The 144,179-nt window shown below is 39.9% G+C and overlaps 5 protein-coding genes, 2 long non-coding RNA genes and 2 other non-coding genes across 13 annotated transcripts in view; 3 read left to right on the top strand and 6 right to left on the bottom strand.

The window, feature by feature from the left end:
- itga4 (integrin alpha 4) overlaps positions 1-22,351 on the top strand; it is a 25,244-nt gene extending 2,893 nt beyond the window's left edge. For both annotated transcript variants that reach the window (XM_085435620.1, XM_085435621.1), the window contains 25 exons: positions 1,201-1,333; positions 2,669-2,736; positions 3,035-3,170; positions 8,316-8,401; positions 8,541-8,603; positions 8,681-8,821; positions 9,098-9,203; positions 11,344-11,438; positions 12,306-12,396; positions 12,480-12,525; positions 12,788-12,942; positions 14,021-14,175; positions 14,299-14,451; positions 15,138-15,214; positions 15,557-15,698; positions 16,516-16,617; positions 16,922-16,998; positions 17,242-17,331; positions 17,512-17,599; positions 19,192-19,299; positions 19,462-19,587; positions 19,682-19,807; positions 19,890-19,988; positions 20,099-20,218; positions 20,417-22,351. In XM_085435620.1, coding sequence (XP_085291746.1) covers positions 1,201-1,333; positions 2,669-2,736; positions 3,035-3,170; positions 8,316-8,401; positions 8,541-8,603; positions 8,681-8,821; positions 9,098-9,203; positions 11,344-11,438; positions 12,306-12,396; positions 12,480-12,525; positions 12,788-12,942; positions 14,021-14,175; positions 14,299-14,451; positions 15,138-15,214; positions 15,557-15,698; positions 16,516-16,617; positions 16,922-16,998; positions 17,242-17,331; positions 17,512-17,599; positions 19,192-19,299; positions 19,462-19,587; positions 19,682-19,807; positions 19,890-19,988; positions 20,099-20,218; positions 20,417-20,518 — 2,685 coding nt within the window. In that variant the 3' untranslated portion in view covers positions 20,519-22,351. The remainder of the gene's footprint in view (positions 1-1,200; positions 1,334-2,668; positions 2,737-3,034; positions 3,171-8,315; positions 8,402-8,540; positions 8,604-8,680; positions 8,822-9,097; positions 9,204-11,343; positions 11,439-12,305; positions 12,397-12,479; positions 12,526-12,787; positions 12,943-14,020; positions 14,176-14,298; positions 14,452-15,137; positions 15,215-15,556; positions 15,699-16,515; positions 16,618-16,921; positions 16,999-17,241; positions 17,332-17,511; positions 17,600-19,191; positions 19,300-19,461; positions 19,588-19,681; positions 19,808-19,889; positions 19,989-20,098; positions 20,219-20,416) is intronic.
- A 419-nt stretch (positions 22,352-22,770) lies between these two features.
- Positions 22,771-56,412, bottom strand: cerkl (CERK like autophagy regulator). The gene is made up of 14 exons (XM_085435622.1): positions 56,089-56,412; positions 52,275-52,390; positions 42,842-43,072; positions 35,558-35,689; positions 34,733-34,796; positions 32,101-32,231; positions 31,905-31,979; positions 27,908-28,085; positions 27,250-27,315; positions 26,773-26,810; positions 26,565-26,673; positions 26,342-26,438; positions 24,344-24,540; positions 22,771-23,014 (listed from the first exon to the last, which is right to left on the bottom strand). The coding sequence occupies exons 1-14, from the start codon at positions 56,226-56,228 to the stop codon at positions 22,936-22,938; spliced, it is 1,653 nt and encodes a 550-aa protein (XP_085291748.1). The 5' UTR covers positions 56,229-56,412; the 3' UTR covers positions 22,771-22,935.
- LOC146690511 (uncharacterized) lies at positions 38,434-40,311 on the bottom strand. The gene is made up of 3 exons (XR_014915816.1): positions 40,226-40,311; positions 40,072-40,138; positions 38,434-39,964 (listed from the first exon to the last, which is right to left on the bottom strand). It is a non-coding gene; the product is annotated as an uncharacterized LOC146690511 (long non-coding RNA).
- On the bottom strand, positions 45,678-46,383 carry LOC146690510 (uncharacterized). The gene is made up of 3 exons (XR_014915817.1): positions 46,206-46,383; positions 46,092-46,122; positions 45,678-45,996 (listed from the first exon to the last, which is right to left on the bottom strand). It is a non-coding gene; the product is annotated as an uncharacterized LOC146690510 (long non-coding RNA).
- Positions 56,413-59,574: 3,162 nt separating the features above from the next.
- neurod1 (neuronal differentiation 1) lies at positions 59,575-64,931 on the bottom strand. The gene is made up of 4 exons (XM_085435619.1): positions 64,842-64,931; positions 63,327-63,600; positions 61,788-62,017; positions 59,575-60,706 (listed from the first exon to the last, which is right to left on the bottom strand). Exons 2-4 carry the CDS (start codon positions 63,587-63,589, stop codon positions 60,144-60,146), a joined length of 1,056 nt encoding a protein of 351 aa, XP_085291745.1. The 5' UTR covers positions 63,590-63,600; positions 64,842-64,931; the 3' UTR covers positions 59,575-60,143.
- Positions 64,932-70,785: 5,854 nt separating this feature from the next.
- Positions 70,786-122,578, top strand: itprid2 (ITPR interacting domain containing 2). 4 transcript variants are annotated; one of them, XM_085435617.1, is made up of 22 exons: positions 70,786-70,891; positions 80,261-80,380; positions 80,888-81,025; positions 81,951-81,996; positions 85,178-85,227; positions 85,441-85,494; positions 92,241-92,265; positions 92,754-92,849; positions 95,150-95,297; positions 97,243-97,303; positions 105,978-106,085; positions 107,646-108,012; positions 109,409-109,592; positions 111,629-111,674; positions 112,902-112,984; positions 113,614-115,401; positions 115,526-115,585; positions 115,935-116,059; positions 116,153-116,264; positions 116,770-116,835; positions 116,987-117,331; positions 118,979-122,578. In XM_085435617.1, the coding sequence occupies exons 2-22, from the start codon at positions 80,281-80,283 to the stop codon at positions 119,084-119,086; spliced, it is 4,110 nt and encodes a 1,369-aa protein (XP_085291743.1). In that variant the 5' UTR covers positions 70,786-70,891; positions 80,261-80,280; the 3' UTR covers positions 119,087-122,578. The 4 variants fall into 4 exon arrangements, with proteins under 4 accessions (XP_085291743.1, XP_085291741.1, XP_085291744.1 ...); XM_085435615.1 differs by having other exon boundaries at positions 112,899-112,984; XM_085435616.1 differs by lacking the exon at positions 70,786-70,891 and adding an exon at positions 70,918-71,092 and having other exon boundaries at positions 112,899-112,984.
- Positions 122,579-123,516: 938 nt separating this feature from the next.
- Positions 123,517-123,588, bottom strand: trnag-ucc (transfer RNA glycine (anticodon UCC)). Its single transcript has one exon. It is a non-coding gene; the product is annotated as a tRNA-Gly (tRNA).
- Positions 123,589-125,261: 1,673 nt separating this feature from the next.
- On the bottom strand, positions 125,262-125,333 carry trnag-ucc (transfer RNA glycine (anticodon UCC)). The gene has a single exon. It is a non-coding gene; the product is annotated as a tRNA-Gly (tRNA).
- A 1,896-nt stretch (positions 125,334-127,229) lies between these two features.
- cwc22 (CWC22 spliceosome associated protein) lies at positions 127,230-142,341 on the top strand. The gene is made up of 20 exons (XM_085435614.1): positions 127,230-127,323; positions 128,062-128,118; positions 129,111-129,334; positions 130,430-130,725; positions 131,719-131,973; positions 132,313-132,441; positions 132,768-132,936; positions 134,022-134,075; positions 134,191-134,326; positions 134,674-134,880; positions 134,969-135,031; positions 135,117-135,215; positions 136,600-136,681; positions 137,173-137,233; positions 139,488-139,565; positions 140,016-140,168; positions 140,265-140,392; positions 140,665-140,766; positions 141,064-141,239; positions 141,566-142,341. The coding sequence occupies exons 2-20, from the start codon at positions 128,064-128,066 to the stop codon at positions 142,132-142,134; spliced, it is 3,036 nt and encodes a 1,011-aa protein (XP_085291740.1). The 5' UTR covers positions 127,230-127,323; positions 128,062-128,063; the 3' UTR covers positions 142,135-142,341.
- The last annotated feature ends 1,838 nt before the right edge of the window (positions 142,342-144,179 follow it).

Here is a 144,179-nt window from a genome sequence, read left to right as displayed (position 1 = left end):
TCTTAGTTTTATCATCTTCGTTGGTTCAGCAGTTTCCTCAACATGATCGTTGTTGTGACTTTGGTGTTCTTGGTGGACTTTCTGAAACACCATTTGGACATAAAACACGTGGCCTGTGGCAGTTCTGTCAGACAAACCTCGAGTTTTAACAAAATGCTGTTCACCATTCTGGGTGAAGAGTGGTTTTTACAGTGTGGCTGTTCAGAAAGGCTGTAAACTTTTGGTATTTCCAGTGAGGTAGGGCAGCATGCCATAAAACAGACACCATCTAAAAGACTGCAAATGCCAGCAGATAAGAGTTCGCAGTGCTTAACATTTCAGGGCTAGCGATGGTTGGTGGTGTGCTTTGAAGGCATGGTGCACATCATATAATTATATAAAAAAGGTATTTTTTAACAATTTTTATGGAAATCCCTTTTAGTGCTGGTTATGTAAAATAACTTCGCTGTATCATTCAGCATTTCAGAGGAGCCATTGTGCTGTTAGGTTTGTTTGATGCTGGGAAAGTGGTAGGTAGTCAGACTAGATTAGTAACATTACCAATGATGTCCACAATTCAGCGCTCACTGAGCTATTAGCAGATCCTGCACACTTAGGGATGTGTCTCTTTTTTATTATAGTGACAAATGAATATCCTTTGCACTCCCTGTTTTACTCTATTATGATTCACAACATGAAGCAAAAAGAGGGAGTTAGAGAACTCAGAGAAACTAATCCAAGGTGCAGGGTCACTGTAGAGAAACCGTCAACGCACGTTAGAACAGTATCATAAACAAACTCAGAGGTTATGGACTCTTATTTTTTTAAACAAAAATCCATTTTACATCCAGCTTTATGACAAAGAGTCAGCAGTCATTAAACAGCAGGTCAGTCACTTAGAAAGCCTGAAACATTTGCACAACAGACAGCAACATTTGAAAAGCCTGAAGGCATTTCTGTTACACACAATGGAGGCAGTGATGTGATTGAGAAAGTATTTACAGCACCAAATGTCTCCTCACCGTGATCGTCTGTGTAGCACAGGGGGGGAAAGAAGCAAAGAAACATACAGGAAAATGATAATGTTCAACACACACACACACACAGTTTTTGTTACAGTGACTTAGGTCATGGGAACAACAACACTTTGCTGCCAACGTGTGACTTAGTAATGAGTGCATGTCACATGTTGTTTGTGTGTGTGTGTTTGTGTGTTTTCAGGCCTGTGGTCACCGCTGGAAGAACGTCTTCTACTCAAAGAAAGATGGTCAGAACAACAAGCTTCCGAATGGGGTGTGTTATCGTTTTGGCAGCGACATGAAAACTTACAAGGCTATGACCCCCTGTTACAGAGGTACACACACACGCACACATGCTGCTCTAATGGTTACACTTATTCCTCTCTTCCTACTAGAGAGAACAACTTTTTGACCTAGCAACCTTTTGTAGAACAGGGTAAAGAACTACAAATTACATGATGTCAATAAAGGTCACAAACATACAGTTGTCATAGTAAAACGAAACTCACCTGCTGACATTTCTGTGGTTTTACATATCAGGACATAATACAAATAAAGTGGCACGTCTTAAAATTACACAGTGATATTAATTATTTAACAGCTATTAAGTCAAAACAGACACAGTCCTGATTTTATAGGAATTCAGAAGGTAATTAAGAGCCAGATGCATCAGACGTCGGCAGTTTGCTGGTCTGGAGCTTTGAGGTGTGTGTTAACACAATGCTCAGGAGAAAAGACATCACAATGATTTTAGAGAAGCTGCCCATCAGTCAGGGAAGGGTTCATTTATTATTACACTGAGAGAGTTTATTCACAAGTGGAAAACATTCATGACAGCTGTCAGACTTCCCAGGAGTGGACGTTCCAGCAAATGCACTCCAAGGTCAGACTGTGCAATGCTCAAAGAAATTACAAAAAACACTAAGAGCTACATGTCAGACTATGCAGGCCTCAGTTAGTATGTTAAAAGTTCATAACAGTGCAATTAAAAAAAGACTGAACAAGGATGACTTATTTGGAGGGAGAGAAAATGAGACAGTGCTGAGTTTGGCAAAAACAAACAGCATTTCAGCCCAAACACGTCGTAAGAGTATTCTAGAGTCAAACGTGTGGACCTCTGTCCTATATTTAAAGCCTGTACCAAACTGGATCATGTAGTGTCCCAAACGCAACAGAAATCTGCAGCTTCATGGCTGACAGAGGAGAAGAATCATAGTGTTACAATATCCAAATGTTCAAACCTCAAGCCGCCTGAAACGCTGTAGCAGGACTTTAAGAGAGCTGTGCATGAACAGCCGCCCCAAACCTCAATGAAGGGAAACATCTTATAAAGCAGAGTGAGACAAAAAGACTCATGAAGTCTTTTTTACTTAGTTTTTCACACACTGCTTCTGCATTTTGTCTTCATTTTTTGTTAAATAAGTAATGTGACAGTCCAGTATGTTGTGTTATTGTACATCTCAGGTTATACGTACCCAATTTTAACATCTGGTAAGGACTATTTTTTATTTTGCTTGTTATTTTTAAATAATGTCCTGATATGTAAAACCATGACCGTGACTGTAGCGATATGAATGTGTGTGCATGTGAAACCAGCAGCTGTTCAGCTGCAGAGGGATTTATTCGTTTGTTCACCTTCACCTTTTGACATGCCTGTGTGTCTCCTACAGACCACCAAAGGAAGTTTGGGGAGGATTATGGATCATGTCAGGCGGGTATTTCCAACTTCCTGACAGAGGTTAGTAACATAAGCAACACGCTTTGTTAAAATCGTGTCATCCCCGTTTCCTCTTGCAGACTGAATGTGGTCCATCCATGTTTTAAAAAGCCATCTGCTCTCCTCTTGCTGCTCCTCAGGCTATGAAAATGTATAAATTCAAGTTTTTTTTTAAAAAAAAGAGCAAAACTGTGACATGATCAAATCAGAAGTACAATTTTAAAGCAACATAAGAGTCAATCTAAGATATTCAGCTATACATATAATGCAGCTTAAATAAAGTCATCACATTATAATATAGAGGCTCTCTCTTTCTCAGGATCTGGTCATCATGGGGGCACCAGGGACATCTTACTGGACTGGTTCAGTTCTGGTCTATAACAGCACCAGCGGGAAGATTTCAGCCTACCTCGATAATGACAACACTGAAGCCGTCAAATTTGGAAGCTACCTGGGTACGTAGTCCACGCGGCCCTCCACCAGCACTGCTGATGTTAGCCCGCTTCCAGAATACAGCTGTTACCTACCGGTGTTGTGCTTTCACCACAAGCCTCATCAGAGAGAGTCGGTCTGTGCTTCTGTCCCTTCCTTTAAACACAATTCTCCTTCTGCGGCTTGGATTGACAAAATGTGAAGGTGAAGCTCTTTGATTGCTGTTCACTCACATGCTGTAGCCACCATGTGGGGGTAAAAAGTCTCACGCCCAAAAGGAGATTCACTGACAGGTGTTCACATAAAGCTGATGTTGGTCAGAAGACTACCTTAGTTCCTGTTCATGCAAACATTTCCTGCCACTTCACACCAACGCCGCTGAACACCGGGATTCATTCCTTGCTGTGAGACTCAAACAAAGGAAATGTTCTGTGCTTTGTTAAATATAGTCTGATCTGGTCTATAAGAGACAAACCTATACAGATTTAAGGATAAGTTTTAAATAAAAAAAAGCAAGAAGAAGCAGCTTCCAGGATATGCTATCACTAGTACAGCTGCTCATGGCTATGCTGTGTGCTGTGGAGACATCATAACAGGTCACACAGAGGTAGCACTTTTTCTGTCTGTGAATATGATACTCACCTTAGTTTCACTTCAGTGTCCAACTTAATTTTAGTTACAGCTACTGTCATAGATTTCCTTCCATCATTTATGGAGCTTTCACAGAGACGTGAATAATAGAAACAAAAACATTGAGAAGACTCTATCTGGTCATTATTTTACTGTACCTGTTAAAATGATTCCTCCTTACTACCAATAAGAAAACACCATTAAATTAAACTAACAATTAAAGCATTTTTGGCTTTAAGAGAGAGGAACACTGGCTTTTTCTCTTTCTCTTGTGAGATCTGAAGTTGGTGTAAACAGCTTTAGCAAAGGAAGTGGCCAAACAGCAAAAGCTGATTAAAACACAAACCGTAGTTTAGTGTGAGTTCACTTAACCTGCACATTCATTAAAATGTCGAACTAGCTTTGCTAAAGTCAATAAAAGTATTCCAGGTGGAAGTTAAATTTGGAAATGTAAGTAAGTTGATATAAACAGACTTTATGCGTTCAGTATTTTGCTTCCCGGGAGAACCAAGTTTAAGCTTTGTTAAGTATTTGGGGACAAACACGTAGCTTTGGTTTCAACGTCATCTGGTTATATGTGTTTTGGGCCCTATATATATATATATATATATATATATATATATATATATATATTAGGGGTGCAACGATACACAAAATTCACGGTTCGGTTCGGTTCGATACTTTGGTGTCACGGTTCGATAATTTTTCGATACAAAAAAATGTTCATGCCTTTTTAATTTGTCATTTATTAAAATTATAAATATATATTTTAACTCAAAAGTACAGTTTTTAAATTTAACCCTAACCCTTGTGTGTGTTTTTTATTTTGACAGCGAATGCGCACCTGCGGACCACTTATGTGCAGCCCTGGTTATTTAGCTCGTCATTGCAGCCACAGAAATTCTTTTGTCCATGAAACCATAAAGCTGCACTTTCTTTTTGCCTTATAGTCTGATTTGTCATAACTTCTCCGTTTTGTGGTAAGCTTTTCTTTGGCTGTCACTTCTTCACCCTGACCTGTCTTATTTGGCTCAGAAGAAATGAAATATATATCCTCCTGCTTTTACACACGCACTCACATAAGCTCAGCGATTCTCTGCGCGATCAACCTCTCACATGTTTAAGCTGCGGGAGATTTCACTTGTCATGTTTGCATAGTAAGCTAACGATTAATAAGACGATGTCAGAGGAATTGGTGCACAAATTATCATCACTCACAGATCAGTGCTGTCGCTCTCTATACACAGTTCGCGCGATTGCAAAGTGAAAGCAAAAAAACAAGCGCAAATTCAAACGCGATTGCAATATGTCACATATTGACAGTGGCTCACCGATGCCAATGACATAATTACCCAGCTACATTTCTGAAAGAATGCAAAAGCATTGACATATATTTTTCCTTCCTACAATAGCCCGACGGGCAGGGCAGAGATAGATTTTGGTAGCCCGACTGAAAAAATTGCTAGCCCCAGGACGTCGGGCTAGCGATATTGCAAGCCCTGTATCTGATTGAGGAATCACTCATCTTTGGAAAAGAGAGTTTATTACAGAGAAATGTCTCTTTCCAAAATAAAAGCTATACTATCCGCTTCTTCCGGGCTATATTCTCAGCAGCATAAGGAGAATCATGTGCTAACAGCTGTCTAAATGACTCGGCTAAAGTTAGTAGCATGCTTGTTGTTTTTGTCTTTGCACTAGGATGATGTCGGCGTAAATGTGCAGTCATATTCGTTGTGTTCCCACTAGTGCTTTCAGGTTAATCTCGTTGAAATGACCTTAACGCCACAACACAGCAAATCTCCGTTAACGAGCTACCCCTGATAGCCCCGTGCATGGGGCACGTTAACGAGTTAACTGCGCTAACACACTAGTTCCCACCCATGTAATTGAGCATTGAATGAGGGTGGGGGAGGTCCATGTTGCAAGAAGAGCTTAACTTCTGTCTCGCTAGCTTGCCCTGCGCTCTTCCTTCTGACGATGCTGTCTGTGTTGAGCGCTCAGTGAATCTGCGTTTGACTACTCCGCCTAGGCTGCACTGTCGACCCTAGGCGGAGTAGTCGAACGCAGATTCACTGAGCGCTCAACACAGACAGCATCGTCAGAAGGAAAGTTGATAAAATAAATTACAAATTTTGTATTGTTCGATACATATGCGTACCGAACCGAAAGCACTGTATCGAACGGTTCAATATCGATACGAATATCGTTGCACCCCTAATATATATGTATATATATATATATATATATATATATATATATATATATATATATATATACAGTGTGCTCTCATCCTCATAATCATAAACGACAGAGATAACCACGCTGTCGCCACCCATTGGTTTGCAGAGTCTCGTTTTAAAGTCTTGATTTTGCATTTTGGCGCTAAATTATCGGCACGCCACGTTATCTGACTTAAAGCAAACATTGTCACTGCTGATAGCTGCAGGAACTAAAAAAAGCTCACGGCTTCACAGTGAACATGTTTTTGGAGAAACTGAGAACTTGCCCTGTGGAGTTTTCTTGTATAAAAAAAGTGTGCATAGCCCAAACGTTATTTTATTTATTGATTGTTCTTTATTGTAAAATATTTGCAAAGCAAATTTAAAGTCTAATTATTACATTGATGTTGGCTTAATAACTTGAGTGCCTTTGCTGGTAGACTCCTCCTTTTGTTTGTGCCTCTTAGATCAGCAGACTTATCCAAAAACATTGGCAGGAATACGTGTCATGACACCTGCATGTACACATTTACATCCCGTGTTGATGCATTGTTTTGCACTTTGTAGCATCATTCCTGTATGGCACAGACATGTATGGTTAGTTTATCTTGTTATTCTGAATATGTGCCTTATACCGCCGAATCACTATACTTTATTAATCCTTGAGCAATTTAGGTGTGTATATAGTCTGATGACGAAAACTTAAACACACACACACTCGCACACAAGATTATATACAAATATACAATATAAGTTACGCATGTTGAAACTGACAGGTGAAACAACTGAAAACGGAGATCATAACATCGCATTTGCATTTGCAGGGGGTGATTAGATGAACATAGTAAATACAAAAATCAAAGGAACTGAGATCTATATATTTTTCTAATAACATATAGATCTTAATCTGTAAGGATGTTGGTGCAGATTGGCCCATGTGTTAAGGAGGATAAAGGGTACATATAGACATGGCATAAGTCATATTTATTCGTGTTTTCATTTAAGAAACCAAGAGAAAAAACTTCGAAAAAACTATACGAACGCATTTTAGCATATGCATCACCTCTCAGCGTTCATGAGAAACAGGAAGCCAAGCAGAGAGGTGCTATGTTCTGAAAACTGTAGGTGAAAGCATCTTCAAGGTTCTCACGGGACGTAAAAACCACAATTACCAGTGGTGAGGAGCTGCTGAAATGACAATTATACAAGCTCAGACTGCAAAATGGTTTCTTCTCACTTATGATGGGGGTAGAAACTTTACTGAGTTTTGTCTTTAGGCCACTGGTGTATGTGGCTATGTGTGTGTGTGTGTGTACACAGGAAACAGTTTCAGGAACTTTTTTTTTTTTAAGCCTGTGGTTGTTTTTGACTTTTTCGTGTCTGTGCATTGCCACACACAAATGGTTTACCTCAGTATAGATCGACCACATGCCAAACCTGATCTGAAACCTTAACCAATAAATCAAATTTTCACCACTGCTGGTAAAATTGTGTCAACCAACAGACTAGTTTCTACCTTATTTTGCTGTTTCAGGTTGATGTACACTTTGTAAACAGTTTTTATACAGTGTTAATAATATGAATGACATAAGGATTTATTTATTTACACTGAGAAGCAGAAGATTAGCTTAGCATTTAAGTCTATAAATGGGGTAGGAGCTAGCTGAGGTCTATTCACAAGTAAAAGAAATATCCAGTTTTCTCTAAAGATCCATACTGAAAACATTTTAGTCAGGAAGCACAGTATCTGGTAAAAGTTTTCAACTGGGAAGTCCAGCAGCCACCTGTGCGGTGGAAATACGTAACAACATAGGTTAGCTGTGAACACAGGCTTGTGCCAAATGAATGAGCAGAGCTCTAATGGTTCCTTCCCTGCTTCACAAGACATTTCCTGAATCGGTTGCTCTAGAATCACTTACCAAGTGAATGTGTACTTGTACAAGTGTACTTGTGAATTATGTGACATGCCTGCATACTCGTGTGGATCCTTGTGCCCACAGCTACACCTCAGTCATGTGAAAAAGCGCCACACTGTGCAAATAGCAGTTTAAGTAAAAGGACAGAATTGTTATTATCAGGCAGAGTATGACAAACATAAGAATATCAACATTTTTTAAACTTAGTGGAGTATTAATATTAAAGTAAACTTCACCCAGGCACTCTCTCTCTGTGTTAGCCCTGTGTCAGACTGGTGACCTGTAGCTGGGATAGGCTCTAGCCCCACCGCGACTCTGATAAGGATAAGCAGATGAGAATGAATGGAAACTTTACCCAAATTAAAGTTTACCTAAATTAATCATGTGCCATGCTGTTGTTCAGGCTATTCTGTTGGAGCTGGTCACTTCCTGAGTCCTGCAAGTGTGGAGGTGGTGGGTGGAGCTCCACAATACAATCAGAAGGGAAAGGTAAGACCTACCTGACTTGCAAGGGCTGCACCGCCAGCCTTCGGCGCATCTTTGGTGCAGTGATGTAAAGATTTCTTAATTGTGTTATGTACAGCAGATGTGATGTTAAATTCAGTGACTGTGTGTATACACTGTGCAGGTCTTCATCTTTACAGTAGACAACAGTGTGCTACAGATTGTCGCCCAAGTCTCTGGAAAAGAGGTATGAAGCTCCTTAGCATTAATGCTCCCCATTCAAAGCAACCGCCTGCTTAGCACTTAGCTCATGTCTTTGTGTAGCTGGGATCCTACTTCGGCTCCAGTGTTTGTGCGGTGGACCTAAATGCCGATGGATTGTCAGACCTGTTGGTCGGTGCTCCGATGGCAACGGGCAACGTGAGAGAAGAAGGGAGAGTCCATGTGTACATCAACCAGGGGCAGGTAGGCAGGAACACTGAGCATGGTATTATTTTACTGTGATGCTCTGATGTGTTGATTGTTTCTGCTGTCGATCCTAATTTCACAGTTCCATACATCCATGTATAACGAGTAAAACTTTCCCTGAAGAGATGAAAACATCTGATTTATGTGATGCTATGAGGACGGGTCTTTGTGAATTAAAAATAAAAGAACCTGATCGTGAACACAGACTTTATTTTCTTTCTTTCTTTACACTTTCTGAGATGACCTGTTAACGTGTCCTGTGTCCTTTCTCAGGCAAAGCTAGAGGAGCAGTTTCAGTTGACTGGCAGCAACGCCTACGCCGCCCGATTTGGAGAGAGCATCGCAGACCTGGGAGACCTGGATGACGATGGTTACCCTGGTAGGGATCACACGCCGACTGATCTAGAAGTTGTTGTTTTTTTTTTTATTGGAGCAAGCTTTGGTATACACAACACTGCTGATACTACTACAACCAGAAGTTCTGAATATGTGACAGTTAATGCTAGAAGTTTATAAAATCTTCCTTCTTATGCTTCTGAAGACTACTTCTCCTATAAATACTTTTAGTATTAAAAATACATTAAAGGAAATATATATACCAGTAAAAATAAAGATAAATCCTGATGGCTGTACTATTGCAAAATGTAAATATCCCCTTAACTGTCTTAGTGCAAAAAACGTGAAGTCTAAGTAACTGTTGCTTCAGATACTACTAGTCCCACTGCTAATATTACTGCTGGTGAACCTGCCTGCAAGTACTATAACTATTCCTAGTACTACAAATAACAGAAGATTTTGTACTGCAAATAAGTACTATACTTAAACGACTCCTGCTTTTACTGTTTCTGCTCTAGCTACTGCTAACAGCACATGCTCTGCCGTTGCTTCAGTAGCTGTCACAGTAGCACAAAAACCCACAGTGAGCAGCTGTGGGTTCACTTGTGTGCTCCAGGGCACCTTGAGAGTGGTAATTAGAGAGCTGCTCTCTTTACTTTCTGCACAGATCTACTGCATTAGAACAAACATTAGAAATGCTACTACATTACTTAACTGGCTGTTGAGCTACATAACAGAAAAACATGCATGTAGTGATGATGTATTTTAGGTGCCTTACAAGCCAACCAACTACTTGAGACTTCCTGATAAGTAACACAACGCCCTAACACATACATCAAGACCCCTACCTTCTGTGTGTTTGTGTGTGTCTGTGTGTGTGTTTGTACGTGTGTGTGTTTGTGAGAGGGGTGGAGGGTGTTATTATGTTCATTAAACGTTAATGACATACTGTTGTTGCTCTGTAACTGAACATGCCCTCTAATCTGCCACAGCTAGATAAAAGGGTGTGTGTGTACCCATGGTCTGGGGACACACTGTATCTGTTCACTAACACACACACACACACTCACACGGTGGACCCACCTAACTTTTGGAGAAAAAAGGAAAAGTTATAGTCATGAAATTTTACTATGAAGACTGATTTCAAGTTTAGCGTTACAGTAAACTTGGAAATATTGTAAGGCAAGAAATAAATGTAAATCAGTGTGCTGATGGCTGAAACAATGGAAGTATCTCTGACTGCATTAGTGTGTCCATGACCTCAATATTTTAAGGATACTTTAGTTAAATATTAAAAGACCATACTAGTGTTTACTCATGTTTATATACTCTTGCATACTTTTATCCATCTGAAAAAACAAGAAAGGACAAAAATTACCCTGTGAATTTAAAAATTAGTTTGTTAAAACGTGTGAAAATTTTATGTAAAAAGTCACAAGAACCAACGACTACTTTGAAGAAAAGAAATCAAAGATGAGGTTAGGCTGAAACAGTGCTGTGAAAAACAATTTGTCCCATCCTAAAGATAACCAGAGTAAATACAAATGCAGATTTTAAAATATGGTTCATTTCACAGCCTGACAACGATCGGTTACATGCAGGAAGTCCAGCTCTGGTTAAACCAAACCCAAAAAGTACAAAACGAGGCTTTTTGGAGTGGCCAAGCCAAAATCTGGACTCAAATCTGATTGAGATGCTTTGGCTGTTCGTGCTTCAAAACCCTGCAGTGTATTCTGAATAAATCTGACACTTTGAGGTTCTGCAAAGAAGAGTGGATCGAAATTCCACCACATTGATGTGAAAGACTCATTGCCAATTGCTTGACTGCAGTTCTTGCTGCCAAGGGTGGCACACCCAGTTATAAGGCTTAGGGAGCAATTACTTGTTCACATAAAGTAAGTTTGGATAAATTTTTTCCTTTATTAAATTAAATCCTAATTTATGTTAAAAACAAACTATATTTTAGGTTTATTCAGGTTTTCTCTGACTAATATTACAATCTCTTTGATGATCTGAAAAAGTTAAGTACAAAAGTGTAAAAATAAAAAAGACAGAAATCAGGAAGGGGATGAACACTTTTTCATGGCACTGTAGGTTGGTGACAAGTGAAAACAAGAATCCTTTCAAGTATATAAATACAAAATTGTGTGTGTGTGTGTGTGTGTGTGTGTGTGTGTGTATAGATGTGGTGATTGGTGCTCCACATGAAGACGACCTTAAAGGAGCTGTGTACATCTACAACGGCAGAAAAGAGGGCATCTCATCAACTCCATCCCAGGTACAAACTGAGCAAAAACCTCCAGGGCTGAAAAAGAGAAAAACTGCAGGTTCTCAAATGAAACAAGATATGAATGTCCCAATTTTACAACAGAAGTAAACATGTTTTCAGCTTGGTACAAAACAAGGTTTTGTTCTCTAAATGTAATTCCCCCAAGATGTATCTGGGCAAATTGTTATATAACTCCCCTGTTTAATTTAGAGAATAACGTGTATGTGGGGGACTTACCTGTCTTTAAGTGACAGGCAAGGGCTATAATGAGGATGACGTGCAGGTAAAAATGTCACTTACTTACTTTTTACTTACCAGTGCAATAACACGTCTAACAAAAATGCAAAATCTGACCTGATCCCCTTGCAGTCATAGCTCAAAGAGAGATTCATAAATAATTAAATACAATAGATAAAAAAATAGAAGAGAAAAGTAGCACAGATCCAAGAGTTAAAGCTATGAATTTGGACAAATCAAACCAAGACAAGTGATCTATTCTTTCTTTAAGACTGAGATCAGTAAAAAATCAGAAAAGATATTAACAGAATAATAACCAGTGTGGGAGTTATACTAATGATAAATTCCCCCCAAAGTATAAGAATATTACGAGACATTTTTTGGCCTTTTTAATAGCACAGAGGAGAATAGACGGGAAAACAGACACAGAAATGGATTAGGGGAAGAAATGCAGCAAAGAGCCACTGGCTGCTATATTTGGCCTTTTGGCATACTTGCCTGCACATGCTTACATTAGTACTTATATCCTCCTGTGCTTTTAAGTAATATCATTACACCAGCTTTCATGGTATATATGGTTCATATATAAATACAGGCCATTTACCATTTACCATGGTATACCTAACATTGTGCTTTCAGAGGATTACTGGATTCACCCTTGGCCATGACCTCAGGATGTTCGGGCAGTCGCTGAGCTCTGGCATTGACATTGACGATAACGGTTACAAGGGTAAACAATTCTGTGCCAAAACTTCTGCCATATTTGTTTCATTAGATCGTTTTAAGCAGGCTGAACCCGCTCTGTCTCTGCAGATGTGGCAGTTGGTGCGTTCCTTTCTGACTCAGCCGTGGTTCTCAGGTAAGTCGTCACTGAAGCTTCCTGTTGAAACTTTACCCAAAAAGACTCCATCTGTAGTTACCGTCTTCTCATAGTAGTGAACAGGAATGTTTTTTTAATGTATGTAGTGTGCAAGAGAACCAAAAGTGTCCCAACATCTGTGGAAAATAAGGTGAAAATAACAAAATCCTCCTGCTTTATTTGTTTTCAGTTGTTTTCAGTGATTCATAAACCCCAGTCTGCATGCTGTGATAATTTCTCTGACTGTGTGCTTGTGCTGCAGGACCCGTCCAGTGATTCAAGTGAACGCGTCTTTGATCCTGCCGGAGCAGATCGACGATCGGATGGCGCTGTGCCGAGAGCTCAAGCATCCAGCTCCCTGCTTTAACGTTACCATCTGCTTCAGTGTCCAGTCCAGACATTTCAGGGGGCACATAGGTACTGCCCTAATTGCACCTCTTTAGTGTATTATCTGTTAATTTATAAAATTTAAAAGCTACCTATGTTTAAAAGTAAACACCAATCAAGCACATCATTAGAGTCAGTGACAGCAGGTGGATGTTACTCACCGAAACACTCCACAGCAGCAACCGTCCCCAGTGGCACCCAAAGCCTAAGCAGAGAAATCCAAATGTCCCCTCTCCCCAGCCACCTCCCCCAGCTCATCCAGGGAAACGTCGAGGGTTTCCCAGCCCAGCTGAGAGATATAAACTGTACATTAATCTCTGGCTCTCTTCCGCAGCGTGTCTTTAGTCCCCACACCCCCAACTGGTCACAGCAAATGCTTGCCACACCCTGAGCCTGGTTCTACTGGAGGTTTCTTCCTGTTAAAAAGGATTTTTTCCTTCCCACTGTCGCCAAGTGCATCTGATAGCTGGGGTTTTCTCTTTATTATTGTAGAGTCTTTACCTTACAGTTTTTAAATTAATAATTGTGCAGCATGCCCTAGGGCTACCCCTGGGCCTCCTCCTGGAAGAACATGCCTGCAACACCTCTCCCGGGAGGCGCTGAGGAGGCCTCTTAGTCAAATGTCCAATCCACCTCAACTGCCTCCTTTCAGTGTGGAGGAGAAGCAGCTCTACTCTGAGCCACTGTCGAGTGCCTGAATTCCTGACCTTATCTTTAAGGGAGAGGCCAGTCTCATTTTCGTCACGTCTCCTTCACTGTGCAGCCCTTGTGACCATTGGTGAGGGTGGGGACATAGATTAACTGGTAAATTGACAGCTTTGCTTTTCCACTCATCTGAACATCTCATAAAAGAATGTAGTGGTCAGCTTTATGTAATCGGTCAGCCAAAGCTGCAGAGTCACACTCCTACTGTCCTTATCGTAAAATACATAAATGCAACCTTCCAGCCGTTTTCTCTTTCTCCCTCTATCCTCTTCTACAACAGCAATGTGTCTAATTGCAGTTTCAGTGCTGGGATTGGATGATAGCTTCTCCAAATGGCAACATTTGTTTTGCATAAAGTGTACAGCCTGATTTTTGAAGGTTGTTTCTCTCTTCTCTTTTTCAGATCTTCAATATAATCTGACCTCTGACCTCCTCCATAAACCGTCCTTCCCACCTCGGTTCTATTTCCACGGTAACGGATCGTCCAATATCACAAATGAGCGTGTACGAGCACGACAGGGGCATCTCACTTGTGTGGCCCATGTGGCTTACCAAAGGGTAATATACTCACCCACTGTCTATTTTGGTCATATTAACATATGATGCACTGATTGGATTAACAGCAGTGATGCTAAAATGTTCATCTTTCCTCCTCTGAACCCTTTTTCTTTCCTCCAACAGAAAGATGTGAGGGACATTTTTACTCCGGTTCAGTTTGTGGTTTCTTACAGTCTCAGGGAGACAAACAGCCGCAGAGCCTCTTCCACATCCTTCCCTCCGTTAAAACCCATTCTGCAGCGGAGCGCAGGACACCGCAACACCATCACCAGCCAGGTATCAAGCTAACGTACAAAGACCCAGCAAATAACAGCTAGAACAGCCCATCATGCACACAGTAATCAATATCTATATTTATAAATCTGCTCTAAATAAAAATGAAAAATTTCTACTTGCAGTTACAACACAATGAATTAGCTTAATCAGCTATAAAAGCATAGACGCATAGGTTTAGCATACTGCTAAACTAACACATTAAGCCATCTGCAAATTATTATTTTTTATCTTTGTTCGACCTTTGTGTATCAACAAACTTTGTGTATCGCCTATCCAGATGTGCTTTCAGCTGCATCTCAGCACATTAACACCCTCCTGCTGTGTGCGTCCCCCACATGTTGCTCACACTCATAAAGCAGTGCAGGAACAGTTTACAAGTAGGAATTCACAGGTGGAGTTAGTCATCAGAGGGTTTTTATTGAACCTCTCAAGTTGTTTGATGTTATTTGTCAGTGCGCCCCAGGGCAGCTGTGGCTACAATGTAGCTTGCCGTCACCAGTGTGTGAATGTGTGTGTGAATGGGTGAATGACTGAATGTAGTGTAAAGCGCTTTGGGGTCCTTAAGGACTGAGTAAAGCGCTATACAAATGCAGGCCATTTACCATTTATCACTGAAGTAACACGATCGAAATGTTTATTTATTCTCACGGCTGCCGCTAACCCGCTGCTTCTTTTCTTTCTCTCAGACTCGTTTTGCTCGTTCCTGCTCCCTGGTGAACTGTTCGACAAACATGCAGCTGTCAGCTCATCTAGTGCTCCCACAGTAAGATCTCTCACACACACACACTGCAGGGAGCTGTGTGTGAATGACAAAAAAAAACAACAACAGGGAAACAACCGGAATATACGTGGAAAAAAAAGGAAGAAAAAAGGATATCAAGCTGTTGTGTTTGCATATTTTTGTGTAGAGAATGAATGTGTGCTGTATGCTGTTGTAATTAGTAAGTGCCAGAGTTGCTGGTTATATTCAGCTTCACACTTTGGGCTCCTGAGATCAAACTGTAAAAATCTGCAAGTTAAAACCAAAAAAGAAATCAAAAGTATTTCAACAGTAGAGAAAGTTTGATTCTGAGCGATGCTTGTTGTTTGTCGTGTTTGTCTTCAGTCAGCAGGAGTACTTTGCGCTGGGATCCGGGCAGACTATCATGTTGAAAGCCTCACTGCTGAACTCTGGAGATGACGCCTTCCTGCCACGACTGACGCTACGGTTGCCCAGCAACATCCACTACATTAAAGTACTGCAAAATGTGAGTCAGACTTTCAGATACCCTCTCTACTTTTAAGATTTGGCTTAAATGTTTCCTTTTTAACAAAGCTTATAGTAAGGGCTGGATCAGGTGACCCTGAATACTCCCTTAGTTAAATTCCAATAGGTTTAGGGAGGGGTTCCCATAATGCACCAAGTGTTTTTCTTTACACACCTCACCTCTCTCACTCTTTATGTGTTTATACACAATTTTGCATCGGTTACTAATTTTAATCTCTTATGCCTGGTTTCTTCCTGTTAAAGGGGAGTTTTTCCTTCCCACTGTCGCCAAGTCTGATTTCTTGTTCTGATTGTTCGGTTTTCTCTCTATTACTGTAGGGTCTTTACCTCACAAAGAGCCTTGAGGCAACCATTGTTGTGATTTGAAGCTATATAAATAAAACTAAACTGAATCAATAGATAAAATGGTGTGTAGCTTGTGTGTTTCAGGGTCATTTTCAGGGCTGTTTTTAGGGCAGAAAAACATACCTACCGTCATGTATGTACTCCTAAATGGTCCTGGCTGAGTGAGCTGCCAGAGGTGGATGCTGATTGGGTAAAATGAGAAAAAAGTGCCATCATTCTTAGAAAAACAGAACTCTATTTGAGAACCTACATGAAGATGAACAGCAGACTGCTGCTCTCTTAGATAGTGTCATCAGCAACCATAGGCAGATACAATGGACAGCAGTATGTTTCATGGCTGGTCTTACAGTTAAAACTGCTGTGTAAACAGGTAGTCACACAACTGTTAAATGATCATTGTCAAAATTATAATACATAACAAAACCAAAACAAGTCTGCTTCTCTTCAACCAGGAGGACAATGTGGTCAGATGTGATGTCACACAGGAAGTCAACGCTACAACAGTGGGTGTTGACTGCAGTGTGACCAGCTTCCTCCTTCCAGCGCACACCCAGGTAAGCCCGAGCTAATTGGAGGTAATCACACACTGATCACTTACTAAAATTATGAGGAACCTGAATGTCGTACTCCAGCCAGCTATTATGGGTCCTCAACTTCCTGTGGTCCACATATCAAAGGTCAAAGCGGGTTCTTGTGCTTTCAGTTCTCTATTTTTCCTCGACTTATCTGTTTAAAATATTGCAAAACGATCTGGTGAAACGGACCGCAGCTGAGTAGAGATTCCTGTATTGTGTAAAAAAGTTCTAGCAGCAAAAATCATAAAGAAGGAAGATGTTAAGTAATGTTTTTTTCTTGTAGCTGAATATCAGCTTTCTGTTGGATGTCAACCAGAACAGCACACCTGGACAAAACCTCATTCACGTCAACACCAGCAGGTAAATCTCCTCCGCTCACCTCATCATTTTTCTGAGGTGAGTGGGCACCTCACCTATGACAGTAAAGCAAACAAATGTATGAAGATAAAGTGTTATTGAAAAAGGAGTATGCAGAATGCAGGTTAATGTGAACATTTAAGAAGAAGAAGAAACAATAATGAATATGAAATAGCTTTATAGACTTTTAAACCTTGAATCAAACCATCAGGGAGTAAAAATATGTGAAATTTATTTTCTCTGCAGTGATAACTATGAGAGGAGGGAATATCTCCATGACAACTCCATCAGCCTCACCCTTCCTCTCAAATATGGAGTCAATGTGAACATCCACGGGTGAGCTCACCTTGTTGTGCATTACTATTATTTGCTTTGTCAAAGGCTTTTTTGGGGTGTTTTTTTTAACCATGTCAGTGAAATTCATGTGAACAACATTTTTTCCTCAGAGTGCAGAAATAAAGGATATCTTTAACTCCGGAGAACTAATCCCAATGCTTTCTGTCTGCCTGTTTACAGTTTTGTGACTCCCTCCTCTTTTGAAGTTAGAGATGAAGACTTGATTTCCACTAACTGCTATTCAGAAAGCTTCAATTACACATACAAGGTAGGTCAGCCTGATTCAGAGGGTTTTTTTTTTCATATCAGACAGGATGCAAACACACTTCTGGATGCTTTAAATACCAAACAAGCAAAACAGTAACAGATGGAGCTCATTGAGGTTAAATTTAACATTTGACTTTGGTAGACTTGTACACATTTGCAGACAGTTTGATTTATGTGTATGTCTGCCTGTATGTATGTTATAGTAATACTAAAAATATTGAGTGTGTTCTGTTAAAACATGTCACTGAGCTGAGGCAGTATAACATTATAATACGATATTTTCCAATTTTTTTCCATTTTATCCTGATTAAACAACAGAGAGCACATAAATGATACTGTTTATGTCAAAATTTGATTTTGTGACCAGGACAATAAAAAGCTACTTTCGGCTGCTCCCATATTCACAAGGGATCGTCACACAGTGCAGCTCTGTGTATTTTATTTAGGCAGATTTTTAATGCCGGATCTTCTCGTGAGAGCAAACAATGATCTTTTTTTAAGCAAATTTAAACCACTACACCATGACAAGCTTTATTGCTGATCACAAACGCAAAGTTTAAAGAGAACTAGAAAAATTTGCATTTCCTGCAAAAATGCTGTGTGGATGCTGTAACGCTGAAGCTGTCTGCTAAAAATAGCCGAAAAAGCTGAAAAGTAGCAAAACATTGTAATAACTTTGCAGAAGCATAAGAACTTAGCAAAAATGTAATTACTTAGCAGAACTGCAATAACGTAAAGAAAACATAATATTGGCAGAAATACAATAACATAGCAGAACTTAGCAGAAATATTGTAAATATTATATATATAAATATATTTAAAAAAACTATATAAATATGACATATTATATGTGTACTGGCAGCACGGTGGCATAATGGTTAGCACCGATGCCAAGAAGAAGAGCAAGAAGGTCCTGAGTTTGACTCCACCATCTCCACCCACACACACACACAACCCTGATAAGCGGAAAAGGATGGATGGACTTATGTACTGAGTTTATGAAGAGTTAGATGTGTCAAGGTGGGATGTTGTGACACACAGAAGTGTCACGACATTAGTTGCATGACCAAACTTATTTATTTAAGAATGTAGGTCAGCAAATGAGGAAACACAGAGATCACGGTGCGAGTTCTGTGTGTCACGGCACTTTCAACAGCATATAGTCAAAGAAAATGGAATAGAAGAATGACTAGTTTGGCCAAAATAAAAAATATATGCAGCTGTCCAAAAATACAATTTCATATGTGAAGCTAAAACTTCACAGCAAGTCCAATTTCATCAACACTGGTTGGAGAGTTTAGGAAAGTGGTCATCTGTAAGTTGGTCATTTCTGGTTTCAATTAGGAACCTTTGGTCTTAGTAGTAGTAGCACATCATAAAACTGGAGCCAATCAACAATTTTTTAGCAACTCTTTAAAGGGAAGTGTTCAGAACCAAACAGGAAGTTGTTGCTATGTTTGTGCTCATTTGGTTTACTTTCACTGGTGCGCACACATCAAAAGGTGAAAAAGCGCAAGGTAAATAAACAGGGCTCTTGATATGAACACGTCCTTGCCTTAGAGAGTCTCAGCATCTTGTTCCATCTCCTTGCAGGTGTTAAACTCCGGTCCCAGCAGGTCAGTCGACACTGTGGTTGAAATTGCGCTGCCGAAGATCCTCACACCTTACCGTCACAGGCTGTTGCAAGTGGTCGATTGGCAGGTACATCAACACAAACATCGGCAGTGGGTTTGACACTTAGGTTCTGTGTGATTTCTCATGTGTCATGGCTGGAATTGAGGTGAAACAAGCCAAGAGCGTGAGAAAAGTTATTCGTAAATGGTGACAGAACAGACCGTACTAACACATGAATTCTCTCTGCAGTCGTCTCAAGGCGTGTGTTACATCAGTGACACAACTGTTTCAGTCATCGACGACTGCAACGCCCCTCAAGCTTCCTTCATCAAACAACTCATCTTCTTCTTTTCGCCCACCTCCACCCGTAGAATGGTACTCAAACACAGACACACACACACATAAAATGTAGTCTCTCAGATATAGCTTATGCAAGGGTGCAAACTTTAATTTTGTTCTCTATGTTCAGTTTTGTGGCCGCACCGATAAGGCTTGTGAGTGGTTAGTGTGTCGCCTTGGTAATTTGGAGGCGGGGAGAGAGGTCACCATCCAACTGGAAGCCAACCTGAATCCTGCCGTACTACGGCAAGCTCCGGTAACACACTCGCACGCAGGCGACTGATTTCACTGCATTTTGCCAGAGTTTCTGGTCCCTGATGCCTTTCTCTGTGTCTCAGGGTCGCCATGGGATCATGATCCTGGAAAGCATGGCAGTGATGTCATCACCTAAACAAGATAATAACACCATCCTGATCCAGGATCATCCTGTAGCACAGGTAAAACTCCCCTGCAGCCAATCAGAACACACTGCTGTGTGATCCGAGAGTCTGGGCTTCACAGTTGCCGTGGTGCAGCAATGTTAAAGATGTATGTTGCACATTTCCAGGTATTGGTGGAAGCAGTTTTTACCCAGAAACCCTCAGCGATGGTGAAAATCTTCATTGTCGTTGTCAGTTTAGCCGTGGGGTTAACAATCCTGGCAGCTCTCATCTGGTGTCTGTGGAAGGTACTCAATTTTTGTCTTTCAACATAAACTCATTTTTGTGACAATTCTCCCAGCAATAACTGGTGTATTTTAACAATCTACCATCTTGTAAAATATCATGGCTCAGTTCTGCGGTACTGACCAACCACATTATGTTACAGTTTAATGTTTGCAGTTGATACACAGGCTTCACCTTTTCTTCTTCTCTTTGTCCGTCAGGCTGGATTCTTCAAGAGAGAATTACATCATAAGGAGGATGAGTTCAACAGAGACAGCTGGGACTTCGTTCCCAAGCACAGCAAAAGAGAAAGCACTACCTAACCCAGATTGTTCTCTCTGCCCGTGATCTGACCCCAAGGTGGAGTTCACATTGTACCTATGAAAGAGTGTTCATCATGCCTCGGTCTTACTGCAGCACTGTGAACGTCATCGGTCAGTGAAATCCGCCTATGCTCCGAGGGTTTGAGTCTAACACGTGACAGTGAACGCCTCCTGAATCTGACTGTGACCTTTTAAACTATTTTGCCGACATGCTTTCACAAAAAGGAACCAGAGAAATCCAAAGACCTGAAAGAAAAAAGACTGCAGCGTTCGATGGATAGAGGATTAATTAAAAGGAAAGTGAACCGGAAGTCATCAAATCTGAACCAATTGGAAAGCCTCGGAGCTTCCTGGGATTAATGACCTTCATTTTGACTCTTCTTTTTAGGAGAAAACAAAACAAAGAACATCACTTTCTATGATCTCAGGTGATTTAAACTTTGCCTCTGATTGGCTCGTAGCTCTGGGAAACCTTCCTTTTGTCTGTGTAACTTATTTTCTGAATTTTGTTCACCTGCTGACCAACACACACACACACACAAACACACAAAGAGCTAACTCACTGGCAGTGCTGCATCATTTGACGCCTGTGGCACACACTGGATGTCGTCCAGCTGGAGGAAGAAGGTGATGGCTGCTGGGATTTGCTGGTAACAGGGGTGATCACTCCGTTTTTTGGCTCCCACTATTTGTTTTGGGATGTGTCTCCTCTGCTTAAACCAGCAAATTTTTATGGCACAATCAGCTCATCTGATGCAAATCCACACATTTTTGTTTTGCACAAAGTTAGTTCACTGAGCCAGCAATGTTGACCACTGGCTGGATACTCCAACGTGGAGGACATGATCAGCTTATTAGCGCTATCTGTTTTTACCTACCCTTTTGCTTTTGCAAACTGCTTCACAATAGAGGAACCTGAGGGCAGTTTTGATGTAGGATTAATAGAAATTTCAGGGCAGAGGATTGAAAAATGAGCAGAATGCAGGATCTTTCTACAGTGAATCCTCCACTGTGCTGCCTCCTGGTGCTATGGTTCCTTAACCTTCCCGTGAGCCTGATTTCACACTTGTTTACAGTTTCTCTGACGCTTTGGAAGCCATTCAGGGAAGAAGAAAACAGGAAGCCATGCTGGTATGTGGAGGGAAAAACAATGAAAACAATGTACAGCCAGATCAGCACAAGTGCACCACGCAGGGCAGCTAGAAATGAGCATTTCTCCTCCACTCCTCCTCCTTTTGGGCCCAGGAGGGTCAAACACACAGAATCAAACATAATGAGGCATGAAGGCTCTTTTAATGTGGTAACAATCACAATGTGATGCCCATGAAAAAGTTTGTCCTGTGGGAGTTCTTTAAATTAAAATTAATACAAATAAAACAAGAGAGGAAAAAAACATAAACGTGATGCATTTTAAATAAAGCACATTTAAGGTTAACCACTCCTACCAGTGTGAGGTAGGTGGGAGGCCTAATGATCTTCTGAACAAACACATCACAAACACTAAGTAAACATGTTTGATGTGGTCAGTTTTCTCAGTCATACTTCCTAAAATTGACACCTGGGCTTTTTAAACTGATAACTTGTTGGATCAAGTAATACATTAAAAAAAAAAAAAAGCATTGTGTTAACGGTCTCCATTTAGACTGTTCACTTAGCTGCTGCCCTCCACTCCGGTGTGTGTTTAATACAAATGCACCTCACAGATTCACACAGAGTGTTTTAATATTTTAATAAGTGACTTTGATGTTCTTATGTGAAGTTGTTCTGCACTGGAGAGTCTCACTGCTTTTAGCAACACTTTTCTATTAAAATAAAGGATTTTCTATTTAAACATCTTGATTTTTATACTTTATTCCAGTCGCAGTATGATTTGAGTCAAAATGAGAATCTACATGCATACATCAGGTCTGTTTTTGCTTCATCATCGTCTGCACAGATAGAAAAGTCACCTATTAATACCTTTATTCAAACATGAACCCTTTGGGAAGTGAAATAAACTGGATTTTGAACACAAATTAAACAAGTTTGTTCTCTGCCACAGAAACAAAAACTGGATGTAAAAAAGCAACATATGAAATTAAAGTCGCATGATCTGAGAGAAATGGGTAATGAAACTGTGGTAAATTGTAAACATTAAACCATTTTTATGTGCATTGGTCAGTTCTGCAGCTGATACATGAATAAAAATTACAAAATATTCACATTATACTTTGATAAAAAGAATATAAAATTAATACGGCTTTAAAGTAAAGGAGCTTTTTTATTTTATTTATTTTTCCTCTATGAATATATCGTTAAAATCATGGGCTGATGACCAAAGTTTCAAATTGTGAGTTCAGAGTCTGTACAAAGAGCACTGTTGAGTCATTTTGGTTACCGTGGTGAGTGTCACACAGATCAGCGCCCCCTTGTTGTTCTCAGATGCAGCTGCAGGAGACAGATGACTCGGCCTCTTCCACCTCCTCGCCGTACAGAGTGATGAGTCTTGGGTGGACTCTGAATGCACCACAAAGACATACAGAAACACAGACACACAGTCAGGTGGATATTAAGGACCTCAGACATGTTGCTATGGTTGCAGGAGCATGGCCTGATTGGTATTGATGTAAATGTCACAGAATGTAAAAAAACAAACACAGTGTGAGCTCCAGGACAAGGAGACCAGTCAGTCGCTTGGTACTGTGAAAAATGAAACCAATTGCATCGTGGATCAAAATCTGCTGGTACTTTTCTTCATTATTTCATCAATTTTTGCACTACTGGATGAAAAGCAGCACCAAAACATGACAGAGCCTCCACCTGCTTTAGTGATGGCTGTTGACACTCACTGTTGTACCTCTCTCCTGACCTGCTCCACACACACACACAAAAAAAAATTTGATCCAAATATTCAAATATGAATTCATCCCCCTATAATATCTATTGTCACTGATTTTTAATCCAGTTCTTGTGTAATTTGGCACAACTCAGCCACGTTTCCATTCACGAAGAATGGCTTCTTAACAACCACACTTAAACTGAGACCATTTCAAATGAGGCTTCAGTGAGCAGCAGATGGATCGGATGCATTTTCAGGTCTTTGCTAAATTTTTCCATTTCTTTCGAAGAATTTCAACATGACTTTCAGATCATGTTATCCGTTTTTTAGGCCGGTCACTTCTTCTTTTGTCTTCCGTTTGTCCAGTTTCCTCAAATCTTTTAAGAACTCACTGAACATCATACTGAGATTACGGAAGAGGATTAGGACGACTGGAAAAAAAAAAAAGTAGGCTCGTCTTTTTTTCTTCTTTTTTTTTCAGAATTCTGACTTTAATTTCAGAATTCTGGGGAAAAAAAGTGCCTAATTTTTTCCAGTTTCCCTAATCCTCTTCCAATCATACCAAGTTTGTGGCTAATATGTCTTTGACAATCATCATGTTGGTGCAAAAATATTATTTCGTGCTAAGTTGTCTGTTATGTGTAGAAACAACATGGGTTCAGCCCTTGTGTTAGGTCCCTTTTTATGTTTGAAAGATTCATAAATCACTGTTAATGTTTTAATAAACAAAACAAGATACCTCTGAAAAGGATGAGGTACAAGGACTGGACTGAAAATAAATGAAAGAGCAGCCATTGTCCAAAATAATATTAATAATAATTATCATTATTATTATCCTCTATATTTACCTCTTCTTGCTGTATTTTATTGATCTGAACTAAAAGGAAAAATAGTGCCTTGATCATCAATAATCAGTGCTTGAATTAATCAATTCAGAGTAATTCCTCTGTCTGTAATGATTGTATTATCTGGATATATTTTTAATAACGAAGGCGTGAGCGTCCCACCTGATGAGCACTTCATTAGCAATTTCCACCAGCTCTCCGTCGATGTTCCAGGGGAAGGTTGTTCCTTCTGCGTGGATGAAGGGTGTGGTTTTCAAGTCACCCTCCTCTTCACTCTCATCCTCAGAACAGCCAATCAGTGAGCAGGGGCGGATCTTCACTGCTGACACAGCATGCGTCTCCACGAAGGAGAAGTTGAACTGCACACAGATAATCAGTCAGAGCTTTGTCTGTGTGTGTGTGTGTGTGTGTGTGTGTGTGTGTGTGTGTGTGTGTGTGTGTGTTAAAGCTGAGTTGATGAGGTCAGAAAGAGCCATTAAGATCTCCGTTAAGCAGCTTGTTAGAGAGCAGCAGGATCTGTCTGTGGTTCTTCCGGTCCACTGTCCTCTGCTGTGAGGCTCCAACAGGGGGCAGCAAAGACCAGCTGACTGTCCCACTGTCTGTCTGTCTGTCTGCTGTCCTCTCCTGCAGGTTTGCGCTTTCTTAAAGTAAAGCCGTTCTTATAGGACAGATTAACATCTATCTTAAAACAAGAGCCCAGAGGATTCCAGTACTGTCCTTAAATACACACTTGATTTAACTTCACGAGACTGTGAATTGTAGAGAGAAATATTTTACAACTCCACTACGCCTAATTGATGGCTTAAAAATTTCCTCTAGCAGTTTCTAATATTTTGTCTATTTGATCATATGAATTTGAATTTATTGCATCTCATTAAAGAGGGAGGCCTACATTTTCAGCTTTTTTTAATAGATCAAAGCAAACAAAGGATATGATTAATTGATCATGGAAATATCCAGCAGGTTAATGTATAATTGCAGCTCCACTTCAATTTAATGCTGCTTCAATACCAACACACAGGAGGATTTGCACCAAAAAGCACTGAAACTTTAAAATTATTTTGATAAAATCATCAGATTAATAAAGGTGTATTCAGTTTTTCACACACTCTACATCACACAAGTGACAGGAGAGGTTTAAAGTCCACAGTAGGACATAAACTGTAAGGGTCACATGTGGGCAGCTCCACTTGAGCATCCACTTTTGCTGTGCTTTCTGCTGAGATGTCAGGACGGACGCTAGCAGGATGTAGGCCAGTCAGTAAACAGCCTGTTTACTCCAAGTCTGAACACCACACTGCCCGTATATTTAGTAAGTGGGTTAGTGTGCAGTCTCTCTGCCCAGACCAGGTCATGCTGAACCAGGCTAATCTACTCACTAACTTCAAGGAAAACTGCGGTATTTTTAAAACTGGGACCTACTTTCCCATCTTCTAGAGTCTTTAGGTGTTGTGAACGTTGAGGGATTGTGGTATAATCAACAGCCATTAATCGACTGTAACACAATCACAAAATTGTCCCGAGTCAAAGTGCTTGTGTGACCCTGAAGTCAAGAGTGAGTTCCCACGACAATAAATTGCTCTCTTCGGTAGAAAACATCTGGGTGGAAACATATATAATAGCTGAGGCTGTCATCAGCATAATCTACACACTGCACCAGCTCTGTGCAATTAAACTAAGCCCATCATGATAACATCAACATGTCGTCTTTGCTTTTCTTGCACAGTAGAGTTTAACTGACGCACAATGTCCACTCAGAACAGTCTTGGAAGTGTTGATTTCTGCAGGTTTTTCTGTGTTTTTAGTTTATTTTCTTGTGTACAAAGATTTGCCCCATTTTTAAAAATTCTTTTAATAGTAATATGTACTGTAGATGATGAAATCCATAAATCATTTGCAATTTCACAATGAGAAATTGCAAACACTTGAACTTTAACTGCACCAGACAGAAAAAAATGGATATTTGTTTGAGTAAACTGGGAGTTTGTAAAGAAAAAAAGGTTGCTATCGTACTCCGACATTCCTTAGTTGTGAATATTTTAGATTTTAGATTGCAAATGTTCAGTTCCTGAGCCTTAAAAGATCTGCTAAAGGTTTTAGTGAGGATTTGAATGGAATAAATTGATTCATGTTATTTTCACCTCTGGCAGGTGTTCTCACCTGTCCAGTAGAGCTGCTGTATCTCTTTAGGTGTTTAATAAACTCGGACCTGGAGGTGTTTCCGACCGCAATCAGCGCTGCACTGCCATTTGCCAAACTGTCAAAATCAGGAAGTGGTGGAGACTGTTAGCATTATTAGAAACATCATCATGTATTAACGTGCACTGTGATGCATTCAAGGCCAAAGAGCAGAAGATCGAGCCAATCTTCGTACACTGTGTACCTGGTGTTTGGAGCTAGTCCTTGAGGTGCGTGTGGACTCAGGCAAGGGATAGACATGATGCTGATGCTCAGATACAGGCCCTGATTGGTCACCCAGGACTCCTCCCCCTCTGTACACACAAATCAAAGAAAGAAAAAGTAAGACAGAGAGTAGCTGGTAGCGATTAAAATCTGATTTGTCCATTTTAATAGAGAAGTAGTGGTTTTACCGGACTTTGGGTCCTGGTCTTGGTCCTGGTCCTTATCTCTGAGAAGCAAGAAATCAAGTTAATTTTTCAAATATGACAGAAGAGAAAATTTATATAACGGACCAATATCATCAAACACAGAGCCAGTTATTAAACTAATCATGGTAAAACAACAGCTTTGACTCAAACAGGCTCTCCTCCACACTGTTCTTAATAAATTTGCGTTGAGTTTGTTTCTGGTAGATTTGTGCTGCAAGTCTCTGTAGTAGACAAGCTGTTACGTGGTGTGTTTGCCTTTCTGGTTCAGCTGCTGAGTAAATGTAACAGCGCAGCAAACTAACAAACACTGTTGGTGTGGAACAATTACAGTCTCCTCTGAGTGCTTGTAACCTGTTTAAACAAATGCATATTGTTTTTTATGGTGGTCTGAAGACACTTTAGATGTACCATCCAACATCACAGAGCGTATGTGCGTGTTTGTGTGTGCGCGTTTCTCACCGCTGTACAAACAAATTGCTGTTTGACTTCCTTGCTGATAAAAAGGAGAGCTGACAGTCCTCCGGTCTGAGGGAGACAGAGAAAAAAAGAAATAAGAAACCAGCTAGTCCTAGACCTAGCTAGACCTCAGTCACACTTAGAGACCAGTTGGCAACCCGTTGGCAACCTCCGGTCACTAAGGAAAAATATGTATTTTATGAGTGATGAGTGGTTGCTGGAGGATGCTTGCTTTAAGCATGTGAAAATGGTGGCAAAGAAAGTGATGCACCAAAAATCACCTTGTGATTACTTGTGTTGCTATCAGATTGCCACATGGAAGACACAGACTCTAGCTTTAGCGAAATGATAAAAATGGGATGCTAATAGGAAACAGACAATTTTTTTGCAGACAAATCAGTGTCATCCATACATACTACGAGTGACCTCAGCAACCTTCCAGCAATCAAAAGCTTCACAAACACCGTGGAGCACTGTGACCAGTTTCACTCAGCAACAGCTAACAACCTCCAGCAACCAAACAGTCATGGAATACAGTTTTCCTTAGTGACTAGTGGTTGCTATGGGGTCACTGAGGTCAGTCAGTCATGTCTGTGTGACTGAGGCCTTAGGAACGCACATTTACATTTAAAAGTAAAAATTATATATGTGTGTGTGTCACCTCAGCCTAGCCAGCGTCTTAACCAGAGCATACTCTCGCCGCCGTGACGATGGCATCCATCTCTTCTTTTCTGCCCTCGCTAAACTCCGCCCGCCAAAGCCAAACATGGCAGAGAAACCGAAGCACACCAACTGGCCATGAGACGAGAAGCTGCACATGTCCACCTGCTGCAGGTGACCTGCAGGCAGAGAGACACCAGCACACTGAGAGAAGACCCTTTAAACGATTCATTAGAAACAGTTAGGATGCAGCACACACACAGCTGTGTTTCCATCACTTCAGAGGACATCACACAACTCTTGCTCCAAGCCTTCACACTGAAAATGAATAATTTTGTAACCTTACTATGCGTTTGTACATTTTGTGGTTTTTATCCATACAAAATGAGACATACAAATACACACAGTCTAAAATACGGCTAATTAACAGAATGTGTGAAGCCGATTAATAACTCAGAGGATTGAAATGAATCTGAGGAAACATTATCAACGTTTCCTCAGATTCTTTTTATGTATGTGGTAAAAAATGGCTTCCACGCTAAACACTGCTTACGGTTTTATTTTTCTACAGCCTTTGAACGCAGCACAAACCATAGAAATAACTAAAATAATTTTTAAAATAACCAGATTTTTCCATCAAGCTCCTTTACTGAGATGCTCCACCAGCTTTTAGATGGATACACACAAAGGCACACGCACTAAGCGGGCCATCTGGCCACATACCTGCTGTAACCTACTGAACTGAACTGCTGTCTCCGCACCTGTCTGTCTGACTGCCTGTCTGTCTCTCTGGACAGAATCTGATTTCCTCACCATATGGCGTGTTGTCAGTGTGTTTGTGTGTCAGTGTGTGTTGCGCAGGATTAAAGCTGAGACGGTCAGTGTGTCACCGAGATCAAACCTGCGGCGCTTCTTAAAAGGTCCAACCAATATTCATTTACATCACAAAGTCATTATCTTTCTGTTTGGCTCCTAATCCACCTTTAGGATTTATTTCCATACCATATTGGTAGCTCTTATTCAAAAATATAGTGGATGAAGTGGTTGAATGTAAAAAAAATATTTGTACCTAATATATCCTATATATATTAAGTACAAATATAATAATCAGTGAAAGTAAAAACACCAAAATGACTGAGTTAATTCAACAGTAAACCAACTGATTATTAGAAAGTTGTGTTAGCATCACATGAGCTGGATGACTGTTTCTGTTAGCAGTAAAATGCTCACACAAGTCATTTTTAAAAAATGCTGAAATAAATGCAAATCAACCAATAATTATCCCACACAAGGATTTAGGGAGGAGACAAAAGACATCCGTCAGAAGTCATATATCTAAAATGGCACCTGTAACAGACTGCTGCACAACTGCAACATGAATGAATTTTAATTTATTTAAAGGATAGCCCCTTGAGATGCAGTATCTCGTTTTTAAGGGCACCGCTAAAAATGGACACATGAAACCACCAGTAGGAGGATTTAGGGCTGCTGCTCAGCTCCAAGGCTGTAACTTTAAACTTTGTTTTTTATTGAATTAAACCATAATTTTCCCCCTCTTGAAACGAGCTTTTCTAAAACATACTTTGAAAATACCCCAACTCTCTGTGGAGATGTTGTTATGTCACTGTATGAGAAGGCTGCTAGGCTTTTTGGATTGATAGCATAGAAATCAAATTATTACTGTCATGTAATATGTCACAGTGAAATGACTCTAATTACTATTATCATCAGAATTTGAAACATTCATTCTATTAACATTTAAAAACTCTAGAAGAGTTGAATGATTTGTTTATTTTATTGAGTTCATGTGAGCAAACAGCGAGCAGGGAGTCGACTCAGTGTCTGAGGAGCTGGTTAGTGCATCTGCTTTGTGAGTTGAGTTTGTTGACGCTGTGAAACATCCTCATGGAGAAAGCTTGGAGACTTTTTCAGGACTTGTGGAAGTTCTTATAACTTCCAATGTTCAAGTTCTTGAGTAAATCATTAATGAAGGTAGATTTATAGTCATTCTGTGCCAAGGCAGAAATCACTGTAATGTGCCTGAAGTGAACAGAGTGTTCATAATGAAAAAACAAAACAAAAAACTTTCTACACTTTCTACAACATTTCTACACTGCCCAGTACTAATTAGTAGATGACCTGCACAAAAATTACTGGTTTGTGGATAAATGCAGGTAAAAATGCAGACTCACATTTTTGTAAAGCAGGGTTCACATGTACCAGTTTCATGCTTCATTTATGCACTTGTAAATGTGCCGTATTGCTTGTACTTCTGGCATCAAAATGTTAAAAATCGAATTATTCAGACTGTTGTATATGAGTTACATCAGGCCGTTGTTACTCCCAGACAGCTAGCTTGGCTAATCCTAATTGCTATTTGAACCTCGACCAGCTTGCCTTCTGGTTGTTCGTTACTGCTATGATGACGGTGCCAACAAAGATACCCCTCCAAACACCAGGAGGGCCAACCGTTGAGTATTAATCAATATCATATTGAATCTGTTTGTGAGTCTAGAGATACAGTATGCTGAAGTTTCAGTGTATAGGCTATTGCATTGCTTTGGTTTTTCCTATATCAGAAAAGAGAAATTCACATATTGCTAAAATTGTCTCTATTTTTGTCCCACTCATTGTTGCAGTGAAGGTTTCTAACAAGCCAGGCTAGAAAAGACTCAGCAGGTTTTGAACTTCTGGAAAAAAATTTAAACTCTGTGAGCAAGTAGTTTTTCGTACAACAATGAACGAGGCAAACTGCTTTAAACAGGTAAGGTGATCATTGATGAGATTATTGTAAAGTGGTCAAGGTGGTGACTTCCATGTCATGCTTTTATATATTTATGTTTAGAGATCAGGACAGAATTGGCCCCCTTATGAAGGATTTTCCAGCCTCTGTTAAACAGAGCAATGAATTTTAAAAACAGCTTTTCCAAACATTAGTTTAATTTTGGATGCTTATTTTGTTGGATAGCAGCCTGCAGCCATTTGTTGTAGTTTTCGCCTGTAGATCTCTACAGCTGAAATGCTTTTTTAGATACAAAAAAACAGCCAGAAATACAAAAGGTCTGACACACACCTATAAACAAGCTAAGGCCATTTCACATACAGAAAATTTTCAGTGTCAGCTGCAACTCCCAAACATAAGTTGATAAAAGGTCAACAGTTAAGCTGCTATTTTCAAGGGATGCTCAGGCTCGGGTAACCGTAGCAACAGCACTGATGCTTCCGCCCCTGTTAGTAGTTTAACGTCCAGCAAGGAGATCATGTGATTGTGAATGAGCACACCTCAGTGTTATGAAGACAGGAAAATTCACCTGCAGTCACCTGGTGTCCGTGGGAACAGCTTCCTACCTGGGAATTTTAACAGTTTTCTATTGTTCAGGAAGTAGTCTCATTAGGGCTATTGAATTTTCCCATCTGTCTCACACACATACAAACTCAGCTTGCAGTATTAATTAGTGACAATGAAACATCATCACACGATAAGCTGTCAATCAAACACAGCTGCCCGCCCTGCTGCTGGGTGATTGGTTACCGTGTTTACCTGACAGTGTGGTGGTCAGAGACAAAGGGGGCGGGGCTGCTGCGAGCAGTGTAAACCTGTGATTTAGTGATTTCAAGTGAAACAGACCCTGTTGTTAGACATCTGTCTGTTCACTCCCTCCAGAGTCCAGTCTCACCGTCTGTCTGCATGTTTGTTTGTTCTTAAACACTGTCCCTGCTGCCGGACTGACATTCAGCCAATCACACCAAAGCTTAGCAAAAGCTGAGCTTTGGTGTGATATGCTTTAAGGAAATTAGTCTGTTACACAAAGAACCTGGCTATGATTGCCACAGATTTAATATTAAAACAGAACAGATTTTTGTCCTTGAAAATGTAAAATCTTGGACTGATTTATAAAAAGGCATAGACGACATTAGGTGATCCAAATATAGATTTACTAAAGACAATTCCAACCAACCCCAATCTATGTAACAGATCTACAACATGTAAGCTTTACCCAAGACGATGTGGAGGGCTGCAGTGACTGGATCTCTGACTCCATGAACAGAACAGGAAACCACATCTGTGGAACCTGCAAACATGTGAAGACAGACCGTTAATAAAAGTACTTCATGTCGTGTTTTTGCATACCAGCATACCAAACCTTATGAGACCTTAAAGCAGTGGTTCTATATGAGAATGCCCTTGCTTACCAGCTGGGATGATTCCCAGTGGCAGTGTGGCTCTCACTGGTTTTTCTGGGGAATCTGCATCCAGCTGGGCTCTGAGGACCAGAGCATGACACAACTCTGCAACTGAACCATCTCCACCGACGCACACCACCCTGATGGACAGGTGGAAAAAAACTAGTGTGAGGACAGGTAGACATTTAGACAAGTCAGTCTCAATCATCCAAATCTAAATAAGGGTTTATTGTGAAGCTAAATGAGGTGGTTATACTAAGTCAAGGACACAGACTTCATTGACATTATAGTCCTCTATAGCGCTTTTGAGGTCTGCTTGAAGTGTTGATCCATTGTTGGCTCATTGAAATGTGAAGTCTCCATAAACGCATGGTCACAAAAAATTGTCACAGACTCAATCTTGGCACCTAATGACAACATTTACATTATTTGGACCCAAGCGGACTTAACAAACTCACAGCCACAAAAAGTATAATACACCTAGAAGACATTTCACAGATCTCAAACTCCTGATGATTTAAAGGAAAACCATCCAGCAGAGGATGTGGCTTTTCTAGTAAAATTGACAATTTGTTTTATAATACAACAGGGTAAGTAACCTCAATGTTTTTGGGCACTAACTAAAATGTTTGTGCGGGGTGGTCCTGAATGTGTGATGCTGAGTACTTATTTCTTTAACTATAGATGAATAGCGAAGGATGGTGAATGGATATTTATAAATACTCTAGGTTGTATTTTCACTGCAAAGGTTTGTATTTTAATTAAGCACAAATATTTCTCAACATTTCTTGTTCAGTAGAAAAACATCAGTACCAAAGTTTTGATACTAGAATTAGACTACAACTAAACTAGTAGACACACAGAAACTGGATTTCAGAATGACTGTGATGGGTTTTATTTTGAAAAGCTCCAGTGAATTGCTCTCCTACAGTCACCAAAGTTCATAAACTCTTTAATATTTATGATTGCTGGGGTTTTGTAAAGGTCTACACACTAACAGGCAGCAGTATAATCCATGTCTTGTTTTAGAATCTTAAGTTAAGTGTTAAAATCGTAAGTTTAGAATAAAGTTGACTATAAAACTAAAACAAATATATTATATTTAACTCATGGTGTGAAATGCTTTCGAGCAATATTTTAACCATAACAGATGGAGAGAAAAAAAAAAGAAAGAACTCACAATCACAGGGTGAGAAAAAGGATACACTCTGGACAGTCTATCATATGGTAAGCTCAAAGAGACAGAGAGGGAATCATTTACAGTCACATTTCTACTAATGACCCATACAGAGTCACACGAAAGATAAAACTCATATTTTGATCGCTTTTGAAAAAAAAAAGTTGTATTTTATTTTAGGGTAGGGTGGGAGGCAGTTATTGTTTGTTAGTATTAATGAAAAAAAGTAATAAAAAAAAGTGAGAAAGTGAGAAGGTTCATCTTCCGAGTCTTTATTTGCAGTAAATGGGAGGTGAACAGTCTCCGCCCCCTCCCCCTCTTCCTGAGTATGGGATTACCTGGAGCTGTAGTCGCCACGGTGACAGCCAACCTAATTGGCAAATGTAGGTTTCAACCAAATCACACACACACACACACACACACACACACACACACACACACACACACACACACACACACACACACACCCAACCACCTACCCACACTCAGCAGCTAGCTTAGCAACGCGGAGCTAATCTTCTCTAAGCACATTAAGCTTTATGAGGGCTGAGCACAAAAGCTGCTTACACACACACACACACACACACACACACACACACACACACACACACACACACACCATCAGAAAAAGACTGATGAGAATTTGATAGCTGTTTCTGTACTTGTAGCTGCTGTTCTATCATTGGAATGAAAAGTTATTTTAACTTTAACAACAAAGTGAACAGTTAATGTTTGGTATTTGATCATCTTACCTGTGTGTGTGTGTGTGTGTGTGTGTGTGTGTGTGTGTGTGTGTGTGTGTGTGTGTGCGCGTGAGGTGTGTGAGATCAGTCATAGTCAGTGTGTTTCAGTGTCCGCCTTTGACAGTAAACTGCTATTTGATTATCCAGTTCACCTCAGTTCAGCAGCAGGATGATGTCACAATTTAAACATGGTAACTTTCATGTCAACGCACTTACCATTAAACAGTCAACTATTTCCAACTGTAAGATTCCACTATCACCTGTCCTCTTGAGGAATAGGGACCAGCTGATCGTCAGCTGGCTTTCTTTTAACCTGGACCTGAGATCATTTATCTTGCCTTCAAGTGCATATTTTAGACTCATCCAGTTTAAAAGCTACAGACAGTTTCATCGATCTCACAGTGCTGACAGCGGATTGCTTTAAGCTTAACAAACAGAAACCTCTACACACGATACAGCAGATCATCTGATCATCTTCAAGTGCGTTGACTACTTTCAGCACAATTAAAGGTGGCTCCACCTGTCTGTAATCAGTCACACATTGGTTCAGAAAGCAACATATTATGATACTGAACATCTATGGATGAATAATAACAAAACTACATTTAAACTGTAAATTATTTTTACAATAATTTCTTACTCTGGATTTTTTAATGGAAAAATCCTGATGAATCCCAACCAAGCAATGATTTTGAAAGCAAAAAAGATATAGATGACTAACCCATCATATTCATCCAGTTTGCATTCCTTTATCACTGAGAGAGCATGACCCTTCCTCTCTGTTACTGGAGAGAGAAAGACAGGTAAAGACAGAGAGAAGGGGAAAAAATAAGTAAGCAGATGGAGAGACATTGAGATGGACAGAGATAAAGTGTTCGTGCATGTGTGGTCAGATGAAGTGTGTGTTTGATGACTGCCAAAAAAAAAAAGTGGGACAGCGGATATCACACCATCTGCTGAGAGGGGGAGAGTAGAAGCAAACAGGAGGAATCAAGAAAAAAGGAGGAGAAAAAGGAAACATGGGAAAAGTGATGAGACAAGAAGATAGGAAATGAGAAGGAAAGAGGACACAAGGATATGAGGCAGGAGAGGAAAACAGAAAGGTGAAAAGAGGACAGGTGGAAAGAAAACAAGAAAACAGCAGAGAGGAGAAGGACTGGAAATGAGACAAGAGCAAATGATTGGAAACAGGAGGAGACAGGAAAGGAGAGGAAAAAAGATGGAGAAGATGAGGGGAGGAGTGCAGAGGAGGCTGTCTCCCTCTGTCACAACAGATGGGCTAAGCTCCGCCCCCTATATCAGGTTACCTAGCGACCAGAAGCTGCCATTAACTCTGACCTTTGGACTCCCTCCACACACACGCGCGCACACAGATTTCAGTATCATGTCTGGTGTCAGTAAAGATCTAGTTGTTAAAACCCTGCCTCACATAGTTTTATATTTAAAAAATAAACACACAAAAATACGTACATTTATTTATATTTTTATAATTATAATTTTTCAGTGTTTCTACTGAGCAGAAAAATAAACACTTGGATGGACTAACCTGTGATGTCAGTTCGGATGTCAGCCATCTTGAATAGAGGAGCCACGTGGTCTCTGTAGATGTGAACGGCCTCCTTCTTGTGGCTGCTAGGGTTGATGAAGACCTTCAGATTTGTAGGACGGTTGCTGAACCCTGAAAACATGCACACATGCACACACACACATTTAGCAGGTGCATCATAGGTTGGATTTTGAAGGAAAATGAAACCCTGCAATGGTTGGTTAGCTACACTAGTGATGGGCTATGAGCCAGTTATTGTTCAACAGACTGAAAGATAGTTAGGTCCATACATCTTAGCACAGTAATACCACAACAGTGAATTTTAAACAAAACAATGTAGATGTGAAGTAGACACAGCTTTAATTCAAAAGCGCTCCATTAACACTTCAGTAATTACAGTGATTTTCATGCAGAGTCCCCCCATTTTCAGAGGATCAAAAACGACTCCATGCATTACTAAGAGATTTTGCCCAGATGTGCAAACCAGTTGGTGGCAAACTGGTTCACAGTCATGAGTTTTTGATCCTTTGAGTCTCCTTTATTGAGACTCAGTTGCACTTCATGTTTATTAGCATTTAACAAATATCTGAGTAGTGACACCTGCTTTTCAGGAGTGGCTGTGTGATAACGTTACCGGCAGCATGTGAAGCAACCATTGCAGTGGGATACACTGGCGGCTTTACACTGCTACTAGCATAGCTCCTTGGCTGTAGGTAATATTTCCAACTACACCACATGCCACTGTGTGTTTTGGTCCACAATATAGTGCCCTTAAAAGTCAAAAATGAAAGAAAAAAAATGTGTTCATGTGCCACTTTTAGTGAACAAAAAAGATAAAATAGAAAAATTACTGCTGCTGATTACATAAAGTTCTGGATTATAAAATGTCTATGAACTATCTTTCATCATAGCCAGCTGAGCGTTCCACTTCACGTTCCTCTGCAGCTGTGTTCTGATAGATGAAGCAGTTTTGTATGTTTATTTATGTGTACTCAAGAAGTTAAATAACTTTTCATTTTGGACAATAAGATTTGGAAGACTGCAAATATTTTTCTAAAAATACTAAAATTTTAATATGAGCTCTTAATGCGTTAATTAAAACAACAATCAACTTACCAAGTGATGACAAACAGCCCAACAGCTAACTGTCCTTACTTGAACGCTGATCACAACACACTTTGTTATCGTGGCTGACATTAAGTATCTGAACAAACTGAAGAACATCTTCACTTAAAATTCTGCATGGATCAGAAACTGACTTCCACATGCCCTAAATTTAAAGTATTAACCCAGAGATATATATATAAATAAACAGATAACACGTGTCTGTACACCTGCTTCAGTATATGTGGAGGTGGCCTGTTTGATACATCAGAATATTGTTTACATCTACAACACTGGTTGATGGGTGTGTGTGTGTTGTTTTATAATATCGACACACTACACACATACACAGACCCCCTGTATGACGCATCATTAGGCAGATTTAGAGACCGCATTATGAATCCCTCTGGACCATCTCAGATCAATACACACACACCAGCTCCATTATCCCTCTCATTACTATAATCTGCTCCCAAAAGGCCGTGACCTCGCCCTGTTAATGACCCCCACACACATATACACAATGTGCACCTCCTGCCATCACTCCACCCCACGGCTCTGACCAGGTTCTCCGGAGCTCCTGTGAGGAGCTACCCGACACCTCCACATCTCTCTAGTGGTCCCCCATCAAATACCAGAATCTCCACCCTGTCGTTGTCCCACAAATCTCAGGCCTATTTCCATTCTAAGCAACACATCTGTGCTGCAGCACTAAGCAAACAAGCCTGAATAAACCTACATTTCTTTTTGGTTTTATGTGGAAATTGCAATCAATTAAAAAAGGCCTCAAAAGACACCTTATCTCTTACTGATCTTATAATTATAAGAAAGGACCTTGTGATGATAACAGAGGGTCTCATTACTATCATCAGGAGCAAAGTTGTATTGCTTAGTTTTCAATATTTATTCATGTGTGCTGTAATTGATTCTCCTTCAGTTTAACGAGCATGGATTATTCTGCTCTTTAACTGCTAATAACAAGAGAAATGGAAACCAAACAAACCTTTATTTTGAAATCTGGAAGTATTCTTTGGTGGGATTGGCAGTACTTTTAAAGTGGCTTATGAAACTGCCGATCAGGTCAGTATTTAGTTCAGTAAGTTCAATACCAGGAAACCCTAAACTAGGATTGTTGCAGTATCCTCTGTCCCACACTTGTGAAATCTCTTTTGACCAGTGTTTCTTAAACTGAGCATTTAAAACACAGGAGCAGCTGTTTTGACCACGCAAAGGCGTGGTCAAAACAAGGATCTGTACATTTGAAAATGAGTGGGTTTTCCAGAGTGTTGAAAAAGAAAGACTTAACACTTAGACCAGTTACACTTCTTTTAGAGTACACTTCTTTTATAAGCAACTTGCTTATAAAAGCTAATAATGTGTTAAAAATGACAGAAATCACTCACACTGTTGATGCATGGTCAATGGTCAATGGTCAATGGTAACTTTATTGTCCCTGATGGGAAATTGATTCGCAGTATGTCAAAACAAAACAAACAACAAACATACAACCAACACATCACGTACACTCATTAAAAAAATTCTATAATATAATATAAGCCTGATAAAACACCTAGATTTTCCATCGAAAAAAGATGCATAAACAGATGCTTTCTGTCATAAAGGAGCCATCTTCACAACAAATGTAAGAAGACGACAGACTCACAGATATAAAGAGGTCAAGTATCCATCAGATCATCTCCGAGCCTTGACCAGTGACAGGTTGCTATGGCGCTGCTGAAATGTTACCATGGTAAACAATCCCCGTAGTGGAGTAGTTTACCATGGAGTAGTGTTGAGTTTCTGACTGAGCACTTAAGACTGGACTGCTGCATGTTGTTTACAAACAGACTCCATCTTATTATAGCTTTCAAACATCATTTTTCCTGTCTGTGTATGTTCTCAGTCATCCAGGTCATCGCAAACCCAAGGAAATCCAAATCTTTCGATCCTTAGATCATTTTTAATTAGTTCACAGCTTCATTACCTACACAAGTTTTCTGCGAAGCATTTAACATGCAGTCATTAGATCAGTCTCAGTCTGTATCAGTTTCTCTAGTGTGAAAATGTGCTACTTTACACTTTTTTTAAAAAATCACTGCAAGTTGAAACATTTTACAATTAAGGAGGTTTTAATTATAAATGATAGTCACAGTGGACAGTGCGGGCTGACAGAGGTTATAGGAAAAGGGAGGAAGGGTATCAATATCAAACTATTAGTGACATGGTGCTCAGAGCATTTGCACCCATGGAGTATGCAGCTCAAACGCTCACATATCTGGTTGTCCACCACGATGACATGCTTCACTAGTTCAAGATTTTGGATTTGAGGAGGAACAATCTAGAAAACACCTTTCTAAAAGAGTGTAAGGAAAGCCACCTCAGATGGTAACACTCATCCTCCTGGGAGTCCCTGGAGCTCTTATATATAAATAAAAGGCGATGGAAAATACAGTGCATGGGTAGCAGGTTCCTGAATTTAATAAAACACAACTATACTCCATTTCTAAAGGTAAAACCTTGCATTTTGATGTTGTCCTTTTGACCATATGACAACTTACAGTACCACTGGACTAACAACACCCATTTTACTCTGATACTGTGACCCCGAGGTTTCTGTAAGCAAGCAGCAACCGCAAGACAAAAGATCTGGGAGGGGTCGCTGTGGCACCTGGTGACCTATGAACGCTCACTTCAGTTGTCCTGCAATTTCCACCGACCTGTCAGTCTGTTGTGGTGTTAAACAACTGCAGTCAGTCGATCCTGCAGACTGACTGTGAGTATGGAATTGGAGTCTATACAGCAGCAGTTCTCGCCTTTTGTCACTGACTACCATTCACTTTCTGAACAGCATTCTGCAGCTGCTTCACACAGCAAACAACAAAAAATGAGGTTCCAGAAACAGGAAGTGTCTGCGCTGTGCTCACCATTGTGCAGATGACTGTTCAGACCCGAAGGTTAAGAAGTGGTGCCGGCGTCGGCTGCGGCGGGACTGCCCGCTCGGTGACGCCATGATTCGCACAACAATACGCTTTTCACACTGACCTCTGGCTGGAAAATAGGCTTAATGTCCGCACAGCGGCAGAGCTACTGACTGTGTTTACCTTTCACACACACACACACAGGCACACAGACTCCTCTGCTGCGGTGTGTAAAGTCACAAAAGCCGTCACAGCTTGATGTGCAGTGTGACCACTTGAGCTGACACACGACCTGCGGGCCATTCATGTCTGTGAGTGTGAGTGCGAGCTCATAAGACAAAGACTTGAAGAAGTTGTGACTTTGCTGCAGGGCCTCATGGGTAATCTGGTTTGATAGACAGACAGATGGACAGACAGACAGGTGACCAGCGATAACATGTCAGACTGATGCCATGGTGATAAAAGGACAGTAATGTGTGTGTGACCTCTGACCTCTTCATTTATGGATAGCTTGTAATGTCTCTGTTGCAGTTGGCGTGGTTGGACAAATAGAGAAGAACTGAAATGTAAAATGTGTCCATGTGAGTTAAATCCACACAACAAGCACTTCAACATTTCTATTGTGTGTTAACTGTCAGCCACGCACCGCCCACTACAGTGCACCTGGGAAATCAGCGTCTGGGAACGTCCGACTGCAGCAACATCCAGAGCTTTAGCAGCAGGTGGTTGGGCAATGAAGAGGTTATTCTTCTGAAAACTTTATGCTCTATAGAAAAAATATACTGATGTCTAAAGAAACTAAACAACTGTGACATCTTCTGCACTTTATTTGATACTTGAGACTGAGTCAGAGACATAAGATTGTTTTTTGGGGGGGGTTTCCTAGCATGGTGAAGAAGAACTGAACTCAAGGCTCGGACGTCAAACACATTGCACACCATTGGTTGAACTTGAACACCAACAACAGCCCAGCCCCTAAACAAGACCACGCTAAAGCTATTGCAGCTGCAGATTCAGAAATATTGCTGAAAATCTGAAACTAGAAAAAAGTCATGTCTCCATGCTTTCAGCCTTGCAGTGTGTGTTGTCTAAAGCTCCAAGCCTCAGAGATATTTCTTATGCACTAAATATGAAGTGGTTGTATACACACGTGTTCATGCAGACAGTAACTAATCTCTCCTGCAGACAACATGATTTAACTGCTGACAGCACTTTACTGAGTACTGCTAAATGTGTGTGTGTGTGTGTGTGTGTGTGTGTGTGTATGTAATCCTTTGTTCCTGTGGATTAGCAGATTAGTTCTCTGGTCTGATGTAACTGTGACTCACCTCATTAAACTGAGTGATGAACAGATAGAAAACAATGAAATTTTAATCTGAGCAGCTAGCACTGCATCATCATGCAAATCATCTGCAGACGTACAAAACACAAAGGTGTGCGTTTTAAATCCTGGTATATCTTGGGCAGCTGCAGTGCTGACTGACCACGTTGGCTTAGAAAAATATCAGCACAGATTTCAGCTCAGTTTTGTTCCAAATAACATAAGGTTTTGAAATGTTATACATTAAAGCCCCTGAACTATAATAATGGCAGGGTGTCAGCACATCTAAGCAGAACAACCAGTAAAATAAACTGCAACCTTTCCACAGACTGTAGAAAAAACTGCTTTATCAATCTAAACAGTTTATGGTCCAGACTAACTTGCAAGCCAAAGTTTTAATGCAATCACTTGCAGTAAACCACATGTTTAATTACTATGTTTAGTATTTTAGTTAAGTGTGTTAGCATGCTAACATTTGTTAATTAGCAAAACAGATTGTATATAAAAGCTTTTGTAGCTTTTGGACTTGACAATTGTAGGCAACACACAAGTGTTTTAACCCTGGATCCCCCCCAAGCAAGGGACAAATCCTGTGGTTGCAGAAACACTTTAAGTTATACAGAAGTTTCTGGGGGGGGAAAGCTCTGTTTCCATGATCTGAAACCTCTGTGAACACTGATGATTTTACGAGCTAGTTTCAAGTCTTATTCAATAAAACATTGATTTTGTAAATTATGATCCCCATTATTATCAGAAAGGAGCATGAAGCACGGTTATCTCACTTGGTAATGACTTGTGATTAACATGACAAGAATCCTCCACTGTTTGGTTTCAAAGTCAGACACCCAACAAAGGCTTTAAAAAGGCTAAGATCTTAGCTTGAAGCTAAGCTTGAAGTGTTACAATGGGACTTCACTGAATGAGCACTCAACACAAAGAACAGCTGAGGCTGATGGGGATGACCGTTTTTTAGATATTATAACAAATTAAAATTCTGGCCTAATGAAAAATGTATTATAATTCAATCTTCCAACAATGCAAACATTTCCAACACTTTACTACTTGATTTTTCTTTTTCAGCTTTTCCAAACAGAACATTCTTGTTAATGAAAGTGAACATCAAAAACAAGACTTTATGACTCCAAAATCAACTATTTGCTATGGTAGCATGTCATCAGCAAAAATACCAAATAATCAGAGCCCAGAATACAGTCCAGCATCAGAATTTTGTTATGCTACAAAAAGTGTTGCCTTTTATTTACAGTTGTGGGTGTGGCAATTTTTAGGATACCTTACTGACAACATTTGCACAAAAACATGTAGTAATACAGATGTTGTATGTCTAGTAAGAATCCATGTATTTATTCGTTCATTTAACAGTTGTATTAGCTATGACGTAAATAAAAATATGAGTTTAAATTTGTAATGTGTGAATTTAATGACAAACTCCATTTAAATAAGTCTCCATTCATCAAACCATCTAATGGACAGATGCTAAGCGTGCTACTTATAACAGTATTACTCAGCAGTGTGTGTGTACAGTTTAATCATCTTAGAGTATGACACTCACTGAAGCACTGACTCACGTTTCTCCTGTTTCAGCTCTTATGTAACACAAACTGCCAGTCACATTTTCAGTGAGTCCGTCACAGTTGGATGTTCAATGTGGGCCCAAGGAACCTCCACACTGGGTCTCATCCATTAGCTTGGTCAAATTTACATTCCACTGTTTTGTCCATAGCAATTTCACAGCATCTGGGTGTTACTTTCAACATTTTAACAGGATAACAACAGAAACCATGAACCCCAAATGGTTAATGGCTGACCAGCTCCACCATCTAAGACAAAGATGCTGAATACTGACAAAAATACTTTAAACTCCTGGTTTGCTTTTGTGTGCTTGCTGCTTGAACTGCATGACAGTCTGAATGTCTGTGTTACCTGTGAGCAGCTCCTTCAGGGTGTTGTACCAGGTGTGTGTGTGTTCTGAGGAGGCATTGTGGAGGTGCAGCGTGTCCTCCTCCAGCCTTCTCCCTTTCCTCCTACACCAGAAGAGAGCCACACCAAGCACGGGTCCCCCTGACTCCTGGCCCGCAGCTCGCCTCCGCTTCACCTTCACTGCAAATATGTCTTGCAGCAGCACCTCACCTGACTGTGGGACACCAGTCTCACCTGCAGAGAAAAAAGTAGTTAACAAACAGCACTTGAACACAGCACACTGTTTAATGAACAAGGTACATGATGGACATCTGAGAGGTTTGGGTACGTTTTGAAAGGGACCAGGCTGTATGTCTGTGAAGGTTCTCAGTCATCCAGGCTAACAGTTTCCCTCTGCTTCCAGTCTCTGTGCTAAGCTAAGCTAAAAACATCCTTGACCAGTGTGAACAGATGAAATGCTGAGATTTACCCAAAATGTCAAAATGCCATTTTTTCTTTTTATAAACATTAAGACTAAAGTCTTATTAAATAAAACATTCAAATCCACTGCGAAAAAGTAAGTGTATAAAAGGATACTACCATTAACAACAAACTCTGTGATTAGTTTGTCTGATTGATGTTTTACTGTATGTTTAAATTCTTTTGAATAGTCAATCAAATATGAACGCTGCACATTGCTGCTGTCAGCAGAATGTAAAGTACAGCATCAACAAGTACAATCGTGAAAGAATTCTGAAACCTGATTGGCCAGCATCATATTAATCTTCTAATCCTCCGAGGATAATATTAGCATAGCTCAGACAGTCCATTCAGAGTTACATCACATTTTACTCAGACACAAAGAAAATACTTTGTGTCTGAGTGAGCTTGTGCGTGGCTCATTTGCAGATGACAGTAGTGCAAGTACTTTGGAGTTTTTTTGTGCTTTTTTTGTTGTTGTTTTTTCACAAGGAGCTTTTGACTTAAATGTAAATACCTTTTACAGTATGTAAACTTCTAAACAAACTTATGGAAACTTTTGCTTTCACACCAAATTAAACTGGTTGGTTTCAGTTTAAAAAATGTGAGAATTTGCCAATTTCCCTGGATTCTGATTTATCAGATAAGAGATGAAGATATAAGGAACACCTTTTTCATGATCGATTCAGCCCTCCTTTTATACTTAGTGTTAAAAGAAGATGTGATCACCTTCATCCTATGATAAAATATTTCTATCCTGATGTAAGTGGTCACTTCCAGGACTACTAGCCTACGTCTATGCATACTCAAACAACAAACATGGAAACTGTGACACATTGTGTGTTCTAGTACCTCTCTATCAGAAAAGTCTGTTGGATCAGACAACACGAGCCAGCATTCGCTCCTTACATGCATCAGTGAGCCTTGGCCGGCAATGACCCTGTCGCTGTTTCACCACTGTTCCTTCCTTTTGTGTGAACAAAATCCTCACTTGCTACCCAATATATTCCATCCACAATGAAGAGATATTCAGTGTCATTCACTTCACCTGTCAGTGATCATAATATTAGGACTGATCATGTATACACCTGCGTTAAACACCACCACCATCATCAAAACAGCAAATGGGGAATTATCTTTTAAAGGATTGTGTTCCCTCACTTCAGCAGACGTCCAGAGATGAGATACAGTGTCACAGTGCAGTAAAGCTGCTCTGGCAACACCTCACTAAAACATCTTTCTTCTTCCACAAAAGTAGAACTCAAGCACATCCAGAAGGTTTTTTTTGGAACTTATAGCAGGAATTTTAATAACTTCTCAACAACTGCACACTTGTTGATGAGAATTTATTGTCTATACTGATATTTAATTCAAAATAACAAACTTTTTAAATGAAATAAGAACAATCGACATGTCCAAAACAAAATCCAATATTTACAGTACCAATTTTGTCAGTTACTAAGGCTAGTTTTCTTAAAATTAAGCATCATTTAAATTTTCAAAAGTCGTCACATCAGAGAAAATTTATAGACATTTTATCAGCCTGAATTATAAAAGTTTACTTGAAGACCTTTGTAATAATTCACAGAGAGAGTCTGTGCTTACAAACAGACAGACAAACACAACCAATTACATACTCCCTCCCTTTGGGGGGAGAATAATGAAAATGGCCATATTAGATGTGTAGCTTTAGAGACAAACGCATGGCACAGCTGGTAGATGTACATAAACAAAAACAAACTCCACTTTAATCACCAGAAACATTCAGATCTACAGAGATATTTTCAAAAAAAGAATATTTTAATCCTCCCAGATTTAAAACCTATAATGGTGCACTTAAACAGTATTCATTTAATACTGTTATAATCTAACAATCGCAAAACAGGGGCCTCTTGGCATCTCATTTAATTTGAACTCAAACAGGTTAAGGAACATGAAGGAAAATGTGCAGCCCCATAACAAACCCAGAGTAGGAAAATCAATTCTGTGCTCAAAGAGACAAAAAGAGATATTAACTTGATGCAAAGCACCTGTACAGTACAGTGTAAACAGCTCATAAAGCTTATAAATGATAGCTGATTAACCCCCTTCTCTATGAAATACCTCCTGCTGTTATCAAACACCAAATATGCCCACGCCACCCTCCCCTGTTCCCCAGAGAGACCAGCATCCATATGTCAGGGTCATTGTGTGTAACAACAGTCTATCTGGTTGTTGTTGCTCAGTCTTCATTCATTGTGTCCAATTAATATTATTTGCGTTTAAAGTATTTGTCTTCTGAGTCAAACGAGAGGTTAAAGGTGAGGAATCAAAACCATTTTTATCATTTATGCATTTTAAATTTGAGAAAAAACACAAGTGGATTTTGAAAGCAGAAAAGTAAGTCAAGGCAAATTACTTTATTATCGTAAATTATTTCAAAGGGGCTTTAACATATTAGCAAGCACCCTCTATCCTCGGTTTCCTTCACATCTAAGAAAGACAGACATTTAATAAATTTAAAAAAAAATAGCAACATAACATATAACTTTAAAATACATACAGAAGTAACCACTCATTTCTTTAGATTTTACTTCCACAGAGTCAGTAATTTTTAAAGTGGTCTTGAGCAACAGGCTTTCTGAAGGTCTTTCAAAGTTTTTCTTTGGACATTGGCTGCTTTTTCACTCATTTTCAGTCGAGTTCTTGTCTACAACCATCTGTAAAACACAGTGGAGGCTCTGTCATGATTTGTGTCAGTCAATAGTGTTGGAGATTGTGTCTCAATTGATTAATTATCAACACAGAAAAGTACCATCAGATTTTGTTCCACCATGCAATATGACCTGGAAGGCATGTGATTGGAAACGGTTAAATTTTTCAGCATGACAATGATCCCAAACATACTGCCGACGCAGTAAAAGCATACCTGGATAGAAAAACATACAGCAGAACACTGTCAGGGGTAGGAAGATGATTTTCCATCTAACCCGATAAAGATGACTCTGATCTGAGCTGACAGGACCTACAGAGTCACTGTGAACACGCACGCACACGTTGGTTCATTCCCAGATGGAGATGAGATTCCCATCAGGTCCTCACATCCTGCTGTGCTAACACACACACACACACACGCACACACACACACACACACACACACACACACACACACACACACACACACACACGCACACACACACAGTCGCAGATATATTTATATAAAAATTATGTGCCATTAGTCATGTAATTATTCCTTTTACTTTTAATTTTAATAACCATTTATCCACTCACTTCCCAGAGGATTCTATCATTTGATTCTTAAAATAATTTTAAATGGGGAAAAATGAATTGTTAGCACCTGTGCGTGGCCCAAACACACACATACAAACACTCTCAGTGGCAGTTCAGTCTCATGGTGACCAGGCCATGTGGTAACTGTGGGGAGTTATGGATCGGAGTCATGCTTCCATCACTTCAGAGAACATTACACTGACTTACATTCATTTCCTGGAGTCCTACAATATACATTACTCCACCATCGAATTTGATAATCCTAAACAGCTACAATCTTCTTTCTTCTGGTCAACTGACATTTCAGTATCATGGGAAGAGTTAAAGTGTTTTTCCAGTCAAATTACAACAAATTTTAAACAAGTTTTCCACCAATTTTAAGAAGTGGAAATTAATGTGCATTTTTACCACTGTTTTTGCCACATTTTTACTACTGTTGGGTGTACTGGGATAAGCAGGGAGTTACTTTGATTGCTCAGTCAGGAGTAATTTGACCTTTGCAAAAAAAAAAGTGAGTAGAATGAGGCGACGTGTCATGGTCCTGGGCCATGTTGGCCCAGTGTTCTTAGTTTCCTTGTATGTTTGTATTTTATTCCATGCTTCCCCTGCCCTTTATGTCTAAGTTCTCCCCGTGCTCTCTCTTCCCCCTGTGTGCCCTCTATGTATTTATGAGCCCTCGTCCCCTTTCGTGTTTATTCCATGTCTCCCCTGCCTGTTACGTTGGTGTTCTACTCGTGCTCTCTCTCCTCCTGTACTTCCTGTTTCACCTCTCCCGTCAGTGTTCAGTTCACCCCGCCCTGTCTCGTTATGATTATCAGTGTCACCTGTGTTCCCCGTGTGTTCCCACTTCCCTCGTTAACCCTCTGTGTATTTCTGTCTGCGTCTCCCTCTGTTCAGTGTGACGTCGTCCCTCATGCCGTGTGTGGATCTCCCTGTGTCTCTCTGTGAGTTCTTAGTTTGTGGTTTCCCAGTTTAGTTTAGTTTGTATATTTGTTCTGCCAGCGAATAAAGCTGAGTTTTGAGTTCATTCCCTCGTGCCTGTGAGTCCTGCATTTTGGGTCCTACTCCTGCCTGCCGCACGGCGATTCATGACACGACGTGATTAAAAGATTGCATTTGTTTCTGGAAGTGTCTACAAAATCAGATTGCAATACTCTACACGTCTCGTGTTAACTTCTAACGTTTTTGTCTCCCTTTTGGTAAATTGTGCTTCATGATTTCAAAAAGTTTGTTTTCACTGTCACGTTTTGATTCAACTTTTCTAATTCTAACAACAGCTTATCAAGCTTAAACGTGCTGCTGTTGTTCAGCCGCTGGTTTCCTCTTTCTGGTGCAAAGTGGGCCAAAAACAAACAAGAGAGACGGGACTTGCGACAGAAAAGCCGATCAGCTGATCATTGATCAGTTTCATGATTGAAGTAGCAGCAGGAGAGGGAGGGGGAGAGAAGAGGCAGCCTCTCCATATATCGGTTGTTAAGCTTAACGCAGGAATGCTTTACAAACATTCAGAGATGAACTTACACGCTTGCTTTACTTCTCTCTGTGATAACTTTCTCTGAGATGAAATGCCGGGTTGGTAGCGAGGCTCCAAATGCTCAATCAGACCACCGACAGGTCTCGCACGCCACAGCCGCTCTATCACGTGATGCATACTGCTCTGACGTACTGAGGTTATGAGCTGAGTTACCCCATGTCGCAAGTTTTGTGAGGTGCTTTCGTGATACTTAATGGATCGGATTACATTTTTTATTTCTCTCCGATATCCGATCCAGTAATTTAGGTCAGTATCAGAGCGATACCGATACGTGATATCAGATCGGTCCATCCCTAATATTATCTGGATAATATTCAAATTAGTTTTTAGTTTTTCATTATTTTTGTTATTTGCTGGACAGACTCTAAATTCTACCAATACACAAATTACATCTGACATCAGGTCAAACACAGGTCATCCCATTATTGGGCCACATTCACAAACAGTGGGAACACATAAATCTGTGCTTAAACTGTGTGTATCATCATATCACTGTACAGATTTATTTAAAAACAGATACTGTTCTTTTCCTGCAAACAAATGGAGACCTAGATAATATAATAATTGGTAAAATTAATAATTATGATGTTATAAAAGGCTATTATTTACAGTTTTCCTATACAAAGACAGAAAAAGTTCAAAGAAGAGTTAAATCAACAATAATAAAGTATAAGTAATATTGACTGAACGTACTACGCTTATCACTGTAAAGACAAAACAAAACAATAGCGATCCTCCCTCTGTTTAAAATAAAAACCACATCCATCATTTGGACACTATTGTTTCAGTTTCTTCATGTGAATATTTTTTTGTTTTTCTTGCTTTAGAAGCACAGGATTGACTCCAGCGAATACTTCACTGCTTACGACATGAAACACAACTTGAGGTAAACATGTTTCTAATATTACAAAAAATGGGTGTTTGACAGTATAATGATTCCCAACAGTGCATTGATTTCTTGTGCGCTAACTGCATTTTGGGCTTTAAATTCTTCAGCACAGCTGCAAGTTCCTGCTTTGACACAACACAACTGTCTGATCGCTCAGATCTCACCTCCCTGACACACGGAGAGACAGACAGGATGGATTTATGTGTAGAAACAAACAATAACAGCTGATCCATTTATATAGAAATATCTAATCAACACACACACAGCATGCTGACAGGCTGACTGTGTGTGTGTGTGTGTGTGTGTGTGTGTGTGTGTGTGTGTGTGTGTGTGTGTGTGTGTGTGTGTGTGTGTGTTAATCTCCTCACACTGAGAGACTCTAATAACCCCCCACGGGCTGAACCAACTGCTCTCTACTACTGCCAACACACACACACACACACACACACACACAGTGCTGGCTTAATGACATTAGCTTGGATGAAATACAGCAAAACAGATTGGCTTCAACAACACACACACATTTAAATTACACCTTCATCCTGCTTCACTAACCAGTTCTGTTTGAACGGTTTTCAACCAGAAATCTCACAGCAAAATGATACCACCATATTACACAAGAATAAAGCAGAGTCGTTTAAGCTTTAAAGCCATCACAGGGCTGGCTTTTGGTTTTGCATACTGGAGATGTAGCTGAGATATGGAGCGCTGATGCCTGGATGTATAGATGGTAGATATGAGGACAGGTGAAGATGGGGGGGGGGAGGGTAAAGAGGCAAGAGATCTTCTACTAAGTCAAGTGTTGAGGTGCATTTAATTTATTTAGCTATGCAAGCTGAAGGTTAAAGACAGCATGATTACTAGAGTGGGTAGCGTGCATACCCCAGAGTCAAAAATGCCCTCAGTAAATGAGTCCTTCATTCGACTCTGAGCCTGTGAGCTTGCTGCATTTCATTCCACTGCTCCCTTTCCTAGATTTCCTCTTTTCTGCTACTGCTACTGTCTAGAAAAGGTAAAATTCACTCAAAACCTCAAGAATTTATGAACAAGAAGGACAACAAATCCAATCACTCTAGCCAGAGTCAAATGTGAATTAACAAGTGATGTGTAAAGCCCAGTGAAAGTCATTTGAAGACACAGAACTCCTAAAGACAAACTGCATTCACAATAAATAAATAAATAAAACCCCATTTCATCATTAAAGGTGAGATAAAGATGGTTAATCAGCTCTACAATTAAGCAAACAGGACGATGACGCTACCTCGTATAGGTGTGAATATCAATTCTTGCCCTATTAGTCTGATACACTTCATCTCATAATCAATCATAATCTTCTAATTATGGCTGTCAATTCCTAATAGCTAAAGTGCTATAGTTAATTTACTTAAATGTAAATAAATACAAGCTAAAAATGTCTCCTGTTACAGGGCATGATGTATAATTATGATCTTTTATCTTCATTATACCATATATTAGATAACGTCTCCAGTTTCTCATTGGGAAATGCAGTGTCCTTCCATTTATTGTTTTTTTTATTATTATCTCTTTTATTGGGACAGCTGTTGAACATAACACGTAATTTGCCTTTTTACATTTTCTTTGCTGTCACATTTTAACTTATAATAGAAAAATGAAGAAGACGGAAAAAGAAGAGAAAAGAAAAGAAGAAAAAAACAAAAACAAACAAAAACACCCCCCCCCCAAAAAAAAACAAAACAACAAAAAAAAAAACAAAAAAAACAAACAAACAAACAAACAAAAAAAAACTAGGGTTAGGAGGCAGCAGGGCAGGTAGGTTTACGTAGAACTCAGGGTTGTAACATCATACACAAAATCACACCTCATATGCTTAACATAGTCTGTCCATTTAGACCATATTCCGTAGAATGTATCCCTCTGAAGTTTAAGAGAAAATGACACTTTTTCCATCGTATAGATCTCTTGTACAGAATGTATCCAGTCTTCTATCGTTGGTGGTTCAGGCTTAAGCCATCTTCTCGTAAGAGGCTTTTTACTTGCGGCCAGAAGGATATACAGGAGTCTTCTGTCGTTGGAATTCAGTTTATCCACTGGTGCATTGCACAAAAACATGGTCTCAAAAGTTGAAGGAAAAACAAATGAAAAAACATTTTGTAAATGATCATGGATTAGAGACCAATACTGGCGAATATCTTTACAGTCCCAAAAGATGTGGAAACGGTTGGCTCCATCTCCCCCACATCTCCAACATTTATCACCAATTCCTTGATATCTTTGTTGAGCAGGGGTAATGAAAAATCTCATAATGCTTTTCCAGCAAAATTCACGCCAAACATTAGACCCAGTGGTAGCCCACTGTATCTTGCATGCGTGAGCCCAACACTTCTCTGTAATTGTCAAATTACCCTCCTTTTCCCACTTCGCTTTAATATACAGAGTTCTGTCGTTTTTACACCACCGGATGCTGTTATATAATTTAGAAATAATTTTACTTTGCACTTCAGATTTGGTTAGTAATAAGAATGTTTCTACAAATTGTAATTCGTTTAGGTTCACTTTTAAGTTTTGATTAAAATAATTTCTGATCTGTAGATATGTAAAAAAATCATCAGATCCCAAGTCATGTTTACTCCTTAAAGATTCAAAGCTTTGAAATGCAGAATCAGAACAAAGAGCCTACTACAACTATTGGGCCGCAAAAAGATCACAGGAAACAGAATTAAACAGAATAAAATGTAAACATTTAAAAAAAAACTTTTTTGGTCTTTTTTTCATTTGTTTTCTCACCCACATGTAAGCTAAAACATAAACGGCTCAAACAGGGGTTAGATACACAAAAAACACATCTGATGATTTTACACAGGCTTGTCCAGACAGCAGATTTCAGTCTGGCAAACTGTATTGGATTTATCAGTGTCCTGATAAGATGTAGTCATACTCCACAGTCAACTACAAGAGCCAATTTCACACTGAAAAAAAAAACGAAATTCTGAAAAGATAAAGCTTTAGTCTGTTAGCATGACATGTTACTTTTTCCTCCAAATTAAAAAAAAAACGCACACTGCAGCATTAGGGAGCGTACCCGGGGTGGGGGTGTGGGGTTAATTGTGTCACAATGGAACTGTGTGTGCGTGTGTGTGCGTGTGTGTGATGTCAAGTTTTAGGTGGTCTCAACACAAGATAACTTCTCCATTACAACACCAGCTGCTTCTAGATACAGAAAGAAAAACACCCACAGTCTGTCTGTCTGACACCACCACCACGTCTACTCAACACCATGACAACCCATCACCATGGACACTGACCTGTGGGGTTCTCCGGGATGATAGGCGTCCAGGTCAGTTTGGTTCGGGTGAGCAGGACGTCGTGACTCTTCTTGCCCAGTTTGAAGATCCCGTGCAGCACAACGCACTCACTGACACTGACACACAATAAACACACACAGTTTACTTTGTCCAATAGGAAGTCATAGATATCAATCATGTCAATAAATATATATAACAAATGTTTATAATTGGCAAAGTGAAGAACAAGTTGATTCATCATTTTACGGCTTAGTCTGTTAGGCTTTAAAATGTCAGAAAATAAATGGAAATTAGTGAAAATGGTGAATACAAGAGTTTACGATAGCCCAGGTAAAGGTTTCTATGGCCAATAACTCAAAATGAGGTTGTCCAAAAAAAAAAAAAAAAAAAAAGTCGATTCCCAGACTATAATTGATACCAAAAATTACTATTGGATTAGACACTTTTGCAACACTATTGATACAAACATTGTCATCTTTGGCTCCTCCAGCTGACACACAACTTCATCCAACTGTCCATCCATCCATCACACAGCCTGTCCCCTAGCTGAAGTTCACAACACTGAACAACACTTTGGGGACTTTAAAGGTCAGTAAGGCTCCCGTTTCAACAAAATTTAGGTACCGAACAGTTATCGTAAACGTTAACCTGGCACACACACACACATCACTGTTAGCTAGTTTCATCAGCAGTTACCTGATAGCCACAAACCCAACCTTAGGGGGTCTCAAGCAAGTGCACTCCAAACACGATGTCACGCCAAAAGATGATTACTAACGTCTGACAATTTGTATATGTTTTCTATGTCTAATAACCTTCTTTATATATCGGTAAATAGGTTGTGTAAACAGGATTTATGAAGAGGTTATATATAACACTATAGTGATTATTGCAGATGTATCTCTGTATGTCTGATTGTACGTTCCCTTTCTCCTCTTAGACAAGTAACAAAACTTGATGAAACTTTGCATACACATTGCCTCAGGCACCATGAGTGACAACATCTGTCTTGCGTTTACAAATGTTTTATATAAATCCCACAATTTTAGATATTTGTACATTTCACTGTTCAACTGAGCACTGAATGTAATGTCAGAGTAGAATGGTGTGTCACAATATAATATATCATACTATAATGATCGTGGCATATGTAAGTATGCTTGTATGCTTCCTGTCTCCTGCATGTAGCACGGGGGTTTACTAGTTAAATTTTTTTTTTAAATACCTGTTTTGCACTTTGCCAAAAAACTGGCTGCAGCTTTTGCTTGAAACAGAAATGTTCTTTCTGGACTCAAAATGATTTTATATCATTCAAGACAGAAATATTTGATAAATTATAACAAGTCTTCAACAAGTCTTTTACAGCAGTTACAGAAAATAATTTTTTGGCAAAAACTGGCAACTGCTTGCTAGCAGATGATCACTTTTTGGCATGACATTGGTCCCAAGCCTGAATAGTCGGGAGAGCTGTGTCAGGACCAAATCAAACATGCGGACCTATCTGCTGTGGCAACCTCTGTAAAATGAGAGAGCAGCCGAAGGTACTTTTATCCGATAGCCACATTATCCATTATTAGCTAGCTGCTACCACTATTATCATTAAGGTAGCAGCTAGCCGCTGTGGCTAATCGCAAAATGGTAACATTAATGTAGGAGCAGAAATGATCAGTCTTGACCATTTATAACTTTATAAAAGATGGTCTTATTCTAACAGGATAATATTTGTGTCTAAAAACTGTTATGTTAGTCATAAAGTTTGAAGCTGAGAAAAGTATACATTGAGTTAGAAACAGTGGCAACCTATCTTACTAACAATTTCTTCAACAACCAAAACATGGAGCCAAATCACTAAAAACCCACCTAAAAATATATATACATAACAGTACAGTGGTGTTTATATTTTTTTGCACTACAAGTACTGTTGTCACCGATATTATTGTTTGTATTTTTCTAACCTTTATTTTTAAAAATGCATCTAAATGTTTTGTCTTTTTGTCTTGAAATTCAAGTATTGGGACAACTTTAGTATGAACACAGAGATATTAAGTATATAGACACAGACCTAAAATTCTCATATTTGACACAGAAAAATGTTTTTTGGGGGGCGGGGTTCCAAAAAGAATTACTACTGCTACAGATCTCTGAGCATGTTTCTGCTCAGATGTCTTGCTGTCCTTACAGGAACTAAACATCTGCAATCCCAAATTCTGTTCATTTGAACTGCATGACAGCCAAGCAATCCTCCCTATGATACACCTTTTTCAATAATCTTGGATAGAGTTTACTTGTATGTATTACATTTGTCACGTAGAACCAGTCGCAAAGTATGAAGTATAAACCATACTTCATACTGGACTTTTACCTGACGACACAACTTCCAGGGAATAAACTGCACGATGTATGAACAGAGTGTGAAGAGCTACTAGTGTCACTGCACTTTCTTTTTTTTTTTTTAGATGTGTCACCTCTAATATAAAACATGTTTATGTTTAGTAAACATAACAGCACACTTCATATCATTTTACTCTATAAGTGTTTGTCACATATCTGTATTTTTATTGTTTATAATAAAGTTTTATGTGATCTGCCCCAGGAATACAGATGTGAATTAGCAGTTTTACTATAATCTGGCATGTTTAGATTTTTGTCCCTGTTAAATAAAAGAAAGAAAGACAGAAAAAAGTCTATTTCAATGCAATATTAATTCTGTAACTTTATTGTTAATGCGTTCTAGATCCTTCCCCGGGAAATTGTGAATTGTACATCATTTTTGTAAATTCTGATGAATGCTCATCAACCTTTTCATCAACCTTATTTGTACCTTTTCATCATTATTTATTCTTTATTTCTACAAATGACAACACAAACATCAGGCAAGGTTCAGAATATAATGGAAGATAATGCAGTGTGACTCTCAGGCATTCTGCTCTGCTTTAAAATAGCTTTTCTAATTTAATAACCCGCTGAGTGTATATACAGACAGGAGCTACTCTTTAGTCTTTCTTTGTGTTTGCTAATTCTATGTTATCTGTTTGAGGAAGTAACCTGATTAAATATGCAAACAAGGGGACTGATTATCAGACTTTCTCTGAAAAGTGCTCTAATATCAAACTTCCTCTCTAGCTCCTCTTTGAATCCTTAAGCTAAATTGATTCAATAATGAATAAAAACTAAGAAAAAACAAGTCTGTGGTGAAAACCAAAGATATGCACCAAGTACCAAGACGTTTTGAAAACAAGAATTAGTTTGGTATGAAGTTGTGAGCCAAACAATTATTATTTATGTCGACATACTTCATCTCCCTTTATGAAACATAGTGGGAGTGTACCAATTGCTGTCCATCAATCATAGCTTGCTAGCAGGATTAAAATGTGTCACTTGCATGCAATTTCGCTTTTCTTCATAGAAATTTATTTTCATTTATTTTATTGAGCATAAACAGTTTAGAGTCTGTTCATAACCACAGTGCACAGCCATGTGCTTTGCAAGGTCAATTAGTCCATTTTAAATTGTTTTTTATGTTTAATATGTATCATTTGGGTTGCGGGAAATAGTACCTCAATAACATGTCTAAACCGGAAGAGTAACAGTTGCACGTTGGCACAATCGTTTATTTATTTATTGACTTTGTAAGGATTTAACTGCTGTGCTTTTACTTTGAAAAGCTTCCTGAAGAGACGGGTTTTGACTACGAGTAGTCGGTTCTTTCTCTCCTCTGCTATGTCACTTTATTGTATGAACCGAGACACGTGTGGGTCCAAAACGGGTTCTGTGTATAACGCGACCCTGGAGGAAACCCACAAGAACCACTCACCTCTGCACCTCCTGCTCAAACTCCACCTGCTCCTCTCCTTCCCGCTGCTCCTTCTTCTTTTTCCCACTCCGCTTCGTTTTCTTCTTCTTCTTCGTACTCTCTCGCTGTTCTCTCTGCGGCAGCTCCTCGGGCTCCGACATATCTACTGTTTATTTACGCACGAGCAAATAAACAAAAAACAAACAAACAATAACAACAAAAACTCTACCGTTATGAGTTTGATACCCTCTGATAAACACGCAGTAAGCTGATGACGGTGTATTTCCGGGTCTTGTCGCTATGGCAACAGGCAGCGGCTTTAGTTTAGCGGACTGGCACAGTTCGAGCACGCGGCAGATTCACTGGTGTGTAATCAACAAGCGCGCGCGCGCACCTGTGTGAGCTTCAAAACTCAGGTTTGTTTATTGCTGCATTTTAGTGTGAATGTGATTGGCAGTCCAAATTTTTTAATTATATTTATAGGAGTCACTGGAGACCAAAATATAATTAACATTGCAGGCTAAACAGCAGAACAATTATTTAAAAAAGGTAGACCTTACCTTTGACACCTTAAATAGCGTTAAGATATTTCAAGAGTTTGGTATTTTATGTTTCCATGTTGTTTTATTTTTCGATTTTTATTTTTCACTGTTTTTAAAACTGGGAATCAGTAAGCTAGCACTGTCGCAGGCTAGCTAGACTGATTGCAATTGTAATGTACTACATGACAGTTAAGGAGGATTTAAACTTTTATTTTATGTAAAGTTAGCATTTTAATCTATTGTGTTTTCACATCTATAGGTGTTTAATCTGTTCCAAAACAGGTGATACATCTGGCCAATAAGCCAACTAAACATTCTCATGTGTTTGTAGTTACAGACTTGGAGTTCACTTGGAGAAAACACAGACATTCTAGCACCTCTAAAACTCACTAATTAATATGTATATTAGCATATCTTGCTAATTTAATCTATACACAAACATAGATTTGCAGCTAATTTCTGACCACAATATGGTATGATAATATAACTTTCATATATAATGGAACCAGTGGAAGTGATTCGTCTCTTAATAGATGCTTTCACTCTGTCATCTTCTCCAGTAACTAAAGACACAAATAAAAGCTGCGTTTAGATCCTCCCTCATACTAAGAGACAAATAGTATATTTAGCAAAAGCCAGTTAACAGCAAACAGAACACAAAGCATCAATACTTTTGAAATGACTGGCTGCATTTTGATCCATCCATCCATCCAATTAATTATAGTCAAGGCATGAGTCCCCCTATATGCTATAATAGACGGCCAATCAAAGAGGAAAGTGACTCTGGTATAAACACCATATTATGAGCCACAACACAAACGTGTGTGTGTGTTGCTGACAGATGGCTGAGTTAAAGCTGCATTAATCAGTGTTATGATCAGCCAACAGACTGAAACTCAAAACCACTATCACAAAGACTTGTGCTAATACTGTTAATTAATAATACTGATAATACAGCTGCTGCTGCTGCTAAAGCGAAAGCTACCTTCTGAGTGTAATAACGCATTTGTAGTTTCACTGTGAGCAACTTACACAAGCAGCCGTCATTGAGGTTTTTTCCAGAGCTCCACATTTGCCTTCACAATGTCCCTTTACTGGAAGCATGATTATTTTGAAGTGAGGTTTTCAGAGCTTCCAGATATTTAGGATCCGTACCAATAATTACAGCTTCCACTGTTTGACTGTTGAAAAGAGCCTTTGCCACATGTTTTTACCCTTTCTCTGATTTTCTACCTGCTTTTACATCGTCCTGTCTAATGAAAGTAAAACAAACAAACAAACATATTTTTTACTTATATAATCTTTTCTTTGTGGTTTAAATTCTGTAGTTCTGACCAGGATTTATTCATGCTTTAGTTGAAGTTTCTCTCATTATTATTCCATTTATTCCACCAACAGGAAGGCTAAATGGTGGGATATGGCCACCATATTGTCCCTGTTGACTTACACACACACACACACACCAATACTCAGCAGGACAGCAGTGTGTGGAGGGGGGCTCTCATGCATAAACAAGATCATTTTCATAAATTAAAATCTTGCTTGCAGAACGAACATCTGTGCCCTTCACACACACACATGCACACACACACACACACACACAAACACAGAGAGAGAGAGAGAGACTGTAATCTGAGTTTTGTCCTTTATTTGGCATGATAATGTCATTAGCATGATTTCCTCTTGAAGGAGATATGAATTTCTCCCTTGTGTGTTTAGTGTTGTGCAAGGAGCCTAAACACAGCGGTCAATGCAAAATTTGTGACGTTATTATGACATCAGATCTTGTGGGAATTTTTCAAGAATACTCGCATAGCTGCGAGCAGCCAATTTCTTCCTCTTCAGGCTAAGCACTCATTACATTGCATTGAAAAAACACCTAACCTCAGTTTAAACCCCTTAAACAGCAACCTTATAAGAACTCAGATTTCGGGATGTTGATTTGGTTTCCAAAATTTAACCTTCAGTGTTTTTGTCTAGACCAAGGATGTCAAACTCTTTAAAAATGTGGGCCACTTCACATCAAAGTTGGTTAAACCAGTGAAACTACAGTAAACGTATAACCTTACAGAGAAGGTTCTGGTTAGTCATTGCTCAGACAGTCCTGTAATTCCAAATTTTTAAATATAAAGTTTTCAGTAATTTACAGAAGCCTTGTACTTTGATGTAGTATAGATACAATGGGGGATGGAAGTATTTGTCAATAGGAAAATGTGTATAACTTGTGAAAATACTGTTAAAAGTCCCAAATCTATGCACTTCTACACATTTTATAAACCTGTCCAGTGGCCTGGGTTGTAGTCTTTTGCCTGATCTTATGTTTGGCACCCCTGGTCTAGACTTTCTGAAACTGAAGGGTGTTTCCAACAGAAAAGACTAAGAAAACAAAAGATTATTCACATTAATTAGGCTGAATAAATTCTTAAAAATACATCAATATATATATAATGATGTATTTCATTTGAGGTATCTACCCACTAGCCACTTTTATTAGGTATGTATTGCTAGTACTGTGTTGGACCCCCCTTTTATCTTCAGGACTGGCACAAATATGTAAAAACTCCTCAGAGATATTAGCCCATGTTGGCAGGACAGCATCATACATTTGCAGCAGATTTGTCAGATCCATCTTTATGACATTAATCTCCCGATCCAGCACATCCTAAAGGTGCTCTGTTAGATTGAGATCTGGTGACTGTGGTGGCCATGCTGATGCTTGGTTTGAACTTTAGCAGGTCATCTTGAAAATGTCTAAATTGCTAGATGCATGGAGTTGCTGCTAATATGGCTGATATTTCCATTAACGAGCAGTTTAACAGTATATACCTTATAAAGTAACCACTAAGTATTATATACTGCTCTAAAACAACAGCAGGACCAAAACTGGCATGTTATTTGTATCTAATGACATTGTGTTTATTTGTTTTGTTGTCTTTCTGCACATAATGAGAGTCTCTGAGACGGATCACATTGAATCCCTTTTAATAAAAGGTATTTATAAACATCTATCTTATAAAATATGAACAAGAGTCACATGAAATGTTAACAGAACACTACAGGAATGTTATAAAAAGCAAAAAGTAAAAATCACATAAACACTTCAGCTCATCACCGGCCCATCACCGGCCCAACACTGCCTCACACACTGACCCAAAAATAGAGAAATCTTTATTCTTTCAACATTTGGAATTATTATACTGAGGGTCACTCAGATTTTTAACTAAATTGCATAGTTTACTCCAGATTATTGCTCATTGATTATTGATTATTTTTAAGTGATAATATGGATAATAACGAGACATTCAGAGAGCGTCTCCCGCAGGATGAAGTGCTACAAAGAAGGTTACATCAAGGTGACATCTTTGCGACATCGCCGTTGTCAGGATGAGTCGCAGAGCCTGACGCAGACAGAAAGAAAAAAAGCAAGGACAGACAGAAAGACAGCTTTAAAACGATAGAAGTACACAAGACTGTCTTTCCATACAAAGGTCTCTCTGTCTTCATCAGTCTCTCAGTCCTTCGTCCTCTTCTTCCTCAGGAGTCATGGAAGATGGCGTTCAGCTGGGCGTTCATCAGCCGCTCGTGGTGTGAGTGTCCGTCAAAGCCCATCAGCCCGTCCACTTGTAGGTCACCACAGCGTGGGTTGGAACCCCCGCTGCCATAGATGGCAGGGTGTCCTCCAGCTCCCCCGCCTCCATAGTGCACACTGAAGGAGAAGCTCTTGTCGTAATCGGTGGCTGCGACGGCCTCGTGCTTGAAGGACGAAGAGAAGTTCCCGTTGATGCTGAGCGGTGGGCTGAGCGGCGGGTCAAACGCCGGGCCGTCCGACACGAGGACGCCATCAAAGAAGGGCTCCAGTGGGCCGTAGGGTTGACCTTTGACCTGGTGGAAGATGTGAGAGGGGTCCATGGTGCCGTAGGGAGGGCTGGGCAGGCCGGCCGTAAGCCCGGGGCTCTGGTAGGGAAAATGTCCGGGGTAGGAACTGGCACCGACAGGGGGAAGGTGAGCCGGTAGGTCTGGAGTCTGCTCTGGCAGGAACGTCCGAGGGTTAAGCTGCAGGCAGCCCGCCACCAGATTAGTGGTCGGCTGAGACAGACCTGACAATAGAAGGACAATGATTAGTTAATACTGATCAATACATGCTGGTCATTGTTTCTTTATAGCATTAAATAGTTAATAATTAGTGCTTGTCAATACTTGTTAATGACTATAAACACAGTTTATTGGTATCAGTCTATTGTCACGAGGTTCATTTATACATGTTAATAAATAAAACCTGCTATTAACCTGCTATTAAATGTAATAGAAGCACTAGTTAACTAATCATCCATGTACTGTAATATTGTTTTTTATTAAGTTGTTTTTAAATATTATAACTGTATGCTGTAATAGCTGTTAATAAATGCCAGTACATAATAATTAATGCTATTTTTTGAGAATCTTAAAATTGTGACTAATTAACTAATTTTATTATTTTATGTAAAAAAAAAAAAACACAAGCAAACAAAACGCAGAGATGTTATGCCAAAATTTAGTTCCATAATGACACCTACAAGGTTATTTAAAAAAAATCTAATTAGTACTGCTGTTTGCAGTCAAGTAATTTCTCTTTTTTTAAACACATACAGGGCTAGTTTAATAGACATAATCTTATACATGAAATCAGATGACCTCATCCCAGAAAAATCTGCATGCATCCACCAGTAAACTATGAATAAGTAGATGAACCAATGAGCTAAATGTGGCTTGTAAAAAAACCTCAAACCTCACGAAACACATTCACCCGAGACATTATACATTTATCGAACTAATTTCTTTATGAAAACTTTTCAGGAATTTTGTTATTTTGCATTACACGTATTGACGACTTCACCTCGTTGAACCACACTCATTCATTAGAAAAACTACCTACTCATGAGACATCATTAATTTTACCTGTGCTGCTCCTACTGTGACGCTTATAAATATCTGTTGTAAAAAAGCTGTATTACAGTCTCAACCATCAGCTAAACTGTCACACTAAAGAGTGTAAGGAGTACACATGCTCATTGTGCCCAATGGGAAAACGCTTCCTGGGTAAAAATCCTTGTTGTCCCTTTATGTTTCATAATCAGAGACCAGACTGGGTCAGCCTTCGGTCCAGTCCATTGTAGTCTGTTAATGTTAGGTGGGATTTACCTTTGCAGAGTGCCTGGACGAAGCTCATGAGGTCAGGTGCCTTTCCAGAGCGCAGTATCTCGCTCAGGGCCCAGATGTAGTTCTTGGCGAGGCGCAGTGTCTCAATTTTTGATAGTTTCTGCGTTTTGGAGTAACAGGGGACGACTTTTCGCAGACTCTCCAGGGCATCGTTCAGGCCGTGCATGCGGTTTCTTTCCCGGGCGTTAGCCTTCATCCGACGGACCTTAAACCTCCAAAATACATGAAGCAGATTCATTGTTAGCTGGGTTATCTCTCATTTCCTCTGAAACATCTTAGTAGTGTTCGTTTTTATTCAGTAACCTTTTGCATAAGTTTGCAAACAATTGTATGTAGATGTAAAACGTTGCATGTTGTCTCACATTGATTTTACTCTGTGTTCTGGTATTTTGCAAGCACTTACTGATCAAATGTACGTAACAATTTTCTGCTAATCAAAATCTGAACAAAAACATGTTTCCAGAGAAAATTGTGGCAGATGGCTTGATTCAATATAAGCTCCAACACAGAGCCGCCTGTAGTGACAGGTTCAGTGAGGGACTTCATTAAACTGTGGGAGGAACCTGTGAAAATGACCCCCAGCACATTTCTTTGTTCCCCCTATTTATGTATCCAGTTATGTTTCTATTTAATTTGTAAGCTATAAGTTGCTATTTCTTCAATGATTCAGCACACACACACAGAGCCTTTTGACATCAGCTGTGTGTGTGCTGAGGATGAGACTAAGTACATGCTAAAGCAATTATTGTGCATACAGAATGAATGTTGATGATTGACAGGCCCTGTAAGTTTTAACAAATGCCCACATCTATCTTACTCCTAAACAGCACTGCACAAAATGACAGAAACGTCTCTTGACTGAAAACGCAGAATCGGCATTCGTTTGGAAAGTTGCCTTACAAAGGACATTTTAAATGAGCACAGTTTAGTCACTAAATTTGTGAGTCTTATTTCATTTTCTTTCCTTATAGTTTGAAAAATTTGAAGTATTTTCTATTAGATGTCACTGTACACAGACACACTTTTAGGACGCCAATGTTCTTAGTTTCCCGGTGCCGTGTTTGTGTCTGCAAAGTAAATGTTAATACTATGTGATAAAAAAAAAAATTCTTTGGTTAAAGATGAATCCTGTTCATGTCTATAATTTCCTGCATTTAGAGCTAAGACTAAGTTAGAGCTTTAAAAGAAAATTACATGTATGTGAGCCAAAACACTGACCTTCATTATAAAGCATAAATCTATCTATCGATCTCTACAAGTGTGATCATAAAAAAATGCAGAAAACTACAAAATTAAAACTAGAATTTCAACCATCCTTTGAATATTTTTATTCCTGTTAAGCGGTTTTGTGTCTTTTTAATAGTTTAATCCAATGCAAGTGATTTCTACTGAATGGGTCCTGCTTTACAGAGGTTGAACCTTGTGAGACTTCCGCTAGTGCAACTTTGGATTTTTAATGTTTAACTTGAAAGTGTTGCTTTCACATCACACTGAGAGCAAGCAGAGGAAAAGAGAATCTACCTCTGCAGACGAGCCTTTGTCATCTTCTTCTTCTTGGGCCCTCGCCTTTTGGGTTTGCTCTCCCCGTCTTCTTCTTCTTCCTCCTCTTCCTCCTCTTCATCATCCTCCTCATCCTCCTCTAGATGATGGAGGCGGTCCTCCTCCTCCTCCCCTCCTCCACCTGTAACTCCTTCTGCACTCCTCTCTCTTTCTGCAGGGCTGCAGAGCTCCTGCTGCTCATCCGACTCCACTGACATCTGCTCCTCCAGCACAGACCTCGTCATAATGCTGATTTCTGATGGAAAACAATTTTAGCTGATATTAAAGAATAATAAAACACTCCTGCAAGTTTGCTGTCACACTTAAGCTTAACAGAACAGAGAACAATTAACAGTTTGGGATTTTAAGATTTAGTCCCTGACTTTAGAACATTTGGGTAGAATTTTATTTAGACGGTCTTTATTTAAATAAAACAGAACAAAGACGATGAAATTAAAGGAGCAATTGGACATTTTAATTTACCCGCTGAAAGACACAAAGAAAGATCCTCTATTGAACCGAATCCAATATTAAATATAAATGCCAAATATAAACATAAAATGTGCAGACAAAGGTACCATCTCTACAGAAGAAAAAAGAATGTAATAAAAGAAAACTGCGGTGTTAAGAATGGCTGCACAATTAGCTACAAGGCGTGTTTTCATATGTAGATATTAGAATGTGTCGGTAACACCCGCGCAAAGGATCGCAAACTGCCTCCAGAGAGACGCAATCACGTCTCTGTTCAGAATTTTTTTTAATGATTTAACAGAAAGCGTTTAAAATATATCGAAACTCTAAATAAATATATATATTAAAAAAACATTTAAAGTATTTAACAAAGTGTGCGAAATGCGAAAGGCATTGTGTTACAGCTTATTGATAAAAAGTGTAGTTTTTTATAAGGCGAAGTTACAATAATAATAGTGATAAAATAATAATAATACTAAGACTTTCTTTCTGCTGACTGGTTCCGTTAATCAGAATCAGAATACTTTATTGATCCCTGGGGGAAATTATTTAGTTTAACAGACCGACAGACGGCTGCAGGTGAGCAGACATTCGGTACTAACACGAATATAAAATACAATCGAAACTCAAAGGATTAATAATTAAATTACGTTTTTTATTTTAGGAAAAAGTGTGTAACAGATTGGTCAACAAACAGGATAAAAACTCAAATATATAATATATAAACCAAAAAAAAAGAAAAAAGGAAACTGTTTTTAATTATTACAAAACAAAAATTACAGGCTTTTGCTTTTGTTTTTTTAAACTGTCCTTTCTAATTGTCTATACATTAGATGAGAGGAAATAGGCTATTTTATTCATTGGTAAGTGAAGTGATCATTAACGTTCTAATAATTAATTTAAAAATAATTTAAAAAAATTAATCACAAATAAGAAACCATATTCATCATTCCCAAGGTCAGACAACGCCGAGACCCAGCAACCAGAGGAATTCGCATATTGATTATTATTCAGTTATGAACCTACCTGCTGTAATGAGCCGCTGTATGTCAGATCGCACACATCCCGCGCGCTCTGTCTGCGTGTCCGTGCGTGATTGTGCGTGATCTGCTATGAGGTTTCTGAGGTGTGTGTGGGATGCTGCTGGTTTTATACTCAGTACACACACGCAGCGGGGTTTGGTGGGGGTAATTAGCATATTGAGGCCCCGCCCTCCTGGCACGCGCCATATGGTGCTTGCGTCATTAAAACGGCCTCGGGGATCACGTGACAAATCTTCCATTTGTGCCATCCAGTCTCTCTCTTTCTCCCTCTCTCTGTCTTTTGTGAGGTGAGTTGACCATCTGTCGCCACAACATCTACGCATGCGTAGATTTAAACTTACTGCTGGAAGGCAAGTGTTGCATGTGATGATTGAGGTCACTATAGGCCTCAAAGACTTATCATTGCTGTCTGTTTTTAAACGTAAATGATTTGTAAATGATTAGGCGACAGCTTCTCACCTGTGGCTCTGAATCACAGCTTACTTGTCTGACAGGTAACAACATCTTGAGCTGTTGAAATGTGACTGACCCCATCTCTTTCTCATGAATAATTAACAAAAATACTTCCAATCTCCTGCTGAGGAGATACTCATAGATGGGTCCTAGTGCTGTTTGATTCTTTATGTATATAATAAACATGTAGAGGAAAGACTCAATAGCTGTAAGAACGAACAAAACTTGTGTGCCTGTAAATATTTTGTCTGTACCTGGATTACTTGTATTCAGATTAAGATAAGATAAGATAAGATAACCTTTATTAGTCCCACACGTGGGAAATTTGTTTTGTCACAGCAGGAAGTGGACAGTGCAAAAGTTATGACGCAAAAATTAGAATACAATAAGAATAAATACAGTACACAGCTGTACAGAATAGAATAAAATAATATACTATATACAGTAGAATAAAATAGAATAAAAATATACAATAAGATAAAAATAGAATACGAATGCTATATACAACTGAGTAAAAATACAGCGATGCCAGAAAGGATTATTGCACTTAGTGTTATTGCACATGTGTGGATGTGTGTGTTTGTTCAGTTAAAGTCTTTGTTGTGGAGTCTGACAGCAGTGGGGAGGAAAGACCTGCGAAATCTCTCCGTCCCACACCGTGGGTGCCGCAGTCTCCCACTGAAGGAGCTGCTCAGTGCTGTCACAGTCTGCTGCATGGGGTGGGAGACGTTGTCCAACAGGGATGACAGCTTAGCCGCCATTCTCCTGTCACTCACCACCTCCACTGGGTCCAGAGGGCATCCTAGAACAGAGCTGGCCCTTCGGATTACCCTGTTCAGTCTCTTCCTGTCCCCAGCAGAGATGCTGCCGCCCCAGCAGACCACACCATAAAAGATTACTGTTGAGTTTAAATTTTCTGTCCTTTTCCATCCATTCATCCATTTTGTGCCACTTATCCAGATCTGGGATTTCCTCCCCCCAGTTATCTCCTTCAGCTCTTTGCACTGAGGGGCATCGCGGCACTTCCAGGCCAGCTCAGACCTTCCCTACAGCATGCCTTGGATTTGCCCCTGGGTCTCCACGCAGCCGGAGATCCCTGAAACACCTGGGAAGCATCCAGGAAGCATCCTGGTAAGATGCTCAGTGTGGAAAAGTAGCAGCTCTCCTCTAAACCCCTCTGAAGTAACAAAGGGCCTCTTTGCCACTTGTATCTGTAAACTCATTCCTTTGGTCACACAACGAGTCATTCAACAAGTTCACTTTACATTCTTTCTTCTCCACAACAGACCCACATTACTGTTCAGTAACATAGTCAACGTCTTACTCTATAAAGCCAGTTAGTTTGTAGAGCTAAGTGAACGCGATACAACTCAGTATAAATGGAAATCTTTTAAAATTGTTTTTTAAAAGGCGTGTGTACAGACCTGCAACTGTGGCACATGAACTTGATCCAATCAGTTCAATCAGGACAACATGTTATACTAGTTCTTCAGGGCCTTAATGATGAGGCTTGATCAGACGTACATGACCGTGACTCTCTACAGAAATATAATATAACATAATAATATTGCCATGTTCATCTACGATGTCAGAGGTTTATTATGACTCATGGCTAGTGATAGTGCTTTCGAATGCAACAGTCTTAATGAGAGCTTAGAAGGACATGAGGAGGCTGAGATGGTAAATGGCCTGTATTTGTATAGCACCTTACTAGTCCCTAAGGACCCCAAGGCGCTTTACACATCCAGTCATCCACCCATTCACACACACTGGTGATGGCAAGCTACATTGCAGCCACAGCCACCCTGGGGCGCACTGACAGAGGCAAGGCTGTCGGACACTGGCGCCACCGGGCCCCCTGGCCACCACCAGTAGACAACGGCCCAAGGACACAACGACCGAGACTGTCCAAGCCGGGGCTCGAACCGGCAACCTTCCGATTACATGGTGAACTCCCAACTCTTGAGGGACAATCGCCCCCCAAGATGTCGGGTATTGAGGTTGGAGGAATTGTCTTGTCACTTGAACAATCTGGAGCAACATTAGAAATGTCTTTAAAAATTTCTGCCTTTATCCCTGTTTTAAACAGTTACTGCGTCTCCCCTCTTTGTCTTAAGAACAATGTTCTTAAGACCAACTTTTATGGGCCACCTTTTTCTTCAAAGGTGGCCCATAAAAGTATCTTCTAGCATTAGGTCAGTCTTGGTCAAACATAATCATAGGGAATGTTTCCACTACATGCTTGACAAAGTCAATAGAGAACAGAAGAAGAGCTGGAGGAAACCAGTAGGCCAATAAGAAAAAAGCAGAGGACTTTGGACCAGGCAGCTGTGCGGTAAAGACGCTGCTATGGTGATGATAGAATGGTTGCTAGGTGGTTACCCAGTAACTGTGGAGGACCTGTGTCTGTCCACCGGTTTGAACCATCTGACAGGTAATGGTTAACACACAATCAATGCTTCAGTCTGTCTGCTGCTTAGTTCAGCTTTAAATAAATATGAAACTTTATCCGATCAGATTTATAGCAGTGATAATAATGAAAAAAAGAATCAAAGTTTTCTCTTTTTCTGCTTGATGGATTTTTATTGCTTTAAATGTATTTTAGTGAGGTCCGCGCTTAGAGTTTTATTGCATTTTAAATGCAGAAGGTGTACTATGTTTACCTGACATGTTCACAGGACGCAGAAGCGACCGAAATGAATGAATTTTCTCTTTGGAGCAAAGCTCACAAACAGCACAGAAACTCACTGTTGAATAATCATCAATATTCCATACTGCCAGGTGTGTGTGGGCGTCTGTGCGTGTATGTAGAAGGTCAGATTGCCTTATTCATGCAAAAAACGCACACAATAGTATCTAGTATCCAGGCCACACTTGAATTAATAAACAGAGAAGTAAACAGACAACAAAGATTCATTAGAACACATAACAACAAAGAAGAAGTTCACCCCTTAAAAAAAAGAAATGAAGAAATTATAGAGAATAAAATTATCGCACAACTCTAGAAACAAGACAAACAGCTCTGCAAGAGCAGAACTGCATTCAGCTTTAATGTAGTTAAAATGCATTTGAAAATAATATGATGGTCATAAATAAGCAAACTGAAGGCCGTTCCATATTTACACGTGACACCAAGAGGAAGAAGACTGGTTTTTAGAAACATGTTGCGACATAAAGCAGAAGCACCACAGGAAGTAGCTGCAGAACAAACATCCAATCACAGTCAGTCCCCTACACTATTTTTTTAAAAAGTTTTTTTCTTTCTCATTCTTTTGGCAGGTGTGACTCAAACTGTCATAACTCAACGTGTTCCCACATGACGTTCAAAGTAACAGCAGATTCCTGCTGGAGGCGTAGCTGAAAAATTCTTGACTTTTTTAAAAACTTTAAATAGGGAAACTTTACTTCTGATGCATCTCAATACACAAAAAGTAACAGTATGAATACAGCAATGCAAAAATGCAATCACAAGCGATCACTGCACAAACGGGCAATGTTTACAGTGTTTCCAGGGGCAGGAGGAATATCTTGTGCCAGGCCGTGTTTTTAGAATCACTTCGACATGTATGTTTATACAAACAATAACTCAGCATGGCATTACAGTTGGGAACAGTATAGTTATAAATACTCAGACTCCATTTATTCATCTTTGAAGCTTGAGCAAGATCCTCAAAGTGTCATCACATGCCACCTGAAGCATTTGCTTTTAACACAAATACAGCAAGCTCTAAAAACAGGTGTTTTAAAGTGCTCGTGCATTGCACATCATCATCATCATTATTACAAAGCTCATTCCTGATTATGTGACCCAAATATCTGACTTTAGTCTCCATGAGAGAAAAAAAAACATGCTCTAAGGATCATTAATAACCATCCATCCAGCATCATGCTTGTTTCATGTTTGTTAGAAAGGTCATCAATATACAAATTGATGAGAACAGGTGACAATGCCCCACCTGGTCGGACCCTAATGGTTACTAAAATGGGCGTAGGTGTGCTCCATCTGATCTGTATAGTTTAATGCAAATAATCTAGGATCCTTATCACGTGTGAGGGGACGTGTTAGAACTTGAAAACAGGCAGCAACAAAGCCTCTCAGTGCAGATCAGCTGCACTGCAATAGTGTTTGGTTTCCATCTGGTGCTCATATGTTGGTACTGCAGATTAAAAAGTTCAAATATTTCTTTGAATTCTTCAGAATATCTATGAATTATAAAAACAAGAAGTGAACATTTAGCCTCTACACTGACTTTTATACAAAAAAAAATCTAAACACTTGAGAAGTATCTGAATTGATTTCTCATCAATCTGATCTTGAGCCAAGTCTAATTATTGACAAATGCTTTCTGATTAAAGTGTACTTCTCATAGCTCTTTTTCACCACACTAAGTGATATAAGCAATATAAGCAAATGCTTATATTCAGGTCATGTCACAGAAATAGTTAAAGCAAAATTCTTCCAGTAAAGTCTGGAAAATCTGCTTTTTCTCCTTCTTTCAGTCATTCTGTTGCTGGTTGCGTACATGCTTTGGGTCCTTGTCTTGTTTCATGACCCAAATCTCGTGTCATAAAACTGCCACCTTGAAATTATCCTGATATTTTGCACGTTTACTCAGTGGATGCAAGGTGTTCATGCCAGAAGGAGCAGCCCAAAGTCACAGTTAGGAAAAGTTGTATTTTTCTTCTGGATACATAAACCAAAATCTTAGGAAGTTAGAAAGAATTATGCAGGTGTTTTTGCTATTAGCCTTTTAAAAAATTGAGATGAAGTGGTCAGCTGATTAATTAAAATAAAAGCACTTTGTTTTGATTTAAATGTTCACAGTTATTAAGCTAAAATAATACAAATTTTACTGGTATCACCAACGGGTTTTCTCTCTGTTGGAGTGTTTGTCAGTTGGCAACCCCGAAGGGTCACGACAGCAGGTAGCTCTCCATGTTTGATTTGGCAGGGTTATACACCAGGTGCACTTATTAATGCACCCTCAAAGGTGAGTGCTATCTTGAGATGGAATCGAACCAGCAACCTTTCAATTGCTGCTACACATCTACAGTGAACTAAAACTACATTTCAAACTAAACCTGGGGGGAAAAAATCAATAGCGATTAGACTGCATAACACTTTGGAGGGCAAAGCAAGAAATATGAGAAAGCAATGGGGATATTTTTAATTAAAAAATAATTTTATATATATATGTGTGTGTGTGTGTGTGTGTGTGTGTTTGTACTTCAAAAACAAGGCATTTGATTCTTGTAACCTCACTGGATTCTAGCTGATATTACATTATGTGTGCAGTCAGTAAATATTAAAGACAACAGTAGCCAGACGACAACAAGCTAGGATATGTGAAGAAAAAGGGGGTCCGGCAGGGGTCGCTGTTCCTCCGCCGTACCCTTCTGAGGACACACCTCCTTCCTCCTGCCCTCCCCGTCGCCGTCCTCCTCCTCCTCGCACGCTACTTGTCACTGCTTCAGCAGGTTTCAGGAAGCGGAAGCGGGAATGTTGGAGTGTTTATTAGAAAAGTTTGGTCAACTTTGACACTTTGGGATTTGAGGCGCAAACTGCGGAGGAACATGAAGGTGAGTGACCGGGGCGCTCACGGCGCCGCTGCCCACTGCTCTGCGGCTGTTTGAGAGTTTTGGTGAGGCTGCTGTCAGCCCCGTCCTTCGTGTCATAACAGAGCAGGAACGAGTGAACGGGATCAGAAAGGGGGCTTGATTTTACAGCAGGAGAAGAAAGTTTGCTGACGATTTAGAAGAGAGGCTGCGCAGGCTTGAAAAGTGAGTTTAAAGTCGGTTGGATGGTGTTCAAACCGCACATATCTGAAGAAAAGTGACCCTTCAGTGGGTTACAGATAGGTCTTCATCTGTGCGTGCGTGTGTTGCAAACTGTGGCGTGTTAAAAAATGCTTATTGACTAACAAGCTGTCGGGCTGTGCAGTGAATTGCGGGCTCTGAAATGCTGCTGCTGCTGTTTGTGATCACTTAAAGGTGTACCTAATCCACATAGCTGAATGCAGGCTTACATTTCTGAAGGAAACTTTAGCATCAGATGATTTTATTAGTCAGCCTGCAGGGAGCTGATCAATAAGTTTTAGTTTCGGGTGTGTTTTTGAACCTTGGGAAATGCAATCAGTCTAAAATCAAAATAACAGAATTCACTATGACATGACACAGCAGAAAAGTTTACCAACTGATCATCAGCCTCCTTGTTGAAGTCTTATCTATGAAAAGTTCCTTTTTGTTTAGTTAAACCAAAATGATCTTTGGTTTACCTACTTACTTTTTTGCAATATATAAAAAAACCAAGCTTATCTTTTTCTACTAATAATCATTTTAATGTTAATAACTTCAGGGTTTGTTTGTAAAAATGTATCTTGTGTTTTTAAATGTCCACATTACTGTAAATGCTGTTGGTCAGGCTAATATAGTAACTTATTAACAAATAGTAGTAATAATGTTGAAAAGACCAAACCTCACCATCATGCTCTTCAGGTTGAAATATGTGATTTAGTTTAGAAAATGGAAATGCTTTCACAGTTATGTAAAAGTACCAAAGCTACAAGTGGTGGAAGCTTCCTGAGTAAAAGATTTTTAAGTGCCAAAACTAGAGATGTCTAAAGCAGGCAAAGTACCTGTGGCGGTATGACGTGCTATTATTAGCAGTGATGCATTCATGTTTAAACACATTATGCTCCAACTCAGGTGGTTAAGTTGGAGCTGGTTTCTGTTCTGGTTCTGCATTGTTGAATGTCAGGCTGCTGGTTAATATCCAAATGCATTCACCGATTGCTTGGTAACATGTAAGAAATGGCAGTTTCTCACCTGCACTGCATTAAACCTTGAAATTATTCAGTAAATCTATTTCAGGGCAAGCAGTAAATCCCCGATTTATAAAATGTTTGATATTTTTGCATGAAAATGACCACAGTCATCATTTTTTAAAAGTATATATTAAAACTATTGTGAAGTTTGTATTCAGTATTTGAATTTACATTAAAACTAGTGTTAAATATAGTGAAGTAATTACAGAATATGTCTATGAAATCCAAATGCTCAACTGTCCCTTGTACAGATATGTCAATTTGAACACACCGACTTTATTTGTCGCCTCACATGCTTCACGAGCGTTCCACAGAGTAATGCTTCTGTTATCATTGCGCCGTGTACGCTGACCACGCCGATCCTGGAAAAAGTTGAGGCTTGTGTTGCGTTTTGCAGTTCGACCTCTGAGTCTGGCTTCTGTCAGAGTCGACAGGTTAACTTAACACTGAGGCCCGATATTCCTGCAGTCAGTGGGTCATCCTCTTCTCTCAGAGATGACTAGTTTACTTTCAGATAAAACAGAAAAGCCAGAAAAAGTTGATATTTTAAACGGATTATTGGACAACCAAGATTTACCCTTGCTGAAATGTAATACAACTCAAAGAGGAGTCATTTCTTAAAGCTAAATGTGTCTTTTTTCCTTTCTCCAATAATAAATTTACGTATATTATTCAGTCGCCTGCATTGTTTTGATTTCCAGAACGTCCTTTTCCAGGGCCAGCTCAGATCTTGTAATACCCTAAAATAATATTAACTGAAATGACTTTTATTATAGAGATAATAAATCTACTTAATAACTTAATTATATTTTTAAAGTATTTTTAAGTGTGTTAAGTATTTCATTAGTTCCTCATTCACAGTTTTCCTGTGCTTGAGTCATTTTTTTAAAACATAAAATTCCTGTTCAAAACTAGATCTTGAAGACTAGATATTAATATCTGCATTGCAGTCACTTCTCAACAGTGAAGCAGATGCGAAAGAAGTGTCGTATTTAAACTCGACATAGAGCTGAAATAAAGCCATTTGAATGATTTCGTTATTAATTGATAATGCTGTTTTTTAAGCAGAATGACCAGATGATTCTCACTTATGGTCGTCCTCTGCTTTTCTTTGTTTTATGTGTTGACCAAAAAAATCTTTAGTTTGGACAAAGGGAGAAATGAAGTGTAAATGTTAATAAGTAGCAATAACGTCTCTTTGTACGGCACTTCTCGAAACCAGTGTTACAAAGGTCTTCACAGAAACACGGAATAAAAAAAAAAAAAACAAGGTGGGAGGAAATTATAAAAAGGATTTGCATCTAAATTCAGATGGGACAGTCAAGACATCAAAATGTAAATAAGATACAGTGTGATTCCAGTATAATGAATATCTTAAAGACAACAATAACAATCTGTAAGGTAAAAGAAAAGATGGAGTTAAGTCAAAGATGTTTATGTATAAAATCTATGCTAAAACGTACAAAAACGTTTCACAATCAGTCATCAGCAGCGATTTAAAAGAAGACCGTCAAAAGGCGGCAATCATGCAAACTCTCGATCGTCTTTTGTCTATAAGCGTGAGGTGTGCGCTGGTTGACCTCCTTTGCTTATGTGTGGCCTTTTTTTTTTCTGCTCCTGGATCTGTATGATGTCACAGAGAGCCGATATTTCAAATATGGTCATATGAGGAAAATGCTGTGACTCTTAGAGCTACAATGGCTTGTTTAAGACTGTGGACCAACTAAATAACCTCTCATATGAGGAAAAGTAAGCGTTTTGAAACATTTCAGTTTTTATTAATTAACCATGTCAGATATTGGAATCTTTAAAACGTTGGCATTTCTAGGTAGAAAATTGTGTTTAGTGATTAATATTCCAAATTGGATGCAGAGTCCTTTTCTCTGCATCTTAAGTGTCAACATGCGGTGTATGAAAATGTAGACTTCGCACTCCTGCATCAGCATTTACTAGTTTTTTTTTTGTCATGATCACTGCATTGTTGACTTGACGGAGCTTCATAAATGCTGCTGCAGGCTTAGGCCAACAGTAACTCCTGCTCTGCTGGTTCAGTCTGATGTATGACTTGCTTTAATGGAAGCTCTGTGACCACAGCATCAGCTTGTCTTGAGTTTTAAATGGAATTGTTTTATATTTGCAGAAAAATCTTAATTCAAAAGAGCCTGTCGCTGGAAGTGTTGCGAATGTCAAAGCTGAATTCTGTAATGACTGCTGTTATCTCCAAAGGGCAACGCTAAAATTTCTTCATGACCTTCTTTAAATTATGAGGAACTGAGGGCACTCTGAGTTAAAGATGACTTGGAGGATGGAGAGTGGTTGACCTGCTAGCCACTGCTCCTGTGTCACTCTTGCTGTGTCACTGATGTGTTTTAAAGCAGCTGATTCATTCTGTCTGTGCTGTCTGTGTGCTTGCAGCTGTTTTCAGATTGTCCACTTTGTTTTGCATTTACAAGAGCATTCTAAAAATAGTTGTCCCTTGCTCACCCCTCATCTTTCTTTCTCTCTCCGTCTGTCTCTCTCTCGGACAGGAAGTTGTTCTGTTCTTCATTCTAAACACTCGTTTCCTGTTTCACACGTTCTCTTTTAGATTTGGCTTCATGCTCCTCCAGGCTTCTGCCTCTTCCTCTCCATCACTCTCCTCCTCCCTTCCATAACTCCATGAGCACTATTTGACTTTTACCTCAGAGCTTTAGTTTTTAGTGGGTAACTTTTTACACAGTGGACTTTATCAGTAAAAGTGACTCAGCACAAGAACTGTTAGAAATTTAGTCCTAGGTGTTAAAATTGTGAATACTCGGCTCTTGTAAGTAAAGTCAGGTCAGTATTTGGAATAAAAAATGAATAGCTGCGCAGCAGGATACATATACCATGCAGTTACATTCTGAAGGTCAGTAAATTCCTTTTGAAGCTGTATTATTTACTGTGAAATGTAGAGGTAGCTGTTCATTAACTTGCCTATGTTGATGATTAGCCACATTGCTAGCAAACTGCACACCTGCCTGTTAGCATTCTGGGTGTTATAGCTGTTTTGCTAAGTAGGCTAGCTAACAAATAAAGCACTTAGTGAAGACCTTAAGATTTACAACACAACTAAATTGGCACCCAGAGTTTTAATGTGTTTAGTTCTTTATTGTCTGGAAGCTTTTAAAACAGCGTTTTAAGAAATGTAATATTCTGCTGTGCAAGTCACGTTTTTCACCCATTCCTTCATGTAGAAATGGCTAAAAGCTGAAATGTTATAGGGTCATTTTAATATTAATAGTTACATAGCTGCAAAAAGTGAAAACAAAGTGTCACACAGAAAAGTTAAATTTGCTTTGTTTTATTTTCATACTTGCTTTGGATTCTGCTCTAACGTGGAATGGAAAATGAAAGGCCCGGGTCCACCTATACACACATCCATATATTTTTAGTAGACAAAACATCAACTCCAGAGCGACTCCTGCATTCAGTCTACTTCTTAATCAAATTATTGTGTGACTTTTAAGTGGCACCATAGAGTACAGAAACAATCGGTGTGTGTTCATTTTGCTTGATAATGATCTAATCAACTAAAAGAGAATTTTACAACATCCGTTTTGACTCGCTGTTTGGGTTTGACTCCTATTTGTTTAAGAAGTGTTTGAGTGTGCGCAGTCACATGTACTTTTGGATTTGTAATTGTTTCTAAGGCTATTTCACCACATTGGCAAGTTGAATTTATTTAACTGAGCTTAAAAACTTTTATAGTCACCAGTCCGATCATCTTCATCAGTTCTTACTAACTGCTTACAGCTCTCTTCTCTTGGGATGTGTCTTGCCTCCCTCTTTTTAATGCTTTCCTGCAGGATAGTTGCCTGCTCGCTCATAATGTTGATGCTTTTGTCTTCCTTACATATTCTCTGGTGAATTTTGAATTCTGCAACTTTTCACAGAGTTAAAGTCATGTGACAGCTGGTGTGGCGGCAGGATTCCCGCAGCTGTCTTTATTGCAAACCTGAAATCTGTGTTACAGTTGACCTGTACGGTATGCACAAAACACAAAACATTATTTGCCATCAGATACCAATCTGCCGTGTATTGAGGTAGAACAGTAACTATGTCATGTGCACATTGTTGTTTTTTCTTTTTTTGTATGCCATGTAATGCTAGGTGTTTATCAAAGTCAGTATTATACATTAAGAAATTCATATATTAATCTAAGATGCTTTTGATTGTTGGGTCCCAGTAACTGCAGCATTTTAACAGATTTTATTTTTTAAATTGTTTTCTTCTCAGATCTACAAACTCAATGAAAATCATTTGTGTTGTTGCACAGCTGCATATCTTCACTTGTGCTCATTTCTGTAATTGGACTAAAACTCTTAAACTTGCAAATCCATTGACTCACTTTAAAAAGGTTTTGATTGTCTTTCAGGGTGTTTATGAGCTCTGAAAAGGAAAATCCTACAAATACACATGTAATGAGGTCAAATGCTTAAATAACAGGACAGATTTACTAATACTTAATAGGAAAACCCTCTTTTGGCTTTTTTTTTTTTTTTTTTTTTTTGGTGCAATGTCTGTTTTACTACTGAAAAGTAGTTGGTTGAGGGATTTGTGCCAGTTGAACTCTTCATTTATTTGCAACCGAGTGGGAAACTGTAACAGGTGGATGGCTCAAAGCTGTGATCTTTCGTCTTATATCTCTTCTAGGGTTGCCAACTCCCTGAAAAATAAATAAGGGACACATCGTGGCCAGGGCCGGGCAACCCAGTTGTCTTCACCCTTCCCAGTGTGGTAGCTCTTTTTTTTGTGTGTGAAATTATTTTTTAACCATTTGACTTGAATTTGATTTAAGCAGATGCATATTCTTTGTGATATGACCATATGGGAAACAAATGATCATTTAGCCATTTATTTTTAGCTCAAAATGACAACATTAACACAGTAAAACAGGTCTGTTTCTTAAACAGAAGCCTGTCATGCTTAACTTTTGAGAATATAAGTAAATCTTTCTTTAAAAGAACTCTGTCCTGCTTAACTTAAAATTATATAAATTAATAGAAAGCAATAGAACAAAAATATTCTTGTAACGGTGCACATACAGTGGGGCAAAAAAGTATTTAGTCAGCCACCGATTGTGCAAGTTCCCCCACTTAAAATGATGACAGAGGTCAGTAATTTGCACCAGAGGTACACTTCAACTGTGAGAGACAGCCTCAAACAGTCAGACTCCAAACTCCGCCATGGCCAAGACCAAAGAGCTTTCGAAGGACACCAGGAAAAGTATTGTAGACCTGCACCAGACTGGGAAGAGTGAATCTACAATAGGCAAGCAGCTTGGTGTGAAAAAATCAACTGTGGGAGCAATCATCAGAAAATGGAAGACATACAAGACCACTGATAATCTCCCTCGATCTGGGGCTCCACGCAAGATCTCATCCCGTGGGGTCAAAATGATCATGAGAACGGTGAGCAAAGATCCCAGAACCACACGGGGGGACCTGGTGAATGACCTGCAGAGAGCTGGGACCAAAGTAACAAAGGTCACCATCAGTAACACACTACAACGGCAGGGAATCAAATCCCGCAGTGCCAGACGTGTTCCGCTGCTGAAGCCAGTGCATGTCCAGGCCCGTCTGAAGTTTGCCAGAGAGCACATGGATGATACAGCAGAGGATTGGGAGAATGTCATGTGGTCAGATGAAACCAAAGTAGAACTTTTTTGTATAAACTCAACTCGTCGTGTTTGGAGGAAGAAGAATACTGAGTTGTATCCCAAGAACACCATACCTACTGTGAAGCATGGGGGTGGAAACATCATGCTATGGGGCTGTTTTTCTGCCAAGGGGACAGGACGACTGATCCGTGTTAAGGACAGAATGAATGGGGCCATGTATCGTGAGATTTTGAGCCAAAACCTCCTTCCATCAGTGAGAACTTTGAAGATGAAACGAGGCTGGGTCTTCCAACATGACAATGATCCAAAACACACCGCCCGGGCAACAAAGGAGTGGCTCCGTAAGAAGCATTTGAAAGTCCTGGAGTGGCCTAGCCAGTCTCCAGACCTCAACCCCATAGAAAATCTGTGGCGGGAGTTGAAAGTCCGTGTTGCTCGGCGACAGCCCCAAAACATCACTGCTCTCGAGAAGATCTGCATGGAGGAATGGGCCAAAATACCAGCTACTGTGTGTGCAAACCTGGTAAAGACCTATAGTAAACGTTTGACCTCTGTTATTGCCAACAAAGGTTATGTTACACAGTATTGAGTTGTATTTTTGTTATTGACCAAATACTTATTTTCCACCCTGATTTACGAATAAATTCTTTACAAATCCTACCATGTGAATTCATGGATTTTTTTTCACATTCTGTCTCTCACAGTTGAAGTGTACCTCTGGTGCAAATTACTGACCTCTGTCATCATTTTAGGTGGGGGAACTTGCACAATCGGTGGCTGACTAAATACTTTTTTGCCCCACTGTATACCATATTCAAATGTCTGTCAAAATGCAGCTGTTAATTTGATTGTGTTAGTGTGTCAGACTTTAATAAATACAAGCAGCCTCACACTGCTTGCAGGAAAAAACAGACGGATGCACCCATTTACACATCCTAGCGCAGTAACTTACCTTGATTAACAGACAAACGACTTGGGCTCCCATGGCAAATAACGTCTGGTGTTCTTCTACACTTTGTATGCGTTGGCTATTAAGTGCAGAGGAGCTGCTCTGGGTAAATTCTGTGCTCTGATGGAATCTCAGTCCTCACCATTTCCTGCAATCCCTGTCCCTGCAATTTCCCTTATAGAAAATCATATTGATTCTTTTTCAGTGTCCTCTCATTTCTCTTCATACTGTGTCATTTTTGTTAGGAAGTAACTCAATCCCTCAGTCCCTCATCATTTTTGAAAGAGAGTCAGTAGATCACCCAAAGAACTTTTTACACCTCTGGGTACATTTTTGCACATGAATCATCACATTAGTTTGCCCTGTGTCAGCAGAACTGACACTACACTTCTTTGGTGAACCCTGACAGTAGATTTTTGCATGGGCCCTAAATATCATGATAACAGCTTTAACTTCTCATTTTTTCTTTCTTAACCAAAGTTAATACCCTGAAAACTCAGTTTCAACCAATTAAGCTAACTGTGAATATTATATTTTCTCTCTTGGAATATTAAAAAAAAAGTGCACTATTGCACTGCGTCAGCACTGCATCTCTGCTGCTTAGGTGTGTGTGTGTGGGTGTGTGTCTCAGCTCAGCTGGTCTCAGTGTGGATAACTTGTTCATCAATAATAAAGGCCACTTCTCTTCTTCTCATCTAACTACAAAGCAACTTTCCTCCTCCAGAACTGGTCTTTACTGCACAAATAGTAATTATCAGGAAGCACATTAAAGTAAAGATGCAAAGTCACTTGTGTTTGCATAAGAGTTTTAACATTTCAGTCACAAAGACCAAATATAACCAGTAAAGGTAAGAATTGTTGTTAAACTACACCGTTGTTTGCTACGTGCTAGGAGTTTACAACAAATTTTGTGATGTAATGATGCCATTTAGTTTTATAGATGTAGATGTTTGCTGAGACTTGTCCCTTGTTTCCTATTGACACCAAATCAGGATTAGTATCTGTGTGTACACGTGCTTTATACTGTCCAAAAGTGATAGTTGTACTAGTGATTTAGATCCTTTTATCTACTAACATCATTCATCTTTTCTTTATATAGTTGCTTTGTTTTCAACGATTCGTATTCATGTTTTAACTCATTCACTGCCAGGGTTTTTGAGCATTTTTACTCATTTTTGAAGAGCCACAGAAAACTGTGTGTTATGATCACATAAACGCTGAACCTACCAAAATGAAGAACAGACTCTCTTCTTCCATCCAAAAAAAAAAGCTTGTTTCTACCATTTTCCGTTCTTTAGTAATCAGCTGTAGAAGAGGGGTGGGTTCCACCAAAAATGCCTGTTTTGACCAAAAAAAGGGAGAAAACGAGCTTTTTGTGAAAAATACATTTCAAGCAGTCTGATGTTCACTGACAAGCTGCCCGAGGTTGTATTCTAGCCCCTCCCATTGAAAACGTAATTGACATCTATAGACGTCAATGGCAGTGAACGAGTTAAGTGCATATTAAATATAAAAGTGTTCTTCTGTGTTTGCAGGTGTATGTTGTCTTTTGCTGATGTTGCTGAAAAGTCGTCAGTCTTCTTTGACTGACCGCATCAAACCAACCAGAGAAATGGAGAGTGGAGCTCTGGCAATGGAAGTCAGTGCTGGTCTAGGTGCGTCACCTTTCTTTAGATTCAGAATGAATATACTGTAATAATGGGGAAAGCAGCTGAAATACTGGACTATCAATTAAACGCTTGAAATAACAAGCAATAATAATAAATCATTTCAAATTGGTTAGAAGAGGTGAATAATTTTTTTTTTTTTATCTTACCTCCAAAATAAATAAACATTTGAACTAATTAGTTAAGGGGATCACTTAGTAGTTGAACAAAATGCTAAAATAAATGGATAAAAAGTGTGCTGAAAATCTAGACCTATTTACAAATATGTCATCTGATAACACACACTGATTTTGAAAGCAGATTTTCAGATTACTGGACACATTTGCAAGTCTTACTTTGCATTCAGAGACTCCGTTACACTCTTACAAATGTGGTACTGTTGACAATTTGAAAATATAGTTATAGAACCGTTCACGCACATTTGTGAGTAATTCTGGTTTAACAACCTTTTAATAGCCATCATGTTGACAGACGGTATGCTTGATTGATCCGTAGATCCCACATCAAGGCGTCAGGCCTGGGCCAAAACCAGAGAATCCGTCTGGCAAGATTCAAACTCAGAACACCTCTTTGGTCCCCAGGAGCCCCAGCAGAGCCAGAGTAATGGGAACACACAGGGACCCACAGCACAGGGTTAGTTGAACTTAACTGTTTAGCCTCTTTTGCTAAATACTTTACCTAAAATACCCGTGTATCCAAGGTTTTACATTTACTGACTTAATGATATGCTTTTATTTGTTTATGAACCTTTGAAATAGAAAAGGTTATAGATAAGCCTCTGTTCTAAAACATGGTGTGACTGAGAGTTACAGATTAAACCCAAATTCTTATTCGAGATGACACAAAATGTGACTGAGCCGGAAAAAAGCAGGAATAACGTCTGCAGAGGTCAGGATAGAAAGCCAAAGACTTTTCCCAAAGACTTCTATCCATAGATTTCTGTTGGATTCAAGGTCTTTTTGCAGCTTTTTAACTGGATACATTTAAACACGTTACTGTCCTACAGTCTAAAGGAGACGTGGAGATCACTTTAATTTGTCAGAAGATCAAAGTGAAATGAATTCTCATTCAGTAAGTATTGTCGGGTGTGTGTTGTGTTTCACAGGTTTTGGTTTGTAGCCCTAATAAGTGTAACCATCAAATCACTTTACAGGCATATAAAAAAGCCTGATTGCCTTCTTATTGCAAAAAAACAAACACAGCAAAACATATTATTTAGAGTGTAAAGCACCAAAGTTTTGGGCCACAGGGATTACTTTTTATGCACTTTTGCCCACATTTAAAATAATGTGACATTTAATCATTATACATGTAAAATGTAAAGTTAGGGAAACTATAAAATGAATCATTATTTGTGGTCAGAGCATTGTGAAGAAAAGTTGGATGTGGACCACTTACATCTAAAACAGTGGAAACACAAACTGCAGACCAAATTACTGTAATGTTGACATATCCTGATGTCTGGCACCACTATAATAGTTTTATAGCATGTTGTAATCACTGCACAGTACAGCACGCGCTGTTTTATTGCTTTAACATACTCGTTTCTTTCTACTAGGACAAGTTCCTAACAACAAGATCGCCAGCTGGCTGAATGACTGCAGGTACAGTATTCATTCACCACCTGATTAAATATCCTGTTTTCAGTAAATGTCTCACGTGCTAAAGCAGTGCACACATGCTAGATGATTCAGTCCAATAATTTAATGATGCCAGTTTAAAATGAATGTTTTTAAGCAAGAAGTTTAAAAAAAATAGGTTTGCTTTGTATCATATCCCACAGGTCCTTTATTATGTTATTCACATTTTTGTTCATAATGACCAAAATGTGCTCTTCTCCGTTTTTGTTGTAGTGAGTTCTTTTTAGAAAAACACTTTGAGTCCCTTGGACATACACTATAGAATAGAATAGAGTAGAAAAGCCCCTTATTGTCATTGCACATTTACAAAGAAATTTAATTCCTTCAACTGTGCAGGAATAAAATATAAATGGCAAGAGAGCAGGAATAAATAACAAATAAGAGAAATGGATGCAATCAAAAGGAATATATACAAAACAAGAGAAAAGGCAAACATTGGAGAACAGAGTGCTTTGCAGTTTTTGGTCTTTTTGGCTCATGCTGTGGTCAGCTAACCGAACTGTGTGCTGTAACTTCCTGAAGCTGAAAGGCTTAGAAAAACAGCATTTTCTTTCTTATTTTTAGGGAAAATAAACAAGAGTTTGTGGATATTTTTTTCCAAGCTTTGTTTGACTAAAATTGCACTTGTATTTTTTTTTTTATTGTTAATGATTTATTAAAATTATGGCATTATGGGCTTTTTCTTCTGCTTCTGAAGTGGGGCATTGCAGGAAAAATTATTGGAAATGTTTCCATTATATATAAACTGGATTGTGTTTTATTGCCGTTATCATTGTTAATTTTTCCTACAAACAACTTCACCTGTACAGACACTTCGACTGGTTAAAAGTAACTGTGCATCTGTGCTAATCTAGTTTTGAGGGGCATGCTATGAAGAAAGTTCAACATTAGCTGGGCTTTCTTTGCGTTAGCTGGCTTGACAAAACCTAAAACCTCAGTTGGCGATTACGAGTAAGATGGTGGTTATCAACTTTCTTTGTTAACCCAGGCTATCTGCTTAAGTGTGTTTGCACACTTACTTGAAAGGGGGATTGATTCTGCGTATCTGAGCGCTGAAACTTTAAACTGCAGGCACATTAAAGGTTATTCAGAATTAAAGGATGTTTAAACAGTAACAGAAACGTGGAAATCACTTTTGGTTTGTTGCCCAATGAAAGTGAGATTAATTTACTGACTGAATAGATATTTTTCTGTATGTTCTTATCACAATCTGTATAAGATACCTGGCAGCTGATTAGCACCAAACATAACAATCTGAATGCAAGAAAATTCCAGTGACGATGCAGTTTGTGCTGCTCTAAATATACAGCTGGGCTACATTTGACCACATATAAAATGTTTTCCTTCCGCACAGCATTTGTATTACACTTAAAGGATATTGTAACTAAAACAATCCCCAAACAGATTGTGTGCTCACCAAGTTCCCATGGTGATTTAGCCAGGTAAAAAGACCCACATATGGGACGCTGAAGGCTCGGACATGACATGCTGTTAACTTTTGCAAGTTCTGGATAGTTCACAAAGCTTTTTCATGCCTGTACTTACAGTAAAAATACATGAATTATGAATTTGAATGCAAGTCAAAATATGACTGATAATTACTGAATTTAATTAGGCCATGCATTACAGTAAAATTAAGTTAATGAGTGCCGAGGGTTGTTTGATTATGGGATTATTTAAATGGGAATGGGAATCACCCTAGTTTTTGTCACTATATTAAAGAACACAAATATGTCTTAATATTATTTTAGAATCAAAGATTGGGAAATGGGCATTTGAGCACTTTAATAAAGTGCATCTAAGATGCTTGAGATAAAAGCTTTGCTGAAATAATTAACTACAATCAAAAGGATAAGACAATCAGTGTGAGGGTACAGAAAGATTAACATAGTCATTAATGTAAATATGAACAGCTGGAGCTATGGTCTTTTAGAGCCTGACTCATGAGTTAAACGCTTGCTAACTGGTTTTGTCGCTTGGTGGGTTATTGATATGGTTTTCTGATGTCTAGAGGTGTGTGTTTAAAGGTGTTTTTATCAGCTGCTGACGTAGCGCCGACATAGAACACACAGAACCACAGGGAACAAACACAGACAAAGACAGCAGACCCACGCCCAGAGATAGGGTGCACAGAGCGGCTGAAGTGGAGTAAGGAGAGAAAGATGCAGGAAGAAGCTGACAGAAGACGGAAAGAAAAGCAGAAAAAGAAAGAGCAAACAGAGGAGGGGTTCCTCCTGCTGAGTCAACATTGTTATCACACAAGCACAGTTTTAACCGCTGTCACTCAGAAACGTCTACAGCATGACACGGCACCATGGCAAGCAGGTTACTATAGCTACAGTCGCAGGGTAGGGACTTGGGGCCAACATGGCTGATTTTGGCAAGTGGGAGGAATAGTAAACACTGCGACTGCGCACTATTACACAATTGTCCGTGTGTGTGTGTTTTATTTGGTGCCATGAACTTGTGCCATTGATAAAAGCTGCAGGTTGTGTAACAGCACAGTCTCTCCAGCATCCTGCTGCAGACAGCAGCTCAGACCCGCTACCTCAGTACTACTGTCAACTAGCCTAATCTGTCAGCCAGTTAGCCTGGAGCAACTAGTCTTGTCAGTACAACCGCGAAAGCTTCTAAAACCAGAATTTAACCTAGAATAATTGGTATAGGATGTGATTGACCAGAATAAGTATCTTGACCTGACTTAGACTGGAAATATTGGCCTTTATTTGACTGCCAGTTAGTCTAGGTTACCCAGACTACTGACTACTACTGACTTGAGAGATCTTAAAGTTGGCACTCAGCCTCAGACAAGCAGCCAGTTCGCTCGCTCAAGTTAGGAAATATCTTGCTATACAAAGGCATACAGCATTATTATCAGTTATCTAGGATATTTGTGAGATGGGTATTTAACCTTGGATTTGTCTTGAATTTACTACGATGTAGTCTAAGGGTAGGTGGCTTCAGCCACACAGTACAAATCTGCACACAGACTACCAATAGAGAGAGAGCATGTGGATCGATACATCATGCTACTTTCTTATTTCCTTTTTAGTGCATGTTAATCGCAGCACACCTAACTGGTGGCTGATGTTGGATTTTGTGTGCGTGTTCAGTTTATTTCACTCATCATCTCTCTGTTTTCCAGAACTCCCCTTGGAGCCTCTCTAGATGACCAGAGTGCTTCTCCAAGCAGAGGTAATCCATATTTTTGTTGTTTATGTGCAGCACAGTGAGAACGTCAAACTTGTGATGGCGACAGCTCCTCTACTCTCTAGACTTTATTGCATCAGAATATATTTGCCGCGTCATTACAACTATCAAATCTGAATTTGTTTTCGTTTAGCACTGTTGTCACTGACGGCATTTCACGCCGTGTGTGTGTGTGTGTGTGTGTGTGTGTGAGAACAGGGCCTCTGAAGAACGGCTGCAGCTTTGAAGATGACCTTTCACTGGGGGCTGAAGGTCAGTTCGCAAGATTTACAATTTCTTCTCATTGTTAACGGTTTCCCTCCATTTTCTGCTAATTGTGTAATTGAATCCTGATTTAAATGGCATATTAAAAATAGAAACACTGACATTTTGGTAACGTGTTCTCCGCCCGAGTTTGAAAGCTGATAATAGCAGAGCTGCCCCCAACGCAAAACCTTAATGGTCCATAAGTTAAGAAAACTAATCAAGACTGATGTCAAACTTCTGTTGCCAGGAATATATTTATTTTGTATAATTCTAATGCAAACAGAATCCTAATGGTCATAGTTACTGTTCAATAATATGAAGTCCTACATTGGCTAGCCTGCCAAGGGTCCAGGAAAAAATCCTTCTGGTTTCCTGGAGTGTTTAAATAAAGTTGTTGTGTTTTTGTTTTTGTTGTGTTTTTTTCCTGTTATCTCCCTGTAGTTGTTGACTCTGACCTGATGGAAACTGGATTCTGTGCTAACCACATCTGTGGTTCATTTTTGACTTCTGTGGAAAAAAAAACATTACAAAAGCTTTTATAAAATGTTATGTGAAGTTATCATTGGTCACTTCAGGAAAAATCGATATATGCTTCCAGATTCCCTGGCTTGGATTACTGCTGATTAGGAAATTGCGTAATCCTGAGTTGAATTACTCATATTACCACTAAGGGTTGCTCTGGTCTGATCTGGTTTACTATTATTTGGACAGGCAAAAGCACCTCAAATCTATGATACCAAAGCCTAAAAACAAAGCTTCTGAATTGTAGTACTTTGCTGAATGACATAGTTGTCTTTAGAGGCTTTATGAACTGGATTTAGTTCTCAGTTTTCTGTGACTCCATACACAGAGGCAGCGGACACCAGGTTATTTAGATTTGGATGAGTTGTAGTCAGGAACAGATTTGTTGCATCTCGCTCCTAAATCACTACTGAGCTGAGAAGTGAATAGTTGATATTTTGAACACCCTCTAGTTATCCCAACACTTTCAGTTAGTTCAATGGAATCAATTTTTGGGTCATGCAGTCATCATGTAATGTGTTGCATTGTGTAGTGTACAAGCCACAAATACATAGACACGGTCTATGTCCATTGAGAGTTTTATCTAGTGTGTGTGGGAGGTTTGGTTTTTTTCCCATTACGGATCTGTCAGTGGAAAGTCTGTGTAAGGAAACTAAATGGAGGTAAAGTGTAGTGTCATCAACATAGTATGAGTTATTTTGTGCTTGGTCATGAGAGAAATTTGGATACAAACTTCAGTAGTCCAAAACCAACTTTTAGAAGGATAAACAATGACCTATAACGATCTGCAAACTATTACAAAGCGCATTGTAGAGAACTGAAAAAAAAAAACTTTCTGAAAAAACTAAGTGCACCATTATGCTTCTATAGGAAATAAGAGGTAAGTAGGAGCCAGGTGCTGCTACTCAGATACATTCGATTAGTTGATCATCAGCAAATGTGAGCACCTCTGTAAAAGCAGAAGTTATTCAGAGGTTGTGTTAGCAGAGTGTTGCAACCTATTGGCATGTTAAATCTTAATTGACATCATGACTGTGAAATTTCTAAGAAGGAACAAGTTGGCTTGGCCTCTTCTCTTTAAAAAGAACACGGCAGCACAGTTTAGGTTTGGAAAGCTGCATCTTAACAAACTACAAGACTTCTGGAACAATGTCCTTTGGACAGATGAGACCAAAGTGGAAATGTATGGCTATAATGTTAAATGTAAACCAAACACAACATATCATACTAACTGTCAAGCATGGTGGTGGAAATGTGATGATTTGGACTTTCAACCAAAGAATCTGGGCATGTTGCAGTCATTGAGTCAACTGTACTCCTTTGTATACCAAAGGATTAAAGAGTCAAATGTGAGACGGCTAAAGCGTGAAAAGCTAAAGCACAGCAGGAAATCTAGTCTTGCAGTGGCCCAGTCAAAATCAAATGAAATGCCAACAAACATCAATTAATCGAAGCAATGCAGTGAAGAAGAGTCAGCCAAAAAAATTTCCACAGCAATTTATTTAATCATTGAGTGTAATTTGGTGTTTTTACAGGACTGTATAGTCCTGGGAAAACTTTGATTTTCACAGGACTGCATATCCCATAGAGCTTCCTAAGGAGTCCCATAGAAGAGAAAGGCAGTTGACTTTTTGACATTTCTTTTTTATTTAATAATAATGAATATAGATAAAACTATTTATTTTGACCCACGTGTCTTTTGATCATGTGTTTTAAATGAAGGATGAAGGTCTGACAAAACGGTGCTTAAATCAACAGAGTATCTTGTGATACCTCATCATCTTCATTCCAGTCTTGTTTCTTCTTGAAGGAAAAGTCAACAGTGGCAGAGGTGTGGGAACACGCTGCACGCACAACTGAGTGTGCGTGTTCATCATATTTGTGATCTTGTAAGGACGGCAGAGTGTATATGTTACCAACTGAACAATAGCCTGTAATGACTTTCTGTTGAAATGTCATGTATGGTGTGTGTGTGTCGGAGATCAGTTGGGGGAATCTGGCGCTGAATAGGTGTTAATTGGTTAATTCTACAAGTTTTTACCTTGTATCAGCAGAAAGCGCACAACAAATACACAAAAAAGACAACAACCGAGTTTGCATAGTCTGTCCTGCATGTTGATATACTGTATCCGGCCAGATGGAAGCTACTTGAACATCTTAGACAAGTGGTGGCTAGGATCAACCAGAACTGACTGGGTCTTCTTCAGAGTCCTAACTTTGTACAGATGAGGAAGGTCATAAAGGCGCGCATGTCCTACTTTCCTACATATTAGACTGTCTCTCCATATTAGACAGTACTTTGCAGCCTGCTTTTGCTGTTGAGGTTCAGTGGCCCGTGCTAGCTAATAAATGAGAATGTAAGTACAGATTCAATAAAACCTTCTCATAAACGTGCTGCTGACATGGAAACCTCAAAGCTTGTGATAAAAGTACACTTGTGCTGGTAAGCTTTTCTACACATGGCTTCCACCTGAAACTCAAAGGTCAGCTTGTTATCACTTATAGTGCTGCACAAACTCAGTAGCCTCATCTTTTTTCCATTGAAGGCAGGTAATCGTAAAATCCACAACCATCAATTTAGTTTTCTGAGCACTGATGTCCAAATAGGACAATTTGTACCACTCAGTGAAATCTGGTTGTTTTATTTATTGAGGAAAATGACCTAATATAGCGTATCAAGGGTGGGGGTTGAACTTCAGGCTATTCGACAACCCTTCTGTCAGCTTAGGATTAGGACCTGGTCATTTTGAAATGTGATATTTATTCTTTTTGGACCCTTGATGACTTTTGTTTTTACATTGTTATTAAGCTGCTTGACCCATCCTGTCTTGAGATTCTAGTCATGGACCAAGCTCGAAAAGTTTCTTTAGCAATTACTGGAGTAAGTCAGAATTTGTTGTTCAAAGATCACAAACTGTTCTGGCCCAGATGCTACCACCTCCATGGCTTGATCCCTGCTTTGTGCAGCGCTCCCAAGTGTGATCGATAAAAGGTGCTGGTATGAGTGTGTTAATGGGTGAAAATATGCATGCTCAGTCACAGTAAAAAAAGCACTATATAAATAACAGTTCATGTATCCTTTACATTCTCCATAATGCTTCTCAGTTAAACCAAAACAGTCTATTCATTCTTCTCACGCATTGTTTTTGCAGCCTTCTGGCTTTCTAATGTGATCTTTAGTCAAAGGCATCAAGCAGCAATGTTTTTGTAGAGCAGCAGCCTAGTTTTCTCAGGCCAGCCATGCCTGGCATTTTTTCATTACGCTCCTGATGCTGGACTCTGAAAACCCTCAGAAGTTGCCCTGTGTTGCACAGGAAGAGAGTTTTATCAGTCAACCACTCCTGTGGAGGCTAATGACACTTTCTTTTGTTTGCACACAGCCTTTCTGACTTTGGATTGGTCGAGTCTGAACTCTTTGAAGATAATTTTTGTGACACATTCCAACCTGATAAGCTCCTCCCACCGATTGGCTCATGTCTTTAAAAGTAAAATCTCAGTTGTTTGTGCAGCTATTCACTTTCACAAATGTGAAACTTTCAAAATGTTACGCTAGCATGAGTTTGAAGGATTTGGTTGATTAAATTACCAAATTCATAAAACATTTGGGAAATGGGAAATGCATATTTGACTAAAAATACCTGCATCAAATATTTCATGTCTAAGGATATTTAGTTTAGCGTCACTAAACATTTCCTGAGCATCAAGGACTCAGCCTGCCTGTGTTCACCATTTGATTTTGTATAAGCTGTCTGTGTTTATACAGAGGTGACATTAGGATTCTTTAGTCTGAGTGTCTCTGTCTGCTTCATGTTATATCCTGACAGTATGTGCCTTAATTATGTTGAGAGTGATATTTGACAGGAGTAGCTGATGTCCTCTGTGGAGGATTTTCCAGATGTCAGGTATGGACAGATCCTAATTGGCTCTTATGCTGTTTAACATTAGGAGGACAGGATAGGAAGGGATTAAAGTGCTAAGGGGTGAATGGGATAGAAGTGAATTAGTGAATTAAATAGTTCGGGGTGAATGGTGTGGAACTGAATCGGTGAATTAGCGTGTGGATGTCACTGTTGTCACGTTTGGCTGCTTTAATCCAGCGGTCTGTTAGAGAAGAAAAACATTGTTGATTCCAAGAAGTTCATCTGAAATGAGCTGGAATAGAAAGACGCTCTCACACAGACGGCGACATGTCTCAGCAAGTTCTTGTTAAATGGAAAAAAAAAAGCAGTCAGACCTGCAGCAAGTGATGACGTTTTTTTTAAAGTTGCTTGACAAAATGAAAGTTTACCTACATCAGCGCTCAGTACAAGCAAACCGTGGTAAACGGCACATTAATTAAACTTCAACGTTTTTAGGACAGCTGGTTTGATTCCGACCAAGTTGGGCAAAAGCAGTTTTTTATTTTGAAGTGTTACGAAATAAAAACTTGGCAGATATTCTCTGCTGTAGCTAGGTATAGATTAAGGCTAGTGTTAGTTTCTTAAGACATGGTCACAGATTTTTATTTTTTGTCCTTCTCGGTGATTTTAAAAAGACCTTGAGGAAGACCTTAGCCTTTACATTTTCTGGGAGATTTATAGCAAATGGTTGACAGAATTGTAAAGGAGAGGCTAATGGCGAGCAAGTTCAACCAACTGAACTAGTATCCTGTACTGAAGTTCCACTCACTGTTCCTATCCTTTTTAATCTATAATTAATAGTTGCTTGATTATTTAGTTTCAAGCATTCAGCTGTGCATCTCATTAAAAAATGTCATCTTGAACCTTCTTAATAACTGTTGTACGTTGTTGTAACGGCCTATTGGAAAAGGTCTTAGAAAAACTTGTTCTCCTATCTAAAAGGTTTTTTTATTTTTGTCTGTAGTGGTTGCTGTAGTCAGGATGTACAGTGCCTGCTTTCTTTCTATTCAGGTTTGTGTGTCACATTAAAGAGTAAAGTCTTCTTGCAGAGCCTAAAATTTAAAGTTGTCGTCTTTCTGTCTGAGGGACAGAGAGAGGGAATCTTCTGTTACAATAGGAAACCATTTTTTACGTGATGCCCCCAATTTATATGGCAACCCCCAAGTGTAATTTTACTTCCCCTGAAGTCTGTGGAAACAGTTTGTTCACTGAAGAACCTCTTTGACCGTCCAAATGTTGTCATATTCAAAGACATATTTCAGCTAAACTCGGGCAAAAGTGAAATCAGCTTAGTTACTAACCTTTTAAAAGGTTCCTCTTCTACTCACGACGAACACAAAAATCTTTTTCTTTAATGTCTTCTTCAAATTAGCGGTCTCTGTGAATGATAGCTTTTATCAGCTTAGGAATTTTAGCTTAATTAAAACCAGTTTTATCTCACAATGACTCATCCAGTATTTGTTTTATCACCTCTTGACTAGACTACTCGACAGCTCCCTGTACTTAGTTGTCTCATTACACCCCTTCTTGACTAGTATTTGTCCAAGATGCAGCTGCTACAAAGAAAAGACAAGACATCACTCCTGTATTGGCTTAGTAAAATTCCAGATCATATTACATCAGTCATGTATTTCTTTGGTAACCAGTGCAGCTGTTTGTTCTTTGCAGAGCAGCTCTAAAGAGGCTTCTAATGCCATAATCCGCCTCAAGGTGACTTGCATCATCCTCCCGTTAACTCCTCGTAGTCGCCTACTCTCGCCTTTAAAACCAAAATATTTCCCACTTGCTGCTGCCAGACTCCAGGAAAAAAAAAAAATCAGCCACCCACATTAAGTACCGCCCTGTTGTTGACAATACTTCATCCTTTTGAAAGATCCACATATATTCCCCTGGTTTGCTGTTTGGTTTAAGTGCACTCATGTCATGCTTTTTTTGTTTTGTTTTGTTTCTTAAATGTTCTGATGGTGCGTTTTAATGTGCTGTTGTTTGGTTGTTGCCATTTTTAATGCAGTGTTTTCATTTTATTTATGACTTTCACATCCCGACTCCTTTTTTCTTTTTCTTTTTTTTCTCTTCATTTTTAAGGCTAGTTTTGTCCAACCTCTAGTCCCCTGGGATTGTGGTCAAGTCAAAACTTGTTTATATAGCTGATTTATTGGGACTTTATGGTTTCCTTTTTGTCCTGTTCTGTGTTTTTCGTTATGTTGATTTGGTCAGGGGGAAAGTTTCTGATAGATTATTGATTAAAGGCACAGAGCAGTGACACAGTAATGCTGCTCAGCATTCTGTATTTGGATGTATACTTAATATTTTCATGTTCTTCTTTTGCAGCCAACTATCCTCAAACCAAAGCCTGGTGAGTTCATTTGTTTTACTCTCTACATTCAGTAAATAAAGTGGCAGCTGGTTGGTGCATTAAGCCTGAAGCTTTTCTAGACATTACCTGACGTAGATGGACTCTGTACTAAAGAGTTGACACGAGAAAGGCCATTTAATGTCTCATCCAGCTCTGTCAGAGTCCATGAAATGCATAATTTCACCCATGTGAGGAAAAGAGTAAGTAATTGAATGCTTACTATGAATTCACAGTAAGCAGCAGTGGTCCTGTGCCCTGCCTCCTGCATGCTTGACTCATGCAGCTTGCATAAACCAGTTTATTTCAAGTGTTGAGAACACATGTGAAACATGTAAAGCAGCAGATGTGGTGAATCATTTGATTTGATTTGATTTGATTCTCCTGATGTTTTCCAGAGTTCATGTTTAAAAACAGCTTTAGATTCTCCCTTCTCTCACATGCACGTGCGTGATTTAATGCCTCTCTGTATGTTAATGCTTCATATGCAGTTTTGATCTTGCGGCGGATCAGAAAAGGAGCCAATATAAAGAGAAAGGAATGAGTATGAACTCCACAGGATCTGGGAAAAGCAGCACCGTGTCCAGGTCAGTTCATTTGCTCACTTCTCACTCAGATTTGTGCAGGGATCTGCAGAAAGTAACTCTCAGAGATGCTGATATTAAATCTCAAACCAGAGAACTCTTTAGTTTACCTTGCAAGGGAGTTGAAGATTTTAATCAGTAGAGTATCTGCATTGCAAGGTTTTAAGTTGTGCTGTTAGTTAAACGTAAGTCTGACCAATAAGCACCTAGCCAGTGCGACTGCAGTTATGCATTTATTTTAGCCAGATGCTTCATCCAATCACATGCCAATGAATTTATTTATTTATTACCACCTAAGTGCAGTAATAAATAAATTTAATGTAAATAAATCTTGTAATATTCTAAGTACATAGGCAGCTGCACTGCTGTAACTATATGGTAGCATGTCCTCTTTTGCACGCTCGGCATCCTGTGAATTGATGACCTGATTAGTTGAAGTTTGCCCATGGTAGATGGTGATAAACGGATGGTTCATCCAATCGTCTGCCAAGTAATGAAGTGACAGCATTTCTCAAACTAGTTTCTCAGAAGAAGTGTCCCGATGGTGAACTTTAAGAAACAGTCTGGTACTTCAGGTTTTTCATTTGTAGCCAAACAAAATTACTGTCCATAAAGGTCAAAGTCAGGGTGTATTTCTAAGAGGAAGTGTTATCTATTCAAGAGGAGTGCAAGAGTTTTTGTCCAAAAACCATCTTATTTTAAATTCCTTGGATGTCGAGCAGTAGTTAGGAGATTCCCTAGATCGAAACTCCAGACATCCAGAGGCCCCCAGAACACAAGAGACCAAGGAAGACCAACAGAGGGGCAGCTGCGCCACTGTCCCAGAAAGAGCTGAGGAGAGTCCCAGATGAGGGCTCACTCAGCAGCCGTGGAGCAGAAGCCAGGGGGAGTTGCAGTGACGCGCCCGTGAGCTCCGCCGGCAGCCAGCCGTGCCTGAGTGACCGAGCCCCAGGCCGAGGGCACCCCACCCCCAAAGTGGCCCGAGCGAGCCTCAGGCTCCAGGCCCCGATAAGTGGCCGCCAAGGAGTGAGCCGGTGTGTACCTGGACGCCCATCCCCAGACACAAAGAACCACCAACGCACCAATGTCTGAGGGAGTCCGCCACTGGCAGGGGAAGTGGTGGTGGGGGGAGATAGACCTCCAAACCTTGGAGGGCCTGAGATGTCCCCAGAGAGGTGGCGTCTGATACCCAACCTGACATATAGACACAGACATACAGGCACACACAGACACAAACATCCATTCCCACCCTCATGCTCTCATATGCAATTACTCAACACGCAACCAACGTGGAGACAGACATAAAGAGACGCTGTACACACAATCACACTCCCCAAGCGTACTCTAAGCCCTGGGTCTAGGTACCCTTGCCCCTGGAGGGGGAACTGCACCCAGACCCAGGTGGTGTTACCCTTTTCCCTGGGGTGGGGAGAAGCAGACTGCCCCGGCTCGGCAGCAGCAGGGAGGCCCCACATTCCAGACCCCAATCGGACGGCCAACTCCTCCTCCCAGACCCATCAGGGTAATTCTGATTGGGCACTAGCCATGAGCAGACACTTAAATTTAATTCTTTTTAAAAGTTGTGAGCCAAAGTAAAGAATCAGGAACCTCTAGTGTTGAAATAAATGTAGGTTAATTGTTTTTGGTTGGAGTAATAATGGCTTGCAGTGTCACTGCTCTATCAGAAATATCTACTGTCCACATCCTTTACCTATAAACACATGTGGTGGGTAAATTATCAGGATGATTGTGGTTGTGGTGAGTGGACAGGATAAGGCGATGAGGTCGGAGCAGCAGGCGTGTCTGGCGGCTGACGTTATTAGCTGGTGTTAAATGTGGTAAATGATGTATAGTGGCTTCTCACGATTTCACAAGTACATAAAAATAGAAACTGTATTATGAAGATGAGTAGCATCATCACCTTACAGTGCAGACGATTATCTCGCTGAGTTATCAGCGGGTAGAAAAAGAAACCACAGCAGCCTCATCTAAATGCAGGTATCACTGTGTTAGAATCACCCAAATACAATATAAAATACACTATTTTGCATAACTACTTTACACTGTCTGCTCTACGCAAATAGCAACTTGTTGTGTTGGCAAAACCTGAGGTGAAAATGTGGGATGGATTAGTCTTCTGCTGCTAGTCAGGATTCAGGTCTCAGTAAAATGGTTGAAGAGCAGGACTCTGCTTGCTGGCTGTGTGTTTTCATAGCGGTTCAGATTTGCAGTCGTCACTCTGCAGTTAGAGAGAAAGTTCAGACTAATTCTGAACTTTCTCTCTAACGTGTGTCTCTCCGCAGTGTGTCAGAACTGCTGGACCTATACGAGGAGGATCCTGAGGAAATCCTGTTAAACCTTGGCTTTGGTCGAGAAGAACCCGACCTGTCCTCAAAGATCCCCTCCAGGTTCTTCAACAGCAGCTCCTCGGCGCGAGGCATCGACGTCAAGGTACAGACAGAGCAAAAGAAATGGATTTGTTTTTGTTTTGATTTTTTTTTAAGTTCATCGTTGTAGTTTGTTTAGCACTTTTATAATGCACACTTGTGAATGATCAGAAGGTCGCTGGCCGTACATTGCAAACACTTTCACAGAACCAGGAGCACAGAGGATACGTCCAAGTCACTTCAGTGATCCTTGACTTTGCATTTAATGGCACAAGCAGATCCAACTTTCAACTTACTCAGTGAAATGTTTCACAGTCTACTTGATGGTCTGGTGCAAATTCTTCTGACACTCACTCATGCAGGACGATTTTTAATAACTTTAACGTGAATTAAATTTATTTTGCTCCAAATTTAAATGTTTTTTTAATACTCTCGTGACCAGATACTTCCAAAAACAATGAAATCTTCTTTATTTGCATGATTACTTTATATTTTTGCGGTTTATTAGAAAACGTTAAGCATTCACATTTTTCAGGGTTTTTTTTTTTTTTTTTTTTTTAAGTCATACACTAGCCATATTCAGGGACGTAAAGTTTTTTGACACATAATATTGTGCAAATGTTTTGAGCCACCCTTCGTTTCTTTACATTTTGCCAGGAAAATGGGAAATCGGTGCAGTGTTTTATTGAAATTGGAAATCATCATGCATCGCTCTCTCTGCTGGAGTTTTTTTATTTCTTAAAGACGTGACTTTCAGCTACAGTTCATCTGCTGTACATAGTTTTTAGCTCTGCCACTTCTTCTTGCCCCGTTATCTCTTTTTTTTTAAGATGACCATTTTGAGATATTCCAAGTTTTTGTCTAATATCTCCTTGAATCACCTTCTTGGTGCAAAAATACAATTTAATCCCTGTCAAACTGTTATCGTTGGCTTTTTTAAAAAAAAAGATTCCTATTCATATTTTTTTATATCTTTGGTATGTTTTATCTTTTTATTTTATCATTAATACCTCTGTAGGCATGAGCATAATACTATTTCTGGCTTTTAGCAGTAGGCCAGTTTTTATTGGAGCTCTCCAAATAGCAGTAAGCTTTTTCTTATTGGGGTTTCTAAAAACCAGAACAAGATGTTCAGCCATGATACTAGTGTGCAAAACTTGATCTACAGTGTTACCATGTGCGTGCTAATGAGGAACGCTGAACCAAGGATCTTCACACTGTGCAGAATTGTGGCTTGTATAGATGTTGAGTGTAAAATAATTTTTTTAAAACCCGTTGGCATTCCCTCGCTGAAAGTCTTACATTCCCAAGGAATCATTATTGGATTTCCTGTGGTCCACAAAGTTGTGTGTTGGCAAATGTGAGACCTCACAATGCTCGGTCCTTCTTTTCAAGCATAATCTAAGGCAGTATGTGGTCAATGAGAGCGGCAAAGTAGTGGCTACAGACTTGCTTACTGCTAAAACTTCAGCTGCGTTTGAGGTTTAAGTTATGCACGTAACTAAGCTCTACTCTATTTCACTTGTGTTGCTTCGATACAGTGACGGAGATGCTTACTAAGGAGTAGCTTAAATTAAATTTACCGCACACTTGCAACAAATCAAAGCAATTTGTCTTCCCCAAATTACAAGATAATGTGTCACAGCCATAGACTTTACAACCAAAGCACAGTCATAGCTAAGCAGAGTTATGGCCTGTCTTGATCAGCCCTGGTGGTGCTCGGGGAGAGGGCTGGTGAACCAGCTCCTCTAGTTACTTTTCCAGGTGTATTGGTACAGACCTGCGCCCACAGCTCGAGGTGCAGTGACTCATACTGTTGTTACAGTGAAGCTCTGCCTTTCTCTATTGATCAGACAGAATGCAAACATAAAGGGAAAAAAATTCCCACAGTGACTCTTAGTTACCTCTATATTAAGTAAACATTATCAGCAGGGGAAAACCTGCTGCCGTATTACCATCAGTCACAGATAATGTTTGTAATGGCATTATTTCCTGTGTTACATATACAGGTCTACCTGGCAGCTCAGCTGCAGCGGATGGAGGTGGAGAACCCCAACTACGCCCTGACAAGTATGTACCTCCATGCTTTTAACGCTGCTGCATCTCTTCTGGTGTTTGGGTTTACTTTCTACAGCCTCAGTGCTGCAGGTGGAGGGTTAACCATGATAGTGATGAGAAGCTCAGAGGTTCACGTCCTGAAACTGTAGGCAGAGGAAGTGAAGCTCGGTGACTGTGTGTGTCCTGTTCCCAGTATTATTGTGGTGTTTTGTGGGGTCCTTCAGCTTTTTTAGCTGTTCTGCCAACTGCCTGGACAACACTGCCAGCAAAGACAAAGGTCTGTTTGTCCCAAACTCACACACACTCGCACGCACGCACACGTGCACACAGACCTGCTCCGCTAACATCCTGGCCTCTTTTTGTTTTCAAATGCGTTTTTGCATGAAGGTACTGGCTCACTACCGAACAGACACACGCACACACACAGGATCTGGCAAAGCATTTCTTTTTTTTTTTTTTACTGCACTTACACTGTTAAACTGTCAAGAAGAAGACAGTCAGCTGCGTGTGTGTGTGTGTGTGTGTAGATGAATCACTTCAGAGGTGAAATTAGTTCAGCTCTAGAATACTTTAACTGAGTCTTTGGTCACTTTTCTACTTTTTAGTTGCTCCAGTTTATTGATGATAAAGTCTCACTTCTTCTTGTTTGCTGTTCTTTGTTGCTGTTGTGCTCGTTGAAGGCAACAGATTTATATTTTCATACGGCCGATCGAGCTCTGCCTTGTTTTCTTTTTTGGTCTTGTCTTTTTAGTTTTAGTTTTGTTTTAGTTTTTTTTTTACCTGCAAGTAAGTTGTTGTCACGATCACTTCACACAACCAGCCATACACTTGTCAGCGGCTAACATAAGATGCGGATTTGTGGTGTCAACTATGATAAATGAACAACTGTCTCAACTGCATAAAAGCCAAATATAAACCCAGGTCCAAAACTGTTTGGATGCTGTGTAAATGTAAATATAAACAGAATGCACTGATTTGCATTTCCAAAGCCCCTATTTTAGTACATAGAAAATATATAAGATGTTTAAACTGACACATTTCAGTATTTAATTAAAAATATTGGCTTAGTTTGAATTTGATGGCAGCGATACGTCTCAAAAGTTGGGAGAAGGCAACGAAAGGCTGGAAAAGTAACTGGGACGGTAAGAGCATCTTAGAGAGGTAGTTTCTCAGAAGCAAAGCTGTGCAGAGGTTCACCAGTCTGCAAAAAAAAAAACTGCATCTACAAACTGTGCTGCAACTTCAGAATAATTGTCCCAAAAGTCAAATTGCAGAGACTCATCTACAGAGCATGATATCACCTACACATTTGGAGAAATTGGAGAAATCCCTGTGTGTAAGGGACAAAGCTGAAAACCAGTGTTAGGATCACTGACCTTAACTCTTTGGTGAAAAGGTCTGTATTGCAGGCAGGGCAGTTTAGCATTAACATTTGGAACATCACTAAATTAAAAAATATGACAAAGAAGACCCAGGACTGTTAAGCAGCTAGATAGCAGACAAAAATGGGACAACACTCTTTCTCTGAAAGTCCAGCAGCTGTTCTCTTCAGTTTGTAGTTTGTAGACTGCTGTTAAAAGAAGAAGAGACGTTACACAGTGGTAAACATGGCCTGCTTTTATTTATTTATTTATTTTTAATTTGTTGCTGCCACAAAATACAAACTGAGCCAAAATTTTTCCTCTTAAAATGGTGCATCTCATTTTAAATATTTGAATGTTTTTATGTTCTTCTGTGAGTAAAATCTGGTTTGCAAATCATTGCATTCTGGGTTTGTTTTTTTTTTTAAACATTTTATACAGCGCCCTAACTTCTTTGGAATTTAGATTACTGGTTTAAATTGATCCCGACTCATCAGTATGCCAATGCAGGCTTTGGCATTTTGCAGAATAATGCCACACTTTGAATTGAGTCCATGTCGGCGCCTGGTGTCTCATCATGTGATCTCAGTCTGACTCTGTGATGTTGATCAGGGCTCTGTGAGAGCCATGCCATCTGTTGCAGGACTCAATGTTCTTCTTGTCATTCAAGGTTGTTCTTTGTGTGTGTGTGTGCGTGTGTGTGCGTGCGTGTGTGTGCGTGTGTGTGCGTGTGTGTGCGTGTGTGTGCGTGTGTGTGCGTGTGTGCGTGTGTGTGTTGCAGAATTAACTAAATTTAACAAAAGTTAATCTCAACAGCTGTTGGATTTTTCTACATAGTGTTGTGGTGTGAAAGGTTAATATTGTGAGTGTGAGCTGCAGACAGTAGCCAATGAAGTAATCTCTATCACCAACAAATAGAAATCCTGACATTTAGTTTACCAAAGGTCCCAGGCCTGGATGTTTATTTTCTAAAACACTAATGCAGGTCATTATGGACACCAAGAGTGGGTGTGGCTGCTCGTGTACATATATTATTTCTGTCTGCATATCTCAGGGTCACGACCTCATTTTCTTGTTAGCTCCCAGTAATAACTATATGAGTCACAAGATGTTTGATGGCACGCAAACTGAAGCTCCTTGACTCAACCGAGTCAAAGCCAAAGTTGTGGTGGGCAGATAAAAGTCATCACCTTTGGCTCTTTGCTGTGGTCCTCGGGTCAACCCTCAGCAGGGTTATGGTGTGGTTTGGTGTGATAGCTTTCTGGGGGAGTACCATTTCCACGAAAGAGGGTATGCTTGCTCTGCGACACTGTTTAGTTGATCCGAATCAAAGGAGCATCTGCATAAATGCCATACACCGCTGTTTCCAAGCAGGATATTTAAAAAAGTTATAAAGGCGTGATTGATTGTTATTCAACTCGCTCTTGTTTTAATGTTGTTGCTGATTGTTGTGAGCTTTTATGTGTGCAAAGAAATAATTGCACCTTAACTTGTCCCGGGAATATCACAGGAAAGAAAACCTCTTTGTATTTATTAATGATAAAAATCCTTTGACCTTGTCTCTTGACTTGTGTTGTTTGGAAAGGCGCAGTCCTATTTCTCATATTTAATTTCGGCCCCGCTGGCTTCCATTGAATTTCATATGACAAACAACTTCAAGTGGCTTCTTCCTGTTTCGCTGAAATCTCCAGCTGTCTTGACTGAGCAGCTGTGCCTCTTCAGCCACAAGCACAGTCTACATTGCTCTAATGCTTTTTATATTGAGTCCATTGCTACAAACTCTAGCAATGCTCTCACACACTATCCAAAGGTCTGCAGTGGCTCTCTTATCAATGTTTGTTTATTACACACATCAGAGCCCAGCGAACCTTGGCTGGACACTTGCACTGCCTTCATTGTGGAAATGGAGAGCACAAATGTACTGACAGCGGTCTCTCAAGTTCAGTATGATTTCAGTTTAATCGTCACAATCAGACGTGTTGAACGCTTCAGATGAATGCGAAGAAGTGAACATGACATCACCCTGACTGAGAGTCAACAGAAGACCTGTTGACTCTCTACAAATCATGCAACTCTTCCAGGCTTACGCTCTCAGGTGTTAAGAGTTCACAAAGAAGTCACAGCTTTTGACTGTTATTACTGACTGATATTATTCTGCAGATCAAACCGATGTAATGAGAAACGTTGACAATTTTAGTAACATACAAAAACAACATACAAATGGAAAGAAAAGCTTGTATTTGCCTTGAACTGGTGCAAAAAAAACGATAGAATTAGAAAGTGATGTGCATTCTCAATTTAAATGTTGCCACAAAACAAATGAAAAAAGTCATACATTACTTGGAAAGACCTGAATTAACATCCCACAATTAGCTGCATTAACTGTCAGTGGATCAGCAACATGATTATTAGAGATTAGAATGTGAAGAAATCATTATAGAGTATTTGAGAGCGGCTGAAGCTTATTATTTATCAGACCATGAAATCCTGCATAGGCAAACAGTTTAATGATATTTTTTCGACATAATACAGCCATGCGGTTCTGTTCCCTCATGCGGCACTGCTAGCTGTACTTGTGTGTGTGTGTGTGTGTGTGTGTGTGTGTGTGTGTGTGTGTGTGTGTGTGAGTGAAAGTCTTTTTCAAATCATGGATGGTGGGTTTTTAAAATAAAGAAAAGATGGACTATTGAGCCTGTTATCAGCCCTTTGTTCAAAAGTCAGCATCCATGACGGTACACTTAGAGCTGTAGTTTATTGGATGAATATAGAAAGTCTATAGTTTTTAGCGGATTTTAGACCAGTGAAGGGTTTAACACAAATTTTGCTTGAACTGTTTGGAAATTGCGAGCGTTTTTATACATGGTCCCCCATTTCTAGAGACTCCGAAGTGATTGGACAAACAGAATTTCAAATTTCATAATTATTTTAAATATTTGGATGAAAATATTCTGCGATGTTATGCTTTAGCTCATTCATTCATTTTGGAAATGAAGTTTTCCAGCATTGAATCTGAATTTGAGGAGAGAATAGCTGCTCTATGGGCGATAAATACTAGTGATCTGGTTCCACTCACAGCCATACACGTCCATGCTATAACATTTCCTCCACCGTGTTTGGCAGATGTATTTTATGAGGTTTGTCTCGGATCATCAGCTGTTTTTCTCCTGAGATCTTTCAGGTCTTTTTAGTGTTGCTGAGCTGATCAGTTCCTTTATTTCACGATTGTTGTTTTGGCCACTCCTAAATTTTTTGCTGTCTCTGATAGGTTGGTTTTTCAGCTTAACGATAACCTGCCTTCACTTGCACTGACAGCTCTTTGGGCCCCATTTGAAATTAGATTGAAAACCTTTGAATCAAATTCAAATATTATGTCTGCTTCATTCTGACATTAAATAAGAAGGGGACAGGCCTCACATGGCCCTCAAACTGTATCAATTACTTTTAAGCCTGTGAAAATGGGGGAAATGTTATGATATGTGCTACATATCTGGCGGTGTTTTTCAAGTATTTCCTTGCTTAATTTTGTAAGATGATACAAACTACATTCTGAAGGTCACAACGGATGAACTGAAAACATTTGGAGCATTGCGAAGTGGAAAAATGCAACAAAGAACGCCCTGAACTGTTGAAACCTCATATCAAGCAAAAGGAGGTCATGCAACACAATGGTAAACGTCCCTCTGCCCTCAACGTTTTTTGAAACATCCTTGCATTAAATTTAAAGGAAGTGTATTGTATTGTCTCAACATTTGATATTTTGCCTTGCTGATGTACTCACTGTATACAACATGTCAACTTTTGTGGACTAGGGTTGTAAATGACAGGCACAGATGAAACTTCAGAGGAGCGTTTCCTTTTTTTTTTTAACCTCCACATACCTGGACACTTGCACATGGTAACAGTAAAAGACAGTCCAGGTCTCCAAAGCTAAAAGATTAAGTAGATGTTTATTTCAAAGCTAAATGTATGAAAGTTACAGATGGGTGTCTAAGATGAACTGCTCCTTTAACAGTTTCTGGCCCGTGTCAGGTTCCTGGAGGCTTTCTTCTTTTCCAGAACATTCTCATACTCGTCCACTGGTTCCCTAGATCCCAGACATACATGCGTGTGTTGTTGTTTGTTATGTAAGCTCCGTTCTCACCATCAGAAAGAAATCTCCAGGGATGGATACAGAAAAAGAGTGTGTGCCGTTTTCACTTAATCCTCACTTCCTGTATTAGGATCCTCAGAATGAGCATTAACGCAGAGTCAGCAGTGAGCAGGAAACTCACTCGCACAGTATTACTATCATCACACACAGCTGTATGTGTAATAGGATGTTCTATACTCATGAGTTGTGAGTGACAGCCTGATCTGCAGCTTATTTTAACCTCCTCGGACCCTGTATCCACATATGTGGACATCACAATTTGGGTTATTTAGACTAAAATACTCAATTTTGCTCTACATGGGCCTGATATCCACTTACGAGGACATTATACTGCTACTGTTCTATCAAAATTTTAAACAAATCCTCATATGTGGCTCTTATTTTTCTTAAAAACAAAAATAAGGTTAAAAAAAATATCAAAGAGAAATTAAAAATGCATGTCGTGAAAGAGTTCGGGTCTTAGGAGGTTAAAGGTGCATTAATTGGTTTTGGGTTTTTTGGGCCACTTTGGGGTAAAAACAAATTTTAGGAAAGGCCAACGTCCACATCTGCATCATTGCATAGGGTCTTTTTGCTTAGTTAGTTTATGCTAACCTTGACTGACTCAAGCTAAACGTCTTCCAGTAGCCTTGTATACTTTGTGGTTGACTACAGAGTACAGAAACTGTAGCAACTAGCCTGCTATGTATGGTTTTGCCTGAAATATTGGCTGGATGTTTGGAGTAAAATTATCATTGTTATCCACTCGTCCAGAACATGCACTGATTCAAACCAGATTAAATAAACTGTAGGTGTGAAAGCACACTGAAACAGAACCCAGGAGCTAAAGCAAGCTAAAACATCAGAGATGCTGAGTAAACTCTAAGCTACAACTTGGCTTTTGCTTTTAACTTTTTATGTGAGAGCACCATCAAATGTACACATCCAGTTATGATGTGTTTACTTTTACCTCTGATGCAGTATAAATAAATGTTGTTGTTGTTTTGGCTTTGCAAGTCAGAGGTGAGGGAAATATAAGTTAGCAGATCTGTGTTTCAGGTTGTTACATAAAAGCGAGAAACAACATGTTCACATAAAGACAGGAGACAGAAGTCGGTGTTTTTATAACAGACTGATGAGTATTTAGACAGTGAGAGACAGGCAGGGGGAGCAGGGAAGACAGGAAAGTATGCAAGTCATCATCCTGTTAGAAATAAGACTGACAGCTCGACTTACACAACCCCAAGAGGAGGGAGGAGGAGGAAGGAGTGGCAGAGCTGACGTCCGTGTTCAGCTTTTGATGTTTTTCATTTCTCAGAATAGTTCTTCAATTCAAAACATTCATTTTGTTTAAAACCAGATTTTTAACAATAGCAATTTCTCTGAAGAATGAAGTCCTGCTGTGGAATCACTCCACCATTCACTCCTTTATTTCTGCTCATCTAATAAACACTTGTATAGTGAGCTCTATTTTAGAGCAAAGGCCAAACTCATGACTGTCAACTTTCATCTGTAACAGGCTGAAATTACATTTATGGAGCTTTACTGAGAATCTGATGAAAACATGTCCGTTTCATTTTTAGAGCCTAGAGCACACATTTAGCTTGTAACAATACAAAAGCAGGGGAAACTGAAAAAAAATCCATAGTTTCTGGCAGTTGCTGTTCGTGTCTCTGGTCTCCTGCAGTGTCACAGCTCTGGTGTCTGGTTTTCTGAAACTGTGAATCTCCTGAGATGATTTTTTTTATTTTATTTTACTCAGCACTATGCAGGATACAGAAATCTATACTTTAAGATCTTTTTCACTTAAAAAAGCAAATTGGTCATTGCTTTGTAGTTGGTTGATGCTTTACGCCCTTAAAAAAAAAAAGTGGTTTGTTCTGTTGAACAGGGTCAGCATAAATTCATGGCTACAGTCTGTCCTGTGCCAGCAGTCCAGGCTGGAAGCCTTGCACATGTCCTTTTCTTTCTTTGTTTTCCTGCTGTTCTCTCTCTCTGGAGCGGTGTGTTATGACTAGGGATGGGTATCGTTTAGGTTTTATCCGATACCAGCGTTTATTACTGGGTTCCTCTTCTTCAGAGGAGAAGACTGCTCGTCTCCTCCTCCCTTTCGTCCTCCTTTTGCTCCTCCCTCTACTTCTCAGACGCAATTATAAAAAGTTAGAAAAAAGCCAAATCACTAACACTTTGGAGTAACGCAAATATTGGTCAAACAACTACTAAAATAACTATTAAACTATTAAAAACTATTAAAAAAAACAAAAACAAACCACCTGTCAGGAGTAGGGATGGGTATCGTTTAGGTTTTATCCGATATCGGTGCCAAACCGGTATTTTTGAAACAGTGCCGGTGCTTAAACGGTGCTTAAACCGGTGCTTAAAGAATGGAAAACACAAACTTTGTCCAAAAACCTCTCATGTTTAACTGTTTTCCACTTTTTCTTTGGTCACTTTAGCCTTTTTGGCCAGGGTGAAGGGAGTATCTGCCATCAAACAAGAAGACAGCTGCATGTAACTACGACGGTGTTTGCTAGTTCACCTTACATGCATTAATGTAATAATGTGGTTAGCCTACTCAGCGTAAATTACACACGAACAACATTAAGCTACTCACGCAGAGAAGAACGGCTGCTGCTGCCATCATCATCCTCATCATTTCTGCTACACTGGCAGGGCTAGGGGCCAGGACTCTCCTCTTCGTGTTTTTGGGGGATGTTGCTAACTCCGGGTCCGATAACAGGCACCACACCCGCAGTAGATGTGCTCGGTGTGAGGTCTTGCAGCAAGCTATCAAATACGGCGCATTTCTCGGCTTTTAAAAAAAACGCTATGCGTCGCCAGGTGTTTCATCGGATTCGAGGTGTTACCTCCTTTGACAGTATCACAGTATCAGCTTAAAGCACTTGTTGCAGGCTGCTGAGTTTGCATATTTTGCTGTGAAGTACAGCCAGACTTTTGACCGCTTTGCCTTGGTCATTTTTAACCTGTAGCTCTGCTCTAAAAGAACGTACGTACCTGGCCCCGCCTAATATCCTCGGAAACGTAAAATGATTGGCTAGAATCCAAAGTGTATCACAGCTCAGGAAAAAAAGCACCGAAATGTGCGCTGCTTTTCGGTCTGGTTACTACCGTTTATGTCAGAACGATACCGGTACCCATCCCTAGTTATGACCGTCTTGTCTGCCTTCTTTCTCAGGTCGTTTCCGTCAGATCGAGGTCTTGACAACAGTAGCGAACGAGTTCTTCCAGCTCTACAGTCAAGTTTCTGGGCAGCCGGTCCAGCGGATCAGCACTACGGATCAAGGTAATGACGACAACAACAACAGAAAGTCCATTGAAGGACTGTTTTAGTCTGGACCGGCTGAGCAGCGCAGAGAGTCGTGCACAAACACTAATCTGACTTTTACTGCTGTGGAGGATGTTTACAATAAAATGTACTTAATATATTACATTGGGCTTATTTAACTGAAGTCATCAGACTAGAAAAACACTGATAAAAATCACTAGCTGAATAGTTGGGTAGCCCTATACTTGATACTGAAAGCAAAGTCCATATGGTTTTTAGTCATATCTGGTCAACTTGATGCTTTAACAAGGATCACTTTACATAATAGACGATGAACAGACATTTTTAAATAAGACATGATCAGCACCCTTGCCTCCTGACTAGGGATGGGTACCGGTATCCGGTTCTGACATAAACGGTAGTAACCAGACCGAAAAGCACCGCACATTTCGGTGCTTTATTTCGGTGCTTTTTTTTCCTGAGCTGTGATACACTTTGGATTCTAGCCAATCATTTTACGTTTCTGAGGATAGTAGGCGGGGCCAGGTACGTACGTTCTTTTAGAGCAGAGCTACAGGTTAAAAATGACCAAGGCAAAGCGGTCAAAAGTATGGCTGTACTTCACAGCAAAATATGCAAACTCGGCAGCCTGCAACAAGTGCTTTAAGCTGATACTGTGATACTGTCAAAGGAGGTAACACCTCAAATCTGATGAAACACCTGGCGACGCATAACGTTTTTTTTAAAAGCCGAGAAATGCGCCGTATTTGATAGCTTGCTGCAAGACCTCACACCGAGCACATCTACTGCGGGTGGGTTGCCCGTTATCGGACCCGGAGTTAGCAACATCCCCCAAAAACACGAAGAGTAGAGTCCTGGCCCCTAGCCCTGCCAGTGTAGCAGAAATGATGAGGATGATGATGGCAGCAGCAGCCGTTCTTCTCTGCGTGAGTAGCTTAATGTTGTTCGTGTGTAATTTACGCTGAGTAGGCTAACCACGTTATTACATTAATGCATGTAAGGTGAACTAGCAAACACCGTCGTAGTTACATGCAGCTGTCTTCTTGTTTGATGGCAGATACTCCCTTCACCCTGGCCAAAAAGGCTAAAATGACCAAAGAAAAAGTGGAAAACAGTTAAACATGAGAGGTTTAGGACAAAGTTTGTGTTTTTTCCATTGTTTAAGCACTGCTTCCAGCCAAGAGTGATGCCGTATATGCTCTATAGCTGCAGAAAAGGCTAACATTGTTATCTTTTTACAAAAAAAACAGCTGAACATGAGAGGTTTTTGGACAAAGTTTGTGTTTTCCATTCTTTAAGCACCGTTTAAGCACCGGCACTGTTTCAAAAATACCGGTTTGGCACCGATATCGGATAAAACCTAAACGATACCCATCCCTACTCCTGACAGGTGTTTTGTTTTTTTTTTTTGTTTTTTTTTTTTTTTTTGGTTTTTTTTTTTTAATAGTTTTTAATAGTTTAATAGTTATTTTAGTAGTTGTTTGACCAATATTTGTGTTACTCCAAAGTGTTAGTGATTTGGCTTTTTTCTAACTTTTTATAATTGCGTCTGAGAAGTAGAGGGAGGAGCAAAAGGAGGACGAAAGGGAGGAGGAGACGAGCAGTCTTCTCCTCTGAAGAAGAGGGACCCAGTAATAAACGCTGCCAAAATCCTCACGAGAAGCATTAGCAGACGCAACTTGTTCTCGTCCAACTCAGAGTCGACGGAAGCCCAAACGCCTAACCAGCAAATGCTAACCAATGGACATGAAGCTCCTGCTGACGCACCAGCGTCAGCAGAACAGGACGGATCCAGTACCAACTCTCACCACCAGGCAGAGGTGGTTAGCCCAAAACACATGCGCAAGAAAGACAACTGTCCCCTCGCGACAGTTACAGAGGAAACCAGTGGGGATGGAGAAACAGGTTCCCTAACAGACAACAGGTATCATTACTTAATGCATATAAACCAGTTTGAAGTTGTGGATGACACATATAGATCGATATTGAAGCCAGTGGTTCTCAAACTTTGTCAGACCTCAGTAATATCGGTCTGTCCAGTTAGGAATCATATTACATTGTGAATCCATTTCACCTGCTTTAGTACAAAGAACGGTGACAGCAGGTGTGATGGAGAGGCAACAAATGAGACAAAAGGGAAATACTTAGCAAGTGGTGCCCACAGACCATTTCTAGTTTTGCTTTTTGCTACCGTTAATCCTGTAGCAAATAAGATATTAGATGGTGTCCTGGGGATCTCTTTCCAGATCTGGATCAGAGCATTAGTGAGCTCCTAGACGGTCTGTCTCTGGTTTCAGATGCACCATAACATCTCAGATGTTCTCAATTGGATTCAGGTCTGAGGAATGTGACGGCTAGTCAGTGCCATCAGTTACTGTCATTCAGGAATTGCAGACATGAGGCTGGGCATTGTCCTGTACAAGGAGTAACCCAGGTGTCACTGAATCATCTCAGGTAATAGATGTGAGGATTGCATCCCCGCACATAACAGCAGTCAGAGTACTCCTAGCTAGCATGTAAAGATCTGTACCACTCTCCAAGAATAGGCTTCCAAAGACCATCATTAACCATCATAATCGCGCTGGATGATGATGCAGGCATCATTTCACATCTGGTATTTCTGGTATTCATGATTCAGTATTGACTCCTGGCCTTATCCCTTGCCCACAGAGACTCCTGCAGATTATCAGAATTAGCCTGTGCTTATTTTTTACTTCTGAGAATCAGATTAAAAAAAAAAAAAAGAGCTAGTATTTTTTCTAAAATGCCACAATTTCTCAGTGCAAACATTAGCTATCTTCTACAGTGAATAAAATATGAGTTTGAGATTTGTGAGTCAACGTATTCTACTTTTATTTACATACAGAGTATGAACCCTTTTTGTAATTGGGTTTATAAATAGAAGTGACTAGAATGACTAACAAGAAAGTTTCCATTTAAAACTATTCCTCTGAATGACTTAAAATGTATTATTCACTGAATCACACAGAAGAAAAATATTTGTAAAGTACCTCAAATTTGGGATGTAATTTTTGTCATATTAGCATCCTGGTGCTACTCATAGCATCAGTGTTTTAATTCAAAACACGTAAGCTGCTGTTAATCTCTCTCATGTATTTATTAATAACCGATATCAGACTCTTCATGAAGTATGAAACTTCACTGCCAGCTTGAATCCATGCATCCAAAGCTGCAGTACTCATACATAAGCTCCCACTGTCCCAGTTTGCTCAGACGTCAAGCTAAGGTTATATAAATAACTGAATAACAAAATATTCTACCAGTTACTTCTCAGTTGACTAACTTCTACTTCCCATCAGACCTGAACAGCACACCACCGACCCAGACCTTCAGTCAACCAACCAGGGAACAGGGGAAGGCACTCAGGTGGTTAAAGAGGTGGAGAAAAGAAACTCCACCCCAGAGAAAGCTCCTCACACCCTGGCTCCGCCACGGCCGGCACATCTTCGCACAGAAAACGCAGACTCTTTTGAAATAGAGGAGGTACGGGTTTCTCTGGGGGCTTCATACTCCTTGGTCAAATTAGTGGGTGACCTCTTTCCATGGGCATGTTACAATGTTGTCACCAACTACTATTTAGCTGTTCCTGTGTTTGTGATGGTGTCCCAGGTAGAGCAGGGCGATATGGCCAAAAATATTTATCACGATATATATATTTGAAAATTTGCGATAACGATATAACCGACGATATAATTGATGCGAGACAAAATACAACTCCACAACATTACTAGCGCAAAAAGACAACCTTCCATTTATTTTCACTTAAACAAGAAGCTGGTTTTTATGTACATTAAAGCTTTATAAAAATGTAACAGTGCAAATGCAAATTCCTTGCTGAAAGTTTAACCAAAAGGCATTTCCAGTAGAAATGGGCTGACATATCCTGAGCATAACCATGTATAATATCCACTGAAGTTAAAAAGAGGTGCTTTGCAACATTAAACTGCAGTGTGCAGTACGTATTTTTTGGACCATAAGGTGCACGGGATTATAAGGCACATTAAGCGAAACAAAGCAGTCAGATAAATCAAACGTTATTAAACTCATTCTTCTTGCTTCCTCCACTTCTGTACCATTGATTCATTAATGTTGAATTCTCTGGTAGCTGCTCTATTCCCATGTTGTTGCAGTATATTAATGACTAACTTCGTATTGTGGATGGATTATCTCAGTTGTTCTCCTGACTGAAGTTTGGTCCGTTTACAGCATCCTGCCATGCGATTGCATTTGTCTCTAACCATGAAGAACCTTCACGTTAACTTTTATAAGTGGAAAAGTGTTAGTGTTCGTCCTCCAGCTTCACTGTTTATGTTATGCTAACATAGCTGTGTCGCTAGCGATCACGTAGCACATCATTATATACCAGCTAGCCAAACTTCAGTAACCCTACAAACGTCACTGCTGTTTAGTTTCCTGTCTTCATTTATGTTGGAAGTGATAGCAGAGCTGTACGTTTGAATTTTTTCAGAAATCTCTCAGTCAGAACATGCAATATCATGCTTAGGTAACTAGCGAAACTAGCGAGCTAACTTCCGCTAGCTTCCTGCTAACTTCTAACTCCGTTAAATGTAATAACTTTTGTTTTCATGGATGCCTGGAAGTTAAACTTTATAGTTACACCTGGTAAAGCAGCAATGCTGATCGTTTTATTAAAGATGAAAGAATTTAGACAGTTTTTAACTCTAAGTGATGCTGCAGTGTTGTTTGACCTGAAGGATACGGAGTTTAGGACCCGGATTACTCCCAGATTTAAGAGCATCTTAGAACGGCCGCTTGCATGTTCTGCAAAAAAATGTGCTTTGTTGTGTATCTGACGGACAAACACCAAACCAGTTCCACATCACGGAAGTTGCACCATTTTTACAAACCAATTCTGGTTCATCTGTTTCACTCAACAATCGGCCATGTGCGTATGAAAACAAAGGCACTGCGCATGCGCGTTTTACTCATATTCTATCGCGATATTTCATTTTCCTATCGTTGCCTAACATTATACCGGTATTACCGTGAACGGTATAATATGGCCCAGCCCTAGTCCCAGGTTACCAAAGCCATTTCACATTTACATGTATGCTGTCGGTTCTCACAGACTGGTTCCCTTGTAGGCTGTTAGCCAGTGGGCATGGCTTGGAACGATACTCTAGGATTCAAATTCATGCAAATAAAGACAAAAATCCTCTACTTACTGTAATACGCTGGCAGAAGTGAAATTTTATGCATATTTAGGCTATACTTTAGACCTCAGAACCAGCTGTTCACAACAGCTTACGTCATCGGGGGGGGGGGTAAAAAAACAAAAAAACTCTTGAAGACAGAAAAGGGACACATGGGTGTCAGGTAGATGAGAACCCGTGTCCACTGGTCTTTGCAGCTTTAGAAAAACGAGCTTGTTGACACACGTTGCCTGAATCTGCTCAGTGAAGCGGAGTAGTTGGTAAAAAGCCTGAGCTTTTATTTAGGGGAAGGACTCTGTTCAGTTCTTTCTTTCTCCTAAAACTCAGCCTGTTTTTGTCCTGTAGATTAACGAAGACGAGGCTAACCCACACAGGACGTCTAGATCGGGAGGTGAGCGCTGACTTGAGTTTCTGAGTGACCTTATCGTTTCACTTGCATTTTTCCTTTAAGCAAGCAGATGGTCATGTTTGTATTCAGTGCTTTTCAGTAAAATGCAAATGTGTACTGTGTCTGTGAGGGCTGACTGACTGAATGCATTTCATTCCTTGTGGAACACTCACCAAGATACGTTTGAATAATACAAAAATTTCATTGTTTAGATCAGGGGTCTCGAACTCCAGGCCTCGAGGGCCGGTGTCCTGCAGGTTTTAGATGTGTCCTTGATCCAACACGGCTGATTTAAATGGCTAAATTACCTCCTCAACATGTCTTGAAGTTCTCCAGAGGCCTGGTAATGAACTAATCATTTGATTCAGGTGTGTTGACCCAGGGCGAGATCTAAAACCTGCAGGACACCGGCCCTTGAGGCCTGGAGTTCGAGACCCCTGGTTTAGATCGTTTTACTTGAAAATGACGTTTTGAAGAAATCCACGGCTGAAATTTCACTTCTTAACATTTTATTGTCTAAATATCTGTGGACTTTTCTGTCATTAACACAGACTCCCTGTTAAGGTGGATTCTGTTAGAGCCCGTTATGAACATTGTTGTTTATCTTCATTGTCCATATAGTCACACCATTGTTTGTAAGAAGTGCGAGCCCATCTTTTAATCCTTAACTAGCCAGAGCGAGTACATAAAACTATATATAGTTCACTGGAGTTCCAAATCAAACACTCCTATTGATGCTTGAATCTGATGATGCTTTAAATATGCAACATGATAAGATCTCATAGAAAAACATTGTTGAAATCTTAAAAGAACTCTTTCATTATAAATGGGGGGAAAAAATTGGTGGGGCTTTTTTATTTATAGGATTTCTAACAGAACGTCAGAAAGTTTTGTTTTAAATTCTTTAACTGCTTGGTAGTAAATCATGCAACAAACCAGTGGAGTGTCGTTTTTTTCCCCCAATTAAAATTCAGAGTTCAGCAGCTTCCTGCAGCCCTTCTTTATCTGCTTTGATCCACTTAAAAGCCTTGTCTTTCTTTCCATCTTAATGTGTTTTTATTCGGTATGAACTAAGAATCTCGTTTCCTTTAGACATAGAATTTCTACACAGCTTCTTGTTGCACGCTAACATGTTTTCTATGAATGATTCTGCTCTGCCACCTGCAGGACAGATCGGGTAATGCAGGAAGAAATAAAGCTGTTTATTTCCCCTTTCTCTCTTTCTAGTAGACCTCTCGAGGAGAGACAGCCTACAGTCTGACAGCAGCGGCTATGCTGAGGAGCCTTCTGCTGATCTCAACAGCCACCTTAAGGTCTGTTTGTTTGTTTCTCATTCTTTTTTTTTTTAAGTCTCTTCTGTGCATCCCTCCTATTTTTCTTTTTCATGACCGTCACCTTCAGACTTATTTGAAATGAATCATGAAAAACCAGACAAAACTTAGTCAAAGCAGGAGAAGAATCACAAGCAGCGTAATCAAATGTGGCCTAGAACGCTTATTTTATTCTCTTATTTAAAGAAAAAAAAAGTACTCCTATGTAATCTAACATAAATCAGATTTAGCAAGTAGGACCTGAGCATTCAGTGGTAAGAAAGCACCAATATAAATCAAGGTGTCCTGATTGAATAAAATAGCAGCTCTAATGACTTTGACTCTAATTGGAGACTAAAACGTGTGCAAGTAATACGTCTTTTGGTCGCACATGGGAATTTTGGATTACAAAGATTACTGCAGAGCACATTTCAAAAGTGCAACCATCAGAAAATTGCAACCACAAAAATTTAGTCACTGTAACCTGAGAATTTGATTTTGTAATGCTGTATTTTATGTTTCTACTCCTCTTCATTGTGGGGAAATACTATACCCTTTCACTATTAGTTATATATTTTTCAATATTTATGATTATTTGGGATTTAAGTATAATTTGAATTAATTGTAATCAGGTGCAGGTGAGTAGTGACAGCTGTGACAGCGAGACCACTGTGACGTCGCACCCTTCACAAGACGTGGCTACTCCCCTTGCAATGGACAAGCCAGCATTTGACCTGCCAGATGGTAGAGAGGAAGAGGCGAGGCCAGGTGAAGCTGCAGAGTCGGATCGAAGTAACGGCTCCAGGGAAGAGCACATGGATACAGAGACTTCAGAGCAGATTCCACAGTACACAGCTCACCATCTGCCCAGGAGCAGGCCAGTAGAAGTACAGCAAGATGAAACTTTGGGTAAGGAGAATGTTGAGAGATGTGACCGGACTGATCCTGATCCTGATCCAGAGCCTGAGTCTGCTCAGAGTATGCCTGCTACAGAACAACAAGCACAGCCAGAGTCAAAGGAACCCCAACATGATTCAGAGCAAGGACCAGAGCACACTCAGAACCCGACAGAAACTGAAGGAGACACAGATACATCCACAGAGAAAACGAGTGGTGAGAACAAAGTCAAAGTAGAGCCTGTGTTCTTGGATGAAGCTGAATCACATTGTCCTGTGGCTCCAGCTTCTCTGGTCCATAGTGCTTTAGACCGAGCCAAACAGTCGAACCGTACAGCCTCCCAGAGACGTGGCATCTCCATGCAGAGGTCCTCTTCCTTGCCCTCTTCACTCCTTTCGCCCTGCAAGATTGTATCATCTGTCAGGATCCAGTTTGGGCAAGGCCTGGCGTCCTGCACCCAGCCCAAGTACTCCTTTAAATACACCCCTGAGCCTGAGGACAAGGAAGAAGAAGAAGACGGAAGAGAGGAGAAGGAAGAGGAAGAAGTGGAGGAAGAACCAACCAACTGCCTGTCAACTCTGATCATAAATCCTGCCTGCTCATCTAGCTCCAAAAAAAAATCACCAGCTGTCTTTCCACCTAAGCCCATACCTCGGTATCTGATGCGGCCATCCTATTCCCTACAAAGCCCCAGCCCTCCTCCTGATTGGCCATCAGGAGTAAATGCCGAATCTTGGAGCACCCAGAGTGTTCCAGATTTGTCGTCCAATCCGCAGCAGCCTGGCCACTTCCAGCAAAACATGAATGCCTACCGAAACCAGCAAAGTTTGAATCCAGAGGAGAATCTGTTCTCTGATTCTCACCGTTCAGCTCAATACCCCTGTCCCAGTCCAAATCTTAATCAAAGATCTAACTCCAGCTCACATCCCTTCATGTCGAACCCTGCTTTGCAGTACACCCCTCCTCATCTACACGGTAGTCTTCCTAACCTCCACCATCACCACAGCCCTTCAGTGAACCACCGTTGTAGTCTAACCAGTCTCCTTCAGCCTTCAACTTCCCCAGGCCCCCAGCATGACAGCATCTCCAACTTGCATCCTCTTTCAACTCCCACATCTCCTCACCACATCCCTTCGGGTCACTTGCATCCTGGACCTTCTGGAATGTATCACCCGGTCTATAACCATCAATACAGTCACCAGCAACCCTACCAGCTCCCTCCTCAAGGCTCACAGTTTGGCTCGCCCTACTTTAGTCATCAAGGCTACAACCCGTACCTGTCATTTCCCCACCACACCCATCTCCATCCGACAGTGTCCCCAGAACACAGTCTGCATCCAGGGCTGGCTCCTCCTCCTGGCTTCCACATAGGCATGGGTTTGGCCCTTAGCCCAGGTCACAACCTCCATCCAGGGCTTCGTGATGCTAATGCTCCAGGTCCAGGACCCGGCCAGAGCCCATCTAGCACAGAGATGCAGCTAAGGAGAGTCCTGCATGAGATCCGGGGAACAGTTCAGAGTCTGGTCAGTCCTCCTCAGTCACACTGTCTTATCACCCTGTTAATTAAGGTTTAGTCTGGAGTTTGTAGTTCTTCTTCTTATTCGGAGTTTCCCTTCTTATGTTGTTATCGCTGTTCTCCTCATCTAGAACCGAGCCGATACTCCAGACATGTTCAGTGAGCCCAGAGCAACTCTGCCTAATCACCAGGTACCGTCATCTCCTCTGATGCCTGCGTAGCTTTCTCTATTTTGGCCACATAGAACGTTTGTATGTTAAATCAATAAAACGGTGTTTGTTCCCGGATATAGCCTTCAGTATTTAAATGTTGCTTTTCGATTCCACTGAAAGCAGCAAGTGTTTTTTGGGTTTTTTTTACTGGCTCATTATTTACATGTAAGAACCTTGTGTTCCATATTTACATATTTTCCATTGCATGACTGAAAACCTACACACTCTTAGTTTTCAGTGCTTGTTCTTCCAACCAGAAAGCGCTGGAGCAGACCGTTGTCACTATCAGTAAATGTGTGATTCACTGTGCGCCCGTCTCTGGTTTTAGACTTTGGCAGAGTTTCAGCAGAAGAGGCGGAGCCTGAACTTGTTCCGCAGTCAGATGATGGATCTGGAGCTGGCAATCATCCGACAGCAGGCTCCGGTCTACAATCACCTGAGCCCTGCTGACAGGTGACTCACAAAAGCAAACAGAAATGTGACGGTGCCGTGACACCGCAATGCAAAGCAAACCTGGAGTGTGTGTTTGTGTGTGTTTGTTTGCAGGCTGGAGTTGGAGCAGCTTCAATCTCTGAGGTCAGCGGTCAGAGAGGAACTGCAGGAGCTCGAACAGCAGCTGGAAGACAGACTGGAGCTGACGCACCGCACGCAGCACAGAGTAAATGCACACCAGAGGATTTGTATAAAACAGCTATTGTCATGCTTTTTGTGTTAAATTCTGGGGGAAAAAACACCTGAAACATCAGATCTGTAAAATGGCACAAATATATGTAAAAGAAAAGTGTAATGGAAGAGTACTAAAGTACAGCGACACAACAAAGGACGTGGGGCTAAAAAGTCCCCACCGGCCCCCTCAGAATTAGCTAGGCTGGTATAAATATATAGTTAAAAAGGAGGCCTTTCATATGCTGTGACTTGTTTTCACCAGCCACCTAAGCCACATGAGGATACAGCACTTCAAAGTTTACCCCATTAAAAGTCATTAAATCAGTGCAGTTTTGCTACTGAAACTACGATATATTCCATGATACTGAAGCATAAACATAATATTTTATGTTTTTGCTAAATAATTTTGTACAAAAATTGTCAACTGATTCTGAGAGAAAAGGCAGAAGGCCTGTTATATTAGTTTGTTGTAATACTGCCATTGTTCTTTTCCTCAGGGTCTTCACAGAGACTTCAGTGTTGAAAGTCTGTCCACCGCCTCTGCGTTGAGAGCCATGGAGCCGGTCAGCGCGCGCACACACACACACACACACACACACACACACACACACACACACACACACACACACACACACACACGCAATGTTTTTGTTACATAAAGCTGAAAATACTAATGTCTTAACCTTTTCCTGCCCGTCTTTCCTATCTGTCCAGGTGTCAGACCTCCTCAGAGAGCAGCTCTTCCTGCAGTCAGAGATCGGCTCTGACCGCCACTCCTCCTACACAAACCCCTCCCCGAGGTCAGTCAGTCCAGTGAGAGAAGATCAAGGAGGAGGAGATGGCAAACAGAAGCAAGGAATGTATCGGGCATCGATTAATATAACCCCTGCGCCCCCTCCTCGACCCAACGTACACACTGAGGAAACTGAGGAGGAGGAGAGAGCCAGTGATGGAGCAGCATTAGCAGCAGGAGGAGGTGGCAGAGGAGAAGCACCAGAGGTGGAGGAAGGAGCAGCGGGGGAAGTCAGAGTGGATAGCCTGCAGCAGCTCATCAAAGAGGTAATGGTTTAAAGCAATTTATTCGAAGCCAAGATTGAGGTCAGGAAATTCATTTGCAGCTCAACTTTTTGGGATCACACTCTGGAATTCCTGCCCGACATATCGTAGCTTTCCTCTTTGTTAAGCGCGAGGACCAGCTGCCCAAACAATGTTGTTGACTCAGTGTTGCTGCTTCTGTTATTATGTTTATAGAGGAAAAAACATTTACAAATGAAGTTACAGATGCTCGTAGGTCTCACCAGAGACTGTAATTGCACTCTCGGCTTAACAATGATTAATAAATATTTATTAAAGTCAATAATAAGTCAGTAGCAAGGGGTGTGAAGTGATGCATGAATGCATTAGCAAGTGTGACGTGTGTGTGTTGTACATGGAAAACCAAACCAAATGACAACGACAACAAAACAAACAAAGCAGCGCGTGGATTGGAGGCGGAGTAGTCACAAATCCATAGAAGGCGGTTTAAATAGTCCTTTAACATCGAGCAGGCATTCTGGACTACACACGTGTCCTGTATCTTCACATCCGGTAACAAGGAATCCAGGAGTCAGGCTACAATAGTAGATGTAAATTTAAACAAAAGTCTTTCGTTTTCTGTCTCCAACTATTCAGTTTACAGAGAAAAGCAGCAAATATCCATAAAACATTTTTTGTCCATGGAACCAAAGACCACGAACAAAAGATGTTTGTTTGTTTGTTTGTTTGTTTGTTTGTTTCCTTTGTTTCTGGCTACACAGTCAAGAGTTGAGCAACCATTGGCTCCCTATTAAATCCAGAATCTAATTCAAAATCCTGCTCCTCACATACAAGGTCTTGAGTATTCAGGCTCTATCTTATCTTAAAGATCATATCACTGTATCACCCCAAAAGAGCACTTCACTCTCTCACTGCAGGGTTACTTGTGGTTCCTGGTATATTTAAAAGTAGAATGGGAGGGAGAGCCTTCAGTTTTAAGGCCCCTCGTCTGTGGAACCAGCTCCCAGTTTGGATTCGGGAGACAGAAATACTCTCTATTTTGAATATTAGGCTTAAAACTTCTATTTTTAATAAAGCTGGATCGGGTGAAACTTCTCTTAGTTACACTGTGTCTCTTAGATACACTGAGCGTTTCTCCTTCACTCACCTTGTAGGTTCCTATCTAGATCAGATACTATGACACCATCAGGTTCCTACCTACTGCCCATCAATACGCTAAAATCATAAATCTTTGCAGTACATATAAAACACCGTATATAAAAACTGAGTCATTTTCATTTGATTTCCAACAGCGTTAGCATGGCAGATAATCTGCTGCTAGTTGCTGATTGCAGTGGGTGGAGTTGTCCTATAAACCCTTTCTTTACAGTGGTTCCACCAAGAGTTATTCCCTAAGTTTGACTCGTCTTATCTTTCATTTCATATTTCTTCTCATTTTTAGGAGATTCTTTTAAAATCGTCAGTTCTTTTCACACCTTATCTTATCCCCCTGTGCTCAACATTTCCAGAGATATAAAAGCTAGATAACAATAAAATGTTGTACTCAGTTTTCTGATTATATAAGGTGTCTTTGCATTAAAAGCTTAAATTAAAGGAGGATTCTCCACAACAATCTGAGGGATCAGGTCAAGTTTTTAAGCACTTTCACCTCTTCTGATTCTTGTTTTCCAGATTCGAGAGAGTGTGGCGCAAGAGGTGCGACGGGAGATCTTCAGCGAGCTCTTGGCTGCCGTTTCACCACGGCCGTCACCGCTACCCGCCAGGCAACCCCCCGTGTAGTCACAGCAACAGCAGAGCACCGCCCCTTTCAATCACAGCCTGAGAGACACCACTGTCTGTCTGTATCACTGTATAGCTGCGTAACACTGTGGAACACAATGTGTGTCTGGTACACTGTACGTCTCTAACACTGATGATGAAACATCACCTGTATGTGAATAGCCCCGCCCCCACCTGGTTGCATCTACTGTGGTGGTCTGATGCTTCTTGGCTATGGCACCCAGAGACATCAACGACATCCCTTCTTCCCTTCCCAAACTGTTGTGACCAAACAGCAGACGCACCTAACTACAACCACTGCCACTTTTGCTAGTTATGCTAGTTATACTAGTATACTAGTTTGCTCACACCTGCCAGTATGACCACTACTAATCCCAGTTCTGTCAAATCTCCTCTGATCCCAGCAGGAAATCAGATGACACTAGCAGAAGACATGTTTGGATAATTGTATTTAAAGAAATCATAGAGCTGAACTGTGCAGCTGCACATAATACTAATCACAATGATCTTGTCCGTGATCACCTTCAAAGAACAATGTAAGATTACTGAATGTAACCAACTGTGGCATCAGTGTTCAAAACCTCAGCAGTTAAAGCGTTAGTTCAGCCCAGTCGGCCACAACATTAGAACCACCGCTCATCTCGGTGCAGCGAGGACGTTGTGACAAGTGCACTGCAAACACTGCCAGGATAAACTAGGCTGCACTCCACAGCCAAACAACAACAGCAGAAAAGGATTTGGTGTCAGTGTCCTGGTGCCAGATACCACAGAACATCCCGGAGTTCATGCCCCCGTGGGTCAGAGCTGTTTTAATTACAATGATGGGCACCTAAAGCAGTGTTATGCAGATGGGTTTAATGAAGTGGCCGTTGGGTATATTTCCTCTCTTCCTGCTTTATTTTTATTTTTTTAAAGCTCTTGAATTTTCTAGAACGTCTGAAATTTTTGCTTCTGTTCCACGATGAGCATTAATTTAACTTAATTTTCTGCTGATCACAGCAGTGAAAAATGAAATTTAATAAATCTGAAAGTGAAACGGCACCTTGGTTACTCTGAATTCTCCCTGGACCTTTATTGGGAATATTTTTAGTTGTTTAAAAACAAAAAAAGCAGTGAAAACTGTTTCTGGGCATTATGTATCTGAGTATTTTTAAAGTTTTCAATTTCAAAGAGCCCATGTTATGCTCATAATATAGACTCATAATTTTATTTTGGGGGATCTATTAGAATATGTTTACATAGTGTGTTTTTTTTTTTTTTTTTTTTTTTTTTTTTTTTTTTTTACTTAAAACACATACAAATTTTTATATATTATAGATGACATCGTATTTACTCATTCTGCACATTCCTGCAGCTTCTCTTTCCACTGTCTAAACTGTTTCCAGCTACTTGTCCTCTGACAGCTGTCAGGGAGGCCAGTGTGTTAGACAGTAACAGAAGAACCGTATGAGCAACAAACATGTGAACTTTAATCTTAGTAACTTTCCAAACCTTACAAGTTCACACATAAGCTATACAACAGACCTAAAGGAAAGGTGGGGAAAAACAAGAACAACAGGGGCGCTTGAAGCATTTTAGTCCCGGGCTGTTCAGCAGTATATAAAATAATTCATGTCTGAAGAGCAGTTGCTTCTGACTTCAACTCTGTTTCACTTTGTCACATCGTGGAGCTGCTTTGTTTTTTTTTTAAATCAGCTGGACGCTTTAAACATGAAGCAGCTGCTTCTAAGCCCCCTAAACAAACATTTGAAACATTTCTTTATGGTATGAACGCCACAGGTGAAACTCTTTGGTCCTACACAATGTTGGGGTGGAGCCAGAAAGTGGATATTTATCCTCAAGGAGACTTTTTTCTATTATTGAATTAGGCAGAATTGAGCCTTAAAAACAAGGAAAATGCCCTAACAACTATTAGGCTGTACACTGTTAGAGACTGTAAAGATCTGCATTCCTTAATCTTTAATAATAGTGCTGAATTCTTTCCACCTTAAAATGACTCATTCCATGCACATTTCACCTTAATTGCTTAAAAAGGGTTTAAGTAGACATTTAAGAGTTTCTGATGCATCATCATCGCCTCCATCATCGTCGTCATAGTCCTCCTGCTGCTCTTCTTTTTCTGGTTGTGTGTTGCCTCCTGCTCATCAGATCATCAAAGATATTGAACAACCTAACTCCAATCACAGTACTTTTAATAATAACCCATTTTATGTTAGAGTACACTAAGTTTTGTTTATATGGATAACCTTGCTGTCATGGCCTCCAGCTATTTAACAAAACACAAACAAAAAACACAAAACAAGCATTTGTATTTGACAGCTATGGAGCTGCGAGAAAAGGTGTTTTGTTTCTCTTTGGATGAGACACCAGCAGCTAGCCCCTTTTTCCAGTCTTTGTGCAAAGCTAAGCTAAAGCATCCTGTAAAATCGAGGAGTCTTTGCTTCAAGTGTTTTTGTTTGGGTTTATTTCTTTATGTCGATCATGCTCGAGCAGGTGGAGTCAGCGTGCAAAGTCATGAGATGCTTACGTTCTAGATGACAGAGATTTCTGTAAGTTGTCATGGGGACCGTGATGATGATGTGGATGATGATGTATTGGCAAGTCAGAGGGAAGAGCTTAGTGAGATTTAGCTGCGTTGGCATGTTAGTTTCACTTGTGCAATAATGTAAACATATTTTTGATCATACGGAGCTCATCTGTGGATATCTTGTTGTGATCAATGCAAACCGCATGTCTTAATACAGATAAACCTGAAACTTGCTGCTTTTATTCTGGGAAATTTGAATCTTCTGCTTGATCACAGAAGCATTAATAACCAGTTGGCAAACCTGTTTTCTTTAGCATTAAAGCCTTTGTTTATGTGGTCGCTCAGCTTTCTGCATGTACCATTAGTTATTGATGAATACAAATGTAAATGTGGGAGCTGAATGTGTTTAAGGCATCCACGGCCTAAACATTAGGTTTTATTTTATTTTTAAGTCATGTCGTTGGCTTTATGATCTTGTCGTGATTACTTTGAACTTCCACGCATACTTGCATTAGGACTGAACTTACGTCCTGAAAGCTGATCTTTGTGTGTGTATGGACGTACGTCCTTTGTCTTTGGAAACAATATATCTAAGGTCCAAGGTGCACTCCCTAGTCATGTGAAGCTTTCAGCAACATTTAGCATCAACATAATCATTGAGCACGTGGCTCAGATGTTGTCATGTGGCATAAATATTTAGTCCAGTCCAAACTGGGATGAATTAAACTGGTATTTGTCCTTTGATTCTCTTCAGACTTTACTGAATTTGTGTTTGCAGAAAACGTGCTCGCTGATGAGAAATCCTTCACACACTTCTAATTCATTTTAATGTCGGACTGTGGGTGTCTACTCATTTCTGTTAATGTCTAATAATGATTGTGTATTTTGTACTGATGTCTTAAATGGGATGCAAGGAGGGGACACTATAGAGATGAGAAAATAAAGATGTATTTATTTTCAGTACAGAGGAGTGGTGTACCGTGTGTTTGTGTGTGGACCTCAGAAGGATCCCATAAATACTCGATATTTAGACAGACAAGCTGAAAATTTGCCTGACAAAGACAATATTTTTGTAATTTTGCCACCAGCACAGTGGATTTGAAAACAAACAATTAAGATGTGATTGAAGTGTAGGAAATCAGCTTTACTTTGGGGATTGTTTTTTAAGATTTGCATAAATTGTTTGGGAATTATGCTTGGGAATTCCAGTTGGAACCAGGCAACTTGTGTTTACTAACACTGTGACTGCTGATAGAAGAAGCAGGATAAATTCTGAAGTGTACAGGGCTAAACCCTGTGCTCAGATTCAGCCAAACTCTATAGACAGCACTTCAGTGTAAATGGATGATGACCCAAAGCATGCTGAAAAAAAAAAACAAGTTTCTCAGTGGAAAGCAATGGGATATTCTTTAATGCCCAAGTCAGTCACCTGATCTCAACTCGGATTGTGCTATTTATTTATTAAATACAAAACTAAATGCAGAAAGACCCAAAAATAAGAAACAACTGAAGGAGACTGCAGTAAAGGCTGAGCAGAGCTTCTCAAAGGAAGAAACGCAGCATCTGGTGATATCGAGAGGATTTACTAGAAGTACAGATAGTTTTGTTTAAAAGATTGTGTTTAAAAGTATTGATTCAACTTCTTTAATCAAGTAGAAGAAAATCAATAAAATCAGGCTGTGAAATGTAATCTGAGTAGGAAAGTAAAAAGTAGGTCTTTGACAGACATTTCTACCAGCTGTTTCTGTGCAAACTAACTGAACGTCATATTATTTTAATATGATAATTATAAAGTAATACTACTTCAAGGCAACGCAAACTTTTTTAAAATACCCATTAATTACATACCATCGTATTCTTTCTGATATAAAATTACTTTCTTTCCTCCATCACAAAACGAGGCTGCGATGGCCGGGAATCAAACCCGGGTCAACTGCTTGGAAGGCAGCTATGCTTACCACTATACCACCATCGCTGTAAACACATCTGGAATCAGGCTTCTGTTGAGTCGTCAGTTTATATGGGTGTATACAAACAGCAGGAAGAGAAGAAGCATGACCAAAAATGTGTTTTGTTAGAAACCACAAGATTGTTTATCTTCTGTCAAATCCTACTAATCTTGCAGAGCTCCCTCACCAAAGTTTTGGGTTTTTTTGTTTTTGTTTTTTTTTTTGCCTGAATGTGAGGAATTAATTGGGATTCAGCAGGTGGAGGAACTCAAAGGTTGGTTGTAGTGGCTCAGCTCAGAGGGGAAAAGAATCACTACTCAATCATTTCTAATGTGAGCTTCAAGAGATTTTCTTTGCATACAAGCTGCAACCAGGCGTTTAGGTTCAAATCACTTTGATGTCTTAAGGCCTGCAGTGCTGGGGAATTTAAACTTCCCTCAAATATGTTAAACATAAGGTAACGGGCCTGCTGTGAAAATGAAAGGAGTAAAAAGTACAGATATCCATGTTAACATTTAAGGAGTAAAAGTTAGAAGTTATCAGAAAAATAAAAAGTCAACGTGTAGGTACCTGAAAATTCTACTTAAGTACAGTAACTAAGTATTTGTATTTCGTTGCTTCCCACCTCTGATGTCCATGGGTTCTTGACTTCAAGTAGTCATTGACTGCAAAGGATTCCTATCCTTATGTTTAAAATGACGTTAGTCTGTTTAATTTGAGACTGAAACTGGGCGCTGTGTATATAAAAATCGATGTACTTCCTAGGGATGTTAACCTGCTATTGACAATGTGAGTCATTCCCATTACCTGGCCGACAACTGAAACCTCTGTGAGACCTTGCCCCACCCCGCCATCATGTGAGCTGTTGATGTCACATAAATGTGAATAGACTTAAACAGTGGATGCCGTAGACGTGTCCACAAATGCAACACAGGAGGACAAGACTCAGAGGCACACCTGCAACACCTAAGAAAGGACACGCTTCCCAGGATCCCAGTGTTCACATTTTGGACAATGACAATTGGTTTAAGAGAACAGTAAATGAGGCCGTGTATGTCCACTATGATCGACCATCTTTGTGGGTTATGACACCTCCAAAGGGACAGCCCTCCCTAGAAAACTAGACAAAACTAGACAGTTGATCTATAAATGACAAAGCCTCTTGGATGATAAGTGAAACATCCTCAAAATATCTAAAGAAGTCAAATTGCCTTCTTTTTAAGCTCTCAATATTACTGGCCAGTAAGAAGTATTACTCACAGATCATCAGGTTCTGCACACTTAGTAAAACACCTTTTTTCCACCTTAATCTTTCCATGGCCAACTCAATCACCTGATATCAGCTAAGCAGATTGTGCTATTTAGTTATTAAATACAAAACTAAATGCAGAAGGACCCAAAAATAAGAAACAACTGGAGGAGACTGCAGTAAAGGCTGAGCAGAGCTTCTCAAAGGAGGAAACACGGCATCTGGTGATATTGAGAGGATTTACTTAAGCACAAGTACAGATAGTTTTGTTTAAGTAAAAGTAAAAAGTACTGATTCAACTTCTCTGCTCAAGTAAAAGAAAATCAATAAAATCTTTTTACAATAAATTGTTATTTTACTTTGAATACCCATTTATTGTATACTATCGTCTTCTTTCTGACATTAAACAGGTTTGTTTTCCTTCCTAATTGCTCTGTCACAAAATGAAGCTGCGATGGCCGGGAATCGAACCCGGGTCAACTGCTTGGAAGGCAGCTATGCTTACCACTATACCACCATCGCTGTAAACACATCTGGAATCAAGCTTCTGTTGAGTCATCAGTTTATATGGGTGTATAAAAACAGCAAGAAGTAAAGAAACATGACCAAAAGTTGGTTTTGTTAGAAACCACAAGATTGTATATCTTCTAATCTTGAAGAGCTCCCTCACCAAAGCACAGGCCTTGGTTGGGAAATAAACAGATGTGGCAAAAGCAAAGACATTCTTTAGTTAAAAATACAGATACTTGTGTTAAAGTTAAGTACCGATCAATTGTTTTACTCAAATAAAAGAAAATCAGTAAAATCAGGCTGTGAAATGTACTCCGTGTAAGAAAGAAAAAACTAGCTCTTTGAAGGACATTTCTACCAGCTACTGTTGTGCAAAGCTAACTAAATCTCATGCTATGTTAATATATAACAGTAAAATAATGTGAACACAACTCAACACATTTTTTGTTTTTTGTTTACCTGAATGTGAGGGACTAAGTGGGATTCAGCAAGTGGAGGAACTCTAATGCTGTGGTTGTAGTGACGTGGCTCAGTTCAGAGGGAAAAAGAATCACTACTCACAATCATTTCTAATGTGAGCTTCAATAGATTTTCCTTGCGTACAAGCTGCGACCAGCTGACCTGCTGCTCTTTGTGAATTTACACAACTGAATCCCACAAAATGTAAGATGTTTCATGAGATATCCTAGTTGACTTCCATTCCCTATTATACCGTCTTTATAGACAGTATAAAGTTAGTGGAATTCTGTGAATCAATCATAAACTTACATTTAGATGAATCTCTGCTACCTTTTATGTAACGTAAATATGACCATGAGCACCACAGCCTCTGTGCCCCAGTCACACACACTGTTCTTTACTTTAAATCCCATTACTGCTAGCTAACATGTTTATCCTGCACTCAACTGCTAACACAAAGTTAGTATACTTAAGTTTGTTTTCCTGGACTGTTTCACAACTTCATATCATATACAAAGCTAATATGCCATTCAAAAAAAAAAAGAGGGCATTACATGCAGGTTTTAAAATTTCCACTTTATCAAATACCGCTGAGCAGTACTTGCCTTTTGGTATTCTTCCTGTCTTCTCTTCCTTACATTGCTCTCCATCTCTGAGTGAACTTAACTCTTATTATTTTCTCTGCCAGTTTTACCGTTAGCAAGTGTGTGTTTGCGTGTTGAGCTTTTATAAATTTTGTGTTTGAACTGAAACACGTTACTCCTTTTATGCTCCTCTTTAGTAGTGCTAGCTAGATGCTTAAGTACCGCGGAGACTACGTCATCGTCGGGGGCCTTTTAAACCCGAGCACACTGCTATAAATAACTCAGAAACTATGTGTTTTTTCCTCTTTCATCTCTGTATGCAATAGAGTGATGGATACACCAACAGGGTTGTATTTTATGTGTTATTATTCCCTCCGTTTAGGCTCAAATCGTTTTGATGTCTGAAGGCCTGTGCTGGAGAATATAAACTTCCTTCAAATATTTTAAACATAAGGTTTAAAATATTTATTTAATAGGATTGGGGCCACTGGGAAAAAAAGTGCGCACGTCTTTTTTTCTTCTTTTCCAGAATTCTGAGGAAAAAAGTCAACTGTTTACAGTTGTTGTCTTGTTTTCAAGCAACTGGCCCGTACTTACTCAATTGTACACACACAAAAGAAGTTTGTGTGTGTACAATTGAGGACATGAAAATTAAAAAACAACAACAAAATGAAACAATAAATGAACAAATTTCATGTGTACAAAAGGCCATGTGTGTTTATTTTATTTTATACACTTTATTTCTTGTGTTACAACTTTATTTATAAATGTTAAATCCTGAAACAAAGTTAAACTGGAAAAGAAAAATAACAACAACAAAAACAGTAAACCAAACTTCACAAGCTGCGTTTATTGTGAAATCCGGAAGCGATCTGTCACCCGGAAGTAATGTTGGTTATTATAGGAAGTTTTCCGCCAGACGAACGACAGTGATTTAAGGAAAGCCGGGAAATTGCATGGTAAGGACATTAAAACCCAAACAAAGCAATTTAGCTGGACAGACCTTCTGTCAAAGTGTTAAGGAAATAAAATCTTAAAGGTTTTAGTGACAGCAAATAGTAGCGAGAAGCTTAGATCGCAGTAGCCGAGACAGCATTAGCACACAAGCTAACTTTAGCTCAGCTTAACACACATGGCGATAAAACTGAGGAGTTGATTTGAAAAGACGTTTTAGTAACGCGTGGTGTTGCCGTTTCAAGAAAACTTCCCAAAATGTGTTTAATCGGCTATTAAGACGTACAAACTTGATCATTTGGTAATATTTACCTCAGGAAATGCCCAGTTATCATATTGTTACCTCTTCCGTCCGTTGGCAATGAAATTTTTTGACTCTCAGTACGGCGATTAAACATTACCAGGAAGTCATCGTCCCTCTTATTTTATCGTTAATCACTTACAAAACGGCTAATATACAGTAAATGTATCCTTTGTTCTGCATTGAGTATTGGTGATTTCATGTAAAGTTTATCTGGAGCAGACTAATGTCAGATCAACAAGTCTGTAAACCGAGTCTTTCGTAGAAATACGTTAATCGTGTCAGAGTACTATGTCAGAAAGTCTCATAAAATCTTATTAACTCATCAACATGTTTTTTTCCTAATGTAACGGGGTTTGTAGAAAAAAATGTTTCTTTAATTAAAACCTGCATTTTTCCTATCAAAGTGAATGTCTTAGTTGTCTTTTTTCCTCCCTTCCAGGTATGGACTCTGCAGACAGAAGTCGAAGTCCCAGTCCTGCACAGAGAGAAAACAGTGGTGAGTAAATGCTGCTGTGAACCCTACACTTAATGTTCTTGTAATAAGAGTCGCTTTAATCTCCATCCGTTATACTTGAGCAATACGGTGCTGCAATCATTAGCTGTCACCTCACAGCAAGAAGGTCCTGGGTTTGAATCCAGCAGCTGGGTCTTTCTGTATATTTTCTCTGTACCCCTTGCTGGGAACTCTGGTGTACTTCCACCCGTTAGACCTGATTTAGATTTCTGCGGTGAACCTTTGTAGCGCTAACGACATAATTTACGTGTTGTGTTTGTGCTGGTACATTAAGTCTAAATTAATGTGTGGGTGTGTGTACATGTTTTTCATTCGGTACCAGTTGATATAAACAAATAAAATACACGGACCTTTTCCCTCCAGTTTTGTAGTGGTCATTTTTTTTAAAGGCAAATATATTTGTCTCAAGTTTTTCATCTTCTTTGTACATTCCTACACGTCCATTTTAAAAGTTTTGGCAATTTCCCATCAGGAATTTGCTGACATTTGTGAGTCCTTATATTGATGCTATAATTATTATCTGTTATGTTGAGATGATGATTGTTATTCTCTCACTGATAAATTCAAAAACTGCAGTGAAAAAGTAGCCTGAAATGCATGAGAAGAATCTATTGGTGCAACATGTAATTAGGTTGCGCTGTAGGGTGCATGGTACGAATGGTAACAGATAGATGTGCGTTTTTGTGGTTAGCTGGTGTCCATTTTATTTGTTTAGTTGTTTGAGTGTCCTTCACCTACGTGGCCACCAGACATATGGATTAACAAGTTTCGCAAAGTTTGCGGTTATGACGTAGCTATTGAATAGTCATAGTCCAAAGCATAGGTCTCCGGTTAGCCCTGTGAGAGACTGGTGACCTGTTCGATGTCTACCCTGCCTTCTGCCCCAAAGTATCCCTAAATTGGGTAAGTGGAAGAAGAAGGATATATTGAATGGATATACTAATACTGCTCTTGATCTGTTTTTCTCTTTGCAGGACCTTCAGAGAATGAGTCTAGTCCAGCATCGGGCAGACCCCAGCAGGCTGGCTCAGTTGAAAGAAGCCCCAATGAGCGACGGTCCCCTCAGCCAAGTCCTGTGGACCGCAGGCCCTCCAGGAGCCCATCCTCAAGCAGTTCAGACAGCAGCAGCAGCAGTGATGAGGATGAACATCATTCATCAGCACTGAGAAAGATTCGAAGCAGCGTGGCTCAGATCAAAGTAAGAAATGTGGCTTTTACTAGTCTGTCACATTTCATAATGTACAGACTACTACGGTAGAAATGGAAGAATCGAGTGCTTTCAGACAGTTACAGAGGGTGAAACATATGCTGAAAGCCTTTTTTTATATTTCTAAATATATATATTGTATATTATAATTCCTCATCAATCAAAAATGTTGAGTTTGGAGTGAGAAACGCCATTAGTAGTAGGTGGAGTAAGTAAGTTGATTTCCCCAACTATACCGAACAATAGTTGAGATTCACGGCAGTAATAAAAATTATCCAGCCAAAACAAGAAATTCAGAAACACCAAAATCTTAAAAAGTTAATGCAGTCAGATGCTTTGGTCAACGGAGTTTAGTGATCCATGTTATGTTTTAGATACTGTCCAAAGAAGAGTTCAGGAACTGACAGTATTTATTCAGTTGGTGTATTTTTGTGTGGAAATGGGAACTGAAGCATTTTGTTACTATTCTTGCCTAAAAGTGATCTTGAATGTCAGAATAGTTTTGAATAAAGTACCTGAAGAAGAGGCTTATTTACTTGATTATGTTGCATTTGAAAATGTGGCTGTGCATTAGTCTGCACGTTGCACAGTAGATTATTCAGGCTGCAGTTCTGGACAGCTGGTGTGAAAAACTGCTTGGTCTGAAGAGATGGTTACCATGAGAACAGGACCCAGTTTAAGCTTGAGGCACCGATGTAAGACACAGTAGCATGTTTAGTGTCAGCTGGCCTGATTTATGAGTGCATCCAGTGAAGAAGACACTGAATAAAGATTTAACTTGTTGACTGACAGAATCACAAATCAAAGAGGACTTTGTTTCCATTACTGTCAGCTTAGACACGAGCTCCCCAGGTGCATACAGGCTTTTACTTGATGCAGGACCTGAGGCAGACCGACTTCACATTGCTGGGTTGTCTCTCTTTTTCAGCTCAACTCAAACTTTTAAAAATGACAGCTTGGTTTTGTGCTGCTCTGGTGTTCTCCGTGTTGTCCAAATCATTCTTGCATTCAGATTGTTCCAAATCATTTTAACACATGAAAACTTAAAAAAAATAATGCTGTCACTGGGCTTATTTGTTGTTCCAGAGATCAAGATCAAGATCCAAAGAGCAAGACAGATCCAGGTCCAAGGAAGAAGATCGGTCCAGATCCAGGGATACGGACAGATCCAGATCCAGAGAGAAAAATAGATCCAGAGAAAGAGACAGAAACAGATCCAGGGAAAAGGACAGATCTACATCTAGAGGGAGGGCGAGATCAAGATCAAGATCCAGAGGACAGGACAGGTCGAGATCCAGAGGAAGAGAGAGGTCGAGGTCAAGAGGACGTGACAGATCCCGATCCAGGGAGAGGGACCGTTATGACAGAAGACGTTATGCACGGTAAAGGCAGCTTTTGTGATTGGCTTGTGTTCATTTTAGCACCGATGTGGCCCTTAGTCCATATGGGTTAACAAGTTATATATATATACATACATACATATTAGGGCTGTACGATATATATCGGATGACGATATAAAAGCATCTGTTGTTTCATTTTACACTATCGTTTGTTTCGTGGTGTCACAAAACAAAGTTTACGGCAATATTTTTTTCATGGTTTTGATGGTCACTGTAGTGGCTATATTAATTTCTTAAAGTTCTCTCTTTCTCTTATATTTAATATAACCACACTACGGACGGACAAGCGGCTGTTTTTATGCGTTGTCGTTAGCAACAACAACGGTAGCACGTCTGGTTGTTTATTTTCCACATAAACCTTTCACAATAAAGCTCAAGATCCTGTTGAGACATTTCAAAATAAACGGAATAACATGAAAGAGTATGTAGAGTGTTTTTACGGATGAGAAGTAAAAAAGAGCCGCCAGGTGCTAAAAAATAAACCTTAGACTCAAACGTTAGAACAGGCTTTTCCTCGCAGCACGCCGTGTAATAAATGCTCACAAAGAAAACGGTGGCCGTTACAACTTATGTCTAAAAATGTATCGTTTCATGAATCAGTTAAAACACTCGACTACACGACGCCCAGCTGGAAACACTTCACGCATGTCGAGCTGCCCGAGATTCACAGAACTGACAGAAAATGTTAAATTTTTGTGATTTATATTCGATATCGGACGATGGATGTCTTATATCGGGATATGAGATTTTGGTCAGATCGCACAGCCCTATTAGACATTAGATTCCCAGCTGCTTGGCAACTTTTATAAATCCTGCTAAAACGAAAACTTTAAAAATCCAATTCAGCATAACGGTGTTGATATGATTTGGTTTCTCTGGATTAATCAAGTCATATTCAGACCTGAGAGTTTTTTCTTTTAAGGAAAAGTGTTACTTAAATAAGTAACCTGCTCCTTTGTTTCTTCTTTGCTGCAGGGATCGCTATGATGATCGGCGCGATGACAGAGATGGCCGTTTTGACCGACGAGCCAATCGAGAGGCTGATTCAGATCACAGGAGGCGGGGTCGCTCCGCTTCCCCTCTGGCTGACAGGGGACCAGCTGCGGCCAATGAGCCGCCAGTCAAAAAGAAAAAGGAGGAGCTTGATCCAATCCTGACGAGGACTGGAGGCGCTTATATTCCTCCCGCTAAGCTGCGCTTGATGCAGCAGCAAATCACTGACAAGAGCAGGTAAGAGAGCATTTCAGTACTTTAATCCTATACACTAAGATTAGAAAGTGTCACTGGAAGCTGCAGTCCAAGACCAGGTGTGAATGTTTTGAAATGTTTATACACTAGAAGTGTTCAAACACTTTTTTTCTTTTTATTCTGTTGTGATACTTGGACACATCACCATGCCAAACTATAAACTGTTCCTGCACCTAACTGCATAACAGACAGTAGTAAAACAAATCAGATTAGTTGCATTCATTACAAATGTACCTGCAGTAAAACTGCAGTTTAAAAAAAAAAAAAAGCTGTTTATTTAAAGAACTGCATGTAATTGATGACACCCTGTCTGTTATACAGCCTGGCCTATCAGAGGATGAGCTGGGAAGCTCTAAAGAAGTCCATCAACGGTCTTATCAACAAAGTCAACGTATCCAACATTATCAACATCATCCAGGAGCTGCTGCAGGAAAATATCGTCAGGGGAAGGTGAACACACACACACACACACACACACACACACACACACACACACACACACACACACACACACACACCAATGAGACGTCAGTGTTAGATTTTCAATGACCTTTGAAGTCAAATGGAGTTTGTTGTATCTGTCGGATGAGAGTGAAAATGCATTCATTCGTGTACATTTTACGATAAGGCTTTGTGCAGCAGAGGCCTGTAATTTTTGCACAGACATCAAACACCTTATTAGCTTCAAGTTTCCAGATTAGCGTGATTGATTAAAGAGAGTGAAAAAAGACCTTCGTGACTGACGCACTCCCTGTAACTGCTTCTTTGCCTGTCAGGGGACTGCTGGCTCGCTCGATACTGCAGGCTCAGACGGCCTCTCCCATTTTCACTCATGTCTACGCTGCTGTCGTTGCCATCATCAACTCAAAGTTCCCTCAGATCGGAGAGCTGATCCTTAAACGTCTCATCCTGACTTTCAGGAGAAGCTACCGCCGCAACCTCAAGGTACCCATCTGTCTGTCGCCGTTGATTTGTGATCCACAAACAGCGATAGTGAAGTGTTACTGTCACACGTAGACGCCCAGATACTTATAACATCTGAACATTGAAGTCCAGGACTAGTAAACAAGATCATCTGACCAATACACACTGCAGCACTTTAGAAACTTATTGAGGCTGGATGACCCTGTGCGCAGTCTGTTTCACTTCCAAAGGCTCACTTTTGTGTTTTGAAGGACGGTGACTTTAGGAAAATTACAGCAGAAGACAAAACATTAATAACACTTAACAGTCATCTTCATGTCATTCTTCTCATAAAGACAAAGAATAAGATGCCTCCAAATGATGCACCTGTCATTCTGGTATTAAAAATATAACTTTTTATATCTTGCCACTGCTAAACACAGTGACTCATGAATAGCATATCATATATAAATCACAGATGCTGCATGTGGAGGAGATGATCTGATTAGATATTAGAGCACCTTGCTGCTTTCATTTGCATATTAATGACTAAAATTGATTACTTTGGAAACTTCTGTCTACAGTATTATAACAAACAGCAAGCGCTGTGAGCATGTGTGTTATGGTGGGACATGAGGCAGTTCAAATGTCTGTTTGACCTTCATCAGTTGGACTTTGCATATTCTACTTTTTATGCTTGTTTTTGCGTATTACTGGAGTAAGAGGCTAAAAATAGGCCTCCTTTTCTGTTTATTAATTTGAGAATAGGTTTTGAATGAGAATCAGTCTGAATCTAAAAGTCCTTTCTCAAGTGACAGAGGTGGAAATGTTCCAATTTGAGCAGACTGATGCCGCATGTGTCCAAATTACTGAGATAAAAAAGAAACTGGATCTAAATAAGAGAAATAACTGGCAGTGCTGGAAGCTTGTGAACGCAGTCCAGAGTGTGTTTCTACCTGCTGTGGATAATTTTAGTATGATCTCTTGAAGGCTTGAACAATCTGTACAAAATTAAATTGTCTGTAACAAATACAGGCAGAAATGTCTTTTTTATGACACTGATATTAAATGTGTTTGAGTAATTATCAGCAGTAGTCATGCATTAAAATCTGCATCTTGTTTTCTAGCAACAGTGCCTGACCGCGTCGAAGTTCGTGGCTCATCTCATCAACCAGAACGTGGTAGGTCCCGATTTCAAAGTTAAATACTGACCGAGGGCTCGAGGGTTGACGTCCAGATTCTAATTGGGTGCGTGCTTTTTCTGTCCCTTTCTGCTCTGATGTCACTCGCCTTCAGGCCCACGAGGTTTTGTGTCTGGAGATGCTCACTCTGCTGCTCGAGCGTCCAACTGATGACAGTGTGGAGGTCGCCATTTCCTTCTTGAAGGAATGTGGTCTCAAGCTGACCGAAGTGTCCCCTCGAGGAATCAACGGTACGCTGAAGCAGCAGCTTTATAACTGTCTCTTTCTTCATGGTGGGAGGTGATGGTGTAGGCTGAGCTCTTTAATTAGAACAACAAATGATAACAACTTAAAACTTTAAATTGCAGCCATTTCAAACATGGCTGAGCCCTGAAAACTGGAGAATTTACTTTTGCCTTTGTGATTTCACACAAAAAAGTGGCGTTTTCTTGCTTCATTACAACAGTATTAACTGCTAAGAGACTTTATTTCTCCTCGCGTTGTCATCTCTTTTCTCTTGAAATACTTGTGAGAATAAATTTTTCTGAATTTCAGAATTCAGAAAGTTTATGCACATTCTCCCTGTTTCTCTTTCCAGCCATATTTGAGCGTCTTAGGAATGTCCTCCATGAGTCGACCATTGACAAAAGGGTCCAGTACATGATAGAGGTGATGTTTGCTATCAGGAAGGATGGTTTCAAAGATCATCCAGTAATCCCAGAAGGCCTGGATCTGGTGGATGAGGATGACCAGTTCACTCACATGCTGCCGCTAGATGACGAATACAACCCCGAGGACATCCTCAGTAAGACCTGAGGGAGAGTGGGAGGAAGGGAGGAGTCATGGGACTTTTCAGAAATGTTTACACAGTCTTTGTGTGTTTGTTCACTTAGATGTATTTAAGATGGATCCAGACTTCCTGGAGAATGAGGAAAAATATAAAACTCTTAAAAGAGGTAAGAAATCATCACACTCTGAACTGTCCAATCACCTGTCTGCTCGTTTACAGCTTAACCAAAGTTTGATGGTGCATCATTTCAGATATCCTGGATGAGGGTAGCAGCGATTCAGGGGAGGAGGGAGATGGCAGTGATGATGACGACGATGATGAGGAAGATGAGAATGAGGAGGAAGGAGATGGTGAGACAAATACGTTAATCTGCTGAGGCTTAAACACTTGGCCTGTGAAAACAGTTGTATTGATATCTGACAAAATAACACAGTGATATTTATTTTAAACATCACAAATAATAAATAGTTAGACTAAAGACTTTTTTGAGAGATGGTATCATGAAATAACCCCCAAGTCTGTTCCATAATAAATTATTTTTACATTTTCAGAAATATAATTTATAAGCTTGAAAATGGAGGGAGATTCTGACTCCAGGGCTGTAAGCAAAGACAAATATCTAGGGCAATATAGCTTGATGTTCAGCCCAGATTCAGCTTTAGTGTAACCAGCTAACAGAACTGTTGTACTGAGGATCTTTCTGTAATTTCCAATTATCTGTCATGCCTTGGACAGTCCAGATTATTTTCACTTTTAAGGCTTTTTTTCTCCAAACACAGCAGAGCTCTGTAAAAGGAGTTGGCCAGCTTGCTGAGAAATTTGTTTGGAGTTTTTTGCCTCCAGACTTTCATCGAATGGCTCATTACCTCTTGGAATATTTAAAACAATTAGCTGCCAGTAAAAGCAGCTGAGTAATTTTTTTAATACATTTTTTTCCTGTGACTGCATTACACTAAAAGCATTAGCACTAACTAAATATAGTTCTGAGTACAGCAGCTACAGGAGAACGGACAGTAAAGCATTTAAAAACATAACATCATGAGTCAATGAGCATTTTAGGCGCTGCTATGCTGTCGTTTTTTTCCTGCCCAGGAGTGACTATATCTAAACAAGAGTGTGCTAGCAACCTTCATCCATAAACTGTATGGGTGTTACACAAACAGAAATACCTGCTAGTTAATTTGGTTAAATTAATTTCAGCTCCGATTAGCAAAAGTTGTTAAAAGAAAGCAAACTGCAGCTGACTATCAAACTGAAGAACCAGACCACAAATTTTTAGCCTGGACTTTATCCAAATGTATGAGTTACAAAAATAATACGTAACCTATATATGAACCGTTATTGTACCACACTGTAAATATGTCGTTTTCATGTGTGAATGTGGCCATTTTAACATGAGTCACTGACTCACTTTTGGTGGCACCTTTGATGTAACTAATACCGTTACATCAAGACAAGTAATAAGCAAGTAATTACTAAGTTTGAGTATAATTAAAAGTGAAGTGCATGCTGTGTGACCCCAATTAAACTAGATTACTTGCATCATTGGTTCATGTAAATCCTATATTGCACTAATGAACGATAATTACTCAGGTGACATTTCATTAAGAACTGATTGTGTTTACATTGAACTATTTTGATTTTTAAACATTTTTCCTGTTCTGATTTTAACACATTTAACACATCCAATCAGCTCCCTTTTAAAGATGACCTTTGTGTTTGCCTCCCTCTAAGACGAGAAAGTCACCATCTTTGATAAGACAGAAGTCAACCTGGTTGCTTTCAGAAGAACCATCTACCTCGCTATCCAGTCCAGGTACACAAACACGGTGGAACACACACCTAAAAATACACATTCATACAGTGAGTGACGTAGTTTTCTCTGCGGGTGTTGGCAGTTATTTACAGCTCCCACTATATTTGATGGAGTTGGACTGATAATTAAGGCTGTGCATGCGTGTGTGCGTGCGTGTGTCTTTCTGAGGACCTGTTTGAATTTAAAACCTTAGGAGGGAGGACTCTGACTAATCCTCCCTTCAAAAAGCCTGTTCAAGGCTGGTTAAGAGTTTAGTACTAGAAAATGTATTAGGCCACAGAGTGCGCTCACAAAGACAGCTATAGAAACCTGTGTATGAGCAACCTCGTTACCATGGTTTCACTGAAGAACGGTTCACAAGCTTGGACAACAGGATGAAAAAGTGAAGCCGATTGATTAAACGACACAAACAGAAACACACCAGCATGAGCTCACAATTGTACACCTGTGATCAATTGTTTGATTGATTAATAGATTGATTGTTTTTGCAGCTTGGACTTTGAGGAGTGTGCTCACAAACTGATTAAGATGGATTTCCCGGAAAGCCAAACGGTGAGTCCACAAACAGACTTACACTGAAAACGCACAATTGTAAAGTTTCATCGCTGTGAGTTTGTCCACAGAGGATTAATCTAAAACTATCGTGATACTGAAGTTTGGGTGAAAACTTGGCGTGCATCCTTTGATGGTTAGCTGTTGAACACTCAGCTAGCCATCAAAAATGAGAATTGAGCTGAAACCGTGGGGTTTTGCACCGTCAAAGGCAGCCGCGGGTTTCTTTCTATAATACTGGACTTTTTTTTTCTACGAGGGTTTGAACTTTGTGTTTAAATAAGAGAGAAAAGTGTGAAAATGTTCATGCCTGTCAGAAAAATGTTTAAAGTGTGTAGTGAGGGGTTTTACAGCCTTAAAACATCTATAATAATTGTAAAAAGAAAAAAATAAGTTGGCCACTTTGTGGATTTCACCTATCGCGGGTTAATTATGGAACGCAACTCGAGGGACCACTGTAATCGTTTTTGTGTTCCTGTAATGGAGGTTGAGCTGATAATTACGTGTAGTAGGTTTCATAGGGTGACAGGTGCAGGTCAGCTGTGTGTGTGGATGTGGTGAGAAACTCTTACAGAGGACAATCAGCTGTGTGTGTGTTTGTTTGTATCACTGTCACAACCAGTGTTTTGGTGGTCGAAACCTGTAAGAGACTGAAAAAGAAGCGTCTCGTTCTGTTAGTCATGTAATGAAAGTGATGACAGTGTGTTTATATGTACTTGTGTCTTAGGCAGCATTCTTGTCTTTTATTGTTTTAATAGTAAGAAGCTGGACATGAGATTGAACCTGACAGCATCAAGGAGCTTTTGATGGTAGTTAACATACTGTAGATGGTATACAGTCCAAAGGTTGAAAAATTACCTTTTGTTTGGCTGCCTTTGGTCCAGTGTTAAAGATTGTTATTTTCAGTCAGCCTACCAGCCTAAGAATGTTAATACTTTGAAACTTGACGAATGTGGTTTGCTCCCCTTTCCACCAAAAGTATATTTTTGGCATGCAGGCTGAAATGTTCGATCTCATATCCAGAGTAAGGTGAAGGTGAAACGTGACTGAGCTGCTGATGGAATATAAGTCTGGACCTAAACTAACCGAGATATTAAGCACTGACTCAGTTCACTGTTGAAGAAAAAAACATATTTCCATTCAATTTCACAGCTTTCATGGCAGAATTAGAGGTCTAAAGGCATCATTTGTAAATTGATCTGAACAAAAACCCAGATGATAATTCTCAGCTGGTCTGTGTTGTTTACATCGTGGTGGATTAGTAGGGCAGTCTCTAGAACTGCATTACTAGCAGGCCATACAGGTGTAAGAACCACTATAGGAGGTAAACGTAATTTTTGAAACCCTATAAATAAGCATTTGTTCCCTTACAATGGCTTAAATGCAGCATGACAGCCTAACCCCACTCACTCACAAGCTCTGATGCTACATGGAGAGAGACACTGCACCATTTCACACTGCTAAAGTGTGTGTTTTGTTAATCAGGAGAGGAAAGCTGTAATTTGTATGACGGGAAGTCTGGAACAAAGAGGAGGTGCTGTTCTGGTGAGACAGAGGAGAGAAAAAGGCATAAAAATATCTACACTGCCTAAGAGCACGCTGGAAAAGTGGTAGCAGATGAAACTAAACAAAATTTCACTAATGGGGTGGCTGTAGCTCAGGTGGCAGAGCAGGTCAGCCACTAATCAGAAGGTCGGTGGTTCGATCCCAGGCTGCATCCTGGCTGCATGCCAAATATCCTTGGGCAAGATACTAACCCCGTGTTTGCCTACTGGTGGTGGTCAGAGGGCCCGGTGGCGCCAGTGTCCGGCAGCCTCGCCTCTGTCAGTGCGCCCCAGGGCAGCTGTGGCTACAATGTAGCTTGCTATCGCCAGTGTGTGAATGTGTGTGTGAATGGGTGGATGACTGAATGTAGTGTAAAGCGCTTTGGGGTCCTATGGACTAGAAAAGCGCTATACAAATGCAGGCCATTTAATGAAAATCATCCAGCAATAAAACACTTACAGTAATGTAATGAGTTGTTATTGACGGATGTTATCTTTAGATGTGTCTCCTCTGTGTCTCTGAAACAGTGCGGTCATAAATAATAAGAAACATCAGAGTGCACAGAGACCTTCTGACTACACTATCAAAAGTCTACAAATGTTAAATGAACTCCTAATAGGACCACTGACAGCTTGGCCGCAGCCTGCAAGTTGATGTGACTGCCGTAGTTTGACTGTAGTTAATGAAAGAGTTGTGTTTGTATGAACAGAAGGAGCTGTGCAACATGATCCTGGACTGCTGCGCTCAGCAGAGGACCTACGAGAAGTTTTTTGGCCTGCTGGCTGGGGTGAGACACACACGCAGACACACACACACGCACACGCACACACACACACACACACACTCTTCATCTCCACAATCGTGCGAACAGTGGTGCTTTAGGGAAACCTGCTTCAAAGAGTCGGTTGTTTTCCATCTTCCCTTCATAGATATTTGTTAGGTATTTCTATTCTCTGCACGATGAATGTCACCATTTCACTGAGGTGCATATAAATCTTGTTGTGCACTTTTTAAAAGAAAAGAACAACTAAAAGGAAGTGCTCAAGCTTTTTATGTTTATTGGCCATGTGTCATGTTTACCTCAGATCTTTTTTGTTATTGTTATCTTAAGTTTCACTGTAATTAATTTAACTAAAGAGAGCATTCAACCTGATTTTGATGCGAAGCACTGCTTCTATCTGTTAACTGTGTGTGTGTGTGTGTGTGTGTGTGTGTGTGTGTGTGTGTGTGTGTGTAGAGGTTCTGTCTCTTGAAGAAGGAGTACATGGAGAGTTTCGAGGCGATATTTTCGGAGCAGTATGACACGATTCACCGACTGGAGACCAACAAACTGAGGAACGTGGCGCGACTGTTCGCTCACCTGCTCTACACAGATTCTGTGCCGTGGAGTGTAAGGACACAAAAAAAGATCCTCCCCAGCGTGACCATGAAACTCATTCCACTCTGGTTAGACCGTCTCTCTGTCTTTTGAATGTGTCTCACACAGGTGTTGGAGTGCATCAAGATGAGCGAGGACACCACAACGTCGTCCAGCAGGATTTTTGTAAAGATCCTATTCCAAGAGCTCTGTGCCTACATGGGTCTGCCAAAACTTAACCAGAGGCTGAAAGACCAGTACGAAAACCCACACTCCCACCACAGCCACGCACAACACTCAAACTGTACTTTACTAAAGCTGCTGCAGAGGCAGCCAAAGTTTTTACTCAGAAAACATTTAAATGTTAATGATATAGTCGAGTGAGGTAATAAATCAAATTTAAGGAAACGTAATTAGAAAAATGCGACTTCTTGCTCTTATTTGGCTACTGTTGCTCCTAGTGATAATTAAAGAGCCCGTAAATGAAGTAGGACGTAACAATAAATCATGACCTCTGCGTGTGTTACAGGACCCTGCAGCCGTTCTTTGAAGGTCTCTTTCCTCGTGATAATCCCAGAAACACTCGCTTCGCCATCAACTTCTTCACTTCTATTGGACTGGGAGGACTCACGTAAGGGCCACACTTCAAGAAACAGCATAAACACAGAAACATGGCTGTCACATTTTTTTACAAACAGAATCAGAAAACTTTTAGCTTAACTGTGTTAGGTTTGGAATAAACTGCACTGTAAAGTGCTTTCCTAATATATGCAATAAATAATGGTTGTTTATTCTGTTAAATTCTGCTGGCCTCAAAGTGTGGGACTCTCGCTGCATCTAAAATGTCATTGGATGATGAATGTAGCAGTTTACGTTCACACAGAAACACTGAACTCTCACATTTCTCCCACATCGTTTTCTCTCCTAGTGATGAGCTGAGGGAACATTTGAAAAACGCGCCAAAGATGATCATGACTCAGAACCAGGAAGTCGAATCATCGGACTCCTCGACATCGTCCTCGTCTTCTTCTTCGTCAGATTCCTCCTCCTCCGACTCATCCAGCGAGTCAGATTCAGACTCGTCAGACTCCTCGAGCAGCTCGGGTACGCCTGACTGAAACCTAAAGATTTACTTTCAGAAAATCACATTATTTCACTTTTATACGCAGGCACATTGTGTTATTGTCAGTTTGTTGTTCTAGCTCACAGCAGTGCTGCAGTAGTTGGGAGGTTTAATATTGTAACATTAATATAATATTCCTGTTATAAAACAACGTAGTCAGGAGTGTCTCCTTCTGTTTTATTAAACCCATGTTTGTGTTCAGTTGAATGTCTGAATTTTTACAGTTTTTCATTTATGTGAGCTGCTGCTTCAGAAAAGACAACGTGTGATTTGTTTGTTTTTTTTCTTTCTACTTTTTGTCCTCCAGACTCGGACTCTAAACACAGGAAGCAGAAGAAGAGGAAAGGACAAAGTGATGAGGGGAGGAAGAAAACGAGAGAGAAGGACAAGAAGAAGAAATCTTCAGACAAGAAGCGAGCTGGACGCGGAGCAGACAAAGATGAGGACAGCGAGAAGCGGGCGAAGAAAGACGACAGGGGGCGCGCACATGACCCGGAGGGGCGTGAACGCGACGGCGCCCGGCGGAACAGACGAGACGACAGATCGGAAGAGGAGGAGGAAGCGGCGGTGGAGGACAGGAGACGAAAAACGGACAGGCAAAGAGATGACGGACGGGAGAGAGACAGAGGGAGGGAGAGAGAGAGGGAGAGAGAGAATGAGGCAGAGAGAGAGAGGGAGCGAGCGAGGGAGAGAGAGAATGAGGCAGAGAGAGAGAGGGAGCGAGCGAGGGAGAGAGAGAATGAGGCAGAGAGAGAGAGGGAGCGCGAGAAGCAGCGGGAGAGAGAAAGGGAGAGGGATAGGGAGAGGGACAAAGAGAGGAATAAAGAGAACAGAGACCGGAACAGAGAGAGAGATGAGAGGAGGAGGAGGAGATAAGTCTTCATCGCGGGAGCAGTGATGGACTAATGACTTTAAGTCTTTTCCCTCTGTGACCCCTCTGTACCTCAGCCCAAACTGTGGTGCTGTGGATCTGACCCCATTCTCCATTCTGTCTGTTTATTATTGATTTTTGTTGTTTTTAATGAAATACTTAATGAAAAAAAAGCCCATTAAAGTTGCATTCGATGTTTTTTATAACCTGTACCTGTTTGAACTCTTTTGACTTGTGACCCATCGCTCAACACTTTTACTGTCCTCATTTTTTCACTCTCAAAACGCAAAAGACCAAACTATGTTTTCTCTGTGCTGCCGTGCACGTTTGCAGGTCAATCTCATAACTAGCACAACAGGATTGATGAAGCATTTACACACGTTCTAGCCCTCGGAGCAAACGAAACCTCAGTAACACCGAGAGCACTGAGGGCTTTTTTATTTTACTTTATTTCATTCGTCTTTTTTTTTTTAGCTGACATGTAACCTGTTATAAAAAGAAAAAGGCAACAGAACCAAACGTTTTTTAAGAGGGAGAGCAGTATTTGTGTTTACAATAAACATCTCCCTCTCGTATTGTCAGCTCACAACATGCTGATGTTTGCACTTCTCCACAAGCAGCAACAGTCTCTGAACTTTCCTGTCGTACCAGACTGCTTTCTCCTCCCTGCATTCATCCATATTATCCACCTGTGAAGGCACACGCTCAGAAAGAAATAGTTTTAATAAATGAACAGGAAAGATCCTTTTCTATTCATTCTGTCTGTGATGTGTGGGTCACTTTTTCCAGATGTCTAAAATGCGCACGCGTCACATCAAATAGTTATTTTGCAAAATTTGCAGCGTCAGTCTCCAGGGTAAAATATCTCAAGAGCTATTTGAGAGTTTGACATCCAGGCTGTAGACATTGTGCTTTTCTGATAGATCTCACCTCAGGGCCTGGTGGCTCCACAGTTAAAGTATCATGATGATCTCTGTGTCTAACTTTGATAAACCCTTAAGTTTGCCCCTACGGTGTGATAACGTCAGAACATACTCTGCTTTGTTTTTACCGCTAAATCAAAATCGAGTTTAACAAAATATATCAACAGCGTTGGTGACACCAGCATTAGGATGTTTATCCAGTATCAGCTGAAGCCTTGCATGGTGGTACTTTTGGTCTCGCCCTTCTGGGGAGACACAGGATGCTACATGTCATCAGCACTGCTGTGTGCTGCTTGTCAGCAAGATATTACAAAAAGGTGAAGCAAGGGCAAAAGATCTAATTGTAAGTTTCTTTCTTTAAAAGTTTGACCTCGGTGCTATGTGGAGTCTTGTGGTGGAATTTGAAATTGTCTACAGCACTGTAGGACTTTTCATTGAGGAAGTCTGTACTGTGCTGATAGACGGACATAAATGCAATATATAATTGCATTTTACAATTTTTTAAATTATTGTAATATTTCTGTTGCCACAGTTACCGGCTGTAGATAAAACATGCGCATATCTCACATGTGTGAAAAGTGAAGTAATGTGTAAAAGTGCCTTAAGGCTACAGTCTTCTAACAGCCAGCAGGGGGCGACTGGTCTGATTGCAAAAGATGTTTGAGTGACCACAAATCTATGAGGAAACGATGACCCTACTTCTCACCTGTAAACATCTTCCCAATGAGCTTATGCTAATAATCACTAGATTTCTAGCTTTATTTGATATTGCATGAGGTTCATTTAGCAAATTATGAGAATAATTTAGAGTAAAACTAAAAAAGACAATTCAGCGCTGGACTATTGGATCTTTGCTGCCTTCGATTATAGGATCCTGATTCAGAGACTTAGACGTTGAATGGACATCTCTGGGTCGGCTCAGGATTGATTCTCCTCACTTTTTTACTTCCTTCTGCTAATTTTTGTGATTTCTTCTGCTGCTTTATGTCACGGTGTGCCTCAAGGTTCAGTCCTGGGCTCCATTTTGCTTGCCTTGTATAAGCTTCTGCTTGGACACATCGTGAAACTGTTACTGTCTGTTCTTCAGGACGGCATTCGTGGTATAAAGAACTGGATGCTAAATAATT

This window comes from Copadichromis virginalis, linkage group LG16 (assembly GCF_057382275.1).
Source record: "Copadichromis virginalis isolate Kocher_CV1m ecotype Utaka linkage group LG16, C_Virginalis_male_GT1.1, whole genome shotgun sequence".
NCBI classification, from domain to species: domain Eukaryota; kingdom Metazoa; phylum Chordata; class Actinopteri; order Cichliformes; family Cichlidae; genus Copadichromis; species Copadichromis virginalis.
The sequence above is the reverse complement of the archived record's forward strand: the minus strand, read 5'-3'. Positions and strand labels throughout refer to the sequence as shown.

Coding starts and splice junctions, on each gene's coding strand:
- itprid2 (XM_085435615.1), top strand. CDS start 80,281: ATGTTGCTGAAAAGTCGTCAGTCTTCTTTGACTGACCGCATCAAACCA. Junction 81,997..85,177: donor AGCTGGCTGAATGACTGCAG/GTACAGTATTCA, acceptor TCTGTTTTCCAG/AACTCCCCTTGGAGCCTCTC. Junction 108,013..109,408: donor GGTTCCCTAACAGACAACAG/GTATCATTACTT, acceptor ACTTCCCATCAG/ACCTGAACAGCACACCACCG.
- cerkl (XM_085435622.1), bottom strand. CDS start 56,228: ATGTCGGAGCCCGAGGAGCTGCCGCAGAGAGAACAGCGAGAGAGTACG. Junction 34,797..35,557: donor CATCCGAACTGACATCACAG/GTTAGTCCATCC, acceptor TTCTCTCTCCAG/TAACAGAGAGGAAGGGTCAT. Junction 26,439..26,564: donor GGACTAGCTCCAAACACCAG/GTACACAGTGTA, acceptor TGATTTTGACAG/TTTGGCAAATGGCAGTGCAG.
- neurod1 (XM_085435619.1), bottom strand. CDS start 63,589: ATGACGAGGTCTGTGCTGGAGGAGCAGATGTCAGTGGAGTCGGATGAG. Junction 62,018..63,326: donor ACAAAGGCTCGTCTGCAGAG/GTAGATTCTCTT, acceptor TGTATTTTGGAG/GTTTAAGGTCCGTCGGATGA. Junction 60,707..61,787: donor CGTCCAGGCACTCTGCAAAG/GTAAATCCCACC, acceptor TTCTATTGTCAG/GTCTGTCTCAGCCGACCACT.
- cwc22 (XM_085435614.1), top strand. CDS start 128,064: ATGGACTCTGCAGACAGAAGTCGAAGTCCCAGTCCTGCACAGAGAGAA. Junction 129,335..130,429: donor GCAGCGTGGCTCAGATCAAA/GTAAGAAATGTG, acceptor TTGTTGTTCCAG/AGATCAAGATCAAGATCCAA. Junction 131,974..132,312: donor CAAATCACTGACAAGAGCAG/GTAAGAGAGCAT, acceptor TCTGTTATACAG/CCTGGCCTATCAGAGGATGA.